The 144179-nt window shown below is 39.9% G+C and overlaps 7 protein-coding genes and 1 long non-coding RNA gene across 8 annotated transcripts; 4 read left to right on the plus strand and 4 right to left on the minus strand.

Annotated features, from left to right (window-relative positions):
* Positions 1-7719: 7719 nt before the first annotated feature.
* drd2l (dopamine receptor D2 like) lies at positions 7720-19629 on the minus strand. The gene is made up of 9 exons (XM_030749973.1): positions 19543-19629; positions 19272-19395; positions 18724-19101; positions 17882-17991; positions 12352-12488; positions 10887-11104; positions 10421-10504; positions 9905-10259; positions 7720-8674 (listed from the first exon to the last, which is right to left on the minus strand). Exons 3-9 carry the CDS (start codon positions 19075-19077, stop codon positions 8478-8480), a joined length of 1455 nt encoding a protein of 484 aa, XP_030605833.1. The 5' UTR covers positions 19078-19101; positions 19272-19395; positions 19543-19629; the 3' UTR covers positions 7720-8477.
* Positions 19630-33962: 14333 nt separating this feature from the next.
* xrcc1 (X-ray repair complementing defective repair in Chinese hamster cells 1) lies at positions 33963-55319 on the minus strand. The gene is made up of 18 exons (XM_030749946.1): positions 55090-55319; positions 54841-55002; positions 54652-54744; positions 53458-53565; positions 53212-53370; positions 52915-52992; positions 51819-51942; positions 51482-51588; positions 49628-49790; positions 49305-49545; positions 48015-48131; positions 39065-39146; positions 38859-38958; positions 36728-36782; positions 36004-36140; positions 35744-35834; positions 35577-35652; positions 33963-34988 (listed from the first exon to the last, which is right to left on the minus strand). The coding sequence occupies exons 2-18, from the start codon at positions 54889-54891 to the stop codon at positions 34881-34883; spliced, it is 1890 nt and encodes a 629-aa protein (XP_030605806.1). The 5' UTR covers positions 54892-55002; positions 55090-55319; the 3' UTR covers positions 33963-34880.
* Positions 55320-56024: 705 nt separating this feature from the next.
* Positions 56025-60480, minus strand: LOC115794980 (sialic acid-binding Ig-like lectin 5). The gene is made up of 8 exons (XM_030750707.1): positions 60289-60480; positions 59266-59667; positions 58742-59053; positions 58398-58661; positions 57459-57731; positions 57076-57178; positions 56824-56989; positions 56025-56729 (listed from the first exon to the last, which is right to left on the minus strand). Exons 1-8 carry the CDS (start codon positions 60329-60331, stop codon positions 56574-56576), a joined length of 1719 nt encoding a protein of 572 aa, XP_030606567.1. The 5' UTR covers positions 60332-60480; the 3' UTR covers positions 56025-56573.
* Positions 60481-70176: 9696 nt separating this feature from the next.
* LOC115794825 (B-cell receptor CD22-like) lies at positions 70177-78201 on the plus strand. The gene is made up of 9 exons (XM_030750484.1): positions 70177-70482; positions 72635-72712; positions 73036-73386; positions 73535-73846; positions 74665-74928; positions 75442-75750; positions 76108-76189; positions 77003-77096; positions 77200-78201. The coding sequence occupies exons 2-9, from the start codon at positions 72667-72669 to the stop codon at positions 77584-77586; spliced, it is 1845 nt and encodes a 614-aa protein (XP_030606344.1). The 5' UTR covers positions 70177-70482; positions 72635-72666; the 3' UTR covers positions 77587-78201.
* Positions 78202-83314: 5113 nt separating this feature from the next.
* Positions 83315-87165, plus strand: LOC115793776 (uncharacterized). Its single transcript, XM_030748879.1, has 5 exons — positions 83315-83351; positions 83731-83889; positions 85940-86491; positions 86584-86644; positions 87046-87165. The coding sequence occupies exons 2-5, from the start codon at positions 83739-83741 to the stop codon at positions 87110-87112; spliced, it is 831 nt and encodes a 276-aa protein (XP_030604739.1). The 5' UTR covers positions 83315-83351; positions 83731-83738; the 3' UTR covers positions 87113-87165.
* An 18860-nt stretch (positions 87166-106025) lies between these two features.
* Positions 106026-108880, plus strand: LOC115795023 (uncharacterized). The gene is made up of 5 exons (XM_030750777.1): positions 106026-106150; positions 106788-106949; positions 107840-108331; positions 108428-108488; positions 108627-108880. Exons 2-5 carry the CDS (start codon positions 106799-106801, stop codon positions 108691-108693), a joined length of 771 nt encoding a protein of 256 aa, XP_030606637.1. The 5' UTR covers positions 106026-106150; positions 106788-106798; the 3' UTR covers positions 108694-108880.
* Positions 108881-115384: 6504 nt separating this feature from the next.
* On the plus strand, positions 115385-116492 carry LOC115795129 (uncharacterized). Its single transcript, XR_004021228.1, has 3 exons — positions 115385-115687; positions 115782-115842; positions 116290-116492. It is a non-coding gene; the product is annotated as an uncharacterized LOC115795129 (long non-coding RNA).
* A 2603-nt stretch (positions 116493-119095) lies between these two features.
* LOC115795065 (mannose-specific lectin-like) lies at positions 119096-120002 on the minus strand. The gene is given in 2 exon segments (XM_030750837.1): positions 119096-119338; positions 119913-120002. Coding segments are annotated over 2 exon segments (333 nt in total).
* Positions 120003-144179: the final 24177 nt, after the last annotated feature.

Here is a 144179-nt window from a genome sequence, read left to right on the forward strand (position 1 = left end):
TAAATTTTATGCTTTGTTGATAGTATCTAAGATGGATTACCGCAGGTGTAATGTGAAACCTCCCGCTGGTTTTTGATAAAAGCCTCTCAGCAGCATTTTGCATCAGTAGGGGAAGAAATGGTAACATTTTGGCAACTAAAATAATGAACTGGTAGATAATTTGTGTATTTTCTCCTATAGAACCATTCATCTGGTTAACACATAGCACTGTTATGCTGTTTACTGTGGTGTATACTATGATGACTGCACAATATAAAAATACAGACTGAAAAATACAGACTTTTTTCCTGAAATGGAAGAAAATGGAAGAGTTAGGCTTATCTTCAACTGCACATGCCCAAAGGTGAGACAAATGAGAGACTGAAATGAAAGCACTGAATTCTTTATACTTCTTTGCAACTCATGATCAGATAAAAAAGATCAGATGAAGGATTAGAAGAAAAGAGGCAAAGAATTGCTTAACATGCTGCATGGTACTGTGGTTTACTAATGTGGAAACTTTTATTTTTAAAGTTTAATTGCAAGAAACTGTTGCATTATATATATATATATATATATATATATATATATATATATATATATATATATATATATATATATATATATATATATATATATATATATATATAGTATAGTGAATTACTAATTTTTATTGTTCTTATTTATATATTTTAGGCAGGTAGCTACTGCAGGTACAAAATAAATTTCACTGTGCATAACTGTGCATGTGTCCAATAAACATTATCTTGTCTATCATGGTCAGCAGCATCAAAGTCCACTTTGAGGTTTAAAAATAAAAAGTAATAAAAAAAGTCTTGCACAAGAGCAATATCTCTCTAAAAAGCTGCCTCAGCACTCTGTGTGGAGACAATGCGAAAAACAAACAAAATTTTTTTCAAAATCACACATTAAGGCTGCTTCCTTGAGAGGAGTTCAGGAACGCATGCATGCAAAGATTGTGCAATGAAAGCGTTGCTTTGGGGAGATCAGTAATTACTTATTCTTAAGAAAAAAAAATGATGGCAAGATACAACAAATTAAAGCTTGTATGCAACACTGTATAACACCTTTGATGAACTAGTGAGGGACATAATTACTGTATCACATAGTGGGTGCAATTTTGCGTCCCTGTATGTCACTGCTACAAAATAGCAGAGGAACAGCATGTGCAGGCCAGAAATGGATATGTGTTCAGAGTTCATTAAATCAAGAAAACAAATGTTCAAATGTTCGAGTCCAATGCACTGGTAATGAAAAAAATGAAGCATCTACATGTCAAATGCAAGTCTAATTAAATAGACTTAAAACTTTCTTTTATGATAAAGCTCATAGTTAGGGCTGGATCTGGTGAGAGTGAAACTTCTCCTAGTTATGCTCTATCAGGTCTGAGCTGCAGGGCCCTTCCCACCATGAACTGAGTGTTTCTTCTTCACTCACCTTATTTCAGTCTCTCTGTGTTTATGCTTCACTCTGCATTTAATCATTAGTTTTTGTTAATGTCCTGCTCTCTTCCACAGTAGGTCTTTTGTCCCATCCCCTCCCCTCACCCCCAATCAGTCATGGCAAATGACTGCCCCTCCCTGAGCCTCATTCTGCCAGGTTACTTCCTGTATGGTTTTTCCTTCCCACTGTTGCCAAATGCTTGCTCATGTGGGTCATCTGGTTGCTGGGGGTTTCTCTGTATTATTGTGGGAAGGATCTTTACCATACAATATAAAATTCCTTGAGGTAACTGTTGTTATGATTTGGCACTGTATAAATAAAACTGAATTGAACTGAAATAAGCCATCTTTTTGATTTCTCACACTCTACTAATAATATTTGATTCAAATAAAAATCACAAAGAGAACATTTCAGGAAGTTAAAAAAAAAAAAGATAATTACAGCCTGAATTACAGCCTTTTGTTCCCAGGCTCAAATTTGCCCTAATTTCCTCTGTCTTGATGCAAAGCATGAGGATCAATTAATCACCAGGCTCCTAAATGAGAGCACTTGAAATAATGCATTACAAGTGCACATCCGGCCTAACAGGATAGCCAGGAGTGATATTTACTAGCGTACCCGCTTTTTTGCCATTTAACAGCAACAGTATTCAAATGTAATCGACATCACAAAAAAATCACCTTGTCTTTGCTTAAGGGCACATACAGTACATTGTAGTAAATAGCAGTGACAAAACACGGTGTCTTCTATGTCTGAGACAAAAGATGGTAAAAAGTGCTTTGTGCTTGGTCCTGGCTTATTTCCTGTCAAACTACAAGTTACACGTCTCCTATAAACAAATCTTGCATAAGAGCTCTTCTTCGCTTCAATATGAAGCTAGATTGAGCTGCTGGATTCAGTTTGAACATAGATCAGTTATTTCAATCTGCTTGTTTTACTTTCAGCTTTGATGCAAATAAATACTGTATATTGTCTAAAATGCCAAACTGTCCCTTACCTGAAATGGAGGTATTTTGACAGTGCCAGCTAATTCTGTGAGATTATTTTAATTTGAACTAAGAGACAAAGCCAAAAAAAAAAAAAAAAAAGATAAAAAGTGTGACCGCATACATTTCACCAACTGTGTACTTCTGTTCCTGTGCCAGCCAGGTTCAAAGATCTGATGAAACGCTGTCTCAGAAGAGGAGAGGCTGTTGCAGCAGCAGATGAAGCTCGCTGCATCGGAAGTTTAAATATTGCATTTAACTGCAACGTTTGGATGTTACAAACATCTAGCACTCTGTTAGTTATGAGTAAGGCATGTTGGCCCAGTGTATGTTTCAAACATGAACTTTCCTGAATCTATTAGGCATTATCAAAACTGTACATTAAAGCAGCACCTTTAATTACTGACTTACCTGGCCCTCCATCACGTAGCTCTTTTGGTAATATGATACCTATTGAGCTGTTCTCCAGTGGACCTCCATCTGTTTGAATCCTCTGCTGAGCATCTTGAGGATTATCACTGCTAGGAGAGGCTGACGTCACATATTTTTGATCTTGGGCATTTGCAGACACTGAATGAGAAGGTGAAGCTTCAAGAGGTTGCTGCTCTAAGGTTTCACTAGAAAAGGATGGATCTTCTGGATGTGGGTCTCTATTAGTTGTGGATTTATATTGGGGCATGAGTGCGAGGACTGTAGAAGGGACCAAAGAAGATATGCTCAATACTTCATGAATGGTTGGACTTTGAAAAGATGTTGATGCCCAGTGCTCAGGTGATGAAAAGTTTGAAACATCTCCTGCATGAGAAGAGCTGACGCTGTCTTTCTGGGACTGCAAATCCATACTTTTAACTTGCAGCAGACAAACCCAGAAACCTTTGGCTGAAGCCTGCAAAATTAACAAGGTTGGAATAATGCATCTGTAAAAGACATTGGGATTTTGACTGCTGGAAATCACACCTATTACTGTATATGTTACATTAAATTTAATAGGGCCTTTTAGAGTGATTAATAGTATACTATTAATTGTTAAACAAGGAAATGAAAGAATGAGATTAAAACCATCCAAACACAAACTTGTTCTGACAAAAACCTAGTCTATATTTTTAAAAAAAGAAAGAATTTATGCATGAAAAAATGTGCAGTCTTAAAATTATGGTAAATATAACTTTTCTGTGACTAATGTGTGCAAGAAAAGATACCTGTTACCAGATTGTTTATCGCGCAACACTCTCTGTGACTGGTAATGTCTCAGTCTCATTAAATATTTTTTCTCTTTTCATCAACATATTTTCAAGAGTTCTCACCCGAATGTCAGCAGTACAGTTGTGCATGTGTTGGCTTCATTTGTATGCGTGGGACCATTTATCCATGTGCCTCCTCCACTTATTAAACCGGTTTGTACCACAGGAAAAGAAATGCATCACTGGGGCACCGTCAGTGACAAGACTCCAAAGGTGCCTGCTTGCTCCTGTGCATCTTTAATCCAAAGATATCTGCTCTCTTATTGTGAATCCATCCGCTTCAGCTTGTGCAGGTTTCAGTTTGTCACTTCTGCTCTTGTGATTCTGCAGTTTGCCTCCTCCTCCTACTCAGTTGCTACTTAATCCTTTCATTGTGTCACACCCTTCAACATCTTTCTCCTTCTCTTTCCCTACTCTTCCTCCTCTGGACAGCGCCGGTGAGGCTGCAGCCGTCAGATCAGTAACAGATATGTGTCCTTGTTGTTACTGGGAGCCTATGAAATATGCATGGGGATAATTGTGAGCTTCGGTCAGAGTTTAACAACTGAGGGTAATGTACACCAAATGAGTTTCTTCCACTCACAAGTAGGCTACTGTATAAGCACAGACAAAAACATAATTCAGTTTTATGTAGATGAAATAGATATGTATCTAAGAATAATGGTCATGATGAACCTGAAGAGCCACAATTGTTTGTGTGTCTTTGTGTGTTCAGTCTTCTCAAGGGTATTTTGTTCATCCTATCAGAATACTGCATGAGAGGGTGCATACTGGCGGTAGCGACAACTGACCCATCATAGTGTTACTTCACCTGCTCGTGGTTACACTGAGTTTACTTCAGGGATCAAGCATCGGATAAGTAAACCTATACTGGTTGTGTCTACAGCAGTGTGAAACACTCTGGAGGTAGATTCAAGGTCTAAAAAGCAAAGCCACTGAAGACGTGCCTTCAACCTGCAAGCACATGGAGAACATGCAAATTTCACACAGGTGGTCCTAACCAGAGATCTGGATTAACTTGTTGGCCATTTTGGACATGTAACAATAATGGTGACAATGCAGGATCGAGTGAAAAAGGCCCCAGTAACACAGACTTAGGGAGCACTCCGTAACTGTATGGCAACTTCATGAGGAAAAAAATGAATCCAGCTGCAAGTGGTTGCTGGAAGTTGACAAAACTTGCTGGAAATGTCCCAAACAGCTGGCAAAAATCTCATCATTGATTTGATCACTAGCGCACTGCTGTGGTTGCCCATAGTTTGCATGGACATTATGGATTTGTCTACAACATTAGCCAGCTACTCTCCAAGCTGTGGTGAAACTGTGAAAAGTGCGACACCCAATATGGCAGCCAAGTCTCGAGCAGTGTCTGCATGATATCACGTAAGCAAGTTCAATGGTGTCCACTGTTTCTTGGCCACATCCATCTCTTATTTGAAGCCATTACCATAATTGTACTTAAAGATACTATTAAGGAGTAGGCTGTTTACTTTCTCAGGTAAGTGCTTTTTTTTTAGCCTGTTTTTCCAGTAACCAAAACTAGCACCTCCAGCTAATATCACACAGATTATGAATTCAGCTCATGCTAAGTAGGCCTATAGTCATGCTAATAGCTCTGCATCTTGTGTCAGCTGCTGTCCACTACCGTTCAGAGTAATGCTAAAATGTTGATGTTTAGCATGTGTTCTGCTCATCATGGTAATTATCCATGTTTCAAGTAATCGCAAAGTCAGCATGCAATCATTTGCTAAAAGAAAGCTTTAAATCATAGAGATTAAATGCAAATCTAAATACTGTATTATTTTAAAAAATGTTGGAAATATATTTTGACTTTATGATGCTAGATTAACTCAGATTAGAATTTACCCCCAGGGGAACATGAACTATACCTAATTTCATTGCAACTCTGCTAACAGTTAACCTCAGGGTGGCACTAAATATAGCAAATCCACTGACTCACCAGAGTCAGTAGGATTTGATCTACAAGCAACACAAATGTCTCTATCTGTAATACAATGTTTGAAACATTTGGTTTCTGTGTTAATTAGTTGAGCAAAATGTCACTGCTTTCTGTTTAATTGGAGCAGCTGTTTTGATTTAATTTATTCCGCAAACTGTTTGTTTTATGTAATATTTCATGGGTGCTGCCTAGATTCGATTGCTTGTTGTAAATATGACTAGAGCAGTTTTATTATGGCCACCTGCTTATGACACTGACTGAATGCATAAATAAAGCATGCACACCTCATTTGTTCTTGTATTCCTCTATCCCCTTATTTACTCCAAACAAGCTGACTGGCGACTTGCACCAATCTCAGCTGTCAGATAGGCGCAGCTCTGCCAGCTTCACCTCCCCGAGGTATCAGTCAGAGAAGGAGTGAAGGAACTCATGTTTGCCTCTGCAGTGGCCCTCAAGGTACAACAGCATTTCCAGCTTAATAATATCTTTTTTTTTTTTTATCCCGTGAAGAAAGACACACCAGTTGTTATACTGACAGGACGGCAGAATCATTGTCAGGAAGCTGCAAGTCACACACAGTGAGCTAAACTTGTATATGTTTTTCTACAACTGCCAAACTCTGGCACTTGGGAGCTTAAAACCTTCTTTACTAACTGCATGGAACTGCAGTGATACGTGCATTTGTAAGTTTTTCTTTAAATGTCCTACATCAAACACTAAAGCATTTTTGCACTTTTAAAATCAACAGTAGCTTATTCTTATTCTTTATATTATTGATTTAAAGGGACTGGATTGACTTGTACTACAACACAGTTTAAACAAATTGTTTAAAGCAGTGTTTGATATTTTGGGAGGAGGTAATTGTGAATACTGATGCCACGGTCACTCCCACTGAGTAAAAAGGACTGCAATGTTGTCAAAATGTAAAGATGTGAAGGCCTTTTTTGGAATGATCACCAATGAACAGTTGGTGCTGTGGTAGACTACACAACACCAACTAACCATTAACACTCTTAAAATCCAGTCCCAGGCAAACCTAAAAAAAAAAAAAAAAAAAGGTCCTGTTGCCTTCAACTCAAGTGCTATCAGAAGAATTCACAATACTCCATTTCAGGTCAGGTAATCAGCACAGATTTCAGAAAGCCACGAGTGAAGAAACAACCCACGCATGAACCTCCCTGAAAGAAGAAAACAGACAAAAACAATAAGAGTAATTTCTACTTTAGTTTTTGCCTAAATAATTTAATGATGAAACTTTGTGGCTTTTAGAAGTGCTGGAAAGCCAGGAAAGAGACAGAAACAGATCACTCATGCTCACATTCACACCTTTGACCAATTTAGAATCACTAATTAACCTAATATGCATGTCTGCACCACAAAATGTAAAAATAAATGTGAAGGTGATTTAATTAATTCCTTGCTAATGCTGCAAGGCAGAATGTGGGTGAGTTTTATACAATCAATTATATAAAAATAAATATCCTAATAAAGATCCTAAATCTTTCAGGAAGAAGCCGTATACACACACACACACACACACACACACACACACACACACACACACACACACACACACACACAACATTGGAATCTCAGTATTAAAACAATAGGAAAATGACCATGCTTTGAATAAAATGGCTCATTCAAAATTCTTGTTGTGCCTATATAGTCCTGCCTCAGTACCAGTCTTGTGTATTGAAATATGCACAAGACGCGCTCCTCGTCAGTCACGTGCCAGTTTTTGTTTTTTTTAACCATCCCTGTGACACTGGAACAGGTAGTAAAATGTGCTTCATAATCAGGTATGGACTTACCTGTATTGTGGAAGTGACTGTATTTTTTGCATTGTGGTCGTTACTTTGCAAATATGTTTATTTATTCTATTCTAAATATTTTATTTTACTGTGAAAACCACACACTGATCATCTTGGGAAAAAAACAATACAAAGCAATACCTCAGTACAAAAAAGGGTGTTTTTCCATTCCATTATGATGATGCAGATTTTAAAACAAAATAAGTAATAAGTGAAAATGATTTTTATTAGTTATACGAATGGTCTGTACAGCTCATAAACCATTAAAATGACTCTTTACAACGCTCAGCTTCACATACGCAACTTATTCATAGCAAAAACTGTACACATTACAGTGAGTGAAAGCTGACTCTGACTCTGTTGGTGCTCAGTCACCGAGTCAATAATTGCAACATGATGCAACTTAATCGTGATTTTAAAAAAGTGTGAAAAGTGTGTCATGGCAACCTGTTTTTTACTTTCCTTTGCCTCAACTTATTCCAGTCCTCTGAGAAAGACAAGCATGTGTAAACTGATGAGATGCTTTTTGTCAAGATTACAAGAAAATACAACAGTGTGTGTCTGACATGAGTCAAGCCTTCCAGTAAACTGGAAAAACAGTCACGCCTCCGGGAGTCCAACTTCTGTGAAGTTCAAGCTGCTCCACCAAAACTCCCTTCCCTCAGAAATTCTCTTGACAAGAGTATTATCTTTACAGCACAGCGCATGCCTTCTTTTCTTTAAATATCTCCAACTTGTTTGGGTTTCTTGTAGCTGTCTTCTACTTGTCACACATTTTTTTGTGTTTGCCTACTAGTTTCTTTCTTTAGTCTTGTCTAAGCTGTTGGATACATTATCTCTTCATTCACCTCTGAAAGGTCTGTGCCACTTTGACTTATCAGCTGTCCAGACTTTTGTCTCATTTCCTGTCTGTGTAACAAACCTGCCACGCGCTTCTTTATTTTTTTAGTCGAGTCGTTCTCACCTCGGAGCTCAAACTGATGTCAGGCATTTATTTATTTTTTGGACAGCTGACAGTTCTTATCCCTTTGGCCTAGCAGTGCAGGATCTTGATGAAAGCTTTGCGAAATTCAATGTTGAAAGTGGTGTATATGACAGGGTTGACGGCACTGTTGAGGTATCCCAGCCAGGTAACGGCGCTGTACAGAGAGGGTGAGATGCAGCAGCTCCTGCAGTGGGCCTTCAGTACGTGAGTCAGGAAGAAAGGCAGCCAGCAGATAATGAACACACCTTTGAAACAAGGACAAGACATGGATTATATCTGCATGTGTGTCAGAAGTCATGCAACGATGTGATTTATTAAATATCTTGCCAACTTGTGAATTTGTGCATTTGCACACCCACTGAGTCGGTAAATGTACAGAGGACATCATCAATCCCAGTTTCAGTGCTAGAACCGCCAAGTCTCATAAATCACACAACAAATGAGCTTGGAGAGAAAAAAAAAATACAATCAAGTCAGAAGTCATAAATAAGGAAGGCCATAAAAACTGTTGCTGTGAATGTAAAGATTCAGCATGGTGTCCCTTATTATAGACAGAGAGACAAAACACTGACAGAAACAAACAAAAAAAGAGTCATTAATCAGTGTCATTACATTTTTGTCTTCTCTCTGTTTTTTGTCCTGCCTCTGTGCTCTACTCTTTCTCTTCTCTTTCCTTTTACTCCCCAACCAGTTGTGGCAGATGATTTCCCACCCTGAGCCTTGTTCTACTGGCGGCTTCTTGCTCTTAAAAATGGAGTTTTTCCTTCCCACTGTTGCACAAGGCTTGCTCATAGTGTGTCACTACATTGTTGGGGTTTTCGCCAATACTGTAGGGTCTTTACCTTTCAGTATATAAAACCTCAAGGTGACTGTTGTTGTGATTGGGTGCTATATAAATAAATCTGAACTGAATTCACTGTTTCAGTGACCTTAGACGTGAAGTCTGAGATCAGCCTCTTGCTTTCACTAGATCTAAGGATATATTGAAAAATAACATGTTAACTAGAGACTTAAGAGCAGTTTGCAGGTGGATTTCAGACAGAACCAGTCTCTCTGTTTCCAGTATTCATGCTAAACATAATTAATCTTAAGTCACAAGCTTCACATATTAAGGACAGTTCCTTCATCTAATGCTGCCAGAAAGCAAAACAGTTCTTTTACCAAAGTGTCAGACTATTCCCTGTTAGTCTCCATCTCTTTTTATTTAATGTCATTATTTCAGTATCCATAAGTATTCATGTACACTAATTGTGAATGTATCAACGCACAGACTTGTTGTAATTTCAGTAAAATAAACAAACAACTGAAGCCATAAAGCTTATTAATTCAACACTGGTGCTTGATTGGTAGTTAGTACTGGCAGATACCCATAGCCAAGGTTTAACGTGTACTGGACCTGGGAAAAGTTGAACCAGTGCATCCATGCATGGTGCAAAGGACACCTCATCAATTAGTCTGCACTTCCCACTGCTTACCGAGCACAATAGCGAGCATCTGAGTCGCCTTCCGCTCCTTCTGCTGTGACAGCCTCCCTCTAGCCCTTTCCTTGGAGATGCCCCATTTCTCTCTGCCTCCGCTGCGCTCCCTCCACCCCTCACGGCCCCTCATGCCATCCTCAAGGGTGGGAGGACGAGGTGTCAGAGCCGATCGTGTCACGGTTGAGGGGAGAACAGGAGCAGGTCCAACTGAGATGGACAGGGAGATCCGGGGCCGTCCCGAGTGGGAAGAAGCGAGGGGAGCAGGGGGAGGAGCTAAGCTCTGCTCGGTCTGTGGCAGGAAGTGACCTGGCTCCACTTCAAGAGGGTGAACCACTGCCTCTTTAACCAGGGTCTGGCAAACAGAGGGATGTTTTAAAAGTAAACACATGTCAGAAAGATGATTATAAGAGGGAGAAGGATACAAACAGAAACAATCCAGAGAGAGCTAATGGCATAAAAAATACATAAAAATGATGGTAAAGAGAGAGTTTGTTTGGACTGAGTGACCCTCACCACCTTCTTGCGCTGTGGGGTTGCAGAGGCAGGTCTCAGGATCAGGGTGCACAGCTTCACGTCTTCTGGTTGTGTACACTTATTCTTAAATGGAGGAAAGCAATTTACATGGAAAAGAGAAGATTAAAAACCAATACTGGAAGCTGCTATGTCACAGTGAAATATGTTGGCTGGTAGGACAAGAAACTAGTGTAATCTCATGGAAACACTGCGTGTGAGAGGAAGTGCGTATATCTAAAGTAACAAAGCCAGTTTTTAAATGTGATATGAAGCAGAGCAAAAGTAAAACATTTTAACGGATATTTTTGTGGTTACAAGTTATGGACTTCATCAAAACTTTTTCATCATGGTGAACAAAATAAACAGAAATAGCAAAATGTACGCTGGAAGAGGCTGTGGAAATAAAAATAAAAAAAAAAAACTACTTAGCTAGTTTTTTCAGTTAACATCCCACTAGGAAATCTACCTTCCGTTGTCGGTGACCTTCTCTTCCTTCAGCCCCACCTTGTGTGAGCAAACCATGTCTGCGTGGCGGTGCAGTGCGTCTGCCCCGTTTGCGCAGCACCACGCAGATCTGGGCATACACCAGCAATGTTACAATAAAAGGAACGTAGAATGAGGCCACAGATGAGTACACCACAAAGGCCGGGTCTGCAAAGCTGCATGTGGTGCCTTCACGATTAGCTAATGGACAGAACAAAAAAGGGAAAGGGCAAAGAACGGGTAATGTACAGAAACTTTTAGAGATGATTACAAGATGACACTCAAGTAATCCTGAATAGGAATATATGGCTCTGCTATGTTAGGGCCAATCAACAGTCAAAATGGGAAATATATGAATCAGTTTTGTTGTTGCACAAATGCACAGCTGAGGTTCACAGCAGTTCCAACTATGTGTAGTAAAGATGTAGGCAAGTGTACAACATGTTAGGCTTGTCTTTTAAAGGTGCCGTTAACTGTTTCCACCTGTTGCCAGGCCTTGTCCTTGTAAGCTATGGTAACCCTCTCCTCAATGTACCATTCAACTCATTCATGTATTCTTAATCTTGAAACTTTTTGGAGCACTTTAAGAACACCGTGTTAAAAATGTTAATTCATGAAATAAAATGCTTTTTTCACTGGACTTTAATCAAACACACATTTACAAGCCACCAGTGATGCAACTTGATCCTTTACACACTAACGCAGGCGCAGGAACCGAATGAAAAGGAACGCACAGAGTACCGTTCAAATAGTGTGCTGTAATCTACGAGCAACACATTTCTGTGGAGAGAGAATTTTTTTTCACAGTTTGACTTACATCATTTAGTATCTTGCTGCACTTGGACCCACAGCTGAGGCTGCCAGATGCCTCTTGCTCACTTTCACATTACTTTATGTTTCCCCACTTATTCTCAAGTGGCTTCCTTTGAGTTCAGTGCAAGGATTTTCAAAGCTGAAGTCCCTCATTGCCAGCTCGGGCTCACTGCAGAGTCGAATGGACTAGATCCAGCTCCATTTCTCTATGTTTAGAAATAAGGTGGTGGTGGTGGTGGGGGCTCTGCCTGGGCCTAGAGGCGGAGCTAGATTATGCCAGTGGGTATTCAGTAAGTACCCTCTCGACCTAATAGCTGTCTCCATTAAGGTTAGCTGTTGGGCACCTTCCTTTCTGCTGCTGTGAGACAACATACAATTAAATCCTCTGACTATATCAGGACGATCCCAGCATACTGAATGCTCCGCATTTCTGTATAGTTAAATATCCATTATCAACAATCAGCTGAGAAACTGCATAGTTTGTTTACCAGTTTCTGAAAGATGAATAATCAAATTCAAAGACATATGTGCAATGGCATTGCAAAGACTGTGAGTGTATAAAAAACTGTATAAAGTTTTTAAAGAAAGTACAGCTGTGCACTAAACATGCCAAAAGTATCTGACAGTGCTGTTACCAGTATTGTTCAACCCGAACAGTAAAGGGCAGGAGATGGCAAAGGAGAGGAACCACACAATAGCAATCATCACTGCCACCCTCCTCCTGGAGCTGTATCTGGTGTTGTAGAGCAACGGCATCGCCACCGCTGTGTATCTGAAATAATACATACATACATTAGCATGCCTCTTACACCCTCACTCGTGGCTCCTGCTTTTAACATGCACGTCAATGCAGCAGAAACAAATGCAGTTCCACACTTAATCATACCACCCTTCATAGCAAACATGGAGCCCAGACCAAAAAACAAATAACTAAAGCTTTCAAAGCTTGTTTCACAGTCTAAAGGACACAAAATAACTATTATCATATCAAAGCGATTTGAGTTGTCTGTTGTAAATGCAGGTGGGTGGAGTCTTTAGTGAGCTGCTTTAATCCCAACTGTGAGCACAAAATACAAAAACACAGAGAGTTATTAAAAGGACTTCTTTGTTGTTCAGGTGTTATAATACACCTGTTCCCAGAGAGACAGACAAGATGCAGGTAAAGTGCAGGACAAAGAATTACACACCCTGACATGACCCTCCAACATTTGGCACAAGCTGAAGTCTTCCCAGTAAATCTTACTGGTGTAGACACCAGTAAGATTTACAATAAAGGAACATCACAAGTAAATATGTGGTTACATAGTTTCATTCAACTATTTTTAAAAGATATTGACAGATTTTGACCAGACCAAAAACTGAAAGTAGGTGTAGAAAACATAGTTTACTGAAATGAAAATAAAAACAAAAACAAAAACAAAAATAATATTGTGTACTTAAAAAACAAAATACAATATATTGTAAATATCTTGGGTTTTACACTTTGTCAGTTTAGTCAAATTTTTCTGGCATGAGGAATCATTTTTCTGGCATGATCACCAGATCGACTTCAGGAAGGAAAAAACAGACATCCAGTCTCTCACCATCAGTGGGACCTGTGTGGAGAGGGTCCCAGCGTTTAGGTTTCTGGGCATGGAGTTGGAGGACAAGCTAACCTGGAGCACCAACATCAAGGAGCTGCTGAAGAAGGCACAGCAGAGACTGTATTTTCTGAGAATCCTCGGGAAGAACCGTCTCCCCTCAGACCTGCTGCAGGCCTTCTATCACTGCTCCATAGAGAGTGTGCTCACGTACGGTCTGTGCGCCTGGTACGGTAGCAGCACATCCTCGGACAAGAAGGCGCTCCAGAGGGTTGTCAGGGCAGCAGAGAAAACCATAGGCTGCCTCCTCCCCACCATGGAACAGATTTACACTTCCAGGCTCCGCAAGAAAGCTATGGACATTTTAAATGACTCTTCACACCCTGGCCATGGTTTCTTCCAGCTGCTGCCATCAGGAAAGAGATACAGAGCAATAAAAACCAGGACAAATCGCCTAAAAAACAGTTTCTACGCGATGGCAATCATGGCACTAAATTCAAAGGCATAAGAACTTCTGCTCTCGACATTAGTTGTTGAAATGTAATTTTGTTCACTCTGCAACACCTCCAGGTGCTGCAACCATCTTTTGATGTCCATCCATTTCTTTCCTTTTGCACTATTTTATTTCTTGATTTTTTATGTATATATGTATATTGTATATTATGCACCTCAAACTTGAGTCAAGCACAATCTTAATTTCGTTGTAATCTGTGGATGACAATGACAATAAAGCTTATCTTATCTTATCTTATCTTATCTTATCATTAGTGTATATATTATATAGATTGAGGGTCTACATGACTGTGGATAAACTGTGTTTCACAAAGCATTTTGCTCATATTTAATCTTGCCCCTGATAAACTATCTGTATTATAATAATTAAAAAAACTAAACTGAAGATGGAAATTAAAAGAACAAACAAAAAATAGAACTTAAACAAAAATATAAAACTATAGTTACTCTGCACTAGTTACACAAACTTTATTTAGGTTCATCCTTTTTATTATTTTCGAGAATACACTGGATGACTTTGTGTAAACAGGGCTGTAACCTGAAGTGGAAGCACCATTAAATTAAAGCACTTAGACTGAGGTCTGTATCCTTGCAGTGGGTAAGTTTGGGGGTTTTAAGCCCAGACAGCTTTGCTACTATGCCATATATTTTACTCTCTGTGGATTTGACAAAACAATTAAGAGACTATCCTTAGATACTGCACCTAATTACACAAGATCAAACTGGTGCAGTCTAAATGTGTTATTTTGTCAGAGGAATTAAGACGCAATTGCAGACGGTCTGCCCTCCGGGTGTCTGGTCACCTCTCTCTCTGGACCCATTAAGAGGGCATCAGGTGGAATGCTTAATCAAGTTTTTCATGTTCCCGCTACAGCATACACTAATGAGTGTCGTAAATGTGAAAAGCTGTCATTACCAGCTGGACAGACGGATGACTGCAGTAGAAAGGGCTTTCTGTTTGGCTACTCAATGACAGCTGGATGACGGCAAGACCTTTAAAGTTTTTAGTGGGGTTAGTGTACGTGTGTATGTAAATGCATGCTCTTTGTTTAGCCCTTATTTGTGTAGCCCAGTGCTTCTCAATGATTTTCTGTTATGCCCCCCCTAGGAAGAAGAAAACATACACATGCCCAGAACAGTGGGAATGTGTATGTTATGAAATGCCACTCATCTTAGCTTAGTCCGTAAAAATGCTCCACTTAAGGCCTTTAAGGCCGTTTCACACCGGGTGCGTTGCGTAAAAACGACATGAAATTCCGAATCTTTCGGATGTGAACCTGTCGTGTAACCTACATACACACCGGACGCGCTGTTTTTGCGAATAAATCGCCCTCATAAAACGCACTGGGAAAGAAAGGAAGTCGACATCAAGCGATGATGTAATGAGGCCCTGATGTTTCTAAACAAGAGAAGGAAGAAAGAGAGTTTATGTGTTCATCCAGTTCATAAGAAAGCAGCAGCAGGGAGAGTTTCATGGCTTGATCCAGGAGTTGAAGCTGCATCAGCTTTCGCGCATATTTCAGGATGTCATATTTCAGGATGTCAGTGGGACAGTTTGAGCTCTTGTTGGCAGCCTCCTCACATGTGAGGAGGCTGAGGATAATATCAGAAAGCCGACTGACCCGGAGCAGCATGTAGCTGTGTGTCTGAGGTAAAATATTATGATTTTATTGTTCCCACATCACTGTATATTAAGTACCTTGGTGCGCGTTTTGAGCTATGACCTCACATGCTGCTAAATGCAGCGCGCTGATTGGTCAGACCCGTTTGTTCAGAAAAATCGAACTTGAACCGAAAAATAAATGCTGCAAATTCGTCCTGTGAAATGACGAGGTTGGTGTGAACGGCTGCATTAAGAACAGGCGAGTCCGAAAAATGTTTTTAACGCACGAAACATTGGCACGGAATTTATGCGTCCGGTCCTTTAAACACCAGACGCACAAACAGATCTGACCAATCAGAGCGCTGCATTTAGCAACATGCGAGTTCATAGCTCAAAACGCGCACCAATGTACTGAATATACAGCTGGGAACAGTAAACTCATACTATTTTACCTCAGACACACAGCTACACGCTGTTCTAATCCAGTCGGCTTTCTGAAATTATTCTCTGCCTCCTCACATGTGATCCCAACTCTGCCAATAACAACTGCCCACTGACATCCTGAAGTATGCGCCAAAGCGGCCGCGATGCAGCTTCAACTCCTGGATCAAACCATGAAACTCTCCCTGCTGCTGCTTTCTTATGAGTTGGATGAACCCAGAATCTGTTTCTTCCTTCTCTTGTTTAGAAACATCACAACCTCATTACATCATCGTTTGATGTCGACTTCCTTTCACAGTGCGTTTTATGAGGGCGATTTATTCGCAAAAACGCAGCGCGTCCGGTGTGAAACGGCCTTTAGAGTGAAAATAAAGCCAGTCATGCAGTCCAACATCTTATTCAATATTTTACACCTACTACATCACTAAAGTCAGTCGGTCTTGTAAAGTTTTGAGCAACCATGACTCAGTCCTGACTGTGGCAACCTTTAAAACCCCCGTGTAAAACATGAATGATGGGTGATGTATAGTGGGTTGTATACTGTGCACATTGAGCCATGCATATTGCGATATAATCAAGACAGGTCCCTCCTTCTCCACCTCACCTCGGACGTGACAGAGGCCTGGCTACCTGAAATCTTATTCTCCTCTCCTCTCTCCCATCCGGGCCCCCTCTAGCCCCGGGCCGGGGGCGTGCCGCCCCCCTCTGGCGTGACTATAAATAGTCACTGCGGTGCCTTCTCTACGCTGTGAGTAGGCAAAAAAAAAAACGTGCACCGTAGAGCTTACTTACTTACTTGCTTACTGCGCACACTCTGACAATGAGAGCGCCGCTGCCATCTACTTTTGTGGATGTGGAATTACACTTTATTCTAGTATGGCAGAAAAAGCATGTTCCCTGGGGTCAGACGTGCCAAACCCTCGCCCACCCGCCTGCCCCACTATTTGAAAAGCACTGGTGTAGCCCAATCTGAACAAATACACCGATCAGGCATAACACTGTGACCACCAACTGGTGAAGTGAATAACATTGATAATCTCTTCATTATGGCACCTGTTATTGGGTGGGACAAGTGAACTATTTGTCCTCAAAATTGATATGCATAAGCATCTGAGTAAGTTTGACAAGGGCCAAACTGTCATGGCTAGACAACCAGGTCAGAGCATCTCCAAAACTGCAGCTCTTGTGGGGTATTTCTGGTCTGCAGTGGTCAGACTCTAACAATGGAAGACAGTGGCCTGGACTGATGAATCACGTTTTCTTTTATATCACAAGGATGGCTGGGTGCATGTGGGTTGTGTACCTGGGAAACACCCGGCACCAAGATGCACTATGGGAAGAAGACAAGCTGGTGGGGGAAGCGGGATGCTTTGGGTAATATTCTCCTGGGAAACCTTGGGTCCTGCCATCCATGTAGAAGTTATTTGACACCTACCTACCTGTGCACCTTTTCATGGAAACAGTATTCCCTTTCAGTAGGATATCTTGTCCTGCCACAAAGCAAAAATGGTTCAGGAATGGTTTGAGGAGCACAACACTGAGTTTGAGGTATTGACTTGGCCTCCAAATTCCCCAGACATGTGCATCAGTGGGATGTGCTGGGAAAAATAAGTCCCACCTCGCAACTTATAAGACTTAAAGGATTTGTTGCTAACATCTTGGTGCAAATACCACAGTACACCTTCAGGGGTCTAGTGGAGTCCATGCCTTGATGGATCAGGGCTGTTGTGGTAGCAAAACAGGGATCAACACAATATTTGGCAGGTGGCCATAATGTTATGCCTAATCAGTGTAAAGGTCAAGGTTAGGTGGAAGAGTAAAGAAATGCTGATTTACTGTCACGTTATTGGTTAAAAATGATTTATTTCTTTACAGCCAAATGATTTATCATGAAATAACTTGTCTTTCTGCTGTGGAAACTAAATTGTTAGAGTAGTTGATGGGTTTTTATTCAAACCTTGTTAAATACGAGGAAACAGAGAAAACCAACCAGAAAAGAAGGTAAAGTGAGAGTGAGGAAGAATCTACCTGTCGATGCTGATGGCGCACAGGTTGAGGATGCTGGCGGTGCACATCATGACATCCAGGGTGAGCAGGATGTCACAGTGTATGAGACTGAATCGCCACTCTCCCACCACCTTCAACAAAGCAAACACACTGAATCTAGTGTTACTCACTCTCATTTTTACCTGGCATCACTTCACTCATTTTGTGTGACACACCAATATTAACTAGGCTGGTTCAAACATTTGCTTCTTATTTGAGTAGGTTAAATATTTAATTTGGTTTTTAAATTTTAATAACCATCATTATTTACTTTTTGAAATTTACCTACAAAGCCTGTCAAAAAGAAAAAGATAATGTTTCTGCATTGACCTGAGAAATAATGCAGAAATAATTATTTTGCACACTAACCGTGCTTGCCGTGCAATGAGGGCTTTTTATTAATTTATTAAAAGACTGAAATGACTGATTTATTTTTAATATTATTATTATTATTAAATTAAACACTCACTTATTTAATCAAAAGCCTCACTATCAGATGCCAGACAAAAGAGCATATGTGTAAAACTGCAGTTGGCATTCTTATTTTTGGACTAAAAACAACTCAATTTTCTGCTCATTAACTAATATATTATTGAGTTCATTTATTATGCATTTATTAGAAAAAAAAAGGCTGTAAAAAAAATTATCCATGTTATTCCCATTGCATTGCATTGCAAACTTCAGAGTGCTGAAACTTCAGAAACACAAAAAAATAAAGACACAAAAGGGAAAACACATGAGTAGACACACACACACACACACACACACACACACACACACACACACACACACACACACACACACACACACACACACACACACACCTCCAGGTAGACGCCCCAGGGCATGACTAGCGTGGCCAGCAGCAGGTCGGACACAGCCAGGGAGACGATGAGGTAGTTGGTGGTCGTCTGCAGAGCACGTTCTCGAGACACCGCCACACACACCAGCACATTACCAAATACCACGCAGAAGATCAGAAGGACTAACAACACTGCATAGAAGTTGTACGGCGGAGAGGAGGGTGATGGAGAGCTGGTGCAGTTGGAGGACGATGTGGGGAAGGATATGGTGGAGTACGAGGGGTCATTGGTGGCATAGACAGTTAAATTATGCTCAAGGGAGGAAAGAGGGAAGGAGGGAGAGAGGGTGTCGTCTGACTCGTTGAGTAAATTCATCTCGCTCCAGTGAACATGGTCAGGCTGAAAATTGATGACACAAAAAAAGCAGGAGAAAAATAATTACCCTTCATGGGCCACTGTGCATTTGATTCAGTCTTTTACAATAGATCCAGAGGAGGGCGGCTACTTGTTCTGACAACAAGGGAGAACGAAAGGAAAGGGTATTGTTGGAACTTTGCCTTTGGTCTCACCTCAGGCAGACAGCTTAGCAGAACTCCACAGAAAGGGCACAGAGCAAAGGAAATGTATTTGTGGTCACAATTCTGCGCACACACTCGGGTACAGAGTGAAGGTCATCTGAGTTTGTCTAAAACACTGAATGAAACAGACATAAAAAATAAACAACAAAATCTCTTCGGGGCTTTTTTCTCCTCTAGTGCTGAAAATTTCAGCAGGAAATTTTAAATTCATGAAAAGAAAACCAACTGCTATCACCTTTCATGCTGTACAAATAACATCTACCTGGTAAAGGTTATGTTTTTATATCCCCATTAGTTGCCAGGATTCTTCTCACTGATGCCGGCAGTAAAGGTGCCCGAAATGTTTTCTAGTAAAAAAGGAGAAATTATTTCCACTTAAAACATCTGCAAAGACAGGTTGGTAAAGTAATACCAAAATAATGGCTTAGATTTAGATCTGCCACACTGGCCTGATCAATGTGGCCTGACATTTCTATGATATAAAATATCATTGTACTCAGGTCTGAATCCCAAATATGTTTAAGGTGCTGGTCCTGATTTTTTTAAAAAGTAAAAAACAGAATACTAACACTTCCTGAGCAGTATGCTTCTTAATTTATTTTTAATGGGCAACACAAAGGTGTTTCATCTATAAACTGTAATTGCACGGTTGACGGTTTATGGCTGAAATGCATTTATAAACTGTATGTATACTCATCCCTGAGTGTCAGTATTCTGTTTGTTCTGACATGCCTTTGACCCATGAAAAATTTAACACAGTCAATCATATGTGATCAATTATGTATATATTGTCAGTGTTCAGAACACAAAGGTTTTACCTATATAACTTGTCTATGGCACAAAAAGAATTATTCATGACTAGCTCGGTGAGAGAAACACATGTGCACATGTGCAATGTGTGCACATGTGTTGGGTGAGCACTGCTCTAATAATTGTTGCTTATTTTTATTTTTATTTTTTTGGCTGCATCATTAACTGACTGCTCTCTATAGCTCTCTTTTGGCAATACTGATGTTTAAATGTACTCTGATCCACAGCTTGGGAGGCATTGCTGGCAAATAGATAATATAATTCAATTTGAAGGGTGAGCTAAGGACAGAGCAATTATTTTGACCGAGGGTCCATCAGGAGGTAAATGCTTATGCAAACTGTCGCTCAAAACCAGTTTGTGAGCTTGACAGAATAATTCATGAAAAGAAAGCAACACTCCACATTTTTTTGGAGAAATGTTGAGTGTTGTCAGCATACAGATGAAGTGCTGAAAAATTGATTTTTGCTGCACAAGTTTTGCATCATAATGTTGGAATCTTTCCTTTATGAGAAAAAAAAAACTATCAATTAAGTTTAATGTGAAGATTTTATTTTAATGTCATACTGAAGCTGATGGCAGGCTCGGCACTGTAAGAAGATGCAAACGATAAGCATGTTTTAATTATTAGGCTCACAAGCTTGGTATCCTGAAATGGCATCAAACGCTCATTTGTGTGTTATTTAAAGCTGCTCCTTTTTTTTTTATTTGCATGTGGTTTCAAACCCAGTAGTGTCAATTAATGACAGCTTAATCATGACCTGCACCCTAATCCTTACCATAAAATCTGAGATCTCAAAACTGCATATGCCTCATGAAGCAGCAGGCCATTAGACACAGTTACTGAGTGTGAATGAATTTTAAATCTAATTGAAACAGAAAGCAAAGCTTTTTTGTTTTTGTTGCTGTTTTTGGAAAATAAAAACTTAAAACCAATCCCCGCCAGCATCTGCTGTAGCAAACAGCCTGATCCTTGCCTTTTGCTGAAGAGATACACATTTAGCTGGAGAGAAAGGAACAGAAGCAATAAGCACAAAAAAAAAAAGTTTAATTAAAGAAAACTTTAGTAACAAGAAGCATGAACCCCCAACAAGGCAGCTCACTCTCTGGGTTGTATTTAATTTTATGGGAATAATGTTGTATGTTGATTTTGATTACACAAACATTCTGTAGAAGCAGGTAATGGATAACAGCTACTGATTTATAAATAATGGGACATGAAAAACTTGAGCTTTTTATACATTATTATACTACAGTATATGTTATTCTCTTTTTCTTGACAATACTTTCTTTAGATATAAAAATCATTTTGGTAAAGCACCAGGTCAGAGGTCAAATCTGACATATTTGGATGCAAATATAATGTGATATCAAGACTCTCCATATATCACTATCAATTCCTAAATGTTACCAATACAAACAAAGACAGTAAAATTTGAAGCAGAGTTTTAAACATAAACGGCATCTTTATGAAAGTTTGACCTTATTTGTCCTTGAAGAAGAGGTCAGAGGTCCAAAGTACTCTTATATTTAGAATTCCCATATATCATTCCCTATATGCCTATATGTTATCAATACAAACATTGGCAGTAAGACACATAGTTTTAAATAGCTCTATATAGTATTATTATCATCACCACTTTGACCTTCAGATCAATCTATTGACCTTGAAAGAGAGGTCAGAGGCCAAATGTGTCATTGCCAAATTTTGACCAATAAATTATTAAGTTGACCTTGAAGACCTCGGTGGATTTAAGGCAATTTTTAATCGAATGTTAACATGACCCCCACTCTACACCCCTTCAAGGTTTCATTCAAAACCTTTTGAACGATTGTGTTTACAGACAGCATGACTCAAACACACACGTGCAAACGCTACCAAAAACGTGACCTCGGCAGAGGTAAAGATACATCCTGTCTAAACCAGACTTCTCCTTGAAACTTAGTAACCTGCGGCTGATATTTGTTTGCTGAGAGGAGACATGATGTATGTATATATGATACGTATACATGAGAGCTTCTAGTGTCCACTCTACAACTCTTTAGCTCTCTTCTGTTACACTCAAACAACAGAACACAAACAAATGCATAAAATATGTATCAGCAACAGGAAGTTGAAACAGACCGGCAGCATCACAGTATTAACTTTCCTGTCAGCCCAGAGGTCATGAATGAATTCAGTGAGACTTTTACCGCCTTTGCACCACCTGCTTCATCATATGCGTCCCATTACAATAAGTAGTACCTTATCTATCTCTGACTTTGACCTGTAATTTGCATTCTTAATCAGCCCATATCCTAGACAAGTTCAACTGAACAAATCAACCATTGGCAACAGCATCTGAAAAACGACATTATCATTTGTAACACATGTATTGATTTCAGAAGCAGAGAGCTTTATGGATGATTTACAACCCCCTAGACAATATGAATATAGTATAAAGAGTACAGTTTAGTGAGTCAATCAGCATCATCACCTTGAATTTAAAATGATGTCTGCTGTCCTTGATGTAACCTAACACGAACAACGCAGCCTGCCCTGCACCAGTCCAACAGAGTGCATGCACAATACTGCAAACTAACCTGTTTAGTGTGCACCAAACTGCTTAGTGCATAGTTTTATGCAACTTTTGAAAGTAAGAAGTTATACTTCCATTAGTTTTGAAAAAAAAAAAAATCTTAATTCAGCAACACATCATGTCTAAATCTGATATCTGATTTTAACTCTAAAATTATAAGCATGTCTGAAGTAAGATTTTAATTTCTACTTCACAAATTTAATTTGCTGAACAGTCCCTACCTTTGAAAATCCTCTCCTGTCCTCTCTTATGTCATTATCCATCCCTCAGCGTCACGGATTAATACTTTTTTTTTTCTCATATCTGAAAAAAACGTCAAGCTTGCTCCTCTTCTGTTGCAACAGGTAGATGCTGAAGTACCTGACCACAATTTTACATCTGCATCTTGAACGCATCACAGAGATGAGAGGGGAAAAAGGATGTATTGAAAGTAGGACATAGGATGTCATTATTTTCTTATTGCCGAGCAAGTACCTCTGTGCAGTAAATGCTGTAAAAAATGCAGAAAAACAAAACAAATGATTTGGACCTTTTATTCCACACATTTTACAGACACAGCCACTACATAAACTATAAAGAGTTGATTAATAGATCATGAATTAAACCAAATCACCTGTTTTTATGAAAACGTCCAAGCCAATTTCACTGAAATGTTCATTTGTTTTGGAGCTCACATCCTCAACACCAAATAGTTAAAACAAGCATATTAAATTAAAACATGTGTTTTCCAAAACTGAACAACTTTTCTGCAGTCATGGTTTAACAACTGAAATAAATCCAGCTGATCTCACCTCAGTCTCTTCCACAAATTAGTTTTAAAACATCAAAGAGTGAGATGCCCCAAAGAGAGCCAAACTAGGAAAAAGCTGTGTTACAGTAAAGCTGCTGCAGTCAAAGTAATAAGGAGTAGATGAAATCTTCAAATAGCACTGGAGCACACTTTGCCCTGAGCAACTCATTGTGTATTTATTTTTTTCTTGAATGAACTACAAAAGTTACATTGAACCATGAATATTTTTAATAAAAATTACCCAGAAAAAAATCATTTAATTACTACTGATCTTATCACATCGTAAACATTTCCTGGAGGCTGTATTAACAAAATTATCTCCTTTTTTCCAGAAAAGTAACTCTTGCCTTGCAAACCAAACACAGAGCAGGAAGACCGTAGGCTAAAGAAGCAGAACAGTGTGGAGAATCAGCACTGTTCAGATGTCCATTTAAGAGAGGCAGCACATTACAGTGATAGTTGTGTGATAGAAAAGAAAAAATAATAATAATAGCATGCACAGAATACAACAGTGTCTTGAAAACAATTATGGCTCAGAACCTAAAATCAGGTAATGTGTGGTTAGAATGGTGAAAACATGAAATCTCCATGTGACCATGACACATTCGCCTACAGCCAACCCACCGTGTCTTCTTTAAACCGCAGATAATGTTTTTTCTTTAACGCTAGCATGCCTATTCACTCAAAAATGTGTTTTTATTATTTCGCAGCAGAATGATGTATGGACATCATACCCCAATGTGCATCTTAGATAAAGTCTGTGAAGCAAGAGACATTTAGAGATGCAAGACGTGCATATTTATTGATTCTGAATTTTTTTAATTAAGGATGATAAAAAGATTTTTTTATTGAATACTTTTGTGGAAAAATCCCCATGCAGAACATTTTTGTTCTAAAACATGTGTGCATGTTTAAGTACAGAAAATGACCAATTTTGTCATTCATTTAACACCATCATAATTCCATAAAAGCTTTGTACAATTAAATGTTTTTATACACTTCTGAAAAAATTATTTTTATTCATTATGTTACTTTATTTCAGTCTTTGTTAATATTAATTTCTCAGCCAGTTTGTGAAAAATCAATCAATAGCTTCACTGTGAAACTCAAGAGATTAATTAATGAGTTTACACTGAATTTGTTGCTAGTGCTGAAAAAACAGAAGCAAAATGGAAAATGAGGGCTTGAAGTGGTTCAAGTTATAAATAAGTAACCCTGTTTGTGTCAGAGTGGGGCTGTGTGGCATGCAGGATTGGGCCCAAATGCAGGACGCGTGACAACAAACTTAACTTGAAGTGATGTTTTAATACTGAAGTTACTCAAATAAACCAAAATACAAAACCTCTAAGTCACGGCAGAAACAAAGTCCAAAACACAAAAGCTTTGACTAACAAAAAGGGAAAACTCAGAAAAAGACACACAGCTCACAGGAAACGCAGACAACAACACAACAAGGAACAGAGGAGAACTGAGGGTTCAAGAAAGCAGAAGGTAATCAGGGAGAGTGGAGACAGCAGGGAAGAGCAGGTGAACCAAATTAAACTAACTAATTACCTGGAACACAAAGCACACAGAACAAGGGACTGTCAAAATAAAACAGGAAGTGACCAAACATGACACAAGCGTGAACACAACACAGGACAGGGAAGTAGGTACACACAAGGAATACGAACACAGAGACACTCAGACAAGACATGAAGAGGACATGAGGCCGGCAAAGCAAAAAAAAGAAACTGCTGATGGGATTTTCCTACACAGCCATCTCTAGGGTTTACAGAGAATGGTAACATGGTCTGAAGAAGACAAAATATCCAGTGAGCAGCAGTTCTCTGGTTAAAATGCCTTTTTGAATTCAGAGGTCAGAGGAAAATGGGCAGACTGCTTTGAGCAGATATGAAGGCAAAAGTAACTCAAATAATGTGTTCACAGAACACCTTTCCTGAATTAGATGGCCTACAGCGGCAGAAAAACACAATGAGTGCCACTCTGGTCAACTAAGGCGCAGGAAATCAAGGCTACAATTCACACAGGCTTAAACTGGACAATAAGTCTCAATTTCTGCTGTAACATTCAGATGGTGGAGTCAGGATTTGGCAAAAACAACATGAAATGAAAGAATCCATCCATCCTGCCTTGTATCAACAGTTCAGACTGGTGGTGGTGATCTAATGGTGTGGGGGGTATTTTCTGAGCACACATTGGGACCCTTAGTACCAACTGAGCACTGTTTTAACACCACAGCCTACCTGAGTATTGTTGCTGTCCCTTTATGATCACAGTGGACCCATCTTCTGATGGCTGCCTCCAGCTGGGTAACATGCCACATCGCAAAGCTCAGAACATCTCATACTGGTTCCTTGAACATGACAGTGAGTTTACTGTACTCAAATGAATTCCACAGTCACCAGATCTCAATAAAACAGCAAACATGATCTGGAGGAACAGGAGATTCACATCATGGATGTGTAGCTGACAAATCTGCAGCAACTGTGTGTTACTGTGTAAATATGAACCAAAATCTCTGAGGATTGTTTCCAGCACCTTATTGACCCTATACCATAAAGCAGCCATTCCCAAAGTCAGGAGTCCTGCGGCAAGAGAATGTAAGAGAAAATGATGTATTTCCTTGAAAACTTTAATTCCAAAAACATAAACACAGGCTGTTGACTATAAATTGCTAATGCTACCCAGTCATATGTAAAGTGCTACTGCCAATATGTGTCCCACTTGCTGCTGGGACACAAACCTCAATACAAGAGCAGTAAATTTAGGTCAGAGTAACAAGTAATATCACAACCTAATGACCTCCTATTACCAGCTTTACATAAATAAATACATTTATATAAATAGGCAACTGTACATACTTGTGAGTAATTTTAAACTGAATTTCCATTACTACTGCACCTGCATCTATTATTACCCTCCTGCAGTGCCTTTGCAGCCCACCAGGGGGCCCTGGCCTGCACTTTGGGAACCACTGCCATGAAGAATTACTAGCTAGGTGCACCTTATAAAGTGTCCAATGAGTGTATTTACTGACTACAGTCAGAAAAGCATCATTAAGTTAAAAAAAAACCCATCATCTTCCACTTATCTAATTCTGGGTCAAGGTTGAGCTGGTGCCTTTCCCAGCTGTCACAGGGTGAGAGGTAGCATACACCCTTAACAGGTTGCCAACCACTGGCCAATTTAGAACCACCAGCTAACCTGACATGGACTGTTGGAGGAAGCTAGAGTACCCAGAGAGAACCCATGTAGACACACTGAGAAAATCTGCACATCAAACTCTACACAGAAAGGCCCTATCCCAGATTCAAACCCAGGATCTTCTTGCAGTGAGACAATAGTGCTAACCACTGCACCACCATGCCACCCTAAGTAAAAGATATTTTTGAGAAATATGAGATGAGCAATGTCCCAAATCGGAGGTGAATCTCCAAAACATCTGTGGAACTAAAATGTTGTAGAAAAGCTGGGGGGCAGGTGGAAATCCTTTCCCATTAGTGTTATTGTAGTAAACAACTGTTCTAGCTGTTTATGGCTAAAAAGCTAAAAATGAGCGTGCAACTAATTAATCGAGATTTTAAGGTTTGTGCGCATTTGCCAAAATTTCACTCACGCAAAAAGCAACAAAGTGAGACACCCCAGATGTTTCTCACTAAAAGCACAGAAGCTAAAAAAGGCTCCACTGCGATTAAAGCACCTATTCTGATGCAACACCTTTGACAGTATTGCTCATTGGACCCTTGATTTACTTTGTGCAGATTCACATTCATGACAGGAATTACGTCTAATATGAGTCTGAGCAACATAGTCCTAACCTTTCTTTCTCTAATTCATATAAATTTTTGTGAGAAAACAGGTTTTTCATATATTTCACATTCAGGAAGAAACATCAAAGAGTCAAAGAGTGCTTGGAGATAAAAACGTGTGAGGATACAGCATTTAAAATGAAACAGAAGGCAATTTAATGAGTACAATTCCATGAAAATGTGCCACACACACACACATTTTATATATATATATATATATATATATATATATATATATATATTTTTTTTTTTTTTTTTTTTTTTTTTTTGGAGAGAACTTAATTTGCTATTACTGTAGTAGTCTTTTGACTTTTCCCTTGTGAACTAAGACCAGTTTAGAATCTTGACCTTATCTGTCCCACATCCTGCCTTAGGCTCCCTCTGTGGGCCATCATTTGTTTCACTGGAGCACATGTTTAAACATTCATAGGTTAAAATGTATAATTAAACACGGACGGTCTCTGTTAAAAAAAAAAAAACTGTTCCCACACGGTGCGCTAAGAGATAGAACTTTATTGATGTGAAGAAAAAAAAAATCAGTAAATTGATCCTGCAATTCAGTTTATTTTGACCCTAATTAACAGGAAAAAGTAATCACGGATAATATCTCATATATATTTGTTAACATTATGAACTAATGAGACCCAGTTGTCACTGCAAAAGACAAGTTTGCAATTTCTTGTTGAACTATGTAATCAGGTTGCAATTTTAGTACATTTTCTTACCGACTCAGTCCTTCAAATCTGTGCTGGCTGTTGGCCTTTTTGTCCCAACTCAGTAACATTCACAAGCCTTCTTCCTCTTATCTCCCCCTCCTCCTGTCCAATCTCCTGTTTCTCTTCCTCTGCTGGTTGCTCCTCTCTGGAGACACTTGACAGGTCTATTACATTCTTGGCCTCGCCTGCCCCCAATTCAACTGCAAAAAAGCCGCATAGAAGAGATTTTTTTTTTTAAGTAAAAAAAGTAAATGAAAAAAAGCCTTCAAATTTTCTCCCAGCATTGCTAAGGCTGTGAGTTGGCCTGCTGTAAATCTTTCATTTCTTTCATTGAGAGGGAGGAATGAGTCCCGGCCACTGGGAATGGTAAGGATATTCAGCTGCAGTATAATCAGCTCTCAGCTGAGATGAAGGCAGTAAATATTCAGTGTATAAACCCTACTTCGGCTCCCAATTACTCCCCGAACTCCCTCGGCTCCTTTTTTCATAAGTTTTTAACGAGCGGCTATTGACGTTTGGAAATAAATAAAATCACAGTATGGTCTATTTATGTATTTCATTATACAGTGGGGACAAAAAGCAAGTCATTTTTAGAAATTAATTGAACAATATTTTGTTAATGTTTTTGTTTAAATAGGAATCTGGAGTCAGATACTATGACTAAATCACGTTTTCATTGTGCTGCAAAATGGATTTGCTCCTCTTAATGGTCATATATAATTAGTCAATAAGTACTCAATAAGTAATAAGAATCTTGCTTGTCATTAGAAATCCCAATAAATTGATTATCAAGCAGGAGAGGGGATCACTTCAAGTGTGCCACATAAGAAGACCTGATCCCAGGGGTGATGCTCCACACCAAAAACATCTTTTATTCAAGAAGCAATTCAGCATCTTCTCCACCTTCTATTAAAAATAAGACACTGCAGCTTTTGGAAGTCACTTCTAAGCAACTGCTGAGGAAAAACTGATTCAGTGTGAACAGACTAACAACATCCTCTCCATTTCATTAAGAGTCAAAGTGAGTAATGATATGTCAGAGTGCCCAGATGGTACAAACATTTAAGGTGTTAATATAACCAAGGTTAGCTGCTGTTTACACATTTAACCACATCTCCCACTGCCAAATATGCTCATTTTACCAGTCTAAAATGTGCATTTTGGCATATTTGGGGGGAATGAAGTATTGAAACTGTATCATTCAGCTGTTGAGAGAACTCAAAACAAATATATTGCCACTTTGCAACCACTAGAGGGTATCCCAAATGAGAAATTCACCTATGATATACAGTAAGATCTGTTTCTGCAATTCAGGTGGACGCAAGATGATTTTATTATTGCAACCTGCAAATCTTGAGGACAAAAAAAAAATCAATGTAATAAATGAAAATATGGTAAAGAGGGCAATCATGTTCAAGCTCTGCAATGACATAACCAAACCAAGGTGAACAATGAAATTCAAAATTTTAAGCAAACTGCGGAAGAAAAAAATTACACACATTTTAACCTGCACATTTGCACATAGTTTAGCAGGAAAAAGAAGAACATAACCTACATTTTAGATAGATTTTATTTTTCAATCTTGTACATACTGTTAATCCTAGAACTGCTGGAATGTATTTATAATACTTTAAATGACATGATTATTATAGAATAGAGCTAATGTTTATGTGCTCTTTTTGCAGTCAGCATTACTTCTTTACAATAGAAAAACGGCTAAATCAATTAATTTATAAATAAATTAAACGAGCAATAATATGAGACTTAACTTATAAACTGTTCCACACTAAAACACTTTTATGGAATACAAAGCTATATATGCAAATACACCATGAAGTTAAGATAATAAGCGTTTATACATTTTATACGATGAAATGTCCAGATATGCATTAACCCCAAGTCCAAGCCAAGAACTAATATTTCAAACATAAAATCTGTCGCCCGACTCCTGCAGACGTTCACCTACACAACAAACTTGAATTTCTTCACAGAAAGGTTAAAAAGCACGGCACCAAGTTCCGCATAAAATGCTGTCAGTAATATTTAGATCGACAGAGGTTTCTACATTTAAAAGAAAGTCTGATTTTCGATTCCCTTTGAAGCGTTCACTTACTCTCTGCTGGATCAGACGCTCACGTTTAGGTTCGCGCTCCTCTCAAGAACGACCTCGGGTACAAATTGCCTGTCAGTCCGCAGCATCCAATCAACAATTTACGGCAGACCGCCCTCAGAGCGGACTGACCTCAGTCAGTCGGCGTCCGTAAACACCGTCAGGGTAAAGTCCCCCTCCTCTGTCGGGTCAGTGCTGCGGGGGTCTAATAGGAGATGGAGGAGGCTGGGAGGAGAGGAGTGGAGGGGGTCGTGCAGGTTTTCACAGTTTCAGCTGTTACGAAATAAATCACAGACATACTGTAATTCTGTTGGCTCAATTTAATATTAGAGGGCGGGGCCAAAACCAAATTGTATTTATTTTTTTGTTCTATAATTGTAACTGTGGGTTATATTATTTATTTATGTTGTATATTAATAAAATATTATTTTATACAGCTTGATTTGTTTGTTTTTTGCTTGTTTTTTTTCAAATTTTATTCATATTTATTTATCTGTCATATTTATTTATGACAGATACTTAGAAGATACTTAGAAGAAATCAGGGTTATAATAGTGCTATCTAGTGTTGGGTAGCATTACTTTTAAAAGTAACTTGCTACATTACAAGATTTTTTTAATATTGTAGGATGAAGACCCCACAATATTAGAAAGAAAACCTCAACAAACGCCAATGAACAACACTTGGTGACAGTGGGCAGGAGGGGAAAGAGAAGAGAGCAGACAGACACAGGACAAAAGGGGCACTACACCACATACGCGTGTAGGTGCGTCTTCAAAATGTAAGGCTCTTTTTTTTTTAATCACCACAGAATAATATGAATGCATTCACAATGTCACAATGCCAACCTCTGTGCCATCGCCCTACCTGACCTGACTAACACAGTAACCTTTCAGCTGTACCGTCTTCCTTTTTATACTGTATTATTTATATGTACCAAGGAGTCAGGAAGAGACAGAAATATTGCTTTGCTTTTCTTTTGTCACAAGAAAAGAAAAATGTAACTAAAATACTGATTAGCTGAATGACAAAACATCGCTTTAATGGCAGTTATTCTGAAAGATTATTTGAATTAGTCTGATCTTTAATGACAGCAGGTGCATAAATATGGGATGCATATTTATTTTTCTCCAATCAACTCTGATGAAAAAATTGCTTAAAAAGTTTGTCAGCTGTCACAAAATAAGGTTTTAGAACCCCCGCCCCCCCTCCTGAAGGGTTCTTTGCTGTTGTGGTTCTCTCATAGATTGATTCAGGAGTCTTTGAGCGCCATGTTTCTCTTATAATCTCTGATATGGTCACTTCTGCTTTCCTAAAACCTAAATGGTGACAAAATGATGATGATGATGAAATGCAGTCAGCAAACCAATAACTGATATCAGTATAGAATACTGTGGCACTGATTGGAGGAAATTACTCTTGTGGAAAAGAACTCAAACTTTATTCAGTCAGCTGCGTTCCATAAATATGCATATTATTATTTATAGGATCATGCACGAAAGGTTTGATTCGCTTTTTTGACAAGTAAATGTTAATATGAAGCAATGAGTTGCCTAATATGAAGGCTGATGAAATTTTGCTTTTCATTCATTGTGATGGATTGCTTTTAATGACAGATTTGGGAAAAAAAAATGCTCCAGAGATTTGGAGTTCAACAGAAATAAATGAGTCCATATGGCAAATCTAATTTAAAAGGACCATGCAGGAGAAACTGCCACAGCTGTCATGATAAAAAGAAATCACAGTGGAACTGTCCTTCAAGCTGGTGAGGCTTACTTTCACTGCAAGCTGGGAGAAAAGGAAAAGGGGGGGCTATGGCCAAAATATAAAATTAGTATAAGCTTTAAACAACAGAGCAGTTACCTAAAAAGATATGACCATGGAACCAGTGAAGGCCTGAATCTAATCATAAATACAATGTCAAATATGCATGTGGCTTTGACTGAAGTGAAGCAGAGGTTGGGGTGCATGAATCAGCTGTCACCATCAGTCCTGCAAAAAAAAAAAAAAAAGAAGCAGCAGCATGCATATTCTGGTGCTGTCAAATACAATTTTGAGATGCTTCCACTTTACATGTGTAACTTCATGTGATGCTGGTGCCTTTTAAGGATTAAAATAAACACAAACACCAGCAGAGACGTCTAAATGACACATTAATTGATGCATCAATAATTAAAACTCACCGGCCACTGTGTTAGGTACAAAGCAACTACTGGATTCAAACCTTTTGCCCTCACTTCCTTAATTCTTTGAGGCAAAGATTCATCAAAGTGATGGAAACATTCCAGATTTTGGTTCATATCGACATGAGAGCGTCGCACAGTTACTGCAGGTTTGTCGTCTTGCACATCCATGATGCAAATCTGGTGTTCCCTCACATCCCAAATGTGCTCTGATGACCGTGGAGACTATTTGAGGAAAGTCGTGTTCAAGAAACCAGTCTGAGATGATTTGAGCTTTGTGACATGCTTTCACCAAATTAACAATCCACCCCAAACTACCATTTCAAAACTACAATTAATGTTCAACTAGAAAAAGATGTTGAACTTTTTCATATTTTAAAATGACCCATAAACACTCCAGTCATCACAAAAACTCTCTGGAGGAGGTTTTCAACATTTTAGCATGCACGGGCACAATACTCATTAATACCATACTATAATTAAAGATTCTGTGCAAAATCATCCCCTTTACACTCTACAGTATCTGCATGTTGGGAGAGTAAAGACAATTCGTCATTTGTTTTCTATTGAGAGAAATCCAATATATTCGAAACACAGTTCCTGACCTCAGTCCTGGCTACGGGTGTTTTTATTGATTGTCTGATCTCAGGTGAATTTGTATGTTTCATCGCATACTATAGATTGAAAGGTGACTTCATATGACATTTTTAACAAAGTAAAAATGTTAAAATGATCTAAAAAAGGTAAATTAAAACAAAAAAAAGAATGAAACTTCTCAAAAGAGAAGGGTGAAATTAAACATGTGGATGCAGGATTTATAATAGAGGAAAAACATCGATCACCTCAAGTCAATACTGCATGGCACTGATAAAAAGGATTAGGACTAGAGTTAAACAATATTTGGCTTGTTAGAGAGGAAAGCATTTGTCAGGAAAAGTCATTGCTGAGATTCACAAGAGATATAAAAATGCTAAGAGGAAAGAATGAACTTGCAAGGAAGAAATCAAGGTGACAAGAATATGGTGGAAACTGGTGTTTAACAAAGGCCACCTGTCAAATTCGACAGTTTAAAAGCAGCCCATCCTTCCTGCTGTCTCAGAGACGACGTTTCAGTGAAATATGACAAGTATTCAGTTGATGTCATTTGCTACCATAAATTTCACTGCTTCCAGACCTAAATGGATTTGACTTTGCAATTCTTCCTTTCATGAGGAACAAATAAGTTCCTGCAACAAAGTTGCTGCAAGTGCCCCTACTACGCCTCACACTTGGTGGTATGTGTGTAATCTACCTTACACCATATGAGAAGACAATCCCATATTTGGCTACTTTAAAAATGCATCCTTGCTGAGAATCCAAACCTTTTCATCTTTCCTGCAGTGTCTCTCCCCTATAACCACCACTCCTTCCCCCGTCTCTCATGCACATAACAACTTTCTAATCCCCTTGACTGAGAGAGCAGTAGACCCAGTGGCTCCAGGGCGCAAAACAGGAGAAGTAAATTAGAGAGGAGAGAGGACTAGAGATCACGGAAGGAATGAAAAAGAAGAGTGCCTCTCGAGCTGCAAACACAGACGAAGGCAGAGAAAGAAATGAAAGCAGCTTAGTGCAAAGACAGCTTGATTAATTAAAAAAAGAGAGCAAAGTTTTTAATTAAAAATCTTTTTATTATTTAGACAAAATAATTAGGTATTACAAGGAAAAAAAGGTTAGAGAAAGATAATTAAAGAAGTCACTCTGGACAAAGAGCAAAGCGGAAGCTAAGCTGGACATTTCCATGTGAATTACTGAGAATCTTAAAAGCGATGGAAACACTTATGTCCTCACACCAGTACAGCCAATACTTATACTACAAACATGAATAAAACCAAATCCAAAATTCAAATTTAACAAGAAAAAGAAATCATTTTATCACTCCCAGTATTTGATGAAATAAAAAGAAGAAAAAGATTTTCCTAATATTCACCTTCAGTTTTCTTTTTTTTTTGTGGCTGTAACCTTAAATAACTGACATCTTTCACCCGACTTTGGGTTGATCTCGTAATAGTCTTCCCACTTACACCACAGGTGTATCATCAGTGCTGCTAGCAGCCAGGACAGGGTGATAACTCATTTCCAGACAGTGCCTGAGGTAGCTGAGGCGAGCAGCAACAAACTGCAGCACAGGAAGTGAGAAATTCAAACAACTCTTGAACCAGAGTGTGTGCTTCATTCACAAAGCCCGAGAGACTGAGCAGCACACAGATGATGATGATGATGATGAAATTGATTTCTGGGCGAGCTGGGACTAACGACCCTCTAGAGCAAAATCTAGAAATAAATCTATACTTAATCTTAACGATAACCCCAAGAAAGAACCACTATTTAGTGAACAGTCTTCACCAGCTTGGCTTGTGGTAAACATTGGTAGAGAAAACTGCTGGAGGTAAAGAAATTTTGTGTCCATAAGTCCAATATAAAGGCATCAACAATAACAACAAACAGTTGACTTATTGCTCCTTCAGAGTGTAGAAGTTTATCTGAAAAGGAAAATGTGTTTATGGCTTTTCCTGCTGCTCCTTCATCGGGAGTGCGCGGCTGCACACTACATACAGTGTATAATTCAAGGGACGACAGTGTAGGGCTGATAGGGCAGCATCTTTTGTCGTGCATTGATTGCATAAATCCATTCCGGCTTGACAAAATTCAGACTGGTGTTCTCCATCAGCGCCTGTGAGGAAGCGAGAGTAAAAGTGAGAAAGGCACAGTCACGTCATGTCCTGCTTGCTTCATTACAAGTGGTCAGATAAGATGAGGCATAAAGCCTTTAAAACCCTTCAAGTTGCATTAGCTAAACTGCTAATTCAGGCGCTAACAAGGCCCGCAAATGGCTGGAAACCAAAGTGACCTACACTTTGAAACACATTCAAAAGGCACCAACTGCTACTGAACTTTTACTGGAAATGCTGAAGTACTTCCCAGTTTGCTTCAGTGCTTCTATTTGACTTAGAAAATAGCAGGTGCATACTGTATAAATGAAAAGCCCTGCAAAGTCTCTGTGCTGATAATGTTTGGAGTGGAAAATTCAAAGAGCATTTTCTCTCTCTCTTTTTTATTTTTAGCTGTGCGCTCCGTGTAACAAAGCAACACTTGACACAAGTTAAGTGGAGCAATTTCTTCCACAAAATTGTCTTCTCTGTCAGAGTGTAAGATAAAAGCTCACACACACGCGTACACCAAATATTAAATCCTTTAAAACCCACGTTGCCAAAAACAGCTTATTTCCCAAAAAAAAGAGAGAAAAAAAAGCTCGACTCACGTCTTCAAAGGAGTCATGCCACCCTTCACTGGTCAACACAAACTGCACCTTCTCTGTCATGTAGTCCTCGATGACTCTGAAGCAAAAATAGGAGCATAAATTACAATTATAATTGCAAAGACCATGTCTTTGTTCCACTGGGAGAAACCACTAAAAGTCTTTCTCACCCATTAAAGGCAACAATGTATCGTAACAGCAGTCGCCTCTCATTGTTGGGGAATTTACCATAGAGGAAAAAATGCTTTCCACTCAGGAAATCTGGAAGAAAGGACAAAATGGGAAGCGATAAGATCAAGAGTGAAAAACAGCATATAGAAACAGTAATTACAAGTGATCTTTAAAAAAACAAAAAACAAAAACAAATTATAAGTGGCTGCAATGTCCAGTGAAGAAGTGGAAGGGGTGGGGATGTTTCAGTGAGGTTTACCTGGTAGCTCGGGGATGGGATGGTCCTCTTCAGCTTCAGCGTCTGTGTTTTCATCCGTCGACCCCCCATACGGATCCTCGTCCTTCACCACTCTTCCTTCTAACGCTGCTTTCTTCTTTCTTCTGTCCTCTTCCACCCTTTCACAACAACAAACATTTTTTGCCTACAGGTTCCCATACTACAACAATATCCTCATAAATTCAATATAAGATTACTCATGATAACACCGGTGGGCTACTTTAGTACAGCACACTCTCTTTTAAAGGCTAATGTGCTTAAAAGCTGTTTATTAATGTTATTCTGATCAAGTATTTCATGCGTGCCCCCACAAACATCTTGATGGAGAAGATAAGATTTCTATTTTATTCAATACAGTGTCTGTGTAATAAGCGAGGAGCTCATTTTATCTGCTGAAAAAGTAGCATGAAGTGGATTTTTAGAGATCTTTTTACTGCAGTGTCTGCAAAAACGATGCTGATTAAGGTGATAACAGTTAAGCAAAACAGTAAAGCTGCAGCTCATCGTGACCTAAAAGACAACGAAATCCTCGGGAAACAGCAGGAACTGCTCGGAAAAACAAATTCAGTGGGAAAGAAGACGTGTTATTGTAAAATTATTAATTAAAATTGGATTCAGCTGTCTTAACAATCAAATAATTAGTTATCGAAGAGCAAACTCGTTCATATCAGTATTATAAACAGCATAATCAAAATGTTCTGTTTACCTCTGCAGCTCATCCTCTGTGTCCACCCCAGACTCATCCTCATCATCATCACCTCCTGGGAAAAAGATTTTTTTTTTTAAGCATGAATAAATTCATCCAATTTATTCTAAAAAGGACTCTCCGAAAACTGTTAACAGGCTTTATTATTTACACAATTTTCCTTCAATATGAATTTATTGACAACACAAATTGCCGTGACTGCTCTATGACCCCAATCTCAAAACTAATTAACTAATTAATCAAACATTTGTTCAAGCTTGCTTTAAATTCTGGTCCTGTGGAGATGGGATTTTTAAATTCGTCAATTCTCATCGAGCACACATGGCAAAAAAGGTGACTCTGCTTTTGTATGCATATCAAATAAAAAGATAAACCAGCCGAGCTATTTCTGCCAAAAAAAACCTTCATTGCTTGAATTTTTTTAGTTCTCCTGAAACCTGCTGGAAGGATGCAGCACCATTCTCAAAATGATATTTCCTCATTTGGTGTTTGGGTCATTTTCATACTCATTTAATCATTCAGTGACTCTTTGTGCCATCAACGAATAAAGGGCATCTCAGAACCAATTTTGTGAGGCCAAGTGGACTAAGTCATGTGCCCCAACACAGCACAACAAGCCATCAGATCCCCGTAGGATTCATGTTTTTCCTTCAATTTACACATTAGCAGTTCAGTAGCTGCAACCTTGCTGGAAACATCTGCCATCGCCAGAAAATCCTGTGTTGCCGAAGGGGAAAGGAGAAGGTGGTTAAATTAAAATGCCGTCTGTCTTCATGTATGTGTTTGGTGGGTCAGTGTTTGTTGGAGTTCCCCTCTGATGCACCCTGGCACTTTACTTCTGGCCTTGTATTAACATAGAAATGAGAAACATGCTCAAGTCCCTTTATGGTGATTACATCTTGCCACTGTTCTTTTTTCCCCACTCAAACGGCATCTACGGCAAGTATGTTGTTGTTTTTTTTTTTTTTTTTTTTTTTTTAAATGGTAGTGTTGCCAACTCATCCATTTCCAAGTGCTTTATAAAGGTTGTCCCTTTTGTCTAATCCCTGGGCTCTGAAATTGTCACCTGGCCCCCTCTCTATCCATTCACTCCTCTTCAGTTTGCTTGCGACCCTCCTCTCCATCTCCAGTTATTTGAGCTAATAGAATGAATCATTTTCCATTTGTCTCGGCCACTCACGCTCAGCTCCTGGATCTTTTCAATGCATTAATACAAATGAAGGTTTACTTGTTTATTCATTAAAATTAATGGAGCTTTGTGGATTTGGATTTTGTTTTCTGCTTTAATTAACAGTTACACTTTACTAAATTCAGAGTTCCAGACCTTTAGGCTCGTAGCTTTCAGTGTAGTTTCCTGACACACAAATAAACTTATGGGAGGTCTCAACAAGAGCCTTTTGATCAAAAGGGAACACAGCAGATAAAATGTATCCAGGAGATCTTGACTTTAAACACTCATATATAAATCTTAGTTGCTACATGCTGCCTTTTGCTACTTAGTAGCAGAAAAACATTAATATTGATAAATATTTGACATCTTGTATTTTTACTATTTTTTAATAAAAACTGTTACATTGTGGTTTAATTTACTCTCTGGAGCTTTGTTTCTTGAAGACGTTCCACCTCTAATATGAAAGGATTCTTCAGTTGGTTTCATTTATATTTTACACAGTGTATCAACACATGTGGCTGTAAATAATCTAAAGTGTTACCTTTAAATTCAATATAATAGGTCTATGCATGGGAAAGTTTAATGTTGTGAATACTTTCCTTTTTGTTTGTTCCTGTTATTGGCACTTAATTCAATCTTTGATTGCCTGTTTGATCTTTGCTGTCATTTCTCAATTTCCTCCATTTCACCTGATCTCTGAACCGACTACCAACTTCTCCCCTGACATTTCCTCCCATCTATTTGTCTAGGATGAACCTTTGGCTCTTAGTCAGCTGGAAAATACATTTAAGGCTCTGCATTTTGCATCTTTGTAACAACAATAAAGTGCTTTACTCTTATCCCTAAAACACCCTAAAGAAAGAAAGGGTGCCAATACTGATGTTGGCAGAAATGTCAGGTAACATTCAGTTACATTTTCTTCAGAATTTTAATTTCCCCTAAAAGCTGTTTGATGCCAACCTGGTTCATCCACATCAGTGGAGCCAGCATACTCATCATCCTCTTCCTGCTTCTGTGGTGTCTTTTTGGGCGTGACTTGTTTCTCCTTCTTCTGCGGCGTCTGCAACAGCATGGGCAGTGGAGAGATAAAACGGAGATGCTGATTTTTCCGTTTGATTATATTTATAGGCTCACTTAAAAAAAAAAAAAAAAAAAAAAAAATTTACCTTTGTGTTAATTTCCTCTTCACTCTGGTCGTCCATTTCCAGTTCGCTCTCAGAGCTTGATTCTGCTCCATCCATCAGATACCTGGAGGGGGGAAAAAAAAACTGTGTCGGGATGATTAAAGACTAGAGAGTAAAGTACCTTTGCACAACATATCTTGTTCCCAATCAGCTTTACTTGTGCAATGACTCAAACTGCAACACTCTCTTGTCAGGTAAGAGTGGGGGAAAAAATTCAGTGAGAAGGCGATATTTTCCAGCAGGCAGATCGATGTCCTAATGTTTAAAACATTACCAATGGTCATCTATTATATACTTTGAAGTTTGCATACACCCAATGCCTTTTTTTGTTTACCAAGCACTCTGAAGCTCTCAGTGAAACTATGTAGTCAGACTTAATTATTCAATTTGAATTAAGGAAACCTGTCTCACAACGATAAGAGCTGGTGGATCCATATAACAAAGAAATTAATCACTTGTTCTTTGACATCCATCCCTTTTCTTTTTTGTTTTAGTAAAACACCAAAAAGAGATACCAAAGGACTGACAGGATCATAGTTGTTGTGGTATATAATTATTCAAATAAACCCTGGAAAAAACAAAAAGTTACCGGGCCACTTTGTCATCTGGACAGGCGTTCACATTCAAACATCTGGCCCCAGCCCAAAAAGAGACACGGGAAGGATTGTTAAAAGAAAATAGGATGTACACTAGGGATGTGTTACTAGTTGACAAAAGCATTAAAGACTGCCACCTTCTCTCGTTAACATGAGGAAGACTAGTAAACATGTTTTTGTTTTTTTTTATTAATAGAATAATAATAAGCTTTGATGACTGTCAGTTTAAGTGTGGCTATGTCATTGAGGACCAATTGAGGGAAAAAACGAAGCACAAACACTTCTTAGATGCTGGTTATTCTTGTAAATGTTATTTTTTGTGCTGCTTTATAGTTTTGTTTTGTTTTTTAAAAGAATTACTGAGACGGCTGTTTTTAATCAGTATTAGGAAGGTTTAGTTTGCTGTGATGTCTGGAGCTGAAACTGAAGAGAAATGCTCCTTTAGTGTCGTTCTGACCTGCTATAACGTGGAATGTGGATGAATAAAATTTATTGGCGTGGACTGAGGTAACTATCAAATTTATAGCACCTCGTTTTGGGGACTCTTTCAGCCCCTTCTCCAGGGTAGACACTCGCTGGCACAAGAGAAACCTTTTACTGATCTAAATGTACACTGTTCACATAAAAGTCACCACCTGGATTTAAATAAATAAGTAAGATCCTTCCATTGGGTAATTACTGTAGTCATTAATATGTTTTGGCTGGCAACAGGTTATTAAACCTCAACTGAGGCTTAAATTTATTAGGGAGCATAACAATTGATGTCTGGAGCAATAGAAACAGGTCCTGTGGTCTGATGACTCCAGGGTTGTCCTGTTTCAGAGTGATGGAGGCACCAGGGTTAGAAGTAAAGTGGATGATGTGATACCCATCGTGCACGTATGTGGGGGCAGTATTATGATCTGGGGTTGCTTCAGATGATCAGGGTAGGTTCAGCAACATTATGTGCCAAAAAATTAAGCCAGCTGACTACCTGATGACTGACTCAATAACCAGGTTTTTCCATCAAGCGATTTATTCTCGCCTTAAAGCGTGGGCATGTTCCAAATAACAACAACAGGACTCACTGGGCTCTGTACAGTCACAAACATTAACATTTAACATGCTAACTGAGGTCTGTAGAATCTGAGATGTAGCTGAGAGAGTGGTTCAGGGGCCACAAGACATCATTTTCACACACTGATTGCCCATCAATCCAGAGACACCGCCCCAGATCTACATGATGTTGCAGAGCCCTACAGCACCCAGAGCCTTCAGGAACTCTGGGTGACTCCTGTCCACCCCAGGGGCCCTGCCACCAAGGAGTTTAATGACCTCAGTGACCTCACCCCCGGTGATGGATGAGATTCTGTTTGCTCTACAGAAGGTGTGTCATTGGGATTAAGGAGGTCCTCAAAGTATTCCTTCTATGGCCCTATAACCTCAGTTGAAGTCAGCTTCACCCCACCCACATTATACACCATGTCCTAAAAATGGAATGAAACAAAGGAATAGAATGATGGTGAAGTCCAGGTTTATTAAGCCTGATTTGAATATGTCAAAGCAAAATCTAATAATTTCTGCTCCCATTTTCTCTTGGGTTCCTGGTTTCCACACCAACATACAGCAAAGCGATGCAGAAAGAAAACAAAGAACCATTTCTCACTAAAACTCTGACCTTTCAGCTCTGCTGTCATCATGAAACAGGCCAAGCCCACAGCTGCAATCATGATTTCCTCCATCTTGTGGATACTGTCATTACAATGCTAAATGCCAACTGGCTATTATGCCCCATTATCATTTCTATTGGCAGGGAAAGGCAAACGGGGGGGAAAAAAATTCCCCTTGTGAGCAGCTAAGTGCTGCCATTGAAATAATACTGCTAATATTTGCTACAGTTAAGAACGGCTGGATTTTGGACTAAATTCAAATTCTGTATAACAGACTGTCTAGGAACATAACAATAATGACTTCATTGTTAAATGTTCTCTGAAAACTTTAATAGATTGTGTGAAGAAATTAAAAAAACAAAATGGTCCATAAACTTCACAAGAGAACACAGAACTGTGGTGTGAACTGATAATGATGGGAAACTGAAAACAGGCAAGTTACAACTCGAGAATGATTCCTGCAGGCCTTACACACACACACACACACACACACACACACACACACACACACACACACACACACACACACACACAGAGGTGTAAATAGGAAGCGTGATAACATATTTTTCCCCACCTTTTCTATATCTTCCCTCAAGCCATAAAAATTCAGCTGGACTTTATTAGCTTGGAAATGTGAAGTGCAGAGAGTTGAAATGCCACCGCTGCAGTGTAATCGTTTCCACACCTACCACAGGGAGATATTTTACTGACCTATGCTTACGTGTGTCATAAAACTCAGTGTCCAGAAAATTTGAAAAAGAAAAGGGATAGTCTGGGCAAAGAGAATAAGTGAAAAACTGCTTATGACAGTGTTTTCATGAAAGCAAAGAAAGCTGGATCCACTCAGTTTGTTTGAGAGCGCTGAAACGGGTGACATTTGGCTTTTTAAATGTACCATAATGCAATTAAAATAAATGAATACATAAATCAAGAATAAAGCTACAGATGTGAAGAACAGTCTTTAAACAGTCTATAATAGTAAGCAGAATTATCTAACAAAGAAGCAGCTTTAAAATATCACCTTGCACTCAAGGTTTTAAAAAAGGGTTTGATTTATCATCAAATTGAAGCTCAAATTAAAAAAATAACAAAAATACTTTGTGTTGTTGCTTTTCAGTGTCTTTCAATGAGGTCGGGTGAACAAAATTACCTTGTAAGTCTGGAAGGATGAGGCCCAGAGTTTTTGTTATGTTGCAGCCTTTCAGCTGTGAGTCCTTAAATTTCTGCAAATATTTCTTTTATGTTTTTTTTATTTTTTTATTTTGTGAATATGATTTTTCTTTTCAATTAAGCTTACTTGCTCAATTTTGATTAAAAATTAACCTTATCCAGCATTTACTTTAGTCAGTTAATTTTTTTTGAATATGGACCCTTTTTTTTTTTTTAATTAACAAATGGTTTTCTCATAAAATAAAAAAAACTAATTTACTTCTGATTGAGACCAGGATGCAGTGAACTGTATGTGAATTTTGTTTGAGATTAATTAAAATGTAATTGCGCAGCGTGGTGGTGTGGTGGTTCTCCCCGTGTCTTCGTGGGTTTTCTCCGGGTGCTCTGGTGTCCTCCCACAGTCCAAAGAGGTGCAGTTAGTGGGTTTAGGTTAATTGGTGATTCTAAACTGCCCAGAGGTGTGAATGGTTGTCTGTCGCTCCGTGTTAGCCCTGTGACAGGCTGGTGACCTGTATAAGGTGTACCCTACCTCTGGCTCTTTGACAGCTGGGATAGGCTCCAGCCCCCCTCCCCGCAATGGAAAATTTAATTGGGCTTCTATATTGGTTTAAACCACAACATTTTCCAAATCTACTTCTGACGTTACTGATTTAATGAGAAATATATTTACTCATTCAGTTGTTTTGATTGCATCTGAATGATGCCCCCCCCCTCCTGTCTGTGGATTCTCGTTGATTGGGTAATGAATGTGGAGAAAGCATTTCTTGGGTGCTTAGCTGATGTCACAAGCTCAATAACATATACACAGCACGGTGCACATGCATGTCAGGAGCTGACGAAGGTGTGCATTCGATGCTCAGGGTTTGTGTGCACGATGGAGCAACAGTTTGAGTGAGTGTGCGTATTTGTTTGAGTACTTGTCATCATCAAAGTAAGTGGTCCTTTTAATTACCCATAGCAGATGCAGCTTTTAAATAAAAGATACATCATCAAAGCCGCACACTCCACAGGCTGCACAATAGCAGTGCTGGGCAGGGGAGTGGATTATTCTGACAACAGGAGAGGGGGAAGCAGACTCGGGGTAAGAGATCTTCTGTACAATCACAAATTGATATAGAAAGGGGAACATTAGGGCGAATGACGACACAGGCTGCAGTGAACTTTTCGTTTGAATTTACTTTTTTGGAATATTAAAATAAAGATCAGATTTTTCCAGGCTTTTTTTTTTTTAGATTGCCCTTCAGCGGTATTTTATTTAAAAAGCTTTCCTCCATCTCTCACTTTCCTCGTGTGCCTCATATGCATACTGTAGCTGTCTAGAGACATCTCATCACACTGTAACTGCTTTCATTTACAACTTTGAAGTTCAACATGAAAAATATTAGATTTTGGTGCACCTGTCCTATCTACAAGGTATGCCCTGCTGCATCAGAGTGACAATCTCTGTGAAATGATAGTCACACCCACCTGAGAGTCATACCTAATTATAAGGGAAGGAGAGCTCATTAATTACATCTGAGAGATTCCCCGGTGCATTCCTGTGATGTAGACAGGACTGCAACCTGACAGTTCTTTTCCATTATGGATTCATTTAATTAATTCCTTATATATGGTTATAACGTATGTTTATTTACTGTAATTATAATGTAAAAATGCTTGTGTATTGTTTTTTGGAAAAAGTTTAAAGCAAGAAAGAAAAATAATGAGCTGGCATTATCAGTTCTAACTGAAATGCCTCATGATGTAAGCATTGTATGCACACCCTCCTCAGATAATTAGCAAAAAAAATAAATTAAATAAAAATCAATAGTTTGCAGATGATCGACATAAAACAAAGTGAAAGCATGAAAAACAAACTAGCACCACACTGCAATTTCTACATTCTTGGCCTCTATAAAAACAGGCAATGAATGTGAATCTTTGATTTAAATTACCTGCAGGGTTTGAATGATTAGGAGGAGGGCATGTCTTTGTCCAGCGCTGATGACTATCATCAATCATCATGCATATCCACAGTTATTCAACTACAGGACAGGTTTTTAAATCATTCATAGATGCTCCTGTGATAGAACCCTGAACGCTCGTCCCTTGATGTCATTACTTTGAAAAGTAGTGACATCAAGGGAAGAGCGGAGTAACTTGAAATTCTCTCTTCTGCATTTCCAGCTCTGGATGTCGCGGTAGAAGTCATTTCATCCTGATTTTGTGGAACAATGGCCAGAGAAAAAGTACTATCAAACCATTACACCTTCCTAAACTACTGTAATTATCTATAAAACATGAAATCATGAACACAAACTTTCCTCTGATTTTGTCAAACACTAGTGAACCATATCACGCTTTAGTTTATCTTTGCTGGGCTCTACAAACCTTCACGTTTGTGACATTACTTTACATTTTGGATAGGCAAATAAAAACTTCTTTAAATGTAAAATTTGGCTATTGTAAAAATACTGCATTTTGTTATGTTTTGTGATTACATATTCAGTACTCAGTTTGTACAGCTAAAGATTTGCACCAAACTGCTCAAACTGTGAAAGTGCCTGAGTCAAAGCCCAGCGCACAGTAGTGCATTTTAATGTAATAGATAGTGTTAGCTGTAAGCCTCATAAAGCAGAAAGATGTGATGTCTGATGCAAGAGCAGACACCAGATCAGTAAATAATCTGAGAAGTCTTTAACAGTTTGCTCATCTCCACTGCTTATAGTTCGGAGGTTAGTCTCCTGGTGTGTACGAGAAGTCAGCCACAGAGCAGTCACCTTTATTCGTCAAAGTGTGTAGATAAGCTCAGGCTGCAGGAAAGTAATTTCTGAAAGGGAAGAGAGCCACAAGTTTCTCTCTAATCACAGCTGCACTACCACCGGGTTGTTTATGATATCACATGCAGCTGATGGCAGGGTACACCTTGGTCGGGTCGCCAGTCTGTCGCTCTTACATTCACACCTTTGGTCAATTTGAAATTGCCAACAGATCCAACACCCATGTCTTGTTGGAGGAAGGCAGAGTACCCTGAACACACAGCGAGAACAGGCAAACTTCCCAGACCTAAATCTAACCTCCACTGCTAATCCTCAGCTAGTTAGTGAATTAGAACCCAGGATCTTCTTGTTGCAATATTGATTTTGCATTTTTAAATATCACGGTTATCATCAGCACTGGTGTATTGCAACACTCCTATTACACATACACTATACAGTATGAGTAATGTGTGTTTTCCTACATATTCTGTCTTCTTGACTATATTCCTAGATAAGCCCTCTATTAACAAGGCTCATCACTGATGGGGATATCCTCACACGATTAATGAAAATCTAAAATAAACATAGAAGTCGCGATAACATGATTATAGCCTCATTTCATTATATATATTAAAAAAAAGCTTAAGCAAACATCTTATTACCTTCTGCAAAACTATTTTTGCCCTCATTTGGAGGCTTTGCCCTAAACTTCTACAAATACTTTTAGTCAGTTCTGGGTTAGTAAAGATATAATACATATTCCAGGAAAAATCATTAAATCAAAACCATTTTAAGTATGATGTAAGAGACTGATATTCTGTGATTACCTTGAACATTTCTACAAATACTTAATGTAATGTAACAACGTCCTAGAACAGACTCAAAAAATTTCCATGGTAAACAAATTAGAGAAGTACATACTGCACTCTTGCACAAGGCTGTCTCTTACATGTCTTTCTATTTATATAATCTATAGCAATAATCCACATATAATGCATACTTACAAGGTATTAACATCTTATCATATGCACGTGAACAGGAATACTACATAATGCACCAACATTACATAATCTACTGTATCAGTGCATTTAACATCACTAGAATCATAAGGCAACCATGTACAAAACATATTGCAACCACATTGGTTACATTTGAGCAATATTGCTGAGCAGTAGGTATGGCTTTAATATTGCTCAATGATGAGTCATAGACTGTGCCGTTTATGGCCATGACTCATCCCAGACCAACATGATACACAATGCTCAGTACATCTTTGAAGAGTAAAGAACATATATGCCAAATTTCATGCCTCAACTCCTTGTTGTTTAGGAGTCTATATATTGGAAAGGTAAAACCTCACAGACGGTAGGAGGGCAATATCCTCCCGCTTTACATTGCACGGGAGGATAAAAAGGCAGATTTCAGTAAATTCACACAAAGTAGAAATGGAATACAGCACTTTAACACTGGGCTGTCAAAAACCACTATCCCCACCTGCCTTTCTATTTAGTATAGTAACATTACTTCACCAACACCACAGGGATGAAGCTGATTCATTAGGAAGATACACACAATAAAACATCAGTAAGTATTCTTTAAATTTCCTATGAATAGAGTAATCCAAGTTTTAATATACAGTAATTATAAAAAAAATATCCAGCTTATACCGTACCAACCACAACGCCAGGCCTGTAATTTGGTCACTTTACACTGGTTTATATTCACAGAGTCATGAGCTTAATGGGGTCAGTAACCCCGGATAACCTTGCATGGTTGGAAATGAGCTCATCTTCAAACCAGATGCGATCATTGTGGAAGAAACAAGTATGAAATAATTCCTTAAATTATAAGGCCAAGCTTCAGAAAGTAAAGAGCAGTCCTATCTCAATTAATTTGGGCCATCCATTGCCTGAGATGAGCATTCAGCGCTACATTATTCAGTACACACATTTTTTGTGTGGAGTGACGACAGAAGGACCTTGATGTTGCTAAAGTTCCCCCTATAATGAGGCCTATAATTAGATTAGCTTCTAGAGTTGGGTGGGTTGAATTTGTGATCACAGCAGGGATCATCTGCTCAAGGTTATAATGTTCTCTGCAGGAAGTGGGCAACACTGCTGTGAGGGGTGTATTTTCGGATGATTCAGTCATCATGAGTGTTGTGCACTGTGTGGTGTAGAGATAAAGACGTGGCTTATGACAACATATTAATCAGATATGGAATCAAATGTTGGACATATGTTCCATGGTCTAAACAGGCCATAAACATGTGAAAGTCCCCTTTAAAAAATACTAAAAAAACAGAAAGGCATTAAAATAAAATTTTTCTATTCATTAAAATAAAAATACCATCCAACTCTTCCTGTGGTCAAGCTTGAGCACATGTGTGTCTGCAGTCTTAAACTTCTATTAAATTCAGTATGCAGCAACCAGACGTAACAATATGACCGCCTGCCTAATATTGTGTTGATCTCCTTTTTGCTGCCACAACAGCGCTGAACCATCAGGGCGTGGACTCCACTAGACCTCTGAAGGTGTGCTGTGGTATATGGCACCAAGACGTTATCCAAAAATCCACAGAACCTCTACACTTTTAGGACACACTTGCTCCCTAATATATCCCAGCCACTAACAGGTGCCATGATGTAAAGATAATCAGTGTTATCCACTTCCCCCTGTCAGTGGTCATAATGTTAGGTCATGACTGGTGTAACTGTACAATTATTAAGTTAAAATAATCTCTTTTCTATACAATGTTTTGCATTTCATCATCACTTACCGTTTGTAGGAGATTTTCTGCTTCTTCTTGTGGCAATCCAGCACCCATTCTTTACGTACGATGGTTCCACCCGCTGATTTCACCTGGCTGTACTTGGGGGTGTTAGCGAAGGCACAGCTGTGGATTAATGGTCCAAAGGAGATGCATGGACACACACAGAGACGTATGGTTACATCACTAAAGAGAAGCTAACAAGGGCAGGCTGCTCTGACAGCACAGATCAAGATGCAATCAAACTGAATTACTGCGAGTGCCGACAGGACCTTCACACACAACTCTGATCTGTTTCAAAGATAATAATTGACATTACACACACACACACACACACGCGCGTGCACACACACACAAAATCTGGAACAATTGCAACAAGATTTTTTTGCAAGGCATGTTTGAAAATTTGTTTAAAGATAATGTGATTTGGTTATTTAACAATTATCATTTTCTGTGATCATTATATTTCAGCTTGAACATCTTTTACCTCAGCCAGTATTCGATCTTCAAACAATTTATGATACAAATAACATGAACAACTTTTCTTTCAACTTATCTTTCTTCAATTTTATCATCTGCCATCGCTCTGCAGTTTCACCACATATTGATCCTTTGCCTTATCTGCAGCTCTTTTGCATTTGCTCATTTATCTCTGCACATTCTCTTGGTGGAGTTATATTTCTAAGCTGTCCTTGGCACCAAAGGACGACTGTAAACTGTGTCCTCAGCAGCTTGAGCTGATGTGGTAAAATAAAGAGCAGATTTTATTAAAGCTAATGTAGTTTGATGGTGTCACCTAAACCCACCTAACAACGATGTAAATAAAATAAACATTAAATTTTGCAGGGGTTAGGCAAAAACAAATAAATAAAAACAAATAAATGAATAAAATGTCCTCCATAACAGTACGTACTATAAATTTTAACATAAAAAATAGATGAGAAGATTGATACAACTTTTATGTATGCCTATAAAGGATGAGACTAGAGGATAAAGCCTGCAGCTGTTAGCTTGCCAAAAACACAAAAATGTCAATAAGTAATTCAGAAGTTTGGATAAGTGGATTTTGCTGGTCCTTGAACAGTACCAGCCTCCCTGTCTCCCACTTTATGCAAATATACTCTAACCACCTGCAGGCTGTAGCTTCACATTCACTGAGCACACACTGACAGTTAAATCTTCTAAAGTCAGCACTGAGCTAAACAAGCATATTCCCCAAAATGTCAAAGTATTAAATTTAGAGGTGCACTCAAGTTATGAATGCTAGATTATGCCTATCCCTTCGCTTCATCTACTTACATAAGATGTGTGGAGTCAGGCGTCCAGTCTGGTCGATACTTGGCTCCCATTTCCAGCGCTCTGTCCCTCAGCTCCCCTCTGAAGGGGTTCTGAAATCCACTGAGGACAAATACTACCCCCTCCATGATCCGGTTAAATGGGACCTGCTGGTCTTTCTGGGATTTTGCCTTCTGTTGAGGTTTAGGCTCAGGTTTAGACTGACTCTCCCTCTTCTTTTCAGCAGATTTCTGCATCGGTGATGCTGTAGAGATAATTGTCAAACTCAAGGAAGGCTCTCCAGGTGAATAACTAACTTGTTTGCTAAGATTCAGACCCTGTATTACCTTTGGGTGTGCTTGAGCTGGGTGTACTGACTGAACTCAGCTTGTGTTTAGGGGCTGCAGGTTTACCCTCAGGTGAACCGGATGGGCTGCTTTTCTTTGAAGGAGGGGGGCCGGGGGCAGACTGTCGCTCTTTGCTGAATTCAAATTTTCTTTTTGCTGGTGGCTAGGGGAAAAAAAAAAAAGCATATTACTACAGATAAAATCAATATTAGTCAAAAGAAAAGTGGAACTGTAAGAAGAATCACTGAGATAACTTTTTTAGTTTAGTATGCACAGGGACGTGTTTGTGCAGTTCACCCCAGGAGGTCTGATTTACTGTTCCTTTCAGAAGTCAAACTGATGTGTGGCTGTCATTTCCATGTGTCAGGAGCCCCTCCTAGTTTCCTCCTAACAGCGTCCTCAGGCAAAATAACAGTGACGCATTTTCATGCGTGCTATGTAATATATGGGTTAAAGCTGGGTTTTTTTGGTGCTGCATTAAATGATTGAGAAAATTAAAACAAATATTAAAAAAAAATTAAACATACACTTTAAAAAAAAATAATATACTGTACATCTAATGATTTCTTGGAGGTGACTTTAAAAAGTACAAAACAAAAGTAAATTATGAAGATCTAATTAATTTTACAACAATTACACTGCCCTGCATCAAAAAATACAATTTCTGCTGTTTTCCAGAAAGTAGTTGATATTACCCAATACAACGATGCTGAGTTCAAAAATACCAACAAAAATATTCCATCAAAGATAGTTTGGTGATAAAAATCCTTTTTTTTTTTTTTTTTTTTTTTACATATGGTCCATTGGTGTTCATTGTCTTTCAGCTTCTCCAGCACAATTTGCATGTTTTCACAGGTTTCTTTTAACTGGACAGAATGACCATTCGGCATGGATGGCAAACTAACTGCCATTATGCAGGCTGACTTCTGAGCTGTCAATGAGCAACTTCCATTTATCCGCATCACACTCACAACCAACTGCACCCAAAAGACCTTCAACATAAACACAAAAGACAGTAAACATCCATGTCAAACTACGAAATACTGTGTGTTTTAACTCAAGCTTGGCTCATTACCTTCTCATTTTTACTGAAGAAAAAACTGGCTCTTTATTTTCTTTCTTTAAAGGCCACAAATATGATGCACAACATTTCAATTGCTCTTTCACTGAAACACAAACATATTCAGGCGCTTATATATGATTCCAGCAGCTTAATGACCAGCTGCCTCTCGTGCACTCGTGGTGAAAAAAACATGACACACAGGTTCTTTAAAGGGAATGGCTGTGCCAGTAATAAGAGGAGCCTTCCATCTCAGACTTCAGCTTTCCTTATTAACGGACCGAGAAGACAGTGCACGCTGCTATTTGGAAAAAACAACTCAAGAAAACTAGCATCTTCAACTGATGCCGTTCTGGGAAAAGACCTGCTCCATAACAACGGTTCATTTTCTAATCCAAAGTTATTTTAGATTTATTTTTCAGGCACGTTTTGGTGGAAGTGAATCTCCAAAGATTAAGAAATTCTTTTGCGTGAGTGTCCTGGGCTGACTCAGGCAGAACTAACCTGGCATGAGCAGGGCAAGCACGGGGAGAACATGCAAACTCCACACACAAGGCACCAACTTGGGTTTGAAACTAGGACCCTATTACTGTGAGGCAACAGCGCTAACCACTGAGCTACTGCACTATAAACATTTCCAGACAAGATATAGCTTGAAAAATTACAGATACCAAACTATGGCAAGCTGCATTGCCTCTGTTATGTCTTCTCTATGTTCCTTTTCCACTTTCATGAGGTCTAAATAAAGAGAAATCCCTCCTGCCCATTAAGAGGAGAATGGGGATGTTTACTACCTGTGGTGAGGCAGAGGTGGAAGAAGAGGCCTGCCCTGATGAGTGGGAGCTGCCACTTGCTTGCAGAGCAGCAGCAGCGTAGCTCATCTTCTCACTCTGAGGAGACGCTAAAGAGAGCAGTGCACAGAGACAGTTAAGAAACGAAGCAGCCTGATAACAAAGAATGCCTTTGAAATCAATTCATTCTTGTCTGGTGGCATAGTTTAGAAAAAAACTCAATGAATTAATGCTCTGTTGGGTTTTTATTATTTGACAAAATTACCATTTTATTATCATAATGATCATACAGAATTTAACTGGGCTCCAGGAGCTGGAAAACACATATAATTGTATTTACCTTTGAGTGAAGTGCTGGATTTTGTTGCGTTCTCCCGACTGAAGAAGAGACTGCCAGGTTGAAGGCTGGGCCCGGATGAAGGAGACTCATCTTTCACCCTGAACTGTCCCAGCTTTGTCAGTTTCTGACAGGAGAGAAGAAGGAAGAGTTCAGAGGCAGCAGAGAAGATGGAGAGACACGAGTGCTTTTTCCCCTAATACAGCAAAAAGGCTAACATGAAAAATGATTTCATGAGTAAGAAAGCTTTTTGCAGGATAGATTAATCTGGGAAGCACTAAAAAACTGTGTCAGGTATTTATCCTGGATTCCCACTACAGCACAAATGAAGGTAAAAAATATACTACGTAAAAATTCATGTTGATGTCCAAATAAAGGTGTACGAACAACAGACACGTGGTGAGGTCACACAGATTATTAACTTTATGATAGCATCAGCATGACACAGAATGGGCGAATGAACCTCAGTACTTCTTTGGTAACAAGTTTCTGAGCAGATGTGCAGTCACATTAATAGTCTGGTTTACGATTGATGTCTTAAGTAGTTTGCTGTCAAAACATAAACAGTATAAAAGATGGATGCAGATACGGTGACATCACTCATTGGTCACTTAAGTCCTGTTTTAAAGCTTCGAGATGAGCATATTTGGGTCTGACAGTGCACTCGCTCACTCATTGGCTACTGATTTGTGATTGACAAGTCATTTGCCAATGAGCATGCAGTCTCATACAACAGCTAATCCTCCATTTTTAAATATAGTATGATCAAAATTTTCAAAATAGACAATATTTTTTTATCCAATATGACCCAAAATGAGTGAGTCTAAAAACTTAACCTGCAGTTAAAATGAGCATTTTGCCAGTTTTAGAATATTATGTTTGCATCCTATTGTATTGTTTAGTCTTTGAACATTTGACATGTTTGGCTTATTTGCCAAAGTAAAAAAAAACCATTATATTATATTTAATATATTTTTCAAAGTAATGTATGAAACACATCACTTTGGTTTTTAGAACCAACACCTGGACACATTTTTAGCACTAAAATATGGTTTCAATTAAAAAAAATGTAATGTGAAGAAAACAGTGAATTACTTACTGGGGAGGAAGTTGGAGGAGAATCATTTTTGTCAGGTGGTGAATGAAACTTAACAAAGGCAAGCCCGTATGCAATATTCTACAAAGAGCAAAAACACGTTCATATTATACTTCCATAAAGAAGACAAAATTCAGACTCAAACAACGCCTCAACAAACGAGACAACTGACACAGGATCTGGAAAGATGATCATAGTGCTTACATTTCATTCCAGAATAAGGGAATAACATTAACTGGACAACTATGCAGCCATGCTGCTTGCACTTATGTTGCAGTCATTTGGCAACATGGTGCTTACCTTGCTGTATGGTTGACTACACACAAGTTTCACTCTGTCCCACTTCTCCTGGGCTGTGCTCTTCTGCAGCTGGTTGGGCCCAAAAAAACGCACACGGTTCATGTTGGTACCATTGCGGCTTTCCGTGGGGGACATGAAGGAAGATGTAACCAGAAGAACCTAAAACAGTGAGATTGAAATCAAACTGGATGTAATTAAATAATTAAGGTATTCAGGAAGTGAGCTATTTATTAATTGTCAGAATACCTCATAGTCCTGATCTCTGACAGCTGAAGAATTCCCCACCAACACCTCAATGAAAGCTGAACCTTCATTTCCAATATCAATGCTGTGCACTTGCTCTTCCTTCTCAAACTGAGAAAAAAAAAGTTAAAAAGTGGTGGTTAAAAGAGCTTACACAACACACTGAAACTAGTAAAAATGTTCTAAATGTGTAGGTCAAACAAAAAGTACTTAACCAAATCGATCTGTCTATCATATTCAATATGTCTGAATATGTAAACTATAATCTCAACTAAAGTTTTATTGTATTTTTTAATTCTGTGATGTGGCAACATTATGGCTCAGTGGTTACTGCTGTTGTCTCATAGCAAGATGGTTCTGAGTTCAAATGCAGGTACAGTAAGACCCTACTGTGTGAGGTCTGCATGTTTATACTGCCTTTGTAAGCTCAAAACACTCTTACCTAAGAGATTCTTAGTCTTAAAAAATCTATTCTAAGGCTTCTGCAGAATGTGAAGCGAGAGGAGAATGAATGTACGATGTTGCCTGAATTAATCTAAAATGATGCAGTACCAGCATTCAGCTGTCTAATCCTTGCACAATAAAGAAAGGGTCAGCTATTTGTAGGTAAAGAGAACTACAAACCAATGTGTGTATGGTAAGTAAGACATGGATATTAGGAAATGGGATGTTGCAAACACCTGGATGCACAAGCATACAATTTTATTGGCAATATGCAAGATAAATACACAGGCAGGCATATTTACAGCAACTCTAAAACCTAACTTGAAACATGTGTGATCATCACCAAATTCCTAGCTATAAAGACAGCACATTAGAGCTAAAAACTGTGAAGGCAACAATATTTAAAATAAATTCTAGAACTAATAGGTAACCAGTGAAGAGAAACTAGGAGGGTTTTGTGTGTTTTAGTAAGAAGTTTGGCTGCTGGAAATTAGATCCGCTGTAGTTTGTCAATTTTCTTTACTGGAAATAAAGGAAATGTATACTAGAAACATTATAAGACCTTTGTTTAGATTCACCAGGTTGCGTGAACCACAGCAAGCTGCGTGTGTGGTTCACTGTTCGTGTTACAGAAGTGAGTAGGTGCCAACTAAAATCCACATCAATACATCACACGTTACTTAAATCAGTTTGATTACATTTAAACACAGAGGGCAAATACACACACACACACACACAAAAAAACGAGCAAACCTGCAGAATGACTGATATCTGCTTCTCCCCGGGTTTGGCAGCTTTCCACTTTCTGTAGGTGTCAGAGCTCAGCAGGTTGCCTGCCTTGTGTGTCTGTTTTTGTAACACAACACAGGTGAGCATGAAGCAGCCTCACAACTCCGCTTTCTCCATATACATCTCACAAGTTATGCATGCGGGGGAACTTACAGAGTCCTCGGTGCTGCAGGACACCACATGCTTCAGTTTGATTTCTGGCATGTTGTTGTTGTTATTGATGATCGGCAGGCCAAAAGCTGATTGACAGGTCCACTGATCAGAGTCACGTTAACCAAACGGGCGCGTGCCTCGCCACGAAGGGATCGCAACCGGCTAACAAGACATAAAACACATCCGGTTCTTCTCCACTGGCAGTGACTTAAACCTTAAAGTCTAATGTGTTATTAGCCGCTGACTAACCTGATAGCATGCTAACAAACAATAGGCAACTTTTTCCAATGAGCCTGATTTTAGCACACTTGAGGGGCTGTTCCGCGTAGACCGTTCACACCGTTATGTACATGGTATATATCTACTACTTTTTTGTTAACGCTAAGATCAGAAAATACGTATTATAGAGTTTGATTTTGAGTTAAATGTGCGGGAAGGTACACTCATTTTCCCACCAAAAGCCTGTGAACGCCAGGATGTGACGCAACTTCCGACTAACGGCAATTCTATCCAATGAGAGCTTTATTGTCTTCTTCTATTATGAAATTACTGTTGTTTATAGTGCCTCCATTCGGTGAGCATGTGAACATGCATTCAAATACAGCACTTTCTGTTGACAGTGTTTCAAATTTGGGAACGTTTGTCTAATTTTTGTCACATATACACTTTTAAACATCGTAATTTTAATGATTTTAAAACTTTTCTTTAAAGAAATCTTTCACCATACATTTGGTCAAACCAGACAGTTCAAGATCTCATAGCAGGAAGATAGATTAAATCTCTGCCTTCATAGTCCACAGATGCAAAATTATGCATTGCATCAGCAACAAAAAGAGCACAGTAACAGTTTTTTTTTTTAATTGGAAGTGCATCGTGAATCAAACTAATGATCAGCAATATACACATAATTACAGAAGTATAAAGTTAGATAATAAAGCTATGGAAGATGCAATGTAGGCATCATTGATACAGACCAGTGAAAATAAATGTGCACTGACGAGTATGGTAAAAAGTGTCATTGTCAAGCATGTAAATAAATGTGAATTTTGAATAGATGAGCATGTGAGGGGGGACTTACATAATTTCTTTTTGTTGTTTGAGTCACATTATTTTTTTGTAGCTTTGCATTTACAGTAAATTAAATTCTTTAAATATATATTCAATGAACAGTGTGAAAACCCAGTAAAACAACAGTCACAAAAAAAGTTTTGAAATTCCAGTCCTAGAAACACTTTCAGGTATGCTTAATTCAACAGAGTCATCGCTGATGTAACGAATCTTATAAATTTCATCACAGCTGGAGCTGCTCTCTTTCCTTCCAGAGAAACTTTTAAAGCATCCCGAGGACCACGTTTAGGCTCCAGCTGCTGTTATAAATGCAGCTGACTGGTCAGACTACATCAGGTTTGAGGGTCTGGTTTTTTCCTCAAGGGCTTCACAGTCAAAACAATGAAAACTCTTTCATCAAACCTTTTCTTTCTTTCTTTCTTTTTTTTCCTTTTTATGAAGAGCAAAGAAACACATCACTGTCACTCAATGGCAGAAACTGTTGTGTGTGGAAACTAGAAGAAAGAAGGACCAACCCCAGATCAGAGTGCACTGTTCTGAAATGCAAATGACATATGTACATATATGGATTTACAATGTCTGCAATACTCTAAGAACTACAGAAACATGTGGATAACAACCAGTATGACTCCAAAATTTAATGTCACTTTAATGTAGCTTTGTGCTCAGAGAATCTCCAGGTAGATGCCTGTCTCTGAATCTGCCACCGCAGCACCCTGCACTTCTCTTCGGCCTCGGACTTCCTGACCAGCACTTTGGTTAATTTCTCCACCTTGCCCACCTCTTCGCCTCTCCCCACCTCTTCTGCCCATTGGACGGATCTGAAAAAAGGAGAGCAGATGTTACCACTGGAAAGAGAGATTTACTATTTCTTCTTCACAAACCTTACTCTGAATGATCAAGGTCATCAAATACCTGCTTGGTATGGACAAAAAGAGGTGTGCAGTTCTGGTACACAAGCTGGTAGCTGCCATTAGTGTAAACATGAGTCACTTCTGTGCAATTGATATATAGGGGCATCCTGTCCTGATAAATTTCCAATCCTCCAGGATACATGGCGGGATGTCTTATTAGAACATGCCTGAGAGGAGCAGAACAGATATTTCATAACAAGCAAGTGTGACACAATCAGAGTAAACTTTTAAAGGAAAATGTTTCTGTACATACTTTCTAGATCTCTTTTTGCAGCAGTAGACAAGAAGGGCCAGAAGTGATATGACCAAGACGATGGTGACAGCAGGTAAAATCAGCCACAGGAAAAGGGTTGTTTCTATATGTTGACCACAAGACCAGCAGCAGATCAGCATATAGTATCTATCTCATTACTGGATAACATGATCTTCAAACTTCAGTGCAAGATAAATCAGATTTTACACCCATAGCTCAAGAAAGTTACTAGCTTTTCTTTGTGGCTTGTTTTCTTCTACTTGTGATTTTAAGCTGGAAGCACACTGCTCAGACGTTTCCACACAAACAGGGCATCAGAGTGAATAAACAAGGGGCAGAGCTGTTGTCTTTGTTAGTATGGAAAAGCAGTGCTTTGAACACACCTTCCTTTCCCTGCAGCAAGACCAGTGAGTCGTTTCCCAGAGCGTTGAAAGCAAAGCAAATCACCTTCTGAGGTTTGTCCATCTTGCCCCTCAGAGTAGCTGTTAGTGCATTGGGCTCTGATGTTACAGACACATTGTAATCTTGAGGTGGAACAGTCTCATTAACGCTCCAGGTGACTGCAGATTTGGGGTTAGAGTCGACAGAGCATTGACACACCACCTCTGAATCCTCTACAACACAGAAGGAGGCAAGTTGGATGATGGCTGGCTTATCTGGAAGAAAGAAAAACAACAGTTTATTCACTATTTATTGGCTGGGATTAGTAACTTTACAGTCTTGGCACGCTGTTTTATTTGCAAATCCATAATGGTTAAGGTATTATCTGTATAATCGCTTATAATTTACCAACAGCTGTTCCAATTTTTGCTTCTCCAAATGGCTGCTCTGCAGTCTATCCACAGTTTGCTCAGAATTTTGTACAGCAGAAGCTCTTTTCTCCTATTTTTGTGCTCCAGTCATAGAATAACCTCCAGACAACACTGAAATGAAATGATTTTTTTTCTCCCTGGGAGAGTTCAAAGTCCAGATTTCAGTTCTTACTTGTAAGTTGGATTTGAATTATGCACCTGTAGTCGTTTTCTTCTCCCTTCATTTTACACCTTGTCTGTTTTTGTTATGCTCAGTTTTATATTTTTGTAACCTTGTGATTTTAATTTCAAAGGAGCACCTGGTTAAATAAAATCCTTTTAAAGGCTTTTCTTAGTAACAGGTGTATTTTCTAAAACTAATCATTTGAAGCCCTTTGTCAGCTTCTCCTCTCCATCTCATTTTGGTGCAGTCCTGTCACAGCCTGCTCTGGAGTGTGGTTGGAACCAAACAAGAGCACATATGTAATACATGTATGGGAATCACAGAGAGTCAAGAAGAGGTAGAATTACACTGTATATTAAGAGTTGTGAACTGAGATTCTCCTCGACCAATTGCATTCTGAGCTGAGCAGCGGACCCTCATATCTCGAGTCACGTTGTACAGCCGGACTGTGTGCGTTCGCTGGTGGAGGTGCACAGTGCGACCATGTTGAGTGTAGGACCAGCGGTACTCTGTTGCTGGAGGGTCAGCTTTACATGAGCACACCAGCAGCGCACTGGCCCCCTCCTTCACTGTCAAGGACTGGACTTGAATCTTCACGTCTTTTGGAGGAACTAAAAGCATCAAAAGGGAAAAAGTTTTTAGCTCATGTTGATCCAAGGAACACAAAGAAACTAGCCAAAACTATACTTACATGTCACATGCAGATCCTTCAAAGTGGACAGTGTTTTGGGGCCTGGAAAGATGACCTCACACCTGAGCCTGGGCTTTACCGGGTGTGTCACAGTAAAGGTCAAAGAGGCCAGTAAAACCTGTCTATGGGGATCTGGGTAGAGTGTCTGTTGCTCCCCAGGCTGAGTTCTGTTCAGCTGGGATCCCCGCTCCCACATCCACTGCAGGGCAGGAGGTGTGGAGGGGCAGTGATAGTTGACAGAGCAGTTCAGGGTGACCAGTTGCCCTTCTGTGGCTGACAGCAGGCCACTGATGACAGGAGCTTCAGGTGTGTCTGTCAAGGAGGAAAATCTCCATTACTGTGATGCTTTATCAGCTCAGTACATTTGATTTGAAAACAGTAAACAGTAAGCACAAAGAAGCACTTCTTGCAAAGACCGTACAGGAATGAGATTGTTGACTCTTCTATGTAATATTTACCATGTCAAAAAAACAATCAGAGTTTAAAAGAGTAGAAAGAGGAGGGGCACTGTTTTCGCCACTCACCAATAACATCCAGATTGAAGCTCCTAGGCTTCCCCCAGAGTAAGTCATCTCCTGTCTTCAGAGAAATTTCAAACACCTGGGGGTCATCCTCCCTGATCTGTTCGATCTTCACTGAACAGTCGCCCTCTGCGATTTTGCCAAAAAGGGATGCTCTGCCTTGGAAATCTCTGCTCACTTGGCCTTTGTCCTGGCTGTTAAAAGCGGTGCTCCGAAGAGGAAAAAAAGGGCCACCACCTCTGAACCTCAGCCGCACATCCACCCTCTGTTTCCTCCCCCTGGCAGGATGAGGGGCTGGAGGAGTGAAGGAGCAGGGAATCACAACGCAGGAGCCCACCAGAGCTTGGACACGGTCAGGGACTGAAGGTACAGGGGAGACAGCCTGGACCCCCCTCCACAAGGCTGCTGTTGTAATGGAGCACAGAAAAATCATTAAATAAGCAGTGTTTGATGGCCGTGAAGCACAGTTCTGTTATGACCAGTGAGAAGCCAAATACAATTTCCCATGTTGATGGCTGATTAAAAAGTTTCTTACTTTCAGTCAAGAAGATGTGGCAGAATTACTCTGTGAGATGTTGTAGAAAGGTCGTCTTAAATGCTATACTTCAAAATATCACACTGAAACCCATTTTGCAACAGTTGTATATTTAGAAAGGGGAAGGGGGTAACAGGAGTTTTAGCTCTGCAGTCAATCTATTACTCAGATTTTTTTCCCTCTATGTATATTATGTAGTCAAAACAATAAAAATATTTTTAAAGTAATTATTTCAATATTTACTTTAACTTAATTAAGATAAAAAGCATAGCATTTTTACAAAAAATAAAATCCAATGTGTTAATATTTAATTTCCATCAGCACATGTCATTTTACAGAAAAATCACACACACACAAAAATTAAATAAAATAAATCTCTACCAGTGGAATCAAGCACAGGAAGTCCTTACATAATAAAAAATGCTCTTGAAATGCATCGAAAAGAAAAGCAAAAGCATTTAAAATCATCAATAATTTGTTTAATTACTTACCAAAAATCAGGGGACACACAAGGAAGACAGTGTCCACATGCATGTTGATGTCTGCAACCCTGCTCTGCCGGCACAGACAGGGAAGAATGAACAAAAGAGCAAAGAGGAAGCTGGATCATTTCATTATGCTACTAGTACTATGTCTTCCTGTGATGCCCCCCTCAAACTTCCAGTATCAATTTTGTGTTCATTATATTTGTTCGTTTCACCAGGCTGAACCTCATGGCTCGCGGTGTTGTTTAAAAATGAATAAATGATGGAGTTACAACTTTAAAATATTTAGACATTACAAATGATCAAAAAAAAATAAATTTTGAAGTGCTGAAACTAGGAATTGTTTGCAAAGGAAAGAAAGACCTCAGCAAGCAACTATGAGACAGCACATGACAATGGGTGAGTCACTCTCATGCTGTTGGCCAGTTCCTCAAAGCGTCTAGCAACTCAAATCTGATACATTTCTGATTCCTCTATCTGTACGGACCAGCCAAACCAAACTTCAGACGCTGTGATAAGAAGTGCATGGGAAAACAGAGTTTGAATATTAACTTTTCTCTGATACACTGCCATGCCAAATGCCAATAAATGACTGCATGTGTATAAGTAGGTCATCCTTATTATGTAAAGGAAGAAAAATGAAGGGAAGTTTCGTGCTGAAATCTTAGCATTCAAACATGAATTGTTTTCTCTACTGTTGTACAGTAGATGCACATATTTCATATTGAACATTATCTTACTGAATATATTAATGTTAGCAATTTAATTTACATGCACTGAGCAGTCACATAGCAGATATTCTGCTCAGACTACGCATCAACAGCTTTAACATTTTCTTCATTTTGTTGCAGTTATTGTCACTGGCACCTTGAGAGAAATATTTCTGCAGGATCAAACAAAACTGAGTAATCAGACTCAGGTACAAAGGCTTCAACTGTTTGAACTATGGACCCTTTGAAAGCTTGTTTGAATTGCTGCCTGCGCCTCCCCGCTCCTTAAGACAGACTGCAAGCTGCTTTCATGCCAAAACTCATGACTGCAATGGCAACACCAGATGAAGCTTAAAACCACTGCATGATGTAAAGATACTACAAAACACATATAAGGTATGTGTTTAAGTAAATGTGGAAGGCACCGTTTTTGTTATTGATGTGTACAAATGCAGTTTGGTGTAAGTGTGAGAAGTGTAACATCAGAGTTTGTATCTTCTGTTATGCTACAGAGTGTGGTAGCCATTAAATTAAAGCTTTAATCCTCATAGCATAGCATTCTTTCTTCTCTTGGCAGGTAAGCGGTACTATGAGAAGTTATGAACTCAGCTCGACAGCTACTCCAGTCTCAGCGGGACTTACTGCTGAACTGGACCTGTGACCATCCGGCGCCCTTGTTGCGCTGGCTGCGTGATGCTGAGGTGCTTTCCTCTGCCTGCTACCTGTCTTTGCTGGAGAGGTCACCTTCCAATGCTGTAGCCCAGGCACTGGAGACAGTGTGTGCCTCAGAGGAGAGCAGCCAAAAATTCCTGCAGGTGCTGAGGGACGTGCAGGATTACTACTGCAGAGATCTGCAGGTCTGGGTTGAGAGACACTGCAGGAACGATGCAGTCAGTAAGTCAACACCTGTACCTGTGCAAGTTCAAGGTGAGTTTTATTTAGGGTGCTTGTGGTAGTTTTTAAATAAACAGGTGTAATTAATATTAATGAAAAGGTGAATTACATTTTTTGCAATCTTGAGTTCAATGTGAGGGTCTATTAACAAAAGAGCTTTTACAGCCTAGTGAGTAAAGACATGAAAGAAGATTAACAGCAGGGTACAATCAGCTTTGATGCTTTGCCAAGATTTTTGTCTTGGATCTGGTAAAGAAGGAGTGTTAACAGATAATGAATACTGAGCTCAGCTATCATAAGTTAAAATGTGTCCATGATTTGGGCCACTGATATATCCCAACAATTATTGGATGGTTTATCATAAAGAAGATACATTTTGCTGATTTTGGCGATGCCTCAAGTTTTCTTCCAAGTTTTCAGTTTACTTAATGAAGCATCCAATGTATGGATAATTACCATATTTGGTACAGGTATTCATGGTTCTCTGATGATGAATCTCGGGAATGTGAAAATGCTCAGTCAGCACAGCCATCTGTCAATCTGACATTTATCTAAAACAAAAACATATACTGACCTCGTGAATCCTGTGATATCAACAGAAAAGAAGCCTAAAAGCCCCATTGCTAAACTGTTCAAAGGAAAGAGCAAAGGATTCTCCTTCGCTACTGAATTTAAAGGTATGAATTTACTATTTCATGATAAAAATATTTGTCATAATTATAGGATAAATTAACTGTAACTTCTAAAGAAGTTTGACATAAAGGTGGGAGTGGGAAATTACCATCATCAGTCCCTTTTAAATGCAAACTGACATAAGACAAATGTGGGCTCATGCAATTTTCCATGACTTGTTCCAATGATTGCAATCAAGCAAAGAGATCTGACTTTCTCTTTGCAGCTAAAGAAGAACCAAAACCTTGCAGGAGTCTAAAATTGTCCAGCATCCGAGGTAGGCCAGAAATAGGTCAACTGAGTTAGTGAAGTCAAAATCTTTATCTCACAGAATACTGAAGAATAATTTAATTAGATTTTTTTAATATCTCCATCTTCTATTCCAGTTCCCATTTCTGCCCATAAAACAACCCTACTGAAACGCACAGAGCAGTTAAAATGTTACTCGGAGGGAAATAGAGAGGCTTCAAACTCAGCTTCTCACATTGAGATCCGCTACACCGACCTTTTTGTGACAGAGGATAATGACTTAGTTGAAAGCAGCCAACATGAGTACTTTGCATTGGCGGGCAGGCGTGCTCGCATCTACGCCCACCAGGCCTGCCAGCGTATCCGGCCTTGCCATCTGCTGAGCCCACAAGGACCATCGGAACGGACCCCTAAAAGGGTTAAAGTCAAGGGTATTGCAGGTATAGGAAAGAGTGTAGCAGTACAGAGACTGGTCTACGAGTGGGCAATTGGGAAGACCATGCGTGAATTCATCTGCATTTTTGACCTGCGCTTCAGAGAGCTCAATCTAATTGATAAACCACTGAGTTTACTGGAGCTGCTTGGACAACAGTTCCGATACCTGAGGGAGGCTCTACCTGACCTGTTCACCAGACCGAGCTCTTTGCTTTTCATCTTAGATGGTTTAGATGAATTTAAATTCCCTTTGGACTGGAGCACTCCGGACAAAAACATCGATGTGGAATCAAAGGTACCAGTGTCAGAGCTGATAGTGGCTTTAATAAAGGCAAGTCTTCTTCCAGAAGCATCCATCATAATTACAACAAGGCCATCTACACAAGCTCCCAAACGTTTCTTCCAGAGATGTTGTGTGGTGCTGGGCTTTGAGGAGGACCAGGTGAAGGAATATACCGCCAAGTTTTATAAAGATAATGTAGTTGCTGGAAAAGTCTACGATTACATTGTGAACAATGACAACCTGTTCGTGCTTTCCTTCATCCCTCTTTATTGCTACATCATCTGCACTGCTATGGCTGAGTTCTTCTCTTCAGAGACTAAAAATGTCAGTGAATCAAAGTCTCTAGAGTTAAACCCACCCAGAACAGTAAGCGAGGTTTATTTCTGCTATCTGTTTACTGCAGTCAAACACCATGCACTGAAAGGGAGTGCAGAGAGAAGCGCACCTAGATCCAAGGTTCTCTCTCTGGCTCAACAACAACTGACAAACTTGGGGAAACTGGCTTACGAAAACCTTCTACAGAAGAAGATAATGTTCGATAGAGCAGATCTGGAGAACTACGGCGTCACACCTGCTGATGTTCAGAGCACTTTTCTCTGTCAAATTCTCCAGCCTCTCAAAGAGGAGACAGTGGAGATGTTTTCTTTTTTCCACCTTACTGTTCAAGAGCATCTGGCTGCCCTGTACTGTGCAATCAACCTCCGCAGCCAGGATGACATAATCCAAGCTCTGGACTTCTGGTGCTTTGGGCTACATCCAACATCCTCTACTGCTGCACCCCTGAAAAATGTACACCATAACACAGATAAGATGGAAAGCCTCCAAATGTTCACACGCTTCTTCATGGGAATGCTGCGAGCACGGCTAACAGGTCATTTGGAGGGTCTTATTCATTCTCCCATGGAGCAAGAGGATAGCATCCCCAGCAGACTGGGTTTGTGGTTCCAAGATCAGTTTAAAGATGAAGAGCTGGAAAACCAGGTAGCCCTGAATCTTCTCCACTGTCTGATGGAGTTCCACATGAAGGAAACCACTAGCATTGCAGCACCAGAGATCACAAAACTCAACCTGTTTAAAATGAAGCTCAGTGTTGTGGACTGTGCAGCAATACACTATGTGCTGCAGTTTTCTCCACACAACCTGAAGGAGCTCAATTTGGGCTATTCAAACATTGGAAACCAAGGACTCAACAGACTGAGGCCAATTCTGCATCGATGTGAATCTCTCTAGTGAGTAGCTCATTTTATATTCACTGAAAAGAAAATACTACAGTTCAAATAAAATAAAAAAATAAGTTGGAGTTTGAGGTTTCCAGCTGTTTGATGCCCCGTGCCTGCATGCTTGCCTGTGTGTGTTGTGATGTGATAGACTGGCAACCCCTCCAGTGTGAACCTTGCCTTCTGTTTAATGCATACCGGGATGAATCCAAGCCCCCTTACATGTAAGACTGCCAAAAAATGCTAACCAAAAGTTTTTCTCTTTCAGTTTGAGATACAACTGCCTGGATAGGAAAGCAGCTATTTTAGAATCTGCAGTTCTGAAATCAAATGAGTGCCAAGTGAAGAAGCTCTTGTAAGTCATTTAAAAATATTCAATACAACACTCGTGAAAAACATGCATTATTATTTAGAACCTAGCATGTTACTATTTTAGGTTTTATATATTAACCATTTGAATTGTTTGTATTCCAATGACATATTTATCTTGGATATATTACATAGCTGCATAATGAAATGCAGGAAGATTGGACCCAAATGTTAACCCAAAAAACCCCTAAAAACTCTTTATTGTGGCCAACAATGCCCAGAATTCCAACTTAATGAAATCCACACTAGGTGCTGACAAGAGAGAAACACAGTTTGATGCAATAAAAGCACACTAAGAGACTATAAATACACAAAGGAAGTGGAAACAGCAGGAAAAGGAAACACAGCTCAACATAATTTAGATAAACAACAGGAAGTAAAACTAAACATAATACAGACGAGAGAGACAAACTGATGAAGTAAAACAGGAAGTAGCTAAGCTAACCAGCTGTCATAGGGTAAGAGGTGGGATACACCCTGTAGGGGAGAGTGGGGTAAGATGAGCCAGTGGGTAAGAGCACTCAAGGCGCTTATACAACAACACCCCCTGTATATTAGCAACTATGCTTGTCTAGGGTCATGAGACCTCGCTTTTAGGTGGCAAACATCATTTCAATCATACTGAAAAAGGCAGGAGTACATGTGACAAGTGGTAAGATTTTTCCACAAATAACCAATTTTTCCTTGTCGAAGTAAATTTTTAGTATTTCATATTTAATGAAAATTATATCAAGATCAATTTATTTTAAGGTATTATTATCCATGGTATATATTGGTGGATTGGTGGACCATGTCAATCATTTTGTTAAAGATTAGACTTATTAGCTAAACTGGACCATTTTGTCCAAAATGGCTGCTAAGGGGCAAAGTGAGCCAAACGCCATGGGGTAAGTTGAACCAGTGGTTCAATTCAGTTTAACCACTCAACTTACCCCTGCCAAAAGCCAATAACTGTCAGCCATATTTTTTCACATTGCAGAAGAGCTATTATGCTAAGAATGTTTAAAATTCACCAAAAAAAACGAGAAATAAAATTTCCACACCGGATTTTTAAAATCCAGAATTTTATTTTTTTAAGCACTTAAATGAAATCAGATAAAGGTTAATTTTTTTTTTGTTTTCCATTTGTTTTTGACAAATTAATAAACAGGAAATTGCTCATTTTTCATTTTTGGTTTATCAATTTTAAAATGGTAATCACGTCTGTTTTAATACTGGAAAAAATAGACGGGTCACTTTACCCTGTGAACTGGTTCAACTTACCCCGTGCCTGGGGCAAACTGAGCCACTGGAAAACTTTTTTTTTGTGATGTCATATTTCCAGAGCTGTTTGTTATAGACTCATTCTTATAATTTCATTTGTTAGACAACAATCCAAATTATGAATTGATGTTTTCATTGTACTCCTGTGTCATTTAATTTTGTCTGTAAGTAAAAAGTGGCTCATCTTACCCCACTCTCCCCTACATGTCACCAACCTGTTGCATGGCTAACACAGAGAGGCAGACAATCATTACCACTCACATGCACATCTATGTGCAAATTACAGTCACCAATTATTAACCTAACCCCCGTAACTGCATGTCTTTGGACTGTGGGAGGAAACCCACGCAGACACAGGGAGAACATGTAGAATCCACACAGAAAGGCCAAGGTGGAATCGAACCCAGACCTTCTAGCTGTGAGTCAACAGTGCGAACCACCACGACACTGTGCTGCCCTGATGCAGCATTTAATACATTTTAATAGTGTATAATTCACTGCCTTTTTTAAACAAAACTATGTAGAGTGAAAAAAAAATACTGTATATATATATATATATATATATATATATATATAGACAAGAATTCCTTACAGATTGATTAATCAATTAATGTTTCCTGGACCCTGAAAACTGGCAGAGAATAATGGAAAAAAATTACAATTTGCAAATTACAAAAATGACTTCTCTTTCAGTTAACAATAACAGCTTTTTCTGAAAGATGAATGCAGTGCTTTTCTCCCTTGACTTTTCAAAGCCTGCAAAAACCTTGACATTCCTTTATATAAACAATGCAAAAAATATGTCTGATGTGGCTACATTTTTCCTGCTTTTGTGTACAGTATGTGTGGCAATAACCTCGGTCCTGAGGGGGTTTACGAGCTGTGGAATGCTCTGGAGCACAACAACACTGTGGAGGAACTTTATCTGGATATCACCGGCATCACAGAGAGAGGAACAGAAAACATTGTAAACTGTCTCAGCAAAAACACTTCTCTGAAGACACTGACGTAAGATTAACCCCCTACCCTTCCCCAAAAAAACCAGCATCAGCTCTCAATGTCATAACACTGCCATCTTGTGTGAGTTAATGCATTAACCCAGTGCTTCTCAAAGTGTGGGGTGGTCCTATGGGTAGGTCATACAGTCAGTGCAGGCAGGGTGTGAGCAACCAGGTTGAAGATATGGAATTAAGGTACATTAGGGGAGCTCTTGGGCTGGCTGTAGCTCAGTAGGTAGAGCAGGTCACCTACCAATCGGAAAGTTGGCAGCTTGATTCCTGGTTGCTCCGGGCCGCATGCCAAAGCATCCTTGGGCAAGATACTGAACCCAAAGTTGCTCACCAATGCAAGCATTGGAGTATGAATGTGTGCGAATGTTAGACAATAAAAGCACTTAGCTTAGATACATATGGAAATGCTTGTATGAATGGGTAAAAGTAAACATGTTGTATAAGCGCCTTGAGTGTTCAGACAGAGTAAAAAAGCGTTATATAAGAACTAGTCCATTTATCATAAACAAGAGCATACTGATGCCATCATGGTGACCTTAATGCACTGAAATTCAATTTGGAGCCTTTTTTTAAATGTAGATAGAAATTGAGAGTTGTGAAAAGAGGCTATACCCGAAAATTTGAGGACCACGACTTTAACCAGTGATTTTATCCTTCTACAGTATTGTTGGAAATGACATTGGAGAAACTGGGAGGAAAAGACTGAAGGAGCTGGAGCAACGCCGCACGGGACTCAGGATTATTGCAAATTTTGTTGATGATCTCGGGTTACTTCAGGCGTACCTGGATTGGGTGGAAGAGATCCAGGTCGACAGAGACCAGATGGACTCCGTGAAGAACGCAGATGCTCTGCAGTCAGTGCTGAAGGGACTCCAGGTGGCAGGAACGGTGGAGAAAGGAAAGAATGCAGAGAAAGCCAAGGAGCTCCAAACAAAGATTGAGGAGCTGCTGAACTCTATACTGTAGATGTGATTAAAGGAAAATGACCATACAGTGATGAGTTACCTCATCCATTCTGACATCAACCTGTGAAAGTAGGATTTATATTTTTTGAGATCCTAGAAACCCTGAGGGGTGAGTTAATATCTAAAAAAAAAAAAAAAAAAAAAAAAGCACCCCTAACTCTGTTTAATCATATGGAGAGTTAATGATTTTAAACTGATGTCATGCTCATGATGTTTAAAATGTCAGAGAACCAAAGAGTAACTTTAATGGATTAATATTTTCTTTGTGATTAATGCTTCATGACAAATTAAGTCTGTTTGTTTGTTTTTTGTCAAATCAAAATTTTTCTAATTGTTCAAGCACTGATCATCCTTCTTTTTTTTTTTTCAAGTGTTTTTAAGTGACAATGTGGCAGTTTGGAATTTGAACTTAATCAAGCTTTTGTTACAATAAATAAATGAACACACTGCCATCTAGTGTTCACTTGTTTTATCACACTTGTGTTGAAAAGATTCCAGTGACGCAAATGACACATTCAGCAAAAGTACGACCGCGATGCACAGTCACTTGAAAGGATTTTGAGCAACTTTTGGGGCCACATTACCAGAGCGACAGGTGATCAGCAGTAGTGATGAGAGTTTGAAACCAAAGCTTCGATACGTGCTTCGAACCCTGGGCTTCCAACTCCATGTAACCACTGCTTCGAAGCTTGCTTCAGGATGAAAAAAAAATCACGTTACATATGACGTCAGAAGCAGCAACTGCTTCGTTCTCGGCCTGATGATTCGTAGGTTACGAGTGAAGGAGAGAGAGCGAGACAGTCAGCCGGGTTAATACTCGCACAGTTTCAGCGTTGTTACGGCCAACAGTTACTGCTGAGTTATAAAGACAGCCTTTGCTGGCTCGTCCTTTCAACGTGATGACGGACGCTGTCGTATCAAGATTAACGCAAAAGCGGTAGTTACACAAGCACACCCAGTTAATGCCATTTTTTCCCAGCACTCTGCTCAATAACACAACACACACAGTCATCCATCTTTATTTGTAAATAGAACCTGATATCAAGATATTTGGCCACAATGTGTAACCTCAAACATGACATTTCTAAAGCTGGAGAAGCTGTCAGCAAAAAAAAAAAAAAGAAAAAGAAATGGCCTGAGTCCAAAATCAGTGGAAAAACTCTTATTCCTAAATAAAAACCTCTGAATTCCCATCCCCAAATTTCATGACTGAGTTATACAAGCACAACCCACCTTTCCTACACTTTGTTTCCTAAAGCACACCCTCTCTCAATCCCAGATACTAGTCAACATATGTCTACTGAATCAGCTGAACATATATTGACAGTGTTTGTTGTCTACTGTTTCATCACTAGATGTCACTGAAATGAACCTTTGACTGAATGAACCCATGTTCAATACAACTGGCAAAGTGGTTCAGTACTGCTTTATTGCTTCATTTAGGTGTTGTGTGAAATTCTGTTCCCCCGTGAAAATCTGTTCCCCCTGTGTCGGGAACACGAACTGCAGGCAGAGAGGCGGATCGGACTGTCTTCACGGCGCTTCTGATCGATTTCCCGGTAAAATGAAACTTTAAAAGACCTGCTGGTAAATTAATTTGTTCCCATGTCATGGAGGGGGAACACAATATTTTGGATGGCTGAAATATTTGGTTCCCCCGTGTAACTTTGGCAAATAAAGAGCAAATGTTGTCATGTTGTTGTTCTCGATGAGAGGAATAAACACTGTAAAAGACTTTTACCGAGAAACTGATCAGAAGCGCCGTGAAGACTGTCGGGTCCGCCTCTCTGCCTGCGCTCTCCCGACACAGGCGGAACAGATTCTCACGGGGGAACAGAATTTCGCGCAACAACTGTTAAGCATTGTGTCTCGCGTTCGTATGACGTCATGGCGACTAGTCGGTGTCCACACGACTTTTATCATTTTGACTTCAAACTTAAAAAATCTGAAGTCGTGCAACCCCGAGCTCATGGTCATAAAGAGAAGGCTGTGCTGTTTACAGTCACTTCCAGTAATAGTTTTCACAGTCACAGTGGCTTTTGTGTTAGTTCCTCTTTTTACAGACTTTTTTTAGACACATCTTGAAAAACATCACATTTGAGGACCTGACTGCTCTGTGGACCTCATGAGCATGTAAGATACCATTTCTTCAATAAGGAACAAATATCAAAGTTTTACTCCAAGACATTATTTTCTATAATTATTTGGTTCACAGATGTTTAGAATAATCACATTTTCAAAATATTTTTCAAAGTCAAAAGGTTTTATTAGAAAAAGTCGAGGGAATGTCTTCTCCTAAATTTGGAGACTTTGAAGAAATTGATTTCTTGTGTGCAGCAGATTTTTGCTTTTTAGTATATCAGAAACATAAATCATGTACATTCAAAAAGACACTAACAAAATGTATCAGCTTTTTAACCTCACTTGGCTTACACCTTCTTCTTTATACTCTTGCATCATTTAACATTTTACATTTTCTGAAATTAAAGCTGTATGTTGTCATATTATTAGAATTTTTTAAGGTGACCATTTATCTCAGTAGTGACATTACATGGACACTGGGCTTCTGCAAAATTACCATTACTACCATAGTTCCTTATTTCAAAGATGAACCCAGTGATCCCAGTGAGAGAAAGTATGTGCTGTATCAGTGTTTTCTTGAGCTAAGCCACAAAACCTATTCACAAATTTTATTAAATGGTTTTAACAGAATACTTTAAATGATCCTAAATGATTTTAACAGCTTTTCACTGATATTGGTGAACAAATAATCATGTAAATTGTTTCATGTGTAAACTTCAGAATCCTTCAAACGTCACTTTTTTGCAACAAAGATGGCTGCAACTCTGAGTCTGATTCTCATTAGTGCCAGTACTTCATGCCATCTCATGGCATGCAGTCTGACCCAGATATCTGAACTGTTTGAAATGGCTTTATTAAATTTAATAATTGGACCCCTTATTCTGATTGATTTGTGTCATTCCTGTTCAATGAAACGAACACGCAGAAACCTAAAGGCTTAAACAGCACACACACACACTCTTATTATTTGAATTCCTTCACGGCTCCTGAAAAACACTTCCGTTTGACCGTCACCAGTTAATCCGAGACACCGTTCTCAGATTCCCGTTACAGGAGTGGAATAAACGCTTATATGAGCCGGATCATCCTCTCATCATCTCATTCATCATTTCAATCATTTCCGGGCTCTAAAGTGACAGAGGGAGAAGTCACCGGTTAAACAGAGTCGTGTACACAAATAAAATGCTTAAAAGAGCATGAAGGCAACCTTTAGTTTTTGTCAATATTAATTTTATTTACAGAAACAGTTTGTTTGATTTGGGGTCTCTTATTTAAAGATGGAGACATCACTGTGGTCCCTTCAGTCATTTAATCCCCACAATAAATCCAATTGTTGAACATTATTACTAAGAGAATATCAAATGTTTGCAGCATTTTCAGTGGTGTAGGACATGCTGAAAATGATGTTCTCTTGGTCATAAAAAGAAGGTGGTACTATTTACAGTCACTTCTAGTAACAAGTAGATAGTTTCCACACTCACAGTGGCCTTTGTGTTAGTTCCTCATTTTACATCAATTTTTGAACAAGTCTTAGAAAACATCACATTTGAGGACCTGACTGCTCTGTGGAGCTCATGAGAGTGTAAGTTACTATTTCTTCAATATGGATCAAATATTAATTTTTAATCAAAGATGACATAATTTTCAATAATTATTTGATTCACTGATGTTTAGATTAATCATATTTTCAAAGTAAAAATATTTTCAAATTATTTTTCAAAGTCAAAACCTTTTAGTGGAAAAGGGTGAGGGAATAAATTTTTCTAAATTTGGAGACTGAAGACATTAATTTCCTGTGTTCAGCAGACTTTTGCTTTTCAGTATATCAGAAACATAAATTATGTTGATTTCAAAAAGAACACTTTAATCAATTACATGAAAAAAAAAAAATTTTTGTAACTGCCCTTGGCTTACACCTTCCTCTTTCTTCTCTTGCATCATTTAACATTTTCTATTTTCTGAAATTAAAGCTGTATGTTGTTATATTATCAGAATGTATTTCAAAGTTGAACCTCTGTTTCTGCCAGTGAGTGAAAGTGTGTGCTGTAGCAATTTTGTCTTGATCTAACCCACTAAAAATATTCACAAATTTCATTAAAGAGTTTTAACAGAATCCTTTAAATGATCTTAAATTGTTTTAACATCTTTTCACTGGTAATGGTGAACAAATAATCATGTAAACTGTTTCATGTGTAAACTTCAGACTCCTTCAAACGTCACGTTTTTGCAGCAAAGATGGCTGCAACTCTGAGTCTGATTCTCATTAGTTCTCTGCTGCAGGGTGAGTGCAAGAAAATCTGCTTTGTGTAGAGATCATTTAGGTTTATAATAACAATAATACACTGTTGCTAATATAAAACATTTACATGTTAATATATAAATGTCTGTGATATCCCCACTTAACATGAAACATTCAGTAAACTACTAAGCCTGCCTATTTATTAGATATTTAACGGTAAAAAAATGTTTTTATTAGTATCTGAATTTAACACATTTAGTCTTTATAAGAGTGATAATTCTGGAGAAAAAGAACAGGGATAAAAACTGTTGCTGTAAGTTACAGTTTCCATTTTTTTCTTTATAAATCATTGTGTTGTGTTTCAGGTGGTCTGTGTGGATCATTCAGAGTCACAATGCCACCGATTATAAAGGCTTTGAGTGGATCCTGTGTGACCATCCCCTGCTCCTTTGATGTAGTCAGCGAACATGAGCAAAACTTAAATAATCAATGTAAAGCATACTGGACCAATACACCTCCATTTACCAGTGAAAATGCTAACCTAACTGCAACTAAAGAAATGACAGGAGACTTGACACAGAAAGACTGCACCACAACTTTCAACAATGTACTTCTTCATCAAAGTAGTAAATACTACTTCAGAGTGCACTGTGATAAAAAACTGAAATACACTTTTAATCAACCTGGTCAAGCTGGTGTAGATATTTCAATCACAGGTAAGATTTATTATATCCATTTCCAGATGATTCATGAACAAATGACACTTGTGGAGCTGCTCTGACCTTATTCTGAATTCACTTGACTTTACAAAGCATAAAACCCTGAAAGGAATTGCTGCTCATTTGTTTATCGTCTTCCCACCAGCTGCTCCTCCCTCACTGACTCTGACTCCATCCACACTGAAGGTGAAGGAGGGAACCTCAGTGAGTCTGAGGTGCTCTGCTCCAGCTCCATGTTGGTCTCATCCTCCAGCTCTGACCTGGACTCCTGACCTGGGTCAGAGTCAGGAGACTCTGCAGGAGAATCAGGACAAAACTAAAGTCAAGACCTCTGTTGTGAATTTCACTGCTTCTCACCTCCATCATGGAAAGAAGATCTCCTGTACTGCAGTCTACAGGAAACAAGATGGCAGCTCTGATGCTGCTAATGAAGCAAGTTTAACTCCTGTTATTTCATGTGAGTTTGTTCTCTTCTAAAATGAAATGTTACTGCTACTGACTGACTTTTCTTCACTTAATTTAAATAAGACTAAAACAATTAGTTACACAATTATTTTAATTCTTACATCTTCGTTTTGTCAAATATAATAGAGATCTTAAGTTCATACTTAGATATGCAAACTTTCATTTTCAAACTGATATGACTTTCTCCATGATTCAAGTGAACTATAGGTCTTCCTTCCTGAGAGTTTTCTTAAGTGGGGTGGCTGAAGCTCAGTACGTAGAGCAGATAACTCAACCATAAATAACTCAACCTGCAAAAGTAATGAAACAAAAACTGAGACAAATATCAATACAAGCGAGTAAATTAAAAATCTACACGTCATCCTTTGTTTTATTATTAAAGTCATTGATTTTAGGGATTCCTCTAAGACGAAATATTAAGCACTTAATAAAAAGAAGTACAAAGTTGTCAAGACACTAGACAAGTGACTGTCAGTCTTATCAGGGACAGCTAATCAATCAATCAAAAAAAAAAAAAAGAGTACTTTTATTGTAAACAGGTGAATCTTCAGAAAGTTAGAGGGCCAAGAAAACAACTTGTAATTTTTAGTCTTCAGTTTTTACTTGAATTAAGATGAAATTTGTCAGTGTGGTTTTCTCTGTGTCTCTGGTTAGACACAGAATATAGTGTTAGATATTTGAGAGTAATTATTTTATTTAAAAAAAGATCTTTTATGCTCATTGCAGCCACATTCCCAGATATCCACACTTTTTCTGTAAAGAACATTGTCCTAACATTTCAGTGTTCATGTTGTATTGCTCATCTTTCAGATTCACCTAAAAACATCACAGTTTCAGTCAGTCCCTCTGGTCCAGTGCCAGAGAACAGCAAAGTGACTCTGACATGCAGCAGTAATGCCAACCCAGCAGTAAGGAGCTACAGCTGGTACAGAGCTGATGGAGACCAGGAGGCTTTAACTGGGACAGGAACCAGTTTAAATACTGAAGTCTCCAGAGACAGACGGACATTTTTCTGCAGGGCTGAAAATGAGATTGGAGACGGACGTTCCAGCCTGACTCAAGTGGAGATTCAGTGTATGTGTCATGTAATTAAACAATTTTATTTATCTGAAATTATAACAACACAGGAGTATTATATATATATATATATATATATATATATATATATATATATATATATATATATATATATATATATATATATATATATATATATATATATATATATATATATATATATATATATAAATCCTTTTCTAGTAGCCTATAATGTAACAACCACTATTGCTTACTTGTGGCCTTTTACATTTTTCTGACATTTCTGGGTCTGACATTGCAGTGTCATTGACTCAAATAAAAAGAAAACGCCTGGCTATACTTCAGTAAATTCTGTGTTAGGCAGTAAAGCTGAAAATGGTTTCAAAGTTATTAAAACACTGTTGATAATAAAGTGTCACATGTTCAAAAAAGATTTCACTTTGACCATCAACATGTTACTGTTGTCATGACATCTTTCCAGTAAATTTTGTCAACTTCATCAAACATGGTTCAGACTGACTCGTCTCTCTCTCTTTCTTTCAATGACAGTTCCTCCTCAGATCCTGCTCTCATCTGCTTGCAGCACAACTACAAGTCAGGTCAGCTGTTGCTGTGAGACTGTGGGAATCCCTTCTCCCACTGTACAGTGGTATTTGAATGGGCTACCTGTCAATCAGTCTGGTACATTTGAAATACTCAGTGAGACTCTAAACAGCACAGCTCTCAGGAGCTTCTTCACTCTGAATGAGCCACATATGAGGGATCTTTCCACTGTGCTCTGCCGCAGCTTCAACTCTCTGGGATCTGCCAGTCAACAATTTTGTGTCAGCAGCCTTCAAGTCTCTGCTAAACATGAAGGTTTGTCTTTGGTAAATTTACTGTAGAAAATACTATTGGTTAAACACCCGTACTATTGCAGTACGGGTGTTTTTCACACCCTGCTTCTGCATTTTGGATTAATTTTTGTTAAATAATGACACGGTCTAACACGTCATGTCATTCATATACATAATATTAAGAGTGTACTTTCTTTTTACCACAATTTAATATTGCTAATTGCTCAGATGTACTGCTTGTTGGTATGTTTAAAAGTAATACTGGTAAATTTCTTTAAAAAAAAAGAAGCCTTTATGTATAGCATACACACAACTGCAAACAACTAACCAAACTGAACTACTTAAACAGGATATTTATATCTTAAATTTTGTTTTTTAGGTTCAGTTCTGTATCCAGTGATCGTCTCCACTCTTGCAGTGTTACTGTTAGTACTAATATGTGTTCTGCTGTTTATTATCAGGTAGGTGGACAACTTGGTACTCAAAATTGTTCAAACTACAAACACAGTTACTATTTTACTGCGTTTTGCTTGGCCTGTTTTTCAGTTCTGTTTGAAGGAATTCTGATAATGTGGAATTACTGTGTTTATTTGACCAAGAGCTTAGGAATGAGTTTACTATTGGGGGGGCGGGGGGCATACAGTATCAGAAACCTTACAGATCCGATAATACTCTGAGCAAAGCATAAAAAAATACTATTTGATCTTTTATTGGTTTCTATATATGAAATTAAAATGACAAGAATACGTTATAAACAAGCCATATTCATGGCAACATTCCCACAGACCGTGTTACCTCATTCAAAAGAGTTTGACTCCTGCCGCTGTCTCCCGCCTCCTAAACACTCAGAGCCGTTCAGAGGGGGGTGACATGACGCTATGTTGCGCCTTCAAAATAAGAGCACGGGAGTTAAAGATTTCAAAATATTGAAGTAAATTTTGAAGGGGGGTGGGGGTGCGCCTGTCTCCAATATTCCCCCCTGGCTCCTACACCAATGTATTTTACCCATCATCCATCGAGCAGTCCATTTAACATGTCAACATTTAACATGTCAATGTTTGTTCATTTTGACATGTTTTTATTTTCAAGACCTTTATCTGTTTACGTTCTGTGATGTATTATTTCTTGCTAGCTTCCAATGACCCACCTTTGCAGAGGTGATTGAGCTGATGACATTTTCTTTCAGCAGCCCACGTGAAGTCATCTTCACATGACCAAAACTATGATGTATGAATTTTAACCATGTACGCTTTATGCTCTATTTTTTTTTTCAGGGCTCAGAAGAATCACTGTAAACCTAATGTCCAGTTAACAGATCAAAACAACACAGTTGCTATGAGTCAGCTTGTAACCAATGAAAGAAATGAGGTACTTTGACTTTCTTTTTAAACTTTTTCAAAGTCTGATACTTTTAAAATTACACAGGGAGGAGTATATTATTTCACCACTCACATTTTCTATGCAATTGTAGGCACCAACCACAGCAGAAGAGTGCATTTATGCAAACACAGATGGGCTGGGAGAGGCAAACTCTGCCCACCCTGCAACTGCTCCTGAGCCAAACAATGCAGACGGACCAACTGAAAACTCAGACAAGGAAGGGGGCGGGAGTGAAGGGATTTACTCCAATGTGACCTGGAAGACCAAGAGGAAGAAAAAGAAGGCAGAAGACACGAATCCACCTGGTAGCTCTTATCTGGAGGAGGAGAAGAGCATGGTGGAGGGGCTTAACAAAAATTTTTTCAGCAGTGCACTAGAGATGGGAGGCCTGTATAATTGTGCGGAGCCTGTGAGGAAGGAAGTGGAGTGTGAATATGCCCAGGTAACATTCAAAAAGAAGAGCGCTATTCAAAAATAGATATACGGTAACAAAAAATAAATAAATAAATAAAAAAATAGCTGTCCTGCTCTGTGTATGTTTCCTTACTGCATTTAGCCAAACTATAGCAAAAGCATTTAAGGCAGAAATAGAAATACAATTATTGTCACTTTATTTGGGTCATGGGGCTTCTGAATGGTTACTAAGGAATTGTGTAAATTATTTTATCTATCATAGTTTTTGTAGATACGATAAATTTTTTTAAACAGCCCTTGATATGAAATGTAATATCACACATTCTGATGTGGTTTATAAAAGTTACATATAAAAGTTATAGTCTAAAACTTTTCTAGAGATGTTTATTCTGTCTCAAGCTAAACGTTTGAGACAGAATAAACAGAGTTACATATCAAATAATCACGAGGAGCAGCATCAGCCATCATTGTGATATGAAACTGCAGGTAAATCAGAAGTGTCATTGACAGTAGCTGTAATATTGTGTACATGAGTACATATTGCCTGTATAATTGCAAAATATTAGTATATTTACAGTGTTTTTTTTTACGATATAAGACATCCAAAAATGATGATCATGAAAAAATGCTAAGATGATTAACAGTTTGCATGTTTTAATTTTCTGTATTCTTGTAGCTTTGCCATATAATAAACAATTATTAAACACAAGTACATTTGCTTTTTTTTTTTTCAAATACTCAATTTAATTTCTTCTTTGAGTTTTCAGTTATATAATGTATAACCACGAGGAAGAGAAGGAACAGTATCAGCAAATTATAAGAACCTATTTCAGCGCTGTGTCTCTGCCCAAGTTTATAAGAACTGGTGCCATAAAATAAATGGCCACTGAGCTGATTTAGGTTCCTGTTTATTGCACTATGACTGAAGATATTTACATATGGGCAGCATTATTTTTCAAAGCACTTCAATTACCATTTAGGGCCTAAAACCTTAACACAGTACTGTGTCTGAAATGCATCTAACCTTTGCTACAGTGCTTCAAAATTTAACAAGTATCTGAAGTATTAAGAAATTTAGAATGACACAGCAATCTCTTTCAGGGTTTCCTGTTGTTCTTAGATAAGCACAACACATTTCCTGTTTGAGGAGCAGAGAGGGTTGTAGAAAGTTTTAGGTTGTGAGTAGAGGTTAAAGTGCAATTTCACAGTTGGGGGAAGTCTAAGATCAGGTGTAGCTGTGCAGCGTGGGGAAATGAATTACTTGGAAATAAGTCACATAACTTGTTTTGTGAGCTACAATTTTCTTTGTGTGCATGCTCTGATCAGCTGACCTGTGCTGCTGCTCCAGTATTCACTGCTCTTTCTGGATTTAGAGATCTAAATTCAGCAAGATACAAGCAGATATGTGGTTGAATTCTAACCCCTAAAGAGTATAATAAAGTAAAACGATAAAAATAATCTTCCATCTTCCTCTCATCTCACATATTGTTTTTTTTTTTCCTCCCGGGGAAATACAACAGCTGTACCTTTAGCTAGCAGACATATTGTCAGACAAACTGTGCAGAAACAGTTTGTGTGTTTGGTGATATCATGAGCTGCTTGAAAAGTTGCATTTGTAATTACCTAACTCTTTAAAAACCTTTATTCCATTCATGCTTGCTCCTCTTCTGTGGTGCTAACTGCATGCTGAAGTACTGCTGCACCATGAACGCATCGAAGGGATGAGAAGAATAGAGGCTATGAGCGGGCTGTCATTATTTTTATTATTTCCCTATTACTGAGCAAGTATCTCCATGCCATCACTGGAAGCAAGGCCAGGCTGCAGCACAAAATTAACTAACTCATTCAACACGAATATGCAGTACCCTGCAGATCTAACTGCTCATTAACTGAAGATGCCTGAATGCAGTTTCAAATTGTTCCGACACAGTTTAACTCTTGGTTGTTGTAAAAAGGTGGACCTGAGCACAGAAACACTAAAAGCTGTCACAGAGTCAGACACATTGAAGGAGACGCTCACCTGGCCAGGTACATTGAATATAAACTTAATATAAACCTGATCTGTAGACATAACTGGTTTGATTATCATTCCTTCTTTAAAATGATGGAATGATGGAGTCATTTATTTTCTGCAGTAAAGTCAAATATTGAACATTATCATGGAGTGAAAACCAGTGGTGGACAGTAACGAAGTACAAATACTTCGTTACTGTACTTAAGTAGATTTTTCAGGTATCTGTCCTTTACTTGAGTATTTATTTTCCTGACAACTTTTTACTTTTACTCACTACATTTTTACACAAGTATCTGTACTTTCTACTAATTACATTTTCAAAAACAAGCTTGTTACTTTAGGTTTAATGCGTCTGAGAAACATTTGCATTTCTGGTCAGTGCAGGAGCCGGCTTTTGATTGCGAGCGGTTTTTTCTTGGAAGTCGCAACAACAGGGTGGGTGGGAGGAAACAGACAAGGACAAAAAAGCGTGTGTGCAGTTTGTCACACAGTGTGTCTGCTAGCTAAAAGAACAGCTGCTGTATTTTAAGGGACAGCAAAGAATGAGCGATAACTTCACTCAGATGGAGAAAGATGTAAGAAAGAGGTAGAAACGTCCTCCAAAGAGCTACTTTTACTTTCTTACTTTGAGTAGATTTCAGAGCCTGTACTTTTTTACTTTTACTTGAGCACAGAAGTTGAACCAGTACATCAACTTTTGCCAGAGTCGTTTTTAACACAAGTACTTGTACTTCTACTTAGGTACAGAATGTCAGTACTTTGGCCACTACTGGTGAAAACAAATGTTTGCGGCACATTCAGCAGCACAAGATGTGCTGCAGAAATGAGAGTGAGAAAAGAAGGTGGTACTGCTTACAGCCACATCTGTTAATGTATATCTTGTTTACACATTGACCTTTGTGTTAGTTCCTCATTTTACATCAGTTTTTGAACACTTATTTAAAAATGCAACATCACTTTTAAGGAACTCTTCTTCTATAGAACTGCAGCCATTATAAAAAGCAAGCTGTTAAAAAGTTGGGGTCAGAAGGTCACATGCACCCATCATGGCAGTGAATCATGTGGTAATTTGGTGCTTTTAATGATTTCTGGGAACTACCCTTTTTTCCAGGGTGGAATGATTGTACAGCACACATCTTTATTGACTTTTAAAAACAAGAATTAGGGGGGTGGCTTAGTGGTGAAGCCAGCAACCACATACTCCTGCAGGAGACACTGCAGGAGAATCAGGACAAAACTAGTTTCAGTAATATAAAACATGATCTAACTTGATTATTTTCTTATCTGGGAAATCACATAATGCTGATTTAGAATATAACAGAGCTGCATTTAGTGAGCACAGTAACATTTGCATGTGTAGTCTGTAACTTACATCATGTACTTTGTCATTTTCAGTTTTAATAAATTACTTTGTGCAGGTTTGTAAACTCGGTTTAATGCTCAAACAGCTGACTGGCACGGCAGAAAAATAGTGGTATTCTTTACTGTCACAGGCTTTAAAATTGCTTAAAATGATTTGCCAGCACAAATGTAGATAAATCATCTCTTTCACACCTCCAAGCAATATAAAAATGCAGCAGCTAGACTCCTAACAAACTCTAGCAAAGAGCACACATTATAACCCTATTTTATTCTCTTTAATTGGCTCCCAGTTGCTTTTAGAATTCAGTTTAAAATTCTCACTCTTACATACAGAGCACTGAATGGACAAGCCCCAGACTATATTTCCCAACTACTTGTTAAACATACTGCTGCTCGCTGCCTTCGTTCACAAGCTCAAAACCTTTTAGTTGTCCCACGTACAAGACTAAGGACTGGGGGGGGGTCTTTTCAAGCAGTGGCGCCAAATCTCTGGAACCGTTTTCCACTCGAGCTCCGTTCAGCTGACTCTGTGGAGTCTTTCAAAAAGCAGTTGAAAACTTTTCTGTTTAACCAGGCTTTCTGTTGACTTTATTTTTATTCTTTTTCTTTTAATAGGGTAATGTTAATATGTTTTAACATGGTGTTTTATCTGTTTTTGATATTGTGTTTTAATTATTGTACAGCGCTTTGTGACTTTTTGTCTGTGAAAAGCTCTATATAAATAAACTTTACTTACTTACTAGTAAATGAAGGAAGGCAAAGGATATTTGCAGTCTGCAGTTGGCTGTTCCATTAAAATCTCAGCTGGGTTGCATAAAACAAAAATATATTTTGCTTCCATTTCACTGCAGATAAAACAGCAAACCACAGACTTTCTTTCTTTTAAATTCAGTGTAGGACTCTGGTTTTCAGTAGTAATGCTAACCCAGCAATAATAATAGAACACCCATGACATACAGCAATATAATGCAGAATAAAAATGTAAAAAGCAACCCAAGTTATAATCAAGCAGGATTCCTCTTGCTAACTCCTGCCAGTTCTTTTGCATATCCAGTTCAGGGATGTGGGGGAGCTGTCATAGTACCAGAGGTGTGACACACCCTGCACAGACCACCAGACTTGTTTTACAGACAAACATTTCACAACATGAAATAAGCAGATAACTTGAGCTTCTTCTGACCTGTGTTGGACTGATCTCCCTGACCTAGCCGCTGATGAACTCTACATCTTATCAGAACTGTTATCTGAGGAGGGAGTTTGAGTCAGCCCCACAGTACCCCGAGCCCCCCCTCTTGCCTCTGCTGGCTCCCCTTTCCATCCCTCCCCACCCTAGTGCTCCCATGCTATATGTTTCTGCTCTATCGCAGAGGTTTTTGTAACCTTATATTGTGTATGTGTGTATGTATACAAAGTATGAGATGATTTCTTTCCCCTCACTCATCCCTTTATGTTTTCACTATTGTTTCTGTCTTTTTAATGGCAGCGCCTCCAGAAGGGGGCAGCATGGCCACAGTTCACCTATCTCCCCATGTTTGTTCTGTTTGTCTTCTTGGATGGGTGTTCTGTTAACTGTAATTTCCCCATTGTGGGATCAATAAAGTGTATGTGTGTGTGTGTGTGTGTGGCTGCCTTAAGACATAAATCACTCTCTGTAGGCTTATTTGACTGCAGTAAAATAGACTCTCAGGTGCTGTAAATTGTTTTCATTGTGTGTTTTGTTTCTTTCATGATGACATTAAGTTCTTTTTAAATTTCATGCACTCCTGATTGTAGAATATCCCACTTTAAACTGATATAAATAATAAAATAAATTTACACTGCGTGCGAAGTAAAAGTAAATCGGGGAGTAAACATTCCTAAAGAAACTGTTTTTCGTTACACCCGGAGCAGGCTGTTCTTTAGTTGAGTAATTTAAACAGGTTCTTCTGAAACTAAATAATATTGTTACTGTGTCCGTTGTGTTTAAAGTTTCCTGGAAACTTGTGATCTCCGATCCGTTCCATTCTTACGAATATTTCAAGAAGGAGATTCATTCTGCAACTCCCAATTACACGAATATACTGAAGTTAATCAGGGTCACACCTCCTTTACAGTCTAATCTAGTCCCGGGTCTGCCCATGAATAATTGTCCTGGCTGTAGTCATGTCATATTCAAGTGAAAGGTTTGAATGTATAGCTAAGGTGCTGGGTGAGTTAATGGCATGAGGGTTTGGTAAAAGAATGTTATTCAGAATCAATGTTATAATAATGATCACAGCCACCCTAATGTATTGTTTTGTCAATATTAAAAATTTTCTTGTCTCTCAAGCGAAACTCCCTAGACAACAAAGTCAGCAGTAAAACAGGCTGGTCCAGTGCTCAAAGGCATCATATATAAACTCACAGGCTCTGTCTGCAGATGTACAAAGAGGGAAATTTCTCTCAGATAACAGTCAGTCAAGTGGACCAACGTGGTAAGGAAGATTCTCTTCATTATTTTAATTACCATCAATTTGTGGTTGTTATATTATGCAAAACATTTACATTTTGCTTCCTCACTTGTTCAGTCACTATTGTTTTTTCAACCAAGGACTTCATTGAAGGCTTAGAAAAAAAATGACTGGAGAGAAACTATTTCATAGCAAACTGTGACTGTGTTGATGACAATCTTAAAGTCCTCTTTAGAAAACACGTTTCTGTAACATAATCTCACCTCACTGACAGGTATTTCAGTTGTTTAAAAAGTAATTAATCAAGATTATGTAATATGTAGAGAAATTTGAAGTACATATAAAAATTTAAACAAATTTGTTTTTTTCAAAGTTGTGTATTCATTTTCACTTATATCATGAGGAGCTGATATGAAGCTTGGGTTGCTGGCCGTGGTGGCTGTGGCAGTTCTGCTGCCCAGCTTTTCTGAGAGCCGGATTGTCTCCAAATGTGAGCTCAGAGACAAGCTCAGAGAAAAGCTCAAACTGCCCAAGAGACTGGAGGAAGGAATCCTGGCAACAGGTGAGCTTAAATGTGATTTTCTTTGTTTAATGACAATAAATTGACTTTGACGACATCCAGAGGGACAAACACAAATCACTTGCGTGCTGATGAAAATCAAAACTGTACCTTAGCTGTACAAAAATACACATCTGAGGTATTTTAGCTGAGTGCTGCTTTATGCTTCTTCTCTATTAGAGGAAAATATTAACTCCATTTCATATATCTGATAACTTCAGTTACTGCTTACTGTGAAGATTCATATGCAGAATAAAGTCAGCAAATAAATTGTGATGAAATATTAGCAGCATGAGTATGTAACCATGATCTTTGTCCAGGACAAAGAGTGACATCACCATTAACATAACTTGCACCACAGTTGTAGCAAAGGTGAGTCTGTTCTAGTCTATCAATAACTTTTCAACATGGTAAAAAATAAAAATAACCTCTTAATTGTAATTTGGAGATTTGTAGAAGCATCACTTTTGACTTTGGTCTCTTATGGTACATTTTTTCTACTCCATGTGATTAGCCTCAGCACATACGTGTAGTTCCATCATTTTTAAAAAGAGGTGCTAAAAGACTACAAAGACAGAAAAACAAAAAAAATGGATTAATACAGGCTTTGCTCATATGAGGGAGGAGGGTGGAGATCCTTGTATATCCTGTTAACTGGCTGCTCAAAAAAAAAAAAAAAAAAAAAACACCTGAAAAAGGATAACCACATTAAATCAGCTGCTGTTCCTGAACTCTTTGAGTACATGCAGGTTTCTTTGTGAAGATATCAAGCTATGTTTTTCATTTTTGCGGTCAAAAATGCTTTAACTGTAATGAGTACGTAGCTAATAAGTTGGAACACAGAAAAGTTAGACAATTTTTGCCTCACCTAGATTTTTCATGGTTGTTTTATGTAACTACACACTGAGTGTAGAAGGTATCGACTGGAACATATAATGAAGCTGTAGAATGAAGTCTTGTTGACATGCATTTCAAATTTTATCAAGATAGCACAAAAACCTACTGTTTCAAGACTCAAGAAGACTTTATTTGTCATTATATGTAAACATATAACGAAATTTACATTCCAGAGCACCCATCCAAGAGAAATACCAACACAAACAGGGTAAACAGGTGTCTGAGGTCATGCATTTCAAAAAAAATCATCTCGTACTTCGAGCAATAGAGAACCCCTGTGAACCCCCTAATTGATACTTAAAATACACCTTCCCTGCCCCCAAACACCTGGATTCTTACATCTGTGGTTTTAGATTTTGGGTCAGAGTTGACCAATCAGAATGATTGGAGAACATCTGGGGCATGTCCAGAGAAGTCACATGATGCTGTCTGGTTATTATTGGCTCTGGAAAATCCATTTCATAAAATGATTGGCCAAATGAGGTGTCAATCCAATCTAGCATCGTAAGGGTGGACTGGAAAGGACTACAAACGGCCCACGGGCCGGCCCCTGCCAGTTAACAGGATATATCCATTATATTGTGTATATATGTCCACACAGTCAATTAAGTAACAACAAAGTAGCCATTCAAAGTACATATAGTCAGTTTCAAAGTTTAATGAAAGACAGTAAGTCTCACTGTCACCTTTTTCCTTTTTTGCTTTTTGACATCTGCACATCTGGCTTGTTGCAGTTATCTGTGAACTAAATAGGAACTCCCATCTGAATGCCATCCTTATCATAATTTTTGGCAAGCGCATATCAAAATGCTCATAAAAAGATGGAAAACACGAAAAATGAACACAAAAATACAAAATTAATACATAAAAGTCCACTTTGAAGAAATAACTACAAAAAGACATAGAAGAGCTTCATGTAAAACACAGGATGACAGTCTCAGTTTCCTTCAGTGTGCATTTTGCTTCTGTGAAAGAGCATTTTAGAGCCTAGTGGCTACTTTTTTTGTCTATTCAAAAAAGTAGCCACTAAAATAAAACTAAAATCAGATACATTTTGGAAGTTGAACGAAGATTCTTACTGGCTATCGCCTTTTGAATCTTATTTTGTTACCTTCTTTGCTTTCTACTCATTGTGTGTATGGCTGGTTTGCTGCAGTTATCTGTGAAGTGGACAGGAGGTCTCATCTGAACACCGCTGTGGTCACAATGTTTGGAAAGCGCATACCTACCACACCCAAGCCAACCGCGATCACAGCCCCAGCGACAAAAGGAGTCAACAAAAAGACCGCTGCAGCCACCATCCAATCAACAAGCACCAATTCAACAACCACGCAGATGACCAATAATATTGCTGCTCCTGCTACTACGACCACTGCTACTACGACCACTGCTACTAGCCCCGCTACTACTAACTCCACTATCAGCTCATTGAATACAGCCCTCATGCCAAACAGCAGAGGTGGAGGCAAAAGACAAAAGCGGGAGGCCGACTCAAGCTGTGAGGAGAAGAACAAGTTTAATAAGGAGAGGGTGGTACGAGCTGACAGCCAAATGGAAGATGAGGATGAAACGAGCGGTGAGGAGGAGCCAGGATACATCTTTAAGCCTTGGTCCCTCGGCCTTTATGGGCTCTTCCAGCTGTCTGACAAACACTTCTGTGATTCGGGGTATCGCTGGTCCAGGAATGTGTGCCGTACCTCCTGCACAGGTGAGTCCTTGCACCAGAAACAAACAGAGATTATTTATTTAAGTTTTCATTTTTATTTTGCATTTTAAAAATGGTTTCTTTATTCCTTGAAGCCTTCACTGATGATGACATAACTGATGATATTGCTTGTGTTATCAAGACTGGTTATTGGAGGTAAGCTTCTGGACACTAAATACATAAAGGTCAAATAAATACCTGAAACTTTGAACAAATATTGCATGATTGGTGCTGAGGTGTCACCAGTACAGCTTCAGTGCTCTGTGGCATTCAGTCTTTAAGTCTCTGCTGTGAGGATTGAACACCGTTGTTCCAAAACATTCCCTCATTTGGTGCTTTGATGATGGTGGGAAAACCACGATCTGAGATTCTGGCAAGACTGAGGGGTTAAATCAGTGAAGACTCCATCTCATGTGTGCAATATTCAAACAATACGCACATGTTCTAGTTTAGCTTACTGTGTAGAGCAGGTGATCCATATGCCATAAGGCTAATGTAGAGGCTTGGGTTTGAATCTGCCCCAAGGAATATAACTTTTTTTTTTCCTAATCAAACAGGGAGATCTTGGGACGCGCCTCGCACTCATGTCATCACGCCTCAAAGTTCTTCAATGAATGTAACTGAATGGCTGCGAGATCAGAGTTTCTACCTGCAGGATCACAATTTCTTCATCAGATCCAGCTCCACTGAGCTGCGACTGTGGTTCATTACCTGCTAAACATTATGAAGCAGTGTTTTCTTTTTTGGTTGGGGGGGGGGGGGGGTCTTTGAATAAATATTGCCTTGCAGTGCGTATGTGTGAGTATGTTTTCATAGTGTTTCAAAGTGACCTAATCAGCTGTCAGATTCCTATATAATAATGATTCTATTCAAAATCCTAAAGTCTACCTATTACTTCCTGTTCATTCATCCACATCACATGAGATGAGCACTAGTTTAGGAAACAGACGTCACAAAGCCTGACTCAGAAAATGTTGCAACCAGAAAAAAACATCTTCTATTGGCCACATATGAACCCAGCAAATGCTCACAATGTAAACCATTAAACTGATTCTCATATGAAATAAAAATTGGAATAATGTGAGATATTTAGAAAGAAAAGCTGTTGAGCAGAATTTTGGACCAAATGCTAAGACGGTGATAGGTAGACTTCTTTACACAGTCTCTTTTTTCTGCTTGCCATTGAAGTTTGCAGATTAAAAATGTCCCAGGAGAAACACAGGTGGTCTAAATGATGCAGATGAGTACAAGCTGAGAATTCATTGTATTTTCTTCTACTGTTTGTATTAGGACAAATTAAGAACCTATTTAATGAATCAAATGTAGACAGGGTTTGGTGCTCTGAAGATGACAAAACTTAATGGTTCTTGGCTGAGGGGTTTTTAGGTGTGGGCAGGGGTAGTCCCAGCCTACCCAAACAGGGAGTCGTTCCCACCCAATAAAAAGTAAAGAAAAATAATTATTCAGTCTGTGGAAAAACTGTCTTACACTTCCCACCCAATTAGGGTGACTGGAGGTACAAACACACAGAGAATGGAAGAAACACAACACTATGTGTCATGGAGCATATGCAGATGCTATCAACTAGAACTGAGAACAAGGAAACAAGTAAAGAGCACGTGTGCACACACATACAGCTACACTGTAAAAGGAAAAAAAAAGCTAAAATTTGTGTAGATGATTCCTTCTCCCTCCCTTCTCTTTGTTTTGCAATTTAGTGTATCAACACAATCATCCCAGATATTCTCACCACCAAACTACACACCCTGGGCCTCCCCCCTCTCACATGTTCCTGGATAAAGGACTTCTTAATCAACCGGCCCCAGACTGTGAGACTTGGCCCCCCATCTCTCCTCCACCCACACACTGATCACTGGCTCCCCACAGGGCTGTGTGCTGAGCCCCCTCCTGTACTGCCTCTACACCCATGGCTGCAGTCCGGCCCACAATAACAACTTTATTGTCAAATTTGCTGACGACACCACAGTGGTCAAACTCATCTCAAGGTGAGATGAGACAGCCTACAGAGAGGAGGTCCTGAAGTTGACAGCCTGGTGTTCAGAGAACAACCTGCACTGAACACCATGAAAACCAAAGAAATCATCATCGACTTCAGGAAACACAGGACTGACCAAGCCCCCTCTACATCAGCAGCGAGCATGTGGAGAGGGTTCACACCTTCAGGTTTCTTGGTGTTCTCATCTCTGCTGATCTCAGGAAGAACAACTTGGACTCAAACCTGCTGCTGACCTTCTACCACTCATCCATTGACACAAAGAATCGTTGGCTGCCCTCTCCCCTCCCTGATGGACATCTACACCTCCTGCTGCATCAGCAGAGCCAGGAACATCATCAAGGACAGCTCACACCCTGGCTTTGAACTGTTTGACCTGCTGCCCTCTGGCAGGCGCTACAGAACAGCCAGAACAAACAGACTCAAGAACAGTTTCTTCGCCAGAGCAATCACCACCCTGAACTCACCCACTCACCCACTGTAACTGTGCAACACCCACATCTCTGTGCAATATTATATTACAATATCTATCACTCCTATATTGTGTAATATCCAATATTCATCCACTAGTGCAATATTCATCCGAGTGCAATACTCACCATCTTCATTATTATATGTATACACTTATTTTATTTTTTACAATGTATATATTTTATACATTCTCTTATTTTCTGTATTTTTAATGCATTTTATTTTCTGCATATTTTTTTTATACATTTTATTTTCTGTATATTTTTAGATTATATTACATTATTATATTTTTGGGATTGAACAGGAGTGGCCCTCCAATCTCATTGTACATCCTGTATAATGACAATAAAGACATTCTATTCTATTCTATTCTATTCTATTCTATTCTATTCTATATGTAGTAAGGACTGAAAAGTTATTTGTGGTCTGCAATTGGCTGTTCCATTAAAACCTCATTCAGTGTAGGACTCTGATCTTCAGTAGTAATGCTAACCCAGCAATAATAATAGAACATCCATGATATACAGCAATATAATGCAGAATAAAAATGTAAAAAGCAACCCAAGTTATAATCAAGCAGGTTTCCTCTTGCTAACTCTTTCCAGTTCTTTTAATATCCAGTTTCGACCACCAGTCTTGTTTTATAGACATACATTTCACATCATGAAATAAGCAGATAACTTGAGCAACACATCATGTACAGATCCACTATTTCATTGATAACAGTTTGTGTGTTTGCTGATGTTTGTTGAGCTGTTTGAAAAACTGCATTTGAAATTATCTATCACTTCATAAAAAGTAGCTACTTTTATCCTTGCTCCCCCTCGGTAGCTAATTGATGCATGCTTTGCTGTCATTTTTTTGTCTCACTGTTTCTGTCCTGAGTTGTCTGGATCAGTCTTTCACTGCAGGTATGGCTCAGGCAGCTTGCCTACACACAGTGACAGTGAACCAGGTGAAGTTAAGGTTAAGCTAACAGATGTTTCTTCAATTGGCAAACTAATTCTAGCCAGAAAATTTGGAAAAATAAGTCCAAAAGGGGAATGTTTCAAATCTGCACTTCACAATTTCTGGGTGCTGGGGCCTATTCCAGGAAGCATGTTCAACAAACTCTGAGTTTAAAAACATACTGTTCTTTAGTTGAGTAATTTAAACAGGTTCTTCTGAAACTAAATATCATTGTTACTGTGTTTCTGGTGTTTAAGGCTTCCTGGAAACTTGTGACCTCAGATCTGTTCCATTCTTGTGAATATTCCAAGAAAGAGATTCAATCTGCAACTCTCAAATACATGAATGTACTGAAGTTAATCAGGCTTGCACCTCCTTTACAGTCAAATTACAAATTTCAGAGAAGTAAAGTCCCTGGTCTGCCCCTGAATAATTAGTAGTAGTAGTCATGTTATATTCAAGTGAAAGCTTTGATTGTGTTGCTCAGGTCCTGGGTGAGTTAATGGCATGTGGGTTTGGTAAACGAATGTAATCCATAATCAGTGCCATAATAATGATCACAGCCACCTTAGTGTATTTTTTCATCATTAACAGTTTGCTTGTCTCGTAATCAAAACTCCCCAGACAACAAAGTGAGTAGTAAAAAAGGCTGGTCCAGCAGTCAAAGGCATCACATGTAAACTCCCAGACTCTGCCCGCAAACATACAAGGAAGGGAAATTTCTCACAGATAACAGTTAATCAAGCGGACCAACGCGGTAAGGAAGATTATTTAAATTATTTTAATTATCATTACTTTGGTTTTGTTATATTATGTACAATATTTACATTTTTGCTCCCTCACTTGTTCAGTCGCTATTTTAAGAATGTAATATAATCTCAGCTGACAGGTATTTCTGTTGTTTAAAAAGTAATTAATATTAATTAAAAATAATATGTAGAGAAATTTGAGATACATATAAAAATTTTAAGCAAATAATAATGCAAGTTTTTTTCACACCAGTGTTTTCATTTTCACATTTTCACTCCTTCTCAGTGCAATCTAAAAAAAAAAGAAATCAAAAGTTAAGAATTTTCCTGCCATTAGTACTTCTGTCTGTTGTCAACTCATTTTTGAAATCCTCAAGCTTTAGATGTCTTGTAAACAGCCCCAGCTTACCATGAAACATTTTCTCTAGCATCTCCTCTGCTCCTTTGCTTGACATTGGGCACCAACATTACAAAAAAGAAGCAGCCTGATTGGCTCTCTTGTGAACATTTCAAGTGCCTATTGGTTCACAGATAGAACCTTATAGTACCAAGTTAAAGCATGATTTTGCAGATAGAACCTTATTATTTTGTGAAAAAAACGCCCAAAAATATATATATTTGAAAAAAATCTCTTACATATTGTTGATAAGTGGTCAGCAAATAAGTATATGACATTAACTCAGTTTCGTCAAAAATGTCAGAACCTTATAATTCTAAGGGGATGATTTATCTGTGTATTGGTGACATTTATCTGTGCACTGGTAACATTTATCTGTGTATTGGTAACATTTATCTGTGTATTGGTAACATTTATCTGTGCACTGGTAACATTTATCTGTGATGAAGCCAGTTTGCCCACGTCCTACGATTATAAAACAAATACATATGTAAATCATACATGCAATCATATAAGTGTACACAACACTATTTTTCCAAGAAACATTTGAAAAATAAGAAAGTAAAAGATCAAATAGCATTTTTTAACGCTTTTCTCATAGTATTTATGGATCTGTCAGGTTTCCGGTATGTGTCCCCCCCAATAGGAAACTAATTTCTACGCCCCTGGGTGTGCGATTCAAAATATAACGGGCAGCGAAACGCAATGGACCCCCCCTCACAGTTTGTGGTATTGGCTGTTGCGCGTTGGTTTACAATCTATTTGAGCTGCTTCTTTTTTGGTGATGGAACCAGCCCGAAAGAGGAGATTTTCCCTGTTTGGGAACATTTTCAGCTGATCTCTCCTAATAACGTGTGCGCATAGTAATAAAATTATTACCCCAGCATCATCTGTGCCCTGTGAAAGGGTATTTTCTGAAGCAGGTGAAATCATTTCAAACAAAAGAAAACGCCTGAAGCTCCGCACTGTGGCAAAGCTGTGATTTCTAAATAAAAACGAATAAGTAAAATGTCCCTAGTGAGCACAGTTACAAACCAAGTAACATAATCACATTCACATCACAGCTCTCTCCCGAATTTATTTCCATTTTCCCTCTTGACCCCAGCATTGTATCATAAAGACAAACATCATATTAGTTAGCTCAGGATTTATTTATTGTCATCACAAAAAATCCTTTACATTGACTGTCCATTTGATGGCGCAATAGAGCAAGTGAAGCACCATGAAGCTTCGACCCATGGGTTTGCTGATTGGATGGAAAGCTTCAAAGCTTCATTTCACCATCACTAAAACTTAACCCAACGAGAACATAACCACACCTCCATGAGGGAGGATGCGACGAAAAACAGAACACACACAGGGGCTTAAATACACACAGGAGGTAATAATGGGAGACAAGAAACAGCTGGGGAACACAGGGCACAGGTGAACAGAATCTAACAAATTAAACAAGGGAAGCAAAACGAAGCACAAAGCACGGGGAACACAAGACTGTCAAAATAAAACGGGAAGTGACTAAACAAGGTGTACACAGACTTGACACGGGGGACTGGCACACAGAGAAAACTAAACAGGGACCACGGCACAGGGAAACAGACACATGGGACAGAAACGCAGACTAGACAACACTGGGAATAAAACTCAATACGAAAACACAGGAGGTGAGGAACATGACAAAAGGACAAAACAGACACAAGAACACAGACGCAGGAGAGACAGGGACAAAGGGAACTAGGAATCAAAATGTAAACCATAATAAACTAGGACATAACAAAACTCAGCGAAAAACTGAACTAAACACAAAACGCTGGGCACACAGCCCAGGACATGACATAATCTTTGGTTAGGACAGAGAGTGTTAATGACATCACCATTAACATAACGTGCAACACAGTTCTAGTAAAGGTTAGTCTGTTCTAGCTTAAAAAAAGTATGAAAAAGTATGAACCTGGCTGACTGTCTCAATCTCACTCCTTCACTTGTAGCCAGAAACTCACCTGAAGCAGTCAGGTGATTCATTCCGAGAATGAAGCAGTTGCTGCCTCGGACGTCATATGTCACGTGATTTTTTTCGTCCTGAAACAAGCAGTGGTTCTATGGGGCTGTAAGCCCCGGGTTCGAAGCACGTATCGGAGCTTCGGTTTGACACTCTCATCACTAGTTCCAAACCCTCATTTTCATAAAGAGGCGCTAAAAGACTACAAAGACAGAAAAACAAACAAAAATGGACTAATGCAGGCTTTGCTCCTATGAGGGAGGGCTGGAGATTTTTTTTTTTACATGTATGTATCAATTAAGTAACTACAAAAGTAGCCATTCAAAGTATAGTCAGTTTCAAAGGTTAACGGAAGACAGTACGTCTCACTTGACATCTATTCATCTGACTTGTTGCAGTTATCCGTGAACTGAATAGGAACTCCCGTCTGAATGCCATCCTTATCATAATGTTTGGCAAGTGCATAGCAAAATGCTCATAAAAATATGGTCATTTGGAGTACTGGGGAAATCCTAAGAACTTTTTATGACTCTGTGCATCAGCCGTTTTTTTGAAGTGGTCTGCTTGAGTACCAGCATCACGACAGCAGACAGGAAGGGACTGAACGAAATCATAAAGAGGGCTGGTGCTGTGTTGGGATGTCACTTAGACCCTGTGCAGGTGGTGGAAGACAAGATGATGCAAGCCAAACTGGCATCCATACTGGGGAATGACTCCCACCCCATGCATGGGACTGTGGCAGCACTGGGCAGCTCCTTCAGTGAGCGACTGTTTCATCTGAAGTGCGTAAGAGGGCGCTATCGTAGCTCCTTTCCTCCTGCAGCCTTTACAAACAGCACTGACTCACAGCAGACTGGTTACTATCTTTCTCATTTCACCTCAACTAAACAACAAGTTCAATAATCATTCATTTTTACTATATTATATAAATGTTTAGAGAGTTTTGTTGTAGAATATTTTAGTATTTTTCATCTCAGATTTTATATATTCTTCTTTATAAATATCTACTCTCCCTTTGCTGTTTGCCACACTGTAAACTTCACACAGTGTGGGACAAATAAAAGATTATCTTGTCTTATCTTGAAACTAACAAAAAGAAACACAAAAATACAAAATGAATACAAAAAAGTCTCCTTTGAAAAAAAAAACTATAAAGAGACAGAAGAGCTCCATGTAAAACACAGGATAACAGTCTCTTTCAGTCTCCTTCAGTGTGCATTTTGCTTCTGTGAAAGAGCATTTTAGAGCCTAGTGGGTACTTTTTTGGTCTATTCAAAAATGTAGCCACTAAAATAAAACTAAATGCAGATAAAGTTTGGAGGTTGAAGGAAGACAATGATGCTTTCTGACTATCACCTTTTTAATCTTGTTTTGTTTCCTTCTTTGCTTTCTACTCATTGTTCGTGTGACTGGTTTGCTGCAGTTATCTGTGAAGTGGACAGGAGGTCTCATCTGAACACCGCTGTGGTCACCACACCCAAGCCAACCATGATCACAGCCCCCTCCACAACAGGAGCCAACAAAATGACCACTGCAGCCACCATCCAACCAACAAGCACCAATTCACCAACCACTCAGCTGACCAAAACTACTGCAACTGCTACTGCTACTACAACTACTACTACTACTACTACGACCACTGCTACTAAGCCTGCTATTACTATATCCACCATCAGCTCAATGAACACAACCCTCGTGTCAAACAGCAGAGGTGGAGGCAAAAGACAACAGCGGGAGACGTAGTCAAGGAGTGAGTTTAATGAGGAGGGGATGGTGCGAGCTGACAGCCAAATGGAAGATGAGGATGAAACGAGCAGTGAGGAGGAGCCAGGATACATCTTTAAGCCTTGGTCCCTCGGCCTTTATGGCTATACTCGGCTGTCTGACAAACACTTCTGTGATTCGGGGTATCGCTGGTCCAGGAATGTGTGCTGTACCTCCTGCACAGGTGAGTCCTTTCACCAGAAACAAACAGAGATTATTCAGAGAGTTTTCATTTTTATTTTGCATTTTAAAAATGGTTTCTTTTTTCCTTGAAGCCTTCACTGATGATGACATAACTGATGATATTGCTTGTGTTATCAAGACTGGTTATTGGAGGTAAGCTTCTGGCTAGCAAAATACATATCGGTCAAATAAAAAACTGAAACTTTGAACAAATATTATGTGACTGTGTGATACATTCATTCATTCATTTAGCATTATATATGCTGTACAACAGTTGGCAAATAAAGGGAAAATCCAATATAAATTGTTTCAGTAAGGTGCTGAGCCGCCATCAGGTATCACCAGTACAACTTCAGTGCTCTGTGGCATTCAGTCTTTTAGCCTCTGCTGTGAGGACTGAACACCATTGTTCCAAAAGATGTTCCCTCAATTGGTACTTTGATGATGATGATGGGAAACCCACTATCTGAGATTCTGGCAAGACTTTCTGAGGGGGGCTCAGGATCCTTTTCTGTGTATGAAGTTAAATAAGTGAAGACTCCCCCTCATATATATGTGCAATATTCAAAGAATGCACACATGTTCTAGTTTAGCTTACTGTGTAGAGCAGGTGATCCATATGCCGTGAGGCTAATTTAGAAGCCTGGGTTTGAATCTGCCCCAAGGAATATAACTGTTTTTTGTTTTTTTTTCCTAATCAAACAGGGAGATCTTGGGACGCGCCTCACACTCATGTTGTCACGCCTCAATGTAACTGAATGGCTGCGAGATCAGAGTTTCTACCTGCAGGATCACAATTTCTTCATCAGATCCAACTCCACTGAGCTGTGACTGTGGGACTACATGGTTCATTGTCTACTAAACATTAAGAAGCAGTGTTTTCTTTTTTTGGTGGTGGGGCTCATTCAATAAATATTGCCTTGCAGCGTGTATGCGTGAATGTTTTTATAGTGTTGTAAAGGAACCTAATGAGCCGTCAGATTCCTATAGAATAATGATTCTTTTCAAAAGCCTGAAGTCCATCTACTTCCTGTCTATTCATAAACATTACATGAGATGAGCACTAGTTTAGGAAACAGCAGTCACAAAGCATGACTGAGAAAATGTTGCAACTGGAAGTCTAAAAAAATGTCTTCTATTGGCCACATATGAACCCAGCAAATGCTCACCATGCAAACTATTTAAGTGCTTTTTCATATTAAATTAAATTTGGAATAATGTGAGATATTCTGAAAGAAAAACTCTCAAGCAGAATTTTACTCAACACACAGGTTTTTTTCTGCTTCCCCTTGAAGGTGTTTTGGGTACTAGAAAAAACTTTTTCACACCACCTGAGCTCACTGTCTCGGTAACAGGTTCACCTCTTTGCTCTTCACTGTGTGTGTGGGTGGATCGACTTTGGCTCCACGTTAATCTAAGCTGGCATCATCTTCAGGGCCGCCTTTGTGTCTTTTTGTTGAGAAAACTGGGAGCTGCATGGACTTATTGCTTCTTATTCACATCCATGCTCTTAGATATGTTTCTATTGCAAATGTTTTAGGTTGCAAATGTGGGTAAAACTCTTGTGTTGAATTGGTGACAACTGAGCAGTACAGCATTTAAACAAAACACCAAAGCAAAAGATGGGCCCCCAGGATTGTTTTCATTGTGGTTTTTTGTTTTCCATTTTGTGATGACATTAAGTTCTTTTTATACTTCATGGACTCTGATTGCAGAATATCCCACTTTCAACTGATATGAACAAGAAAATAACAACACTGTGTGTGGAGTAAAGGTAAATCAGGAAATAAACATTTCTGAAGACACTCTTTTCATTACACTCTGAGCAGGCTGTTCTGTAGTTGAGTAATTTAAACAGGTTCTTCTGAAACTAAATATCATTGTTATTGTGTTCCTGGCATTTAAGGCTTCCTGGAACTTTGTAATGCCATTTAATGAGCTCAGTGACACTGCCAAAAGAACTATGAAAAGCTATCTAACCTTACCCTTTCTGCAAAATGAGTCAGTGCTCAACAAAAACAGGCAAACTTTGCCCCATCAGAAAATATTATACTTTTGTTACTCTGCATAGGTGAAACCTGTGGCTGGAAGTTTCATCAAGTTTGACATCAGACGTCACTTGGACGCAAGGATGAACTGATTTGATCAGTGTCATTGTGACCTCAGATATGTTCCATTCTTTTGGATATTTCAGATTCATTCTGCAACGCCCAAATACATGAATATACTGAAGTTAATCAGGGCCACACCTGACCAGTCAAGTCCCTGGTCTGCCCCTAAATAATCCTCCTGAATCATGTCATATTGAAGATAATGAAAGCTTTGAATGTATTGCTCAAGTGCTGGGTGCGGTAAAGTCATGAGGGCTTGGTAAAAGAATGTAATCCATAATCAAGGTCATAATAATGATCACTGCCACCTTAATGAGTTGTTTTGTCAACATTAAAAAATTTCCTGCATTTCAAGGAAAATTCCCAGGACAACAAAGGCAGCAGTAAAACATGCTGGTCCTTTTTTTTAAGCTTTTTTTTTAAAGCTTTTTTTCACAAAAGATAAAAAAATATTTTTTAGAGTTGCTTTAAAACTGCTAACCAATCAACTGCAGAGGGATGGTTTATTTGAAGAGTGTCAGTAAGGATTCAGAATTCATCACAGTACAGAAACAGCATTAGTGAAAGTTACAAATGATCTTACGGCCTCTGACAGTGCCCGAGCACACACACACACACACACACACACACACACACACACACACACACAGAAATGCTCATGAAAAGATGAAAACTCACAAAAAGTACCATGAAAATGCAAAATAAATACAATAAGTCTCCTGTGAAGAAAGAACTACAAAGAGACATAGAAGAGCTCCATGTAAAACACAGAATAACAGTTTCTTTCACTCTCCTTCAGTAATGTAGCCACTTCAAAAAATTGGCCACTAAAATCAAACTAAAAGCAGATACAGTTTGAAGGTTGAAGGAAGACAATGACTGCTACTGGTTATCACTTTTTAATCTTGTTCTGTTTCCTTGTTTGCTTTCTACTCATTGTGTGTGTGACTGGTTTGCTGCAGTTATCTGTGAAGTGGACAGGAGGTCTCATCTGAACACCACTTTGGTCAGTGTTTGACAAGCACACACCTACCACAGCCAGGCCAGCAGTGATCACAGCCGCCTCCACAACAGGTGCCAAGATAATAACCAGTATAGCCACCATCCAACCAACAAGCACCAAGTCAACAACCACTCAGCTGACCAATACAACCACTACTCATAACCCTGCTACTACTAACTCCACCATCTGCTCAATGAACACAATCCTTGTGTCAAACAGCACAGGTGGCAGCAAAAGAAGAAAGTGGAAGGCAGGCTCAAGTAGTGAGGACGATGACAGCCAAATAAAAGGTGAGGATGAAACGAGCCCTGAGAAGGATCATGAACATGAAGCCTTGCTTCTTGCTCTTCCAGCCATTCGACAGACAATTCTGTGATTCGGAGTATCGCTGGTCCAGGAATGTGTGCATACCTCCTGCACAGGTGAATCCTTGCACCAGAAAAAAACAGAAATTAATTATTTAAGTTTTCATTTTTATTTTGCTTTTTTTTTTTTCCTTGAAGCTTTGCTGACGATGACATAATTGATGATATTGCTTCTGTTGTGAACACTCGGTACTGGAGGTAAGCTTCAGGATGGCAAAACACACATGGGTCAAATGAATAAAAAATAAATCACTGAAACTTTGAATAAATATTGCATGACTGTGTGATACATTCATTGACTGATTTATTCACAGTATATGTACTGTACAATAGGTAATAATTTAAAAGAAAATCCAAAAGTGTTTCAGTGAGGCGACAGGCCGCCATCATGTGTCACCAGTACAACTTCAGTGCTCTGTGGCATTCAGTCTTTAAGTCTCTGCTGTGAGGATTGAACACCGTTGTTCCAAAAGATGTTCCCTCATTTGGTGCTTTGATGATGATGATGAGTATAGCTCATCATCAGGATACCAGATGATGTATACCAGTATGGCTTCAGTCTGTCTTGTAAGGACTGAATACCATTGTTCATAGTGCTGATCCTCGATCCCCTCGCCCACCTCTGGACTCTTTTCCTTTATGCTGCTGGGTGCCTCATTTGAGGATGCTTCATCTAAACAGATGACAAGAATATGAGCAGGTACTGCAGAAACACTTAAAGATAGAATAGAATAGAATAGAATAGAATAGAATAGAATAGAATAGAATAGAATAGAATAGAACGCCTTCATTGTCATTACACAGGATGAACAATGAGATTGGAGGGCACTCCTCTCAGTGCCATGCAGTAGAAAGTCAAACATTCTAAAATATAAATTAGAACTTCTAAAAATATACAGAAAATAAAAGAATGTATGAAAAATACAGAAAAATAAGAGAATGTATAAAAATACATATGTTGTAAAAAATAAAATAAGTGTATACATATAATAATGAAGATGGTGAGTATTGCACTTGGTGAATGACTATTGGATATTGCACAATAGGTGAGTCTGAACAGAAAGCTGCTGAAGCTTAGAGACATTAAATAATGTTACAAGTGAAACTTCTTTAAAGCAGGTCAAAGCTCTAATGCATACAGACTGTTCTGCTCAGCTACTGTTTGTTGTGATTTGATGCTTTATGAATAAAATTGAATTGTTAGAGTTCATAGAGACAACAGAAACGCCTCAGCCTGTCTCACCTGTCGCACCTTTATCAGCAACACAGCATAATTTCCATCGTCATCGTCAGCACACACATGGTGTAATGACCCATTACCGGCTCAGTGCATGTTATCAGATTTAAGTTACAAGAGGGGAATGGTGACATTCCCACACTACAACACTGATGAATGTTCAGAATTTCCGTAACGTTGAGCTGATCGCTAAATGCTCTTGTTGCCATTATTATTCTTTCCACACACTTTTGCGTGATTTAAGGATTGTCAGCCCCACAACTAAAGCAGACACTTTAATTTATCTGCACTTAAGGTGGATCTGAGTACATTAATGCTATACTGTGACAAAGTGTGACAGTCCAACAGGGCAGGAAGTAACAAAATACATATACTTTGTTACTGTAGTCCATCCATCCATCCATCCATTCTCTTTCGCTTATCGGGGGCCGGGTCGCGGGGGCAGGAGCCTAAGCAGAGAAGCCCAGGCTTCCCTCTCCCCAGCCACTGCAGGGGTCCCTCATGCGGAGGGACCCCTGCAGTGAAGTAGAATTTCTGTACTTTCTACTGCTTACATTTCCAAAACAGACTCGTTACTTTAGCTTTAGGATATTTGAGGGAAGTTTTCATTTCTGGTTGCTTTGCCTTCAAAGAACAAACTGATCTGAGCCTAAATGGAGGAACAATCTTTCTGGCATATCCTCCATCACCGGGGCTTATCGCATACAAAGGATCATTTACAGCCTGGTGGGTAAATACAGCATTTCTAAATGCTCAAAAAATAACAGTTTTTAACAGCAGTTTATCACACAGTGTGTCTGCTAGCTAAAAGAACAGCTGCTGTATTTCCAAGGAGAGAAAAGAATGAGTGTAAACTTCATTCACAGATGGCGAAAGAAAGAGGACGGGAGAGGAAGCAGAGGTTAGATTTAAAGGTAAGGTCAGCAAACCCCCCCCCCCAAAAAAAACAAAAAACTGAGGTATACTAAATTTGTGTAGTTCAAAGATTGTATGGAAAGCTTTGCAGTTTAGTGCAGGATAAACAAGTCAGTTTGCTGTACAGTATTTGCAGTAAAACCCTGTGTTGGACGGGTGCAGAGTGTCTGTGTTCATGGTCAGAGTTACAGGTTACATAACTTGTAGCAGAGATGAGTTTAAATCAAAGCTGTTTTGATATGACCTGTATGGTGTCAGTGTAGGGGATGGAAATTATTGAAGACAGCTTGTGAAATACTGGGTTACATCTTTTTGAATTCAGTTCATCCACACAGAGCAGTAAACCTCAGAGAAGCAGCAGCTGATCACAGCCTGCACAGCAAGAAAATTTACTGGAGCTCAAAATACAAAGTTGTAATTCTTCTCCCCATGCGGTGCCGCTACAGCTGATCTTAGGGTTCCTCCACCTTCTGAATCCCACTGTAAGGCCTGAGTGTTTGTGTTCAGGTGGAAACACAGTTATGCTCTACTATGGAGCTTGAAAAAAAAGGTGACTGGACTTCTTTTTTGCTTCTTGAAGATGTTTCACCAAAATGCTTCTTTAGTTCTGAAACCAAATGATGGAGAGACCCAGGTATTTATTTCTTAATTTTTACTTTCTTACTTTGAATACATTTCAGATCCTGTACTTTTTTTACTTTTATTTGAGTAAAGAAGTTGAACCAGTACTTCAAATTTTACCAGAGCATTTTTTAACACAAGTATTTGCACTTCAACTTAAGTGCAGAATGTCTGTACTTTTGCAACCTCTGCAGTCCAACCAGATTAACCTGTGACACACCTACACCTGGATTTATTCCAACCCGATTTTAGCTCAACAACTCCTGTTTCCTGTTCAACGAATCAGACGCAACCTCTTCAGCTATCAGTATGCAATACATCAAATGTTATCCCGTGTTGATTTTAGTAGTTTACTAATAGGATAAATTTGGGTATATATGTTACAATTATAATAATATGCTTAGAGATGATCTGCCACGTGGTTTTCATAGATAACTGTGAACTGTAGATTTATATTTCTGAATATTCCCCTCATCACACGTGGCAAAAGTACACACATTTTTTCAGTCACATAGAAGTACACATAATTTAAAAGAAAAAGGCTACTGTAAAAGCTGAAGCACAGATTCAACTTCTTTACTCAAGTAAAAGCAAAATGTACGAAAAGTAACTCCTTGAAGAACTTTTTTTGTCAGCCATTTTTGTGCAAAGCTATCTGAACCTCATGTTCAGTTATAATAATATAATAAAATTTTAACAATACTAGGGAATATCAACCTTATTAAAAAAAAAACTAATAAAGTGAGGGTGCTGTTCCATGAATAGATTCCATTTTTATTGTATAATTATTTAAATAAATAAATGGCCATAAACTGAACTGTCATAAACTGCAGCAGGTTAGTTTGTTATTAAGTAACAAACTGACCTGAGGTCAGCCCTATTCCAGAAAGCATGTTTAACCAACTCTGATTTAAAAAAAAAACTCTGAGTCGATCAACTCTGAGTTTCCGGTTCCAGAACAGCTGATCAGTTTCTTCAATCAACTCTGAGAATGATCACCCTGATTTAGAGGGTGCGTGAGTAAGAAAAGAAAGCCATCATCAATAGACCACCGACACCAAGAGTCAACATGGCAACTGGTAAATAAAGAGCGAATCCTCCATTTTAATCTGATGGATGGAGGATCGCACGTGTCAAGTGTGGAGCACGACGAGTCATTTTAGTCAGCCTGACCCACTCTGTCATCATCATAAAATGTTATTCAGCTGCAGCCTGATGGACAAACTGCAGGAGACAGAAAGTGAAGATAAAAATGTGGAGAAACAGCTCAGACTGAGTTTACTGACCAGCCTGTGTGTTAGAGACTGAGACAACAGCAGACCCCGGCGTCAGAGCTGACCTCAGATCAGTTTTTATTTAATAAAAACTGTTTTTGCTGCAGTTTATGACAGTTCAGTTTATGGCCATTTAATTGTTTGAATAATCATACAGTAAAAATGGAATCTATTGATGGAATAGCACCCTCACTTTATTCATTGTTTTTAATGGAGAATGCAGGTGGACTCGGACATGGTTTGCTGATATGTTATCGAGCCTATAATCACCAATTTAGATGATTTTTAGTGGAAAATATGTGGAAATTCATACTCTGAATTTCAGACAGCAGATCTTTCAAAATGTTGACAACATTTAAGTCACTTTAAATCCATTTAGTTCAGTTTTCAAGTCTTCATATCATTTCAGCCTCATCTTCACTCAAACATTCACAGCTTCTGATCCAGACATTTTTCCATCCAGTGTGTTCTGTCTAAAGCTTCATCCAGATCAGTGCGATGTAACAGTGATGCTACAGTAAATACAGTAAATGTTTCAGAGGAACTGACTGACAGCTGCAGCTGCCCCATAAATCCGAGACATTATCACTGTCTCCATCCCTACAGCCTATTGACAAGTGAATGACTGTAAAACCTTCATGTTATGTACAAAAATAACAAACTAACATGTAACTGGGATTTCAGTGCTTGTAGAAACATGAACATTTGCAGATGAATTCGCTCCTCTGATTGCTTTGCAGCAATTTTATGAATGAGGAAATGAATCGAAGTGTCAGACAGGTGGTTCAAATCTCATGATGTACCACAATTCACCAGTCGCATTAACTTGGTTGGCAAACACATCAAGTTCACCAGGGATGATATGAAAAATGAGAGGTTGACATTTTTGGACTGTGAAGTTGTCATGAGTAAAAGGAGATGTTTGAAATTTGATATGTATCATAAACCAGTACCTACAGTATTTAAGGTTTGACTTTCATCATCCCATTGGAGCACAAACTAAATGCCATCAAGACACTACAACAGAGAGTGAAGAACATCCCCACAGCTACAGCAGCCAGGCAAGCAGAAGAACGTCATATAAAGAAGGCCGTGTGCACGTGATTTTCCCAGCTGGAAATCTGTCAAAGTTGACAAGGCAGCTAAATAATGTTCCAGGCATTCCACTAGAGAAGAGGGAGAACTGCTGACTAAGCAGCAACGTTTGGTGATCCCTTATGTACACTGTATAGCCATTTTTATTTATCTATTTATTTATTTATTGCTATTTTTCATGTTTCATACATATGTTGGTTATTAAAACTTGTAACATTAAATATGTGGTAGCCTTTTTCAACTGCTCCCTTATTTCGAAGGGACATTGTCTAACACATTCTTGGAGCATGCGAACCATGTTATGATGGCAGAACAGTTATATTTAACACAGCACAAGCTGAGCAGGGATACAGTGTGCTTATTTTTCATGGCAGATTCTAAAGTGCATTGTGGACTTTACAGTGGAGTCTGTTGGATCCTTGCTTGTGTATTTTTCAGTGTTATCTACATGGCATTACTTTGGTATGTTATAAAACTGGTTGTTGGTTCGAAATAAAAGAGCTGGTAATGTTACCACAACAGTTTTAAATATTTCTTTTGTATTTTTGTAGCAAAGTAATAAAGATTGAATCTCTCTATGTATCATCTTTCATTGTACAATCTTGAAAGATGTACAAGATTTTCCAAGCACTATATCCCTCTGCCTAATTAAAAGTAGTCAACCATTTAAAACATTTGAAATGACACCATCGCATAGAGGACACTTACAATTTTGCTGTGTGTAACCAGTGCACTTGTAGATACCGGTTGGTATCCTCCTTGCAACCACTGGTTGGCAGAGAAAAATGTATATTCCCTGACCGTTTGGAAAGTCATTAGGTAAAACGTAGGTTAAATTATGGATGTAGTGTTGCAGCAAAAACCGGCTTTGCAATTTCTGTGGTCTTTATCAGATTGCTGCGATCGTGTGAGAGATTGTTTTTGTCATGAAGCTGATTATTAGAAGTTGACTTGGTATTAAAAAAATCCTTAACAAAAAGAGAACAATTGAACAGTGGCACATCCATGACACACACCAATATGATGCAGAATAAAAATGTACACGGCAATGTGGGCAGAGTTTCCCCATCATGTACGGATCATAGAAAGTAAGGACATTTCATGTAAGATTTAAAATTACCAGTTTATCAGATATCACTTTGTTACAGCTATATTTATCCTCACACCCCTTCAGTAGCTCTAGCTAATGACGCTATTTTTTTGTCTCACTGTTTCTGTCCTGAGTTGTCTGTATCAGTCTTTCACTGCAGGTGTGGCTCAGGCAGCTTGCCTGCACACAGTGACAGTGAACAAGGTGAAGTTAAGGTTACACTAACAGATGCTTCTCCAATTGATATTATAATTCTACATAATTTTGGAAGCAGAATGAATAGCAGCTTGCATGCTGAGTTTGTTTTGAAACAGCAGGAGAAAAGGAGAACATAAAACTACCCTTAGCAAAACAGACTGCCCTGAGGCATGAATCTGTATGTACTCTGCAGTAAGATGGACTCTCGGGCGCTGTAAATTGTTTTCATTGTGTGTCTTGTTCCCTTTATGATGACATTCAGTTCTTTCTTTATTTTATCCACTCCCACTGTAAACCTAAATAAATAGTTCAATTGTATTTATATAGTGCCAAGTCACAATCCACCTCAAGGTTCTTAACAATAACATTGCATTGTGTGCAAAGTAAAGATAAATCAGTGAGTAAACATTTCAAATGAAACTTAAACCCCAATTTTCGTCACACTGTGTCTACGCTATTCTCTGGGTGATTAAACTGGTTCATCTGAAACCAAAGATTATTGTCATTGTGTCGCTTGCATTTCAGATATCCTAGAAACATGTGATGTCATTCAACGAGTTCAGTGACACAGCAAAAAATAACTATGGGAAACTATCCAGCCCCACCCGTTCTGCAATCGGTGCTGAACAAAAACATTGCGTCAGACAAAGAACATTGTACTTTTATTTGTGTGCAGATGAATGCTGTCACTGGGAATTACTTCAACTTTGACATTAGAAGTCACTTGGACTCAAGGGTGAACAGATTTGATTTTGGTGTTCAGTGATCAGTGTCATTGTTGTTGAGATTCGTTCTGCAACTTCCAAATACGTGAATACTGAAGTTAATCAGGGTCCCACCTCCTTTACAGTCAAATGACAAATTTCAGACAAGTCCAGTCCCTCGTCTGCCCCTGAATAATCCTTCTGAGTGCTGTCATTTGATATTCAAGCCAATGAACACTTTGAATGCATCCCTCAGGTGCTGGGTGAGTTAATGTCACGTGGGGTTGGTAAAAGAGCATATTCCATAGTAAAGGCCATAACAATGATCACATTCACCTTTGTATATTGTTTTGTTGGCAGTAAAAAAAAATTTCCAGTGTCTCATGTGAAATTCCCCAGACAGCAAAGACAACAGTAAAACAGGCTGGTCCAGTGGTCAAAGGCATCATATATAAACTCCCAGGCTCTGTGTGCAAACATACAGACAGGGAGATTTCTCTCAGATAACAGTCAAGTGGACCAACGTGGTAAGGAAGATTCTCTTTACTATTTGTATTACTATCATTTTGTGTTTGTTATATTATGCAAAAGATTTACATTTTACTATCTCACTTGTTCTTGTTGTTTTTTCAAATACATTTCATTGTAGGCTTGGAAAAAAATGACTGGAGAGAAATTTTTTCATAGCAAACTGCAGCTGTGTTGATGACAATTTGCTTTAAAGTCTGAGTGTGTGTCCTCTTTAGGAAATCTCATTTTAAACGAATGCATTCAAATAATTCTTATTGTCTTAATATGTTTTAATGCATCTCAAATTTCTTCAATCAATCTGGGGAAACCAAACACAGCTTCATAACTTGTGAGCAAAATCTTGCATCTTGATGTCCACTTGCTTATATGTAACCTTGAACTTTTAGACATTTTGTAGAATCAAACAAGAAGGAAAAGGGGAAAAAAAACACTCTACTCTTACAAAAGTTGACTTTAGCACAGCTTGAATTGTACATGAATGCAATATAATCTCACCTCACTGACAGGTTTTTTTTTTAATTATTTAAAAGTAATGAATTAATCTTGATATTTTTCTGGCAGTAGAGAAATTTGCAGTGCATGAAAAAGTTTTTTTTCACACCTGTATTTTCATTTTCACTTTTCTCCCCACAGAAGGAGCTGATATGAAGCTTGGGTTGCTGGTCGTGGCGGCTGTGGCAGTTCTGCTGCCCAGCTTTTCTGAGAGCCGGATTGTCTCCAAATGTGAGCTCAGAGACAAGCTCAGAGAAAAGCTCAAACTGCCCAGAGGACTGGAGGAAGGAATCCTGGCAACAAGTGAGCTTAACTGTGATTTTCTTTGTTTCAGGACCATGAACTGACTCTCATAACCCCCAGAGTCACAAACACAAATCACTTGGGTGCTGATGAAAACCACAGCTGTACCTTAGCTGTACAAAAGTACACATCTGAGATATTTTAGCTGAGTGCTTTTTTTAATTCTTTATCTCCATTTCATGTTTCTGATAACTTCAGTTACTGCTTGCTGTGAAGATGCAGAATAAAGTCAGCAAATAAATTGTGATACAATTTTAGCAGTATGTGCATGTAACCATGATCTTTGTACAGGACAAAGAATGTTAATGACATCACCATTAATATACCTTGCACCACAGCTGTAGCAAAGGTTAGTCTGGTTTGGTCTATCAATAAATTTTTGACAATATTAAAAAGAAAAAGAAAAAAATGTCTTGTTAATTATAATTTGGAGGTTTATAGAAGCATCAGCAGTGGCTTTCTTATAGTATCAATTCAATTCAATTCAGTTCAATTCAGTTCAATTTTATTTATATAGCGCCAAATCACAACAGTCGCCTCAAGGCGCTTTGTATTGTAGGTAAAGACCCTACAATAATAAAATACAATATATTATAATAATATATATTCAAAGCCATTCAAAGAAAACTAATAGTATATACAGTCAGTTTCAGAGGTTAAAGGAAAACAGTGTCACTATCACCCTTTTCCTTTTATCTGCTGGCACACTTGTTCTCTCTCTTTCAGTAAAGTGGCCACTTCAAAAAAGTAGCCACTAAAATCAAACTAAAAGCAGATACATTTTGAAGGTTGAAGGAAGACAACGATCCTTTCTGGCTATCACATTTTTAAATTTTATTTTTTTCCTTGTTTGCTTTCTACTCATTGTGTGTGTGACTGGTTTGCTGCAGTTATCTGTGAAGTGGACAGGAGGTCTCGTCTGAACACCGCCTTGGTCACAGTGTTTGGTAACCGTATACCTACCACACCCAAGCCAACCGTGATCACAGCCCCCGCCACAACAGGAGCCAACAAAATGACCGCTGCAGCCACCATCCAACCAACAAGCACCAATTCACCAACCACTCAGCTGACCAATACTACTGCTACTGCTACCACTATTACAACCACTGCTACTAGCCCTGCTGCTACTAACGCTACCATCAGCTCAGTGAACACAACCCTTGTGTCAAACAGCACAGTTCTTGGTGGAAGACGAAAGCGGGGGGCCGACTCAAGCAGTGAGGAGGAAGATGGGGATGAAACAAGCAGTGAGGAGGGTGCAGGACACATCTTGAAGCCTTTGTCCCTCGGCCTTTATGGGCTCTTCCAGCTGTCTGATAAACAATTCTGTGATTCGGGGTATCGCCGGTCCAGGAATGTGTGCCGTACCTCCTGCACAGGTGAGTCCTTTCACCAGAAGCAAACAGAGAGTAATTATTTAAGTTTTCATTTTTATTTTATTTTGCATATTAAAAATGTTTCTTTTTTCCTTGAAGCATTCACCAATGATGACATCACTGATGATATTGCTTGTTTTGTCAAGACTGGTTACTGGAGGTAAGCTTCTGGATACTAAAATTTATACAGGTCAAATAAATAGCTGAAATTTTAAAACTTTAAAAAAGAAGAAGATACACACTTATAATATAAGTATGTGCATGGAATATAACTGCCTTTTTTTTACTCATCAAACAGGCAGATCCTGGAGAGCGCCTCACGCTCGTGTCGCCGCACCTCCAATTTCTTCAAAGAGTGTAAATAAATGGCTGCAAGTTCAGAGTTTCTTCCTGCAGGATCATCATCATTATCATCCTCATCCTCATCCTCATCATCAGATCCATTTCTGATGAGCTGTGATCATGTAGCTGCATGGTCCATTACCTGCTAAACAATATAAACCAGTGCTTTATTTTTTGGTGGTGGGATCTTTCAATAAATATTGCCTTGCAACATATGTGTGTGTGTGAGTGAGTTTGTTTTCAGTGTTGCAAAGTGACCTAATCAGCCGCCAGATTCCTATAGAATAATGAGTCCTTTCAAAAGCCTAAAAATCAACTGTTGCCATTTTATAAAGTCTACCTATTACTCCCTGTTTATTCAAAAATGAGATGAGCACTTAGGAAATAAAAGCCCCAAAGTATGATTCAGAAAATGTTGCAACCAGAATCCTAAAAAATGTTTTTTATTGGTCACATATGAACCTGGCAAATGCACCCCATGCAAACCATTAAAATTATTCTCTTTTAAAATAAAAAATTAAAAAAATTGGAATAATGTGAGACATTTAGAAAGGAAAGCTTTTCAACAGAATGTTGAACCAAATGATAATACATACATACACTAAACAGGTGGTTTAAATGATGCAGATAAGGACAAAGTAAGAATTATTACATTCCCTTTTACTGCCTGTATTACAGCAAATTAAGAATATATTTAATGAATTCAAATGTAGACATGGTTTGCTGCCCTGAAGATCACAAAACTTAAAGTTAGTTCATTATTTTCTGCTAGATGTCAGCAGATTGCAGATTTTACCCCTCCTAATTCACAGTGTGTGATCCTAGCTATGGTGACTACAATAGGACAAAGATGTTTTAGTTAACCAAGAGAGATCAAAAACATTAAATTTAGACTGTACCCCATAACAGCTGTGACTGACCATTGTGCTACTGTTTGTATGAAAAATACACTTTTGTACACACTATATTGTTGCATATTTGAATAATATCAGCACTTAGCAATAAATCAGGAAATACAAATTGGTTATAGTCAGTTAATGGTCAATTAAATATTTTTGTGGTATTTTGTGTTTTTACCCCTGAATCACCTCAAAAACTCTGGCCGCCCTTCATCTGTAGTGAGTGTACTTATTTAGTAAAATAACTCTGGACTGGATGAGTGCCGGCATTTTCCCTTGTTGAGTAGACTGTCAGTTCACTTTTTACCTCAGCTGTCAATGCTGGGTGAGAAGGTCCTTTATTTACTCTGGAGGAGACTGTAAAACTTTGTTAAAGGAGTCTGATACAGGTCAATGAGGCAGTGAAGCTCACTTCTGTCTGACCAATGACAGCGATACTGAGATGAGTTGTTGAGGATATCCAGAACTTTTCCGTCAATAAGCACTGCTCTTTTTGACACTATTAGCTACTGTTACCCAGCGTTAGTCCATCCATTCTCTTCCACTTATCCTTTTCAGGGTCGTGGCCAACATTATTGATAATGTCATTTAAGTGGATGCAACATTGTTTGACTAAGGCTTAGTGAGTAAACTCTCATACAATGTGAAATGTCTAGATTGTGTCTACAAATAAATTTGAGACAGATCTCTGGTCACACCTGCAGCACATTAAGTCACAAATGTGTCAAAAGAGAAGCAATTAATATGTAATCAAGCTGTTTATGACAGGGAAAGTATAATTTTTAGGACTCTCAAGCCTAACATTAGCTGGTGTTGTTCTAAACAGTATGGTATAACCACATGCATATCAATTCCTACACCTGTGACTCCCACAGCATTATTTCATTAATGTTACTATTGAATGGTAGAGAGGTCAGTGGAATAAGGAGGAAGAGTTCTTCTTCGATGTTTGTCCAGTGGGCAGCCCCACGTTTTTGTACCCAATTGATCAATCCCTTTGTCTGGGCAGCCCAATAATACAGCTGGAGGTCTGGAAGTCCCAGTCCACCTTTCTCTTTCAGTTTAGTTAAAGTTTTAAAGGTTATTCTAAGTAAGGAATTTATCCCAAAAAGGAACTAATTTTTTGTTAAGTCTGAAAAAATTAGTTTGCTGGGTAACAAGGGAGTGACTGGGACAAGTAACTAAGGCGGGGTTGTATATTCAGTTTAATAAACATTAATTTGGCCCAGGAGGGAAATGGGAAGTAGATTCCAATGCTCTTCTTTAATCTTTTTTTTTTCTTTTTAAATAAAGGTTAAAAGTTTATACAAATCTTTAAGTTTGGGGGATTTGTTTACTCCTAGATACTTAAATCCAGGTGCCCAGGTAAATGAAGAAATTGTTTTAAGGCTGCTGGTGATTGGCAAGTTCAGCAAAAAAAGCATTCAATTTCTCAAAGTTAATTTTATAGCCAGATATTTTTCCAGATTTGTCAGTTAGATTTAATACTGCTCTATAACTGGGTTCTCTGGTGTCATCAAATATAAAATAATGCCGTCAGCACATGAGATTCTGTTGTTTTTGCAGCATCAATTCCAAAAATCCCCTCACTCCTCCTGACTGCCTCAGCTAGGGGTGTGGGAAGAATAACAAAACAACAGCAACATTTACACAACAGTTTAACATTGGAGAAATTATGAACACACATCAGTCACCTGCATCGTTCTTTAGCTTTGTAACATGGGAATGTCACTCGGTAACAACATTAACAGTACACCCTGGGCAGGTAGCCGGTCTTGTTTAAAAGACATTTCACAGCATGAAATAAGCAGATAACTTCTGCAGCACATCATGTACAGATCCACTATTTCAAAAATAACATATAAAATTAATAAGGACATTTCACGTAAGATTTAAATGACCAGTTTATCAAATATCACCTTGTTAAACATGCTCTACAGGCAGACATTTGAAGTTACCTGCCACTTCATAAAAAGCAGCTACGCTACTCCTCGCTCCCCTTCGACAGATCTAGCTAATGGATGCAGGCTTTGCTGTCATTTTTTTTGGCTCACTTTTTCTGTTCTGTCTGTATCAGTCTTTCACTGCAGGTGTGGCTCAGGCAGCTCGTCTACACACAGCGACAGTGAACCACGTGAAGTTAAGGTTAAGCTAAAATATGTTTCTCCCAGTGACAAGATAAATGTAGCCAGAAATTTTGGAAACACAAATCCAAAAGGGTAATGTTTCAGATGAAACATGAATCACTCTCTATAGCCTTGCGCCAATTTTTTTAATTATTTTTTTTTATTGCAGTATAATGGACTCTCGGGTGCTTTTATTATTAAACTGTTTTTATTGTGTGTCTGTTTCATTTATGATGACATTAAGTTCTTTTTATAATTTATGGACTCTGAATCTCCAATATTACAATTGAAACCGATATAATTAGTGAAATAACTTTACACTGTGTGCAGATTACACCATGACTAGGCTACTCTAAAACTAAAGGTCATTGTTTTGTGTCCCTTGTGTTTCCGATCACCTAGAAACTTCAATGTGTGACACAGTAAAAATAACCATGAGAAAGCGCTACTCTTTCTTCAACCTGAGTCAGTGCTGAACAAAAATGAGCGAACTTTGCCCCAGACAGGGAATATTATACCTTGTTACTCTGTCTACACAAAAGCTGCAGCTGGGATTTTTTTCAAATTTGACATCACAAGTCACTTGGACTCAAAGATGAATGGATTTAATTTTGGTGTCCAGTGATCAGTGTCATTGTGACTGCAGATCTGTTCCATTCTTGTGAATATTTCAAGATGGTGATTAATTCTGCAACTCCCAAATACAGAAATATACTGAATTTAATCAGGGTCACACCTCCTTTACAGTCAAATTACAGATTTCAGAAAAGACCAGTCCCTGATCTGACTCATCTTTCTGGATGCTGTCATTTGATATTTAGATCAACGGAAGCTTTGAATGTAATACTCAGGTTCTGGGTGATTTAATTTCATGTGGGCTTGTTACAAGAATGTATTCTGTTAGCATGGTCATAATAATGATCACAGCCACCTCTATGTGTTGTTTTGTCAACATTAAAGAAATTTGCTGTGTTTCAAGGGAAACTCCCCAGACAACCAAGACAGCAGTAAAACAGGCTGGCCCAGCAGTCAAAGACATCATATATAAACTCACAGGCTTTTTCTGCAAACATACAGAGAGGGAAATTCATCTCCCAATCAAGTGGACCAACGTGGTAAGGAAGATTCTCTTCAATATTTTAATTATTATCACTTTGTGTTTTATTATGTAAATCATTTAAATTTGGTTCTTTTATTTGTTCAGTCACTATTGGGTTTTTTTTGTTTGTTTTTTTAACCAAGAACTTCATTGTAAGCTTAGAAAAAAATGACATTATTATGAAATTATTTCATAGCAAACTGTGACTGTGTTCATGACAATCTTAAAGGCCTCTTTAAAAAAATTAATCTTATTGTGTTGACATGTTTTAAGACATCTCAAATTTCTGCAATTAAACCAGGTAAACCAAATACAGCTTCATAACTTGTGAGCAAAATCTTGCTTCTTGAGGTCCGTTTGTTTATACGTATCCTTGAACTTCTTTTAGACATTTTGTAGAAATTTGAACAGAAAAAACACTACTCTTACAAAAGTTGACTTTAGCACAGCTTGAATTGTACATGAATGTCCAATAGTCTTGCCTCACCAACAGGTATTTCAGTCATTTTAAAAGTCAATCAATATTAATTTTAATTCTTTTGTTACTAGAGAAATTTGAGCTACATATAAAATTTAAGCAAATGGAAATGTAAGTTTTTTTTCACACCTGTGTTTTCATTTTCACTTTTCTCCCCACAGAAGGAGCTGATATGAAGCTTGGGTTGCTGGCCGTGGTGGCTGTGGCAGTTCTGCTGCCCAGCTTTTCTGAGAGCCGGATTGTCTCCAATTGTGAACTCAGAGACAAGCTCAGAGAAAAGCTCAAACTGCTCAGGAGACTGGAGGAAGGAATCCTGGCAACAGGTGAGCTTAAAGTTGATTTTTTTTTTTTTAGGTTTAACAACCATAAACAGACTGGTGATTTGTGTTTTTGACCTCCAGAGTCACAAACACAAATCACCTGGGTGCTGATGAAAATCAAAGCTGTACCTTAGCCATACAAAAGTATACATCTGGGGTATTTAAGCTGTGTGCTAATTTATGCCTCTTCTCTGTTACAGGAAAACATTATTTCATTTATTTGACAACTTTAGTTACTGCGAAGATTCAAATGCAGAATTAAGTCAGCAAATAAATTGTGATATTGTAATATTAGCAGCATGTAATTTTATATTTACATATCTTTATCAACTGCAGCTATAATGTGATTTTATACATGAATGGATCAGTTATTATAATCGATTGAAATATGACAGGTTAATGTTTGAAGTGGACACTAATATGGAGGTTTTTTGGTAGTTGATGTGATATCATAGGGCCAATCAAAATTTATGACTGTCTGGTTACTGTTTTCTTCCACAACTGAGGACAGATATACAAAGAAAGGTAGACACAAGTACAAAGCAGTTTGTTTGACACAAATTTGAAAAATGTATTCAATTTGAAAATCATGTATTAAATGAAATGATTCTACAATAGAGAGGCAATAAGAAATGATTTATGACCCTAAAATATGTTCCCTTTAGTTTTGAAAGCATCTCTTTACATGGTTATGTCTAGTGCAACTGCAAGAATTATGTACCCTCTTTCAAAGTACAGGTGTGGAGAGCAAGGTGGGCTTTTGTAATGATGGAGACCATGAACCAGCAAACTAACTAAGAGTCATATTTTACTGAATGTAACCAGGATCTTTGTCCAGGACAGAGAGGGTTAATGACAAAACCATTAACATAACGTATATATAATAGTTCATTTTTATAAAGAGGTGGTAAATGACTAAAAAGGTAGAAAAAAAATGGACTAATACAGTCGATGCTCCTTTGAAGGCAGAGTGGAGATCCTTATAGATATTGGTGTCCACACACTGAATGAAGTAACTAGAAAAGTAGCCATTCAAAGAAAACTCATAGTACATATAGTCAATTTCAGAGGTTAAAGGAAGACAAGTCAAGGAAGTAAGTGTCACTATCACCTTTTCCCTTTTTTTGCTTTTGACATCTCCTGGCACATGTGATTTGTTGCAGAACTGAATAGGAAGTCTCATCTGAACCTTATCACAATGTTTGGCAAGTGCATATCAAAATGCTCATAAAAACATGAAAACCAACAAAAAGGACCACAAAAATGCAAAATGAATACACAAAAAAGTGTCCTTTGAAGAAATAACTACAAAGAGACATAGAAGAGCTCCATGTAAAACACATGAGCTCTTTCTATCTCCTTCAGTGTGCATTTTGCTTTAGTGAAGGTGCATTCGAGAGCCTAGTGGGTACTCTTACTCACCTCTTCAATCTTTTTAATCTTGTTTTTTATTTTCCTTGCTTGCTTTCTACTCTTTGTGTGTATGACTGGTTTGCTGCAGTTATCTGTGAAGTGGACAGGAGGTCTCATCTGAACACCGCCGTGGTCACAGTGATTGGCAAGCCCATACCTACCACACCCAAGCCAACAACAGTCAGGAAAATGACCACTGCAGCCACCATCCAACCAACAAGCGCCAGTACAACAACCACTCAGCTGACCAATACTACTACTACTACTACTACTACAACAAACCCTACTACAAACACTACTGCTACAAACACTGCTACTGCAAACCCTACTACAAACACTACTGCTACAAACACTACTACTGCAAACCCTACTACAAACACTACTGCTACAAACACTACTGCTGCAAACCCTACTACAAACACTACTGCTACAAACACTACTGCTGCAAACCCTACTGCTACAAATACTACTGCTAGCCCTGCTACTACTAACTCCACCATCATCTCAGTGAACACAACCCTCGTGTTAAACAGCACAGGTGGCATCAAAAGACGAAAGCGGGAGGTGGATTCAAGCAGTGAGGAGGATGCAAGCTTTCATGGGCTCTTCCAGCTCTCTGATACAGACTTCTGTGATTCGGGGTATCACCAGTCCGAGAATGAGTGCTGTACCTCCTGCACAGGTGAGTCCTTGCTCCAGAAGCAAACAGATATTAATTAATTTCATTTTCCTTTTTTATTTTGCATATTAAAAAATGTTTTTTTCTTTTCTTGAAGCCTTCACTGACGATGACATAACTGATGACATTGCTTGTGTTGTCAAGACTGGTCACTGGAGGTAAGCTTCTGGATAGCAAAATACACATAGGTCAAATAAATCACTGAAACTTTGAATAAATGTTACATGACTGTGTGATACATTAATTGGCTGATCTATTTGCAGTATATATACTGTACAACAGTTGACAAATTAAAGGAACATCCAATATAAAGTGTTTCAGTAAGGTGCTGGGCCACCATCATGCACAGCAGCTTCAGTGCCCCGTTGCATTCAGTCTTTAAGTCCATTATTCCAAAAGATATTCCATCATTTTGTGCTTAGATGGTGGTGGTGATGACCAAAGTCTGAGATGCTAGTTAGACTTTCTGAGGCTAATGCAGAGGCCTGGGTTTGAATCTGCACCGACCCCAAATGTTGCATGTCTTTTTGCCACCTTACTTGTGTTCTCAGTACTTTCCAAAAAGCATATTTGTTATATAAAGAAAAAAATTTCTATTTAAACAGGCAGATCTTTGAGAGTGCCTCAGACTCATGTCGTCGCACTTCGAACTTCTTCAAAGAATGTAACTAAATGGCTGCGAGATCAGAGTTTCTACCTGCAGGATCACAGCAATTTCTTCATAAGATCCATCTTCAGTGAGCTGTGATCGTGGCACTGCATGGGCCAGAACCTACTAAATATTATGAAGCTGTTTTCTTTTTTTTCGTAGGGGGATCGTTCAATAAATATTGCCTTGTAGCATGTGTGAGTGAGTGTGTTTTCGTGCTGTAAAGTGACCTAATCAGCTCTCAGATTCCTATAGAACAATGATTCATTTCAAAAGCCCTGTAGCATCCCCAACTGAATGATGGTCTCTTATACTGATGGTTCACAGAAACTTTATTGAAGACTTGAATCTTTGAAACCTTTTGTGAACACACTGTAAGAGCAAGGAAACAAATAAACCAAAGATTACTATCTTAAACTGAAAATACTGATGTAACATACATCTTACTTACACATAAACCATAATTTGTACATCAAATTTGAGCTGCTGATACCCTTACTGGTAAAATAACATACAATTATAACAAAACTACAGCATCCCCATTCACTGTGTTGGGATTTGTTTTCCAATCCTACTTTAAAAAATCATTACTTTGTTTAAAACTTCTAATTTAGTGATCCCACCCAGGTTCGTTGATGGTGAAAAGAACCACACAGATCATGCAAATACTCACGTCATAATATAAACATTTATTCAAGCATTAATTAACAGAGTATATGACATAAAACATGTTAAATCAGATATATCTGAGAGACTAGATCAGACCTTACCTCCCTGTCCCTCTGCTCCATCTAGTCTAACCTTCTCACCGTCTCTCTTCTGCTTATATGCCCCATCCTCCACTTCTTCTAAAGGATTTACCCTTTGACCTTTTTTGGAATTCCTACACTGGTTTCTATGACAACCACACCTAAGGAATGACCAGCCTGCACACTGAGAAGGAAAAGTCTGTTCCAGTTCACTAATAAGTATATACTGCTAAATGCAAATAAAACTAACAAATATAAATCATACAAATAATTGCTAGCAATTGTAACTAATACACATAATGCTAAATAGTTTATCTCCCCACAATCCTCCTTTTGATCCCAATTAAGGGATCACACCAAGAACCTCTGCATCTCAATGAGATCAGGATCTTCTTGGCCATCCTGTGTTAACAGGGGCATCATATAAGGTGATGGATGGTTCTCTTCTACAGCCGAAATGATGAGCCGATTACATAAAGAACGGATACCCGGTATGCAGCAACAACCACAAGTTACTAATATGGCAATGAATGTAGCAACTGATAGCATTATAGACAATATAAGACCTCTCCATTGACCAAACATCCAAAACATCCATTTGTCTAGGGGATTATCAAGGCCCTGAGTATCTTTCCCTGTCTGATCCACAACTAGATTTAGATACAATACCTTCGGACTGGAATGTGTACAAGGAAAAAGACCCTTCAGCCATACCATACCATACCATACCAGCCATATCAATACTTACCACAACGAGATTGACTCCCTGCTGTCCTGATTTCTGTAGCTGGTTTCTTTGAAATTTAATCTGATCAGCCTTGTTTTCAGGGCCTTAATGATAATTCGGGGTCCAGTTTGGGCCCATCCAGACCACTGTCTGTCCCCACTCCGAACATAACCCTCTTGTACATCCCATCACACTACAGGGCTTGGCACCCTTGGCACAATCAGCTTGTACTACAGGGGTCGCACAAACATACAGGTCATATCCCCTCCAATCAGCTGGATTGGAGCCACATGAAATAACCTGATAGAGATCAAATTAGAATGATTGTGTGGAACCCTCGACATAGTTCAATTCAATTCCTCTATAAATATCCAAACATAATCGACACTTTGGGTGGAGCGAATTTTACGTGTTAGCAAAGTATCGGTGGGCGGAACATGAGACAATGCATCTGATTTATTAAACAAATACCCTAGTAAATATATGAATCCAACAACCACCGCCATTACTGCACCCACCTTTCCCATTTTAGGCTTAAGAACACCCTCAACTTTGTATTAGTACTAAACCCTCTGTACTAGGAACTTTTAACCAACTACAACTTTACCACCGTTTTTTTTTTTTTGTTTTTTTTAATGTGTGGAGTGTCTTCTTCTTCTCCTTAGCCCTTCATTGCTCTTCAGATCCCTCTGCAACCGCAGGGGTCACGGTGCTGGTCAGAGGGTTGACTACCTCTACCAGATGGAAGAAACTCAGGGGATTATTCTCCCCCTTTCTCCTCTGAATTTGATGTTCGAGTTGTTTTCTTCTGTTGTTTTCTTCAGACTCCTCCCTGTCCAGGGAGTGCCACGTTGCTGGACTGAGGGTAGACTACCTCAGCCAGATCCAGACTCAGGGGATTATTCTGCCCCTGTCTGTTGAGAGTCTGGATTTCCAGGAGACACGTCCGAGTCCCCCTTTATATCTGATGCCCCTTGCTGCTCCTCCAAGATGTCTTGAAGTGTTCTCCCTGGAGCCGCTGATTCTGATGGAACAGGTGATGTGGAAACAGACTTTATACAAACAGGTAAACACAGAGAACATGTAGAACTTAATTTAATACAAGCCTTATTTTCTATTTGAGCTTCAATGAGATGCTGTGTGGTAGGAGCAATTTATTTTAAACAGTGTAATGATAAAGACCTCAATACTGACACACACACACACACACGAGAACAATCAGATCTTTTATTTTAACCTGACAGCAGAGCATGTGGCTCTCACTACATCATGAGTTTAATCTGAATTCAAGAGCTCCAGATTTGTTTCCCGTTTCTTGTAAGAATCAGGACACCATTATTATTCATGGTCAGACGCAGGACTTGAAAGATTTCGGCTTTATTAGTTCCACTGCTCCACACTGGTTTATCATCCTGGGTGTACATGACCAGGTTTGAATCCCCCTGCAGGATGATTCAAGAGGGGTTTTTGCCATTTGTTGCTGTAGCACAGATAGGTTTCCAGCCATAGATGACAAAGTTGCCATCTTCCTGCAAATTGCAACAAAACAGACAGTTGAAGCTACAATAGATATATTTTAGCATTGCACTGTATTAGAACTGATATCCAGTTAGGACACTTCCAAAGGATGATGATGGATGACTTGATTAAAACATAACACCAAGTTGAAGGTAGAATAGCTGCGACTGTGCAGTTCACTAATTGAAAGAATATTTCAAAATCAGGTAGTAATTAAATATAAAACTCATGCATAATTATGAACATTAGTTAAACATTATCTTCTCTTTATTTATTCCTAACTAAGTGTTTTCTTTGGTCTTTGTTTTGGTATAATCTTGTAATTTGTGAACTTTTATTTCAGTTCTATTTTGTTTCTTTATTTCTTGGGCTTTTTTTTCAGAAAACTGTTACTATTGACTGAAATTCAAAGAAAATCATCATCAAACAGATTTTTCCACTCAGAACAATACACAAATGAGCAGTAACACTGATCTACTGGCCTGCATGTCCTGCATGTCAAAGAGGACCACGTTTTAATGTTATCAGCTGTTTTTGGTCCATATAATCATAAAGTGATGTGGGCTACAATCATGTTTTCCTGACCTGGAAGATGGCTTTGTAGTTCCCATTTTCACTGAGGAGGTACTCGCCTTTAAGCAGCTCCTGGTTAGTGCTGAGGGAGTTCTTGTTCATGATTCTAACAGACAGGATAAAAAAAAGTTGGGTAAAGTTAAAATGTTTCTTCTCAGAGATGTTTTACATTTTTCAGTCAGATTTGCAGTTCAAGTCAGAAACTCTTTTTTTGTATTTAATTGTCAAGCAGTAAAATAATAATGGATGTAAATGAGCCTATACTTTATTTCAGATTAATGTTATCAAAAAGACAAAATGACTGCAGCTAGAATTAATTACCTCATTAGTTCTTACAGGTGCTGTGTTTAAAAAGGTGTAACTCACCAGTATGACAGGGCTGTCAGTCAGAGAATCAGTGGCTGAATCAGCTGCTGTGACGAACTGCAAACTTGAGTCTGATTTATATCATTTGATAAGAGGCAAAGAGTAATGGGAGGGGAAATGGTGACATTTGGGAATTTTGATTCTGTAGAAATACCTCTGACACTTATGAGAACAGATTTCTTCACAAACTAAAATGCTGACATCCACAGAAGTGAGACACTTTTACACAGGCCACTGAAAATCTTTCATGCACTCTAGATTTACCTTGGTAAGTTAAAAAGCCATTTTGAAATAAAGATAAAATACAATAAAATGAAACAAGTATAACTTTAAATGTCATGTCGGGTGGTGTGACAGGCTGATGTTGGACCCAGTTGCAGTACTCCAGAGACAGACATAACTAAAAGGTGTTTATTGAGTTGAACAAAAACCAAAATACAAAATCCTTCTGGGAGTCAGACGTAGAGCAAAAAAACAAAATGAAGCAAGGTAGACAAAAACACACAAGCACTCCAACGTAACATCTTCAACAACACAACAAGCAGAGAAAACACAGTACTTAAATAGACCAGGGGATAACAAGGGAAAGTGGAAACAGCAGGTAACACAGGTGAACCAAATTACACAGACGAGACAATGGGAACGCTCTCAGCGGCAACATGACCAGGAAGGAGGCCGACCGCACTCCCAGGCCCTCTTCTTCCTGCTCTTGTCGGAGACGGTTGCACTATCTCTCTCTCCCTGCCCTCCCCATCTCTCCGCTTGCTGCTTGCTGTGAGAGCGTCTTTTACACACTGTCCGAATAAGAACAAGATTGAAACATGGATCTGGCAAACTGGGCATTCTCCATCATTGATCGAATTTTTTCCACTATGAGATCCGGGACAGGGGAGCCTGCGTGTCCGAGTGGAACAGACCCGGTTGGATACGTCATCGACTCTTGGAGCTCGTGGAGACCGGTGTGCTTCTCAGCCCTTGGAGTGGAAGACGTGGAAGACGCATATATATTCGGCTTTTTGGTAGCGGTATCTTCTCTGTTTGGGCTCGGTGGATACCTGCTTTACTGGCAAATTAAGAAAATCTGGACGGCGGTTCGACGACTGCAGAGGCTGCCGACCCAGGTGGAAGGGCTGAGCAGAGCCGTATAAACTCAGACTCAAAGCCTGGTGGACCTGAGCCGCAAGATTAGCGGGCTCGCAGGCGAGAGGGGTTAGATCAGGAGATATAGTTCGGTTCTGCACAGTGAGGACGGCAATCAACGAATTTGGAATATTGGATTTTTGAATGGTTTCCCAGTAAGACTGAAGGCTGTTGGAAAAACAAGCAGCCTGTTCCAAAACAACATTTGTTATCAGGAATTCGGCTCCCCTGCCGGCCTTGGGTTGGCAACCATATCTCTCTCCAGGGCTCTGTGTGCGGCTGCTCTTCCCCCCACTCCGCGTTGTGATTTGTGAAGCTGGGTCTGGTGTACCACGGCCACTGATGAAATTCCACCACTATCAGCGAACTGTTTTGGCTGGAACCTGGCATCTGGCTCCACAATGCCCCCACCTCTCGTCTCCGTCTGCATTCCCTCCTGACCTGACCTCACCTACCGCCGCTGTCCTAGCTTTACATGTGCAAATGCTTTGCTAAGGTGGTTTTTTTGGACCCTGGTATAGTGCTCTTTTTGAGCACTGTACCAAATGACTTTTTTTTTTAACCTAACTTCCCCATGATGTGTTGTTTTCTCCTCCTGCCAAAGGTAGCGCTGCAAGTCGGCTGCATGACCCCAGGACACATATCCCCCCATGTGTGTTGTGTTTTGTGTATTCTTGGATGGTGTTCTGTAACTGCAATTTCCAATGTGTGAATTTGTTCACCCACATGGCAATAAACTTCATTCATTCATTCATTCAGTGGTGGCGGCGAAGGATGACCTCGGGCGGGCGGCCGCGTGGCATGCGTCAGAGGCTCTCCAGAGCCTTGGCTGACCTAGACTTTCCAGAGCCCTGGATGGTGGAAGACGCGGAACACTTGGAAGATGAGGAATACTTGGAAGACACGGGACGCTCGGGCTCTAGTTCAGAATATTCTGGCTCGGACTGAGCGGGAACCCCGGGTGGCTCGGGCTGAGCGGGAACCCCTGGCGGCTCGGACAGAGCAGGCCAAGGCTGCTGCGAAGCTGCAGCCGGTGTGGCTGTGGACTCTGCCCCTGACACAGGGTGTACAGCAGTGTCCTCAGATGGCTGGGGCAGCTCTGGGGATTGTTTTGGTGGGTTTGGTGGTGAGGATGAGGGTGACTGCTTGGAGGCCGGGAAAGCTGACTGTGACTCTGACTGAGGAGCTGACAGCGGCTAAAAGAGAGCTGACTGCAGCTGAAAGAGAGCTGCTGGAGCTACAGCTGACTGTGGCTGCGGGGAGGCTGGAGCTGCTGCAGTCGATTGAGACAGAGACTGTGGTTGCTTGGAGGCTGCTGCAGCGGGCTGTGGCAGCAGAGGCTCTGAGTCCGAAAACTCAGAGTCCGGAGGAACAGCTGTCTCTGAAGGTGGAGAGGAGTGTCGATGCCGGGTGTGCTGCTTCCTCCGAGAAGAGGAAGCCCTGGGAATGGCAGCAGCTAGTTTCTCTTCTTCTGCCAAAAACGTGGCTGTGCCACTCCACGGCGGCGATGACGTGGACATGGCTGGGTCGCTCTGCAGCGGCGATGATGTGGATGTGGCTGGGCAGGTGAATATAGGACATGGCGGGTCTTGAGAGCGAGGGGGTGACTGTGAAGATGAGCCACAGCTGAGTGGAGGAGAAGGCAGATGAGAGAGACAGGAGAGATGACAGGATGAAGGAGAGGTGATGTGGCAATAGCTTTGAGGACTGAAGCAGAATTCCTCCCCTGAACTGGGCGACCAATGTGATACAGTTCGTATTGCAGGTTTTTCCGGAGCATGATGACTGAGTGGGCTAGTGAGGCATTGTCCGGATAAGCGAGGAGCCATGAAGAGGAAGAAATCAATCTACAACAGAAAGATAATTGCATTAGCCTTTGGTGTTCATCTGTGGCCTGAACAATTTGCTGAGCCAAGTCCTTTAGCTCCAAGATTTTCACCTCTTGCTCCTCTTGCTTGATGGAAATCCTTGAGTCCGCGGGGTCCATGAGACGGTTGCGTTGTTCTGTCATGTCGGGTGGTGTGACAGGCTGAGATGGACCCAGTTGCAGCACCAGAGACAGACATAACTAAAAGGTGTTTATTGAGTTGAACAAAAACCAAAATACAAAATCCTTCTGGGAGTCAGACGTAGAGCAAAAAACAAAAACGAAGCAAGGTAGACAAAAACACACAAACACTCCAACATAACATCTTCAACAACACAACAAGCAGAGAAAACACAGTACTTATTGCATTATTGACTTATTGCAGGACATTGCACAAGAAACAAGACACTACCAAAATAAAACAGGAAGTGGACACCAAGACTAAAACACAAGAACTTGACAAACCTTAAACCACAAACACAAAAACACTGGGCACAGCCAAGGACCATGACATTATTTATAAAAACAAAAACAACATGCTGTGAAAGAGAGCCAAAGATTAATGATGAGAGAGAGTGAAAAGACATGAGTGAAGAAGAAACACTTGGTCCATCATGGGAAGCCCCTTCAGCGGCCTAGGCCTACTGCAGCATTATTAAGGGTATGTTCAGGGTTACCCAATCCCACCCTAACTATTAGCTTTATTAAAAAGGAAAGTTTTAATCCTAATCTTAAAAGTAGAGAGGGTGTCTGTCTCCCAAATCCAAACTGGGAGTTGGTTCCACAGACGAGGGGACTAAGAGCTGAAGGCTCTGCCTCCCATTGTCATGGTCCCCGGCCCTGTGCCTACTGTTTTGTATTTTGGTTTTGTTTTCACTGAGTTATGTTCCCAGTTTGTTTTTCATCTCAGTTCCTGTCTTGTTATTCATTATTGTTACATTTTGATTTCCTAGTCCGTCTCCCCTGCGTCTGTGTTCTTGTTTTGTCCTTTTGTCATGCTGCAGCAGCTTCTCAGTAGCCACTACCACTGTCAGCTGCAGTTCCCAAACTCCTGCCACAGTTTTCGTCAGCTGCAGCAGTTCTAGCAGCTCCCCTTCAGCCACAGTCCATGTTATCCTTAGCACCACCAGACACAACGAAGCAATCCCCAAAGCAGCCCCAGCTGGAGGACGAGACAGCTGTGCGCCCTGCCTGCTGCCCCAGTCGTCAGAGGTGACGGCTGCCTACTCTGCACTGACTCAGTCTGAGCCTCCTGTCTTGTCTCACCTCCGCCACTGCTAGGATCGCAGTCGCCCTCCCATCCTGCTTCGTCACCGCAGCTGGCACCACAGTCGGTCCCCAGATCTGCCTCATCACTGCCACTGGCACTGCAGTCAGCCCCCTGAACTGTGCTGCCTCCCTTGTGGTTTCCCTGGCAGGCCCCCTGAACTGTGTTTCTGCCCTCGTGGGTTCTCAGTGGAGCCCCTGAACTATTGGGTCTTGGGTGTGCCTTGTCCCCAACATTTTAGTTTTGGACTATTTCTTCAGCCTTGCACTGCTGCCCTTTGTTTCTTTCTTGGTTTGTTTTTTGGATTGTTTTCCGGCCTTGTGCCATCGCCTTTTGTTCTCTTTTCTTCACTTACTGATCAGGTGGTTGATGAAGGACCTCCAGCTGTTTCCCAGTAAATGTTTAATGGTGGTTACAGTGCAAAAAAGTTTCTTTTGGACACTAGAAGACCCAGATTGTGGGATGTTCACCATATAATCATCAGTAGGCATATTTTAAGTTTATTACAGAAGGAGGGACGAGAAAACGGAATGTGGACACCCCCCCAAAAAAGGGAGAGAAAAACAAAACAAACAAAACAAATAAAAAAAATGCAAACACCCGCCAACCCCCCTCCCCGTAGCACTTACAACAACCCCATACAATGACCCCATCCCCAAACGATGGACAACCCAGTTCAAATTCCACAAGGAGTCAAAATCCTAAAACAGATGCTTACAGTTTTAAGCACAATACTAGCAGTAAAGTTGTAGTTTGAGCTTCTGCAAACTTAGCAACATTTCTAGGGGGTGCTATAGCTCCCCCTGGAAAAGTCATACACCCCCAAGAAAATAACTTGTGTCTGTGTGTGTTGAGAATTGAATGATCTTTCATAGCACCCTCAGTAAAATGCTTTCCCCCCCCTTAGCACCTGCAGAAAAATATTTCTGGAGCCGCCACTGAGTCTGTATGATAATGCAGGCGAGTGACTATGGGGTGAGGTCGCTCTCCGGGTTTCAGCATGAGTTGTAAAGTGCGATGAGCGCGGTCTACCAAGGGCTTCTTCTCTAACCGAAAAGCTGCCTTAACCCACTGTGTTAAACCCCCCCCAAAAATCCACTAAATGCTATTTTTTTAAGTTGAAATTTTATGACTTTTCCTAGATTGGCCCCAACAGTAGAAAAAGTGAAATGTTGCTTTTATTCACATTTCCATGTAAGCTGTACAAAAAAAGTTACAAAGGTGGTCTTTGGGTCAAAATGACCCGTGAGGCAAATAGAGTTGAAATCAAGGTCACAGAGTTATTTAGAAACCACATAATGTTACAATGTTTTAGTTGTGTCTCAGATCAGTCAGAAGTAAACAAGGCAAATCAGGAGGTGTTCTCGCAGACTTCAAAAGACCACCTGTTTATTTCCAGAGGTTATAAAGGTGCTGCAGATAACAGGACCCCGAATTCTGTCTGTGCTAAAGCCATGAGTGTGCGTTATAATGTTGAAGAGGCTATAGAGCTGATTTTCTCAGATGCCCAGCAAGACAACTCTGATTCAGAAGAGGAAGTGGAGGATGTATCCGAAGAAGATGGGGAGGAATACAACCCAGTGCATGATGAATCATCTTCAGAAGAAGAAGAAAACCCTAAAGCTGAAAGAAAGACTTTCCTTTCAAAAAATGGCAAAATAACATGGTCCTCAGCAGCATATGACCAACACGGCAGGCATGCAGAACAAAATGTCATAAAGATGACCCCAGCACCGACAAGGTATGCCGTTTCTCATGCCCATGACATTGTCTCTACATTCTACCTGTTTATCACACCAGCAACAGAAAAAATAATCCTGGAGATGACAAATCTGGAGGGTTTTCGCAAATATGGAGACAGCTGGAAAAAGTTGGATGAGATTGACCTGCAAACCTACTTAGGGCTGCTAATCTTAGCAGGTGTATACAGGTCCCGAGGTGAGGCTGCAGCTAGTCTATGGGATGTAGAGAGTGGAAGGCCAATTTTCCAAGCCACAATGCCACTCAAACTCTTTCACACCTACTCAAGACTGCTACGATTTGATGACTGTGAATCAAGACCAGCAAGAACTGTGACAGACAAACTTGCAGCCATAAGAGAGGTATGGGACAAGTGGGTGGAGCGGCTGCCCTACCTCTGCAATCCAGGGCCTGACGTAACAGTGGACGAGCAACTGGTTCCATTTAGAGGTACTCTGTTTTCATATTTGTAATAAAAGTGACAAGCCAGCAAAATATGGGATCAAGTCATGGGTGGTTTGCGATGCCAAATCAAGCTATGCTTGGAAAATGCAAGTCTATACTGGGAAGCTGACCAGTGGATGCCCAGAGAAGAACCAGTGCATGCGAGTTGTGCTTGATGTGACAGAGGGACTGAGGGGTCACAATGTGACATGTGACAACTTCTTCACCTCTTCACCTAATTAGTTGAATGGGTTAAGTTATTTTTATATTTTTTGCATTGTACATTGTCTTAAATTGTTCACTGGACAAAAAACAAGAAACTGAGTCATTGGGATGAATAAAAATGCATTTAAAACTCCTTTTTGCACATTTTTTTCTTTAGAAAGGTCATAGAAATTCAAGTGAAGAGAAATATAGAAATTCAAGTGAAGAGGGAAAACTCAGGTATTCACACATTTTGTGGTGAATGACAATATGCAAGATGAAATTTGGTGTTTAAAATTCAATTAAGCTGCTTATATTGGGATTTAGTGAAGACGGGTCATTTTGACCCGGAGGACACGGGGTGTATACAGAAGATGAGGACAACAGGAGAGGTTAAGCAAAGATGCGATGGCTGTAGCAGTAGAAGAGGTGGAAAAGTCCTCAGGAATGCCTACCAACTGTATGTTATTGTGGCGGGATCTGGCCTCCAAGTCATCACATTTATTGTCCAATCTTTTTGAGTCTGCTGACAGCTGCTCCGCCTTAGGGTGTAGTGTCATTGGTGCATTAGAAAGTGACGTTTCAATCTTGCCCACGGTGTCCTTCAAAGTGCGCACATCCAAATGAATATCTGTAATACTGCTAGTTAACTCTGACTTCACTGCCTGGAGCTCAGTCTTGATGTTTGACAAGTTTTCGAGCAAAGCTTCTTGGAGTTTGGTCTTGAAAATGGCCGTCAATTCGACCCAGAGTGCAAAGAGCAGGTAGGCCTTAAAGGTCGAGGAAGCAATGCCACCAGTGGCTTCGTCCGAGCAAGAGGAAGCGTCACTGCGAGGGGGACGTGTAGCTTGGCTGTGTAGGCGGTTTAACTTTTCAAGGCATTTTGGACAATAAAAAGCCGAAATTCAGTTCAGGTTGCACTAGTGGAAAAAAAAAATACGCACAAAGAAGGAGGGAGAAAAATACCAAAAGTGTGCCTGAAATAACTTTTTTTTTCCTAATTGTTGCGGGAGCTCAGAGAGACACATTGTTAGAATAGATAAACGTTTAACTGTTTTTCTATGTATCACAATGTGTTTATCATAAACATGCACATGGAAAGCAGGTAACGCCTGTTTCCTGAGGACACACACACACACACACACACACACACACACCCACATACACATACATGATTACATCATGTGAAGTGAGTGATGTTGTTACCTGAGCTTTGTGTAAACTCACATGATGCTAAAATAAAAGAGCCAAGCAGGAAGAAGGTTCAGACTCTCCCTCAGACATACACACACACGCGTGTTGGCTGACTGAGACTCTCCCTGCAGGTTAAAAGATCAACTACGGGTGTCTGTGTCTTTCTTTATTTAACGGTGGTCCGAACCTAACACACATCCTAATCCATCAGGTGCTTAACTGGAAGTTTCCTCTTCCCTGATTACCTAGTGTGTATATTTAAGCCATCAGTTTCTCTCTGTTCTTTGTTGCGTTGTCATCTTTGATCCCGGTTGTCGGTCTTCCCGTTCCATGGTTCCTCAGTTTTAGTTCTGGCTTCTGTCCAGCCCAGTTTATTTTGTACCAGATGTTATATTTTCAATAAACCTCATTTAAGTTCAGTTCACTGTGTTGAGTCTTGCATTTGGGGTCCGCCTTTGCTTGCCTGCCACAGCAACCATGACACCCATTCTACTTTTAAATACCCTAGGAACCACAGATAAGCCAGCAGTCTGAGATTGAAGGGCTCTATTGAGGTAAGTAAGTACGTAAAATGTATTTATATAACACTTATCACAGATAAAAATCACAAAGTGCTTCACAGTAGGTGATACTATGAGCTCTTTAAGACCTCATAGTAGCTGAAGACTTTTCAGGGAGCTTTTTTTTTTGTTTTTTTTTCTAAATAACCTGTCCTGTCTGACAGCTTTTGCATTCAGAATCATGATCTGAATGCACTGTTGTGCCAAACACATTTGTTTTCCAAGATGAGCCGATACTCTCTATAGGCTCCTCTTTTTACTGGTTTTCATTTCTTTTCTTTTCTATTCTTTTCACGACCTGGAGGAAGTCATGTGGAACAAATGTTGAACATTACGTTAGTAAATTATGTTTGCATACCTTAGCAGGTAGCGACTAGCAAAAGTAAGTAAATAAGTAAGTAAAACTTTATTTATATAAAAAAAAGTAAGAACTAAAATCTTAAACTGGATTCTGAATTTCACGGGGCGCCAATGATCAGTAACGGGGTAACATGAGAATACTTAAGAGGATTTCATAAGAAGCCTTGCCGCTGCATTTTGAACAACCTGTAAACGTTCTAAAGAGCTTTTGCTAAGACAGTTAAACAAGGCATTACAATAGTCCAGATGGGAGGATATGAATGCATGAATGACAATCTCAAGTTCTGAGTGTGACACAATGTTCCTTAGGTGGTAGAAACAAGAATGAACCAAAGACTTGATGTGAGTGTCCAAAGTGAAGGCAGAATCAAATGTGACCCCAAGGTTCCTAACGGAGAACTTAGCGAATTTTGCGAGGGGACATAAGGCTTCCATTATATTGGACACAAATCTAGCTGGAGACATACCCTGGCCAAATTCTCCAGCTGTTGTCCCGTTTTGCCATGATACATATTGTAATTTGAATCACAATATGTTTTACACCTGTAAAGTGACTAAAGAGTGACAAAAGGAAATTCTCTGGCAAAGAGCTGTAATGATCAAGGAAACCTGCTATATTATTAGCACTACTGCCACCGAGGAGGTAAAAGATCATGGGCCATGACTGCAAAAAGGGATCAGTGCTCATTCTTCTGCCTCCATGCTTTTCCTGTAAGTGGAATGCTGCCAGACGGAGACAGACATGGGCCAAGAATGGAAACTAAAGATAAACACAGGGAGTAGGCGCCAAACATAAAAAGGAAATGGATGAAAAAGAGATATTACTCCTGTTTCTGACTGAACAAGCTGGCATACTCATGCACATCAGAGCATCCTCACTTCCTGTGCTGATCTAGTTACTGCAGCAGGTGATGAAGGATCCTACAGCCTCCTCCTGAAGAACTTAAAAGCCAAAAAGATTTGAAAGTTAATGTTATTATTTTGTCCACATTCTCTGTTGTATTAAAATGTGTTTAAGTTAGACAGCGGGGTTTAAACTAATAGTGTTGTTACTTTACTGTGCTGGTAAAGTGTTTCAGTCTGTCTGTAGAGAAATTCTATAGAAGCTCTAAGATGTGTCCACATTATTCTGCAGATTCTTTCCTGCTGCCTCGAAGTTCACAGAACAGCAGAACAGACTCCTCGGTGCTCATGCGAAGAACTGAAATCTGTGTTGGAATATAAAGACATGTCTAAGTAACACTGATTTTTATCCCAGCATCATGTTACTGAGAACATCGTTAAATCACTGTTTAGCAGCTGACATCACCTCAAAAAAAGTGCTCTGTTATGAAATCAGTTGTTTTTTTGTTACTTCAATACATTACATAATGCTCCACACAAAGTTAAAAAAAAAAAAGCGACATATAAACTACAGGGAGACACAAAAAAGTAAGTAAATCAAGGAAGAAAAGGGTCATCTTTGCTCTTAAAAAAAAAAAAAAAAAAGAATCAACATCCAGGACAGAAAAATGAATCCAGTGAGAAACTGGGCACTCTACCTTCGAATCCAAATACAGTCACTCCTGCTTTATAAAAACATTCCAAACAGGCCTCACAAACTGCCAAACATCCTATTTGTACATCAAGTCCATTCAAATACACATAAAAACGGATGGAAATCATTTCTTGGCATAACACCCCCTGATCTGTGTATTTTTTCAGCACACACTTTAACAACATGAAGTTTTTTTGGTTAATGAAATACAGTAACCAACGGACGATGTAATCATTTTGAACATGTAAAATTAATATGTGACTGTGTGCAGACTCTGAATCCTCTGCAGGTATTTTAGATCGTTTAACAACTAATTCACAAACTCACAGAAAAGAAAAACTTAAAATTCAACGGTTAGCAAACCGTTTGAGTCTGAAATAATATTTCTTTGAATCGCTTTTCACTTTTATTATAGTAAAAGAAAGCAAAGAAGAATGAGCAAATCAGCACTAACACATGAACACATTGCCTCCTAGTGTCAACTTGTGTTATTACCTCCAAAGACATGAATGATCATGTACTGTGAAATGTAGCTGAAGTAATAAACTGAGTTCAGTTTTTGTCAGGATTAATAGAAATTTCATAGAATCTGTATTTGCAGAAAGAGTTTGTTTTTATCATTATTATTATTTTGGTTTCTTATTTAAAGATGGAAACATCACTCTGGTCCCTTCAGTCAGCTCTGCAATAAAAGTAAATATTGAAGAGTGAATAAAAATGTTTACAGCAGATTAAGTGGTGGAAGATCTTGGTAAGAAAAGAAGGTGATATATTTACAGTTTCTTCTGGTAACATGTTGATAGCTTTTACACTCAGTGGCTTTTGTGTTCCTTCACATTTTCATCACACATTTTCACATTTCATCACATCACATTTGGGAACCTCTCAAGGATGTAAGTTATCATATCTTCAATGTGACTCCAATAGAAGAGTTTTAACCAAGGATGAGATGGTTTTCTATAATTCTTTAATTCATTGCCGTTTAGATTAATCATATTTTCAAAGTTTGGAGAAAACTGAAGAAAAAGTCTCAAAGTTCCACTGGAAAAAGATGAGGGGTTATCTATTTTGAAATTATGAGATTAGTGTTTAGCTGATTTTTGCTCCCCAGAAACAAATTATTTTTATATGAAAAAGAACACTTTGATAAATTACATATCTTTTTTGCAACTGTTTTGGGCTCACACCTTCTTTCTTGTTTTCCATTGTTTAATATTTTACACTTTCTGAAATAAAAGTTGTACGTTGCTACTATCCGATTTTTTAAAAGCTGAATATTTATAGTGTATCACAAAAGTGAGTACACCCCTCACATTTCTGCAGATATTTAAGTATATCTGTCCATGGGACAACACTGAAAAAGTGACACTTTGACACAATGAAAAGTAGTCTGTGTGCAGCTTATATAAAGTGTAAATTTATTCTTCCCTCAAAATAACTCAATATACAGCCATTACTGTCTAAACCAGTGGCAACAAAAGTGAGTACACCCCTAAGAGACTACACCCGTAAATGTCCAAATTGAGCACTGCTTGTCATTTCCCCTCGAAAATGTCATGTGACTCGTTAGTGTTACTAGGTCTCAGGTGGTCTCAGGAGCAGGTGTGTTCAATTTTGTAGTACAGCTCTCACACTCTCTCACACTGGTCAGTGAAAGTTCCAACATGGCAAAGAACTCTCTGAGGATCTTAAAAGACCAATTGTTGCACTACATGAAGACTGTTATATAAGCTGCACATAGACTACTTTTCATTGTGTCAAAGTGTCATTTTGTCAGTGTTGTCCCATGAAAAGATACACTCACTTTTGTGATACACTGTATCTTAGCAGTGCCATTACATGGCATCTCATGTATAAACTTAAGACTCCTTCAAACATCACATTTTTGCAACAAAGATGGCTGGAACTCTGAGTCTGATTCTCATTAGGTGAGCGAGTTAAACAAATTGCTTTAGAAAAGCTGAAGCAAAAACATGAAATGGAGAGGGAGAAAACGAGACAAGGATTAGAAAAGATGAAATTAAAGTTTCAACAGCAAAAGTTGGATTTGGCCAAAGAAGGAGTGTTTGTTTCACCTGGGGATGAGGTCCTGTCTCCACAGAAAGAAATGACAGGAAACTTAACATAGAAAAATTGCACCGCAACTTTCAACAATGCAAGTTTTGCTCAAAGCAGTAAATGCTACTTCAAACTGGACTGTAAAAATGATCTGAAATACAATTTTATTCAAGCTGGTGTAGATATTTCATTCCCAGGTAAGTTTTTATTTCCACTACCAGACGATTCATGAACAAATGACACTTGTGGAGCTGCTCTGACCTTATTCTGAATTCACTTGATTTTACAAAGCATAAAAACCTGAAAGGAATTGCTGCTCATTTGTTTATCGTCCTCCCACCAGCTGCTCCTCCCTCAGCGACTCTGACTCCGTCCAGAACTTCGTTTTCTTTTGCCTGAGTCAGTGGACTGACACCACTGTAATGCTCCTTTGTTGATTTGTAGACCCACATACACCTACACACTTACAAGCCTGCAATAAAGAGCTAAAAAGGACTGAGTCTCCAGTTTGTGTCCTGACCTGCACTCAGGGGTGAGCGTCAAACAGCCACCAGTTTGAAGCAGTGCTGTGATTCCTCAGCTATACAGTGCAGCCAAATGCCACTTCACTGTCAATGTATCAGAACAGGTATTTATGAGGGATGTGATTTTTCTATCCCCAAAATATGAAGATGAGTCAGAATTGTTGGAGTTCTCTGTTTTTATTTACCGAAGTCAGAGCTAAAGCTCTGTGCTTAGTTTGTAGAGAGCAGATTCCTGTGTTTAAGGATTAGAGATTGAATTGAGACTAAACAGAGAGAAATGCAGGAACTTAACTGAGGAAAAAGAAGCATTTGGAGCATGTGACCCTCTTCAGGCAAACCATAACAAGATGGATTGAAGACACTGTGGCAAATCTGGAGCTTCAGTTGAAAAACAAAGTGGACAGTTTTAACTTTCTCCTTGGTTCTGGATGAGAGCTGTGATATCTGTGGCACAACCCAGTTACTCATCTTTGTTCGTGGGATCATGACAGAGTTTGAGATTACAGAGGAGCTGCAGAATCAGAATCAGAATCAGAATCAGAAGGTTTTTATTGCCATATGGGTGAACAGGTTCACAGCATTAGGAAATTGCTGCGGTACTTCGTGCTTACAGAAAGAAACAAATAAGTATAAAAACTATAAGACAATATACAAGTATACAAATTGCAAATATACAGAGATATTAGAGCTATAACTATAGCACAATATTACAAAATTACAAAATATACAGTGCAGAGACTAATTAAAAGATAGAAGAATGTAGACTATATTCCACTAATATGTACATCAGTGCAGTCAGACAGGTGCATAGACATAGGGTCATCAGCGTTTGTGGAGGGTGGTGGTAACAGTCTTAGGGTAATTGTTCATGAGTCCAACAGCAGAGGGGAAGAAACTGTTCTTATGGCGGGAGGTTCTGGTCCGTATGGACCGTAGCCTCCTGCCTGAGGGGAGAGGGTCAAAAAGTCTGTGCCCAGGGTGAGAGTGGTCGGCTGTGATCCGACCTGCACGCCCCAGTGTCCTGGAGGTGTACAGGTCCTGGAGAGATGGGAGGTTACAGCCAATCACCTTCTCAGCAGAGTGCACAACGCGCTGTAGTCTCTGTTTGTCCCTAGTGGTGGCTCCAGCGTACCACACAGTGATGGAGGAGGTGAGGATGGACTCAATGATGGCAGTATAGAACTGCACCATGGTCCTTGCTGGCAAGTTGAATTTCTTCAACTGCCGCAGGAAGTACATCCTCTGCTGGGCCTTTTTGATGACAGAGGTGATGGTGGGCTCCCACTTGAGGTCCTGGGTGATGGTAGTTCCCAGGAAGCGAGAAGAGTCCACTGTGGTGATGGGGGTGTCAGTCAGGATGATGGAGGGTAGAGGGGCTGTGTGCTTCCTAAAGTCCACTATAATCTCCACTGTCTTCTGGGCGTTCAGTACCAGGTTATCAGTGACGTGCAGTCAGGGGAGGCAGGTGAGGCACGGCCTCACCTGTCATCGTGGAAATATAAAATTAAAAAAGAAATTAAATGGTTATATTCATTCAGTGATTTGTATTTTAAAGTTCTTTTCCATTTAACTACACCATTTTTAGATTAGTTTTTTCAAAATCGCTGAATTTTTGCATTTGCCGGTCAAATACTAAGAGACGAACGGTGAGGCACCAGCCCGGCGAGCCGCACCACGGATTGCGCAATCCGTGGTGCGGCTCAGTATAGTCATTGCCAATGACTACTAACTGTGCTGGCATGCTATGCAGTGAGACCGGATTACTTTCCCTTTGCATGTGGCTATTAAAATGTTCTAACACTTTTACTATATGAACTAAATTTCTATATTTTAGCTGGTGTATATAATGCACAGTTTTTTTTTGTTGTTTTTTTCATTAACAACTGTATGTGTGTAATGCATTCTTGTGTTGAGCGATCATGAAACTGCTGCGAAGAGACACTAGGTGAGGCACGCAGTTCTCGTGCCTCATGGTAGGGGGCGCTGGTGATCCCAGGGACTCTACGACTCCTCGGCGGCAAGCTACCATAAACAGTTAGCAAGGCCAGTTAGTTTTTCCTGTTGCTTGGCCTTATGTTCAACATGGAAGATTACATAACTCAACTGAAAGAATTTTCTAAACTGGACTTTCAATCGAAGCAGAAGATAATAATTAAAGGAAGACCAACACCGGAGCTAAAAGGTTTGCTTCAGACTATGTTAATGTTAAACAAAACAACTGTTGCCAATCAAATGGTGAATAAGCTATATGTTTGTAAATCTGATGTGATGACGTCAGTGCCTCACCAGTCACGACCCTCACCGCACGTCACTGCAGGTTATTGTGGCTGCACCAGGACGCCAGACGTTTGACCTCCATCCTGTAGGCCGACTCGTCCCCGTCTGAGATAAGTCCGATGAGAGTCATGTCGTCTGCAAACTTAATAAGCTTGACAGACTGGTGGTCAGAGGTGCAGCAGTTGGTATACAGGGAGAAGAGCAGAGGAGAGAGGACACAGCCCTGAGGAGTGCCAGTGCTGATGGTCCGGGAGTCCGAGACATTCTTCCCCAGCCTCACGTGCTGCTTCCTGTTCGTCAGGAAGTCAGTGATCCACCTGCAGATGGGATCAGGCACGTTCATCTGGGACAGCTTTTCTTGGAGGAGATCAGGGATGATGGTGTTGAAGGCAGAGCTGAAGTCCACAAACAGGATCCTGGCGTAGGTTCCCTGGGAGTCCAGATGCTGTAGGATGAAGTGCAGAGTCAGGTTGATGGCGTCGTCCACAGACCTGTTGGCTCTGTAGGCAAACTGCAGGGGGTCCAGAAGGGGGGCTGTGAGGGACTTGAGGTGGGACAGCACCAGACGCTCAAATGACTTCATGACCACAGAAGTCAGTGCCACAGGTCTGTAGTCATTTAGTCCAGTGATCCTTGGCTTCTTGGGGACAGGAACAATGGTAGCGGTTTTAAAGCAGACAGGCACGTGGCAAGCCTCCAGTGAGGAGTTGAAGATGTTCGTGAACAATGGGGCAAGCTCGTTAGCACAGTGTCTCAGTGTGGCAGGTGAGACACCATCTGGACCTGGAGCTTTGCGAGCTTTGACACTCCTGAACTGCTTTAGCACCTGGTCCTCCTGAATACAAAAGACTGTGGGGGTGGGGGAGGAGGGGGACTCTGGGGTGGGAGTCCTTGATGATGTGGGCTTCTCTGAGGTGTGGGGAGTGGGGGAGGTTGGGGGGTGAATATTTGTGTTGGCTGTATTGTAGTTGGGACTGGTGGAGGTGTGAAGGCTGCTGAACTGACCATCAAAACGACAATAGAACTCGTTCAGTCTATTTGCAGTTTGTAGGTCGTCTGTGGAGTGGGGGGTTTTAGGCTTGTAGTTGGTAATCTGCCTAAAACCTTTCCATACAGAGGCCGCGTCGTTCTCTGAGATCTGCTGCTGTATATTCTCAGAGTGATGTGATCTAGCAGTGGCCACTTCCTTGCTAAACCTGTACTTGGCCTCTTTGTAGCAGTCTTTGTCCCCACTTTTAAAAGCCTCCCTCTTCTCTATCCACAGCTGCTTCAGTTTGGGAGTAAACCAGGGTTTGTCACTGTTATAACACACCCTGGTGCGTGATGGCACAATGCTGTCCTCGCAGAAGTGGATATACGAGGTTACAGTGTCCGTGTAGTCATCCAGACTGTCACAGGCAGCCCTCATTGAGTCCCAGTCTGTAGTTTCGAAGCATGTGCGGAGCTCCTCCACAGCCTCACGGGTCCACTGCTTTGTTGTCCTCACCACAGGTTTTGAGAGCTTCAGCCTCTGTCTGTACGCGGGGATCAGGTGGATCATGTCGTGGTCAGAGAGGCCGAGTGCAGCGCGGGGCACTGCGTGATAAGCCCCGCTTATCGTGCTGTAGCAGTGGTCTAGTGTCTTCTCCTCTCTGGTCGGACATGTGATATATTGTTTATATTTGGGAAGTTCCTGTCTCAGGCTGGCTTTATTAAAGTCCCCAAGTACGATGATAAGAGAGTCCGGGTATGTCCGCTGTCATGTATCGTCTGTGTGGCAGGCAGGAAGGAGAGACCCCAATGCAGGACACGCCAGGCACAGGTAAAAGGAATTTCAACTTTATTTTCAGGTGCAAACAAAAGGCCGGACTAGGCAGAGCTAGTGGCAAAACACCGAGCAAAATATGAAGGCTGAACAGGATACACAGCAGGAGACATAGACGAATACGGGACCACGACGCGACAACAGGCACTGGAAACACAAGACTTAAATACACAGGAGGGCTAAAGAGGGAGGTGGAAACAGGTGGTAACACAGGTGACGCTGATAATACTGACTAGACCAGGGGAAGCAAAACTAAACACAAGAGACTGGGACTGGACAACTATCAAAATAAAACAGGAAGTAACACGATGGAACAAAAACGCAGACCTGACACAATATAGAGAGAACACCAGGGACTAGAAATAATTAAACCTCACAACCAAAAGAAATCCCAAACAGAACAGACAAAACGAAGCAAAACAAAAACACACGGGGTCCTGTGGACCCCGGACCATGACAGTACCCCCCCCCTCAAGGGACGGCTCCAGACGTCCCAACCGAAACAAAAAAAAGCAAAACAAACCAGACCAGGGCGGGAGGAGGGGGAACCGGACGGAGGGACCGAAACAAACCAAACCCGGGAGACAAAACAGAAGTCAAAAACAGTTCAGGGGGTCTGCCAGGGAAGTGACAAGGTCCAAAACAAAACAAAAACACAGGGCAAACCAAAAATCGGCGCCACCAAGCCAGAAAAAAACAGTCCAATAAACAGTTCAGGGTACGAGGACAAAGATGGCCGAAGCAGTCCAGGGAACCAAAACAACAAAACACAAAGAACCAGAAACAAAAAACACAGGGCCCAAACAAAAAACAGCACAAGGCCAGAAACCAGTCCATAATGTTCAGGGGGCCGCCCGGGCCAAGGGGCAGAAATCACAGGCCAGGAAAAAGAAGGGTCCTCAGGCGGCCGGCCGCGCTCCCAGCGGCGGCGGCGGCGAAGAGACAGGACTGGAGGCCGGCCGCGCTCCCAGCGGCGGCGGCGGCGAAGAGACAGGACTGGAGGCCGGCCGCGCTCCCAGCGGCGGCGGCGGCGAAGAGACAGGACTGGAGGCCGGCCGCGCTCCCAGCGGCGGCGGCGGCGAAGAGACAGGACTGGAGGCCGGCCGCGCTCCCAGCGGCGGCGGCGGCGAAGAGACAGGACTGGAGGCCGGCCGCGCTCCCAGCGGCGGCGGCGGCGAAGAGACAGGACTGGAGGCCGGCCGCGCTCCCAGCGGCGGCGGCGGCGAAGACACAGGACTGGAGGCCGGCCGCACTCCCAGCGGCGGCGGCGGCGAAGAGACAGGACTGGAGGCCGGCCGCGCTCCCAATGGCGGCGGCGGCGAAGAGACAGGACTGGAGGCCGGCCGCGGGACAGGACAGGAGGCCGGCTGTGCTTCCAATGGCGGCGGCGACAAACAGACGAGACAGGAGGCTCGGACTGAGCGGGACCCTCCAGCGTGGGCTCTGGATGTGCAGGCTGGGGCTGCTCTGCAGGGCGCGCAGTCGTCCCCTCCGACGGCTGGGTCTGCTTAGGGCATTGTTTGGGTGAGTCCGATGGTGAGGTTGATGGTGACAGGGGAGCTGACTGGGACTCTGACTGGGAGACTAGGGACTCTACAGCAGCTGACGGGAGAGACTGGGGCTGAGACAGGGAAGCTACTGAGGCTGACACCAGAGGTGCTGGCAGAAGCTGAGGGGTAGTTGCAGCTGACCAAGACTGAGGGGAGACTGCTACAGCTAACATTGACAACTGTGAGGTACCTGGTAGTGCTGACACTGGGGACTTTGACTGCGTGGAAGCTAACTGAGTGCGAGGCAGAGCGACTGGAGCAGAAGCTAACTGAGTGCGAGGCAGAGCGACTGGAGCAGAAGCTAACTGAGTGCGAGGCAGAGCGTCTGGAGCAGAAGCTGACTGAGTGCGAGGCAGAGCGACTGGAGCAGAAGCTGACTGAGTGCGAGGCAGAGCTACTGGAGCAGGAGCTGACTGAGTGCGAGGCAGAGCTACTGGAGCAGGAGCTGACTGAGTGCGAGGCAGAGCTACAGGAGCAGGAGCTGACTGAGTGCGAGGCAGAGCTACAGGAGCAGGAGCTGACTGAGTGCGAGGCAGAGCTACAGGAGCAGGAGCTGACTGAGTGCGAGGCAGAGCTACAGGAGCAGGAGCTGACTGAGTGCGAGGCAGAGCTACAGGAGCAGGGGCTGACTGAGTGCGAGGCAGAGCGTCTGGAGCAGGGGCTGACAGAGACTGGAGGGAGGCTGGAGCTACAGCTGACAGAGACTGGAGGGAGGCTGGAGCTACAGCTGACCGAGACCGGAGGGAGGCTGGAGCTACAGCTGACAGAGACCGGAGGAGGCTGGAGCTACAGCTGACAGAGACCGGAGGGGAGCTGGAGCTACAGCTGACTGAGACTGGAGGGGAGCTGGAGCTACAGCTGACTGAGACTGGAGGGGAGCTGGAGCTACAGCTGACTGAGACTGGAGGGGAGCTGAAGCTACAGCTGACTGAGACTGGAGGGGAGCTGAAGCTACAGCTGACTGAGACAGAGGAAGAGCTGCAGCTGCTGCTGCAGGCGGCTTGGTGCGTGGCTGTGGCTTGGGGCCTGCTGCTGCAGGCGGCTTGGTGCGTGGCTGTGGCCGCGGGGGCTCTGCTGAGGCAGGCTGTGGCAGCGGGGGCTCTGCTGATGCAGGCGACGGAGACTGAAGCTGGGGCAGATGCTCTGCTGCTGCAGGTGTGGACGGCTGAAGGCGAAGGGTGGTGACCAGAAAGTCCTTTACTAACCCGTGTAAGGAATCCAGAAGCCAAGGAGAGTTATCAACCAGCCCTTGAAGCTTGGCTGCAATGGCTTTCTGTTCTTCCTCACACGGGTCAGACAACAGTTCAAAACACAGAGTGTCCACTCTCCGAATGATTATTGTTTTCTTTTCCTCAAATAGGGCAAGAGCCGCTGAGTCCATAGCTTCACGGTATGATATGGTTTCAGGTTTGTCCATGTGAGCCTTGCTAACAGTTTGTGGTTTAATAGTTCCTTTTGAACCCAAAACAGACTGACTCACTGTGTTGGTGGGCTGAGATACTGGTGGTGCAGACGGCGGGGAAACCTGCGGCAGCGATGGTGGCGATGAAATCCGCGGCTTTATACCGCACGGCGCCGGAGGGGATCCTCTCCACCGCTGCTGGGAGTCTAGCTGCCTGCCCTCCGGAACAGGCTGAGGCGGCAGTGAAGAGAGTGAACTGGGTGGCCAGGGACCTTTATATCCCAGGTACCGGGAAAACGCTTCCTCTGGCGTCATCCCACTTGGCTCCGGAGAAAACTCCCTCCGCTGCCGCCGAGAATTCCTCTTCCTCCGTTGTTGCTCTGACTGCGAGAGGGAAGAGGGGCGAGTGAGCGGAGAGGCAGGTGCGGGAGCGGCTGGAGCCAAAAACAGTCCGTCCCCACGATAAACCTGCGGCTTAGGCTGTAGAGGTGAGCGGCGTTGTCGGGGACCCTTCCAATATTCGGGTCCCCCCAGAGCCAGGCGAGAGCCGCTGTACACCTCCATATCCGCGGGGTCCATTCTGGTCGCGTCGTTCTGTCATGTATCGTCTGTGTGGCAGGCAGGAAGGAGAGACCCCAATGCAGGACACGCCAGGCACAGGTAAAAGGAATTTCAACTTTATTTTCAGGTGCAAACAAAAGGCCGGACTAGGCAGAGCTAGTGGCAAAACACCGAGCAAAATATGAAGGCTGAACAGGATACACAGCAGGAGACATAGACGAATACGGGACCACGACGCGACAACAGGCACTGGAAACACAAGACTTAAATACACAGGAGGGCTAAAGAGGGAGGTGGAAACAGGTGGTAACACAGGTGACGCTGATAATACTGACTAGACCAGGGGAAGCAAAACTAAACACAAGAGACTGGGACTGGACAACTATCAAAATAAAACAGGAAGTAACACGATGGAACAAAAACGCAGACCTGACACAATATAGAGAGAACACCAGGGACTAGAAATAATTAAACCTCACAACCAAAAGAAATCCCAAACAGAACAGACAAAACGAAGCAAAACAAAAACACACGGGGTCCTGTGGACCCCGGACCATGACATCCGCTCCATGCACAGAATCTGCTCTGTGAGCGCGCACTGGGCCTCGTGCACGTCCGCGTCCGGCGGGATGTAATGCTTTCTGAGGTAATGCTTTCTGAGGTAAATGCAAGCTTTGAGGGGCTGAAATGGGACAAACTGGCAGGCGTTAGAACTGATGGCTGTCCAACATCCTGGATCAAAAGCATCCTCACCTCCTGCACTAATCTGTAGTAAGTAGTGACTGTAGCAGGTGATGGACAATCCTACAGCCTCCTCCCGAAGAAGACTTAAAAGCCAAAAAGATATGAAAATCGATGGGGTTTTTTTTGCTCCACACTTTCCAGAGTATTAAAATGTGTTAAAGTAAGACAACAGACAAGAAAAACTGAGCACTCCCATCACTCCTGATTTTTGAAAAAAATATTGCAGAAAGGCCTTGAAAACTGTCAAATATCCACCTTTTTATATCCAGTCTATGGTTTGCGGTCCTGTAACCTCTCCATCCACTCCTCCTCACTAATGTGGCCTGTGGGATCCTATTGGGACAGAGACACTTGGTGCCGGTGTCCTAAACTGACTGTTGGTGTGTTTTCTCTTCTGGTTGAGGCCTCCTCCTGATAACAACAGAAGAACCAAAGAGGAAGAGTAGCTGTGAGCAAATAATCAGTCAGGAAAATCAAAGAAAATTTGATTTTTGTTTTGAAAACTAGATTTGAATGATTACATCATCATTAGCAGTGGGTGTAGCAGGGAGAGTTACATCAGAGTCTGGGTCTGACTGCTGGGGAGCAGGAGCCTGGATGTCAGGGAGGCAGACGGTCACACCTGATGGCTCAGACCTGAGTACATGGGCTGGATCAGCTGACAGGGCTGTTGGCAGCATGCTGGAGGCTAGAAGACAAGGAAGTCCCAGACATCCTCCTAGATCGTCTACCTCTGGTCTCTTTGTCTTTAAGCCTGCCTGCTGGGCTCAGGCCTCATTTAAGGAATCTCTATCTAAACAGAGGACATGAATATGAACGGGTACTGCGGGAACACTTTAAGATGAGTCAGAACAGAAAACTGCTAAAGTTTTGAGACTTTAAATCATGCCGTTTTTGCCACTTATGCTGAATTTTGTGTTAGTTTGGAACCTAAATTTGTATTTGGAATTGTTATGATTACTTTGGTAACGTTTAGACCCTCCCATACACCGGGAGGCGTGGTGGGAGGGTCCTTTGTTTGTCAAATGTCCGGTGTGACGACGGGAGGTTTTTTTTAAATGATTTTTTGACCACTTTTTGAACTTGTGAGATCAGATTAAGTTAACTTTTCTTTACATCTAATTTGTAAGGGATTTTTTAACTGTTTTTCTTTTTTGTTTATATTTTTGCTAGAAATAAATAACCTAAAGTTTACAAACAAGTGCAAGAAACAAACCACCTGTTGCCACCCACGGCCTTTTCATGGATTCATTCTGGTTTGGAGTTTAGAAGGCCGTGACACAAGCAACAGGTGAATAATATTACTGATGTTATAGTTCATAGATACGAAATAACTCAACAGAGGCAGCTCAGCCTGCCTCAGTGAGTGTTGAAGTGCACCTTTATAGTGACACAGCATCATCTCCATCATCATCAGCATGCAGATGTAACCAATGATGTGCCAAAAAGTGATTTCTGATGTTTCTATGAGTTTTGGTGTATAATACCTTTATATTGGTAATTAGACTGTAGTCAATAGGATTTATTAAGGGCTTATAAATAAAAGAAAGAAATGACCTGTTTTGCAAGTATCTTTATGAGTTTGTCTTATTGTATCTATCAGTGTACTTCTTTTTGGCCACTTCAGACATCTTTATAGAACTGTGATGTTATATTTGTTACAATTTCTGCTGCCTTCTTGATCAGATCTGTCTTTAAAATGACATTTTAATGCCAGTTACAGTTTTTTACTCACATAAATAACGAGAATATAAAAGTCACTTTGCCAAAAAATAAATAAATAATATTAATAATGATTGCAGCTTCTACCTTGTGACAGGAATGCTGCTTCTGGCTCAAAATGATTTATCATTCATGACAGATATATTTGACATATATTATAGGCCATAATGTCATGGCTTGCGGGGAAAAGAAGGACCCAACTGCGGAGGCAGACCTTAACAGTTTAAAAGCGTTTATTTACATAAATCCAACAGAACTTTTGAGGGTTATGTCCGGGGTTAGGCAGGGGGAACTGCGCGAGGCTCGGCTCCAGCACTCCGTCAGCCTGACGATGCGTTTACTGACTCTCGGCTCACACGCCAACGGAATCCAGCTCGGCTCTGCACACAGACAGCGATTAATCCACAGGGGAAAATGTAAGTTAAACAACAAGAGAATAAGTCGCATAGTTTGGCTACCTGGTAGGGTCAACGATCCGGCGAGGACTGAACATTTCCCTTGGCTTAAATACCCATCAGGAAAACAGGTGTGTAATCTGTGTTTTGGGATCAGGTGTGCTGCTCACTGCCGGGGTGGCAGAGGCTGGTCAGACGGTGGAGTAAACGCCGAGCCTGCCCCAAACAACACACCCACACAAATAACACACTGCCAGCCCGGAGAGGGTGGGGACCATGATATAAAAAGTCATTTACAGCTGTTGAACAGTACTTACTCCTGACACGAAGTGTATCCGCATCCTCGAGAGCGCACAGACGAGGAGGAGGCGGAACCAGTTGCCTTCCTTTCTTGGTTCAAAGGAATACACGCTTCCTCTCTCAAAGCAAATGTTCTTCTTTAAGCTACTTGTTAATGAAGGAATTTAAATAATAAGAGTGTGTGTGTGCTGTTTTAAGCCTTTAGGTCTGTGTAGATTCTCAGTTATCCAGGTCATAGTAGTCCTCTGGAGCTTGAAAAAGGC

The sequence above is a fragment of the Archocentrus centrarchus genome, chromosome 16 (genome assembly GCF_007364275.1).
Source record: "Archocentrus centrarchus isolate MPI-CPG fArcCen1 chromosome 16, fArcCen1, whole genome shotgun sequence".
Lineage (NCBI taxonomy): Eukaryota > Metazoa > Chordata > Actinopteri > Cichliformes > Cichlidae > Archocentrus > Archocentrus centrarchus.

Excerpts from the sequence above, each read along its gene's own strand:
- drd2l (XM_030749973.1), bottom strand. The coding sequence starts at position 19,077 with ATGAATTTACTCAACGAGTCAGACGACACCCTCTCTCCCTCCTTCCCT. Across the intron at positions 11,105-12,351 it reads GTTCGGGTTGAACAATACTG|CTAATCGTGAAGGCACCACA; the intron begins GTAACAGCACTG and ends TCTGTCCATTAG. Across the intron at positions 10,505-10,886 it reads AAGGTCACCGACAACGGAAG|AATAAGTGTACACAACCAGA; the intron begins GTAGATTTCCTA and ends CCTCCATTTAAG.
- xrcc1 (XM_030749946.1), bottom strand. The coding sequence starts at position 54,891 with ATGCCAGAAATCAAACTGAAGCATGTGGTGTCCTGCAGCACCGAGGAC. Across the intron at positions 54,745-54,840 it reads CCTGCAGCACCGAGGACTCT|ACACACAAGGCAGGCAACCT; the intron begins GTAAGTTCCCCC and ends TTACAAAAACAG. Across the intron at positions 39,147-48,014 it reads CAGAAAATCTCCTACAAACG|GTATCTGATGGATGGAGCAG; the intron begins GTAAGTGATGAT and ends TCCCCCCTCCAG.
- LOC115794980 (XM_030750707.1), bottom strand. The coding sequence starts at position 60,331 with ATGCATGTGGACACTGTCTTCCTTGTGTGTCCCCTGATTTTTG. Across the intron at positions 58,662-58,741 it reads GAAGGATCTGCATGTGACAT|TTCCTCCAAAAGACGTGAAG; the intron begins GTAAGTATAGTT and ends TGATGCTTTTAG. Across the intron at positions 57,179-57,458 it reads CTTGCTGCAGGGAAAGGAAG|AAACAACCCTTTTCCTGTGG; the intron begins GTGTGTTCAAAG and ends GTCAACATATAG.
- LOC115794825 (XM_030750484.1), top strand. The coding sequence starts at position 72,667 with ATGGCTGCAACTCTGAGTCTGATTCTCATTAGTTCTCTGCTGCAGG. Across the intron at positions 74,929-75,441 it reads GACTCAAGTGGAGATTCAGT|TTCCTCCTCAGATCCTGCTC; the intron begins GTATGTGTCATG and ends TTTCAATGACAG. Across the intron at positions 75,751-76,107 it reads AGTCTCTGCTAAACATGAAG|GTTCAGTTCTGTATCCAGTG; the intron begins GTTTGTCTTTGG and ends TTTGTTTTTTAG.
- LOC115793776 (XM_030748879.1), top strand. The coding sequence starts at position 83,739 with ATGAAGCTTGGGTTGCTGGCCGTGGTGGCTGTGGCAGTTCTGCTGCCC. Across the intron at positions 83,890-85,939 it reads GGAAGGAATCCTGGCAACAG|TTATCTGTGAAGTGGACAGG; the intron begins GTGAGCTTAAAT and ends GGTTTGCTGCAG. Across the intron at positions 86,645-87,045 it reads ATCAAGACTGGTTATTGGAG|GGAGATCTTGGGACGCGCCT; the intron begins GTAAGCTTCTGG and ends CTAATCAAACAG.
- LOC115795023 (XM_030750777.1), top strand. The coding sequence starts at position 106,799 with ATGAAGCTTGGGTTGCTGGTCGTGGCGGCTGTGGCAGTTCTGCTGCCC. Across the intron at positions 106,950-107,839 it reads GGAAGGAATCCTGGCAACAA|TTATCTGTGAAGTGGACAGG; the intron begins GTGAGCTTAACT and ends GGTTTGCTGCAG. Across the intron at positions 108,489-108,626 it reads GTCAAGACTGGTTACTGGAG|GCAGATCCTGGAGAGCGCCT; the intron begins GTAAGCTTCTGG and ends CTCATCAAACAG.